General features: G+C 39.0%; 2 protein-coding genes across 2 annotated transcripts; both read left to right on the top strand.

Moving 5' to 3' along the window:
• Positions 1 to 48,615: 48,615 nt before the first annotated feature.
• Positions 48,616 to 72,305, top strand: AMTN (amelotin; the record flags this gene model as incomplete). Its single annotated transcript, XM_082654008.1, has 8 exons — positions 48,616 to 48,669; positions 51,857 to 51,943; positions 52,915 to 52,980; positions 53,881 to 53,970; positions 57,437 to 57,472; positions 58,771 to 58,797; positions 61,435 to 61,699; positions 72,238 to 72,305. The coding sequence occupies 8 exons, from the start codon at positions 48,616 to 48,618 to the stop codon at positions 72,303 to 72,305; spliced, it is 693 nt and encodes a 230-aa protein (XP_082510134.1).
• A 6,007-nt stretch (positions 72,306 to 78,312) lies between these two features.
• On the top strand, positions 78,313 to 125,218 carry AMBN (ameloblastin; the record flags this gene model as incomplete). Its single annotated transcript, XM_082654007.1, has 11 exons — positions 78,313 to 78,390; positions 114,462 to 114,530; positions 117,235 to 117,285; positions 118,574 to 118,621; positions 119,113 to 119,223; positions 120,737 to 120,970; positions 121,881 to 121,919; positions 122,184 to 122,243; positions 122,336 to 122,380; positions 122,822 to 122,866; positions 124,673 to 125,218. The coding sequence occupies 11 exons, from the start codon at positions 78,313 to 78,315 to the stop codon at positions 125,216 to 125,218; spliced, it is 1,326 nt and encodes a 441-aa protein (XP_082510133.1).
• Between the last annotated feature and the right edge of the window lie 18,961 nt (positions 125,219 to 144,179).

Raw genomic sequence — 144,179 nt, 5'->3', positions numbered from 1 at the left:
TTAACCAAACCCATAACCTATACCTAACCCGTACACTAACACTAACCCGTACTTTAACAAATACGCTAATGCTAAACCACTGTCGCACACTAACCTGTACGCTAAACTGTACCTGTTCCCTAACGCTAACACTAAATCTAAACTTAACACTTACCCAAAGCCTTACACTAAGCTGTACCCTAATCTTAACCCGTATACTATCACTAACCCATACCCTAACATGTACGTTAAACCTAAACCATTGTCGTACACTAAAGTATACGCTAAACCATACCCGTTCCAAAACCTTAACCATAACCATAACCCTAACACTTACCCAAAGCCTTACACTAACCTGTAACATATTCCTAACCTGTACACTAACAGTAACACTTACCCTAAAATTACTCTAAACATAAACCATTGTCGTACCCTAAACTGTATCCTGAACTGTACTCGAAACCTAACACTAACCCTAACCCTTACCCGAAGCCTTACCCTAACCCGTACCCTAATCCTAACCTGTACACTAACACTAACCCATACCCTAACACATACGCTAACCCTAAATCTTCGTCGTACCCAAACCTGAACCCTAAACCGTACCCATTCGCTAACCATAACCCTAACCCTAAACCTTACCCGAAACCTTAACCTAACACGTACACTAATCCTACACCATACCTTAACACGTACTGTAACCCTAATCAGTTGTGGTACCCAAAACTGTACCCTACACCTTATCCATGCCCTAACACTATCCCTAACCCTTACCCGAAGCCTTACCCTAACCCGTACCCTAATCCTAACCTGTACACTAACACTAACCCTTACCCTAACACATACGTTAACCCTAAACTGTTGTCGTAACCTAACTGTACCCTACACCTTACCCGTGCCCTAACCCTAACCCTAACCCCAACCATAAACCTAACCCTATCCCTAACCCTTACCCGAAGGCTTACCCTAACCCATACCCTAATCCCAACCCGTACACTAACACTAACCCTTACCCTAACTCATATGTTAACCCTAAACCATTGTTGTACCCTAACCTGTACCCTAAACCATACCCATTCCCTAACCCTAACCATAACCCTAAAACTTACCCGAAGCCTTACACTCACCAGTAGCCTAATCCTAAGCCGTACACTAACACTAAGCCATAGCCTAACACGTACGCTAACCCAAAACCGTTGTCGTATCCTAACCTGTAACCTAAACCGTACCCATTCCCTAACTCTAACCCTAACCCTAACCCTAACACTTACCCGAAGCCTCACCCTAACACGTCCCCTAATCCTAACCCATACACTAACACTAAACCGTACCCTAACACGTACGCTAACCCTAAACCGTTTTCGTACGCAAACCTGTACTCTAAACCATACTCATTCTCTAACCCTAACTCTCTCCCTTACCCGAAACCTTACCCTAACCCTAATCCGAACCTCTATACTGACACTAACCCTTACTGTAACACGTATGCTAAAACTAAACTGTTGTCATACCCTAAACTGTACGCTAAACCGTGCCCTTTCCTTAACCATAACACTAACCCAAACCCTAAACCTTACCCGAAGCCTTATCCTAACCCGTACCTTAAACCTAACCCATACACTAACTCTAACACATACCCTAACACGTACGCTAACCCTAAAATGTTGTCATACCCTAACCTGTACCCTAAACCATACCCATTCCCTAACCCTAACCCTAAAACTAACACTTACCCGAAGCCTTACCGTAACCCGTAGCCTAATGCTAAAGTGTACCCTAACACGTACTGTAACCCTAAACCGTTGTCATACCCTAAACTGTACCGTACACTATACCCTTTCCCTAAACCTAACCCTAACTCTAAACCTAACCCTTACCCGAAACCTTACCCTAATCCGTACCCTAATCCTAACCGGTAGACTAACACTAACACTTACCATAATACGTACTCTAACCCTAAACCATTGTCGTACACTAACCTGTATCCTAATCTGTATACGTCCCCTAACCCTAACCCTAACCCTAAACCTAACACTTACACGAAGCCTTACCCTAACCCGTACCCTAATCCTAACACATACACTAACACTAAACCACAGCCTAACACATATGCTAACCCTAAACTGTTGTCATACACAAAACTGTACTCTAAACCGTACCCGTTCCCTAATGCTAACCCAAACCCTAACCCTAACCCTAACCCTTACCCAAAGCCTTACCCTCACCCGTATCCTAATCCTAACCTGTACACTAACACTAATCCACACCATAACACGTACGCTAACCCTAAACCGTTGTCCTACCCTAAACTGTACCATAAACTGTACACATTCCCTAACCCTAAACCTAAACCTTTCCCGAATCCTTACACTAACCCGTACCCTAATCCTAACTCGTACACTAACACTAACCCATACCCTAAAATGTAGGCTAAACCTAAACCGTTGTCGTACCCTAACCTGTACCCTAAACGGTACATGTTCCCTAAACCTAACACTAAACCTAACACTAACCCTTACCCGAAAACTTACCCAACCCGTACCCTAAACGTAACCTATACACTAACACTAACCCGTACTCTAACACGTATGCTAACCCTAAATCGTTGTCGTACCATATGCTGTACCCTAAAGCATACCCGTTCCCTAACCCTTACCCTAACCCTTAACCGAAGCCTTACCCTAAACCATACCCTAATCCTGACCCGTACACTAACACCAACCCATACCCTAACACATACGCTAACACTAAACCTTTGTCGTACCCTGAACTCTACCCAAAACCATACCCATTTCCTAACCCTATCCCTAACACTTACCCACAGCCTTACCCTAACCCGTACCCTAATCCTAACCCGAACACTAACACTAAGCCGTACCCTAACATGTACACTAATCCTAAACCGTTGTCATACCCTAAGCTGTACCCTAAACCGTACCCTTTCTCTAATGCTAACCTTAACCCTAAACCTTACCCGAAGCCTTAACCTAACCCGTATCCTAATCCTAACCCGTATACTAACACTAACCCATACCCTAAAACGTACGCCAACCCTAAACTGTTGTCGTTCACTAAACTATACCCTAAACCTTACCCGTTCCCTAACCCTAACCCTAACGCTAACACTAACCCTTACCCAAAGCCATACCCTAATCCTAAACTGTACACTAACACTAACCCGTACCCTAAAACATAGGCTAAACCTAAACCGTTTTCGTACCCTAAACTGTACCCGAAACAGGACCCATTCCCTAACCTTAACCCTAACCCTAACACTTACCCGAAGCCTTACACTAAGCCGTACCCTAATCCTAACCCGTACACTAACAATAACCCATACCCTTACACGTACGCTAACCCTAAACCGTTTTCGTACACTAACCTGTACCCTAAACCGTACCTGTTCCCTAACCCTAACCCTAACACTGACCCGAAGCATTACACAAACCCATACCCTGTTCCTAACCCGTACACTAACACTAACCCATACCCTAACACGTATGCTAACCCTAAACCGTTGTCGTACTCTTAACTGTACCCTAAACCGTACCCATTCCCTAAACCTAATCCTAACCCTAACCCTAACACTAACTCTTACTCGAAGCCTTACCCTAACCCATACCCTAATCCTAACCCATACACTAACACTAATCCGTACCCTAACACGTACGCTAAACCTAAACCGTTGTCATACCCTAACCTGTACCCTAAACCATACCCGTTCCCTAACCCTTACCCTAACCCTTATCCGAAGCCTTACCCTAACCTGTACCCTAATCCTAACGCGTAAATTAACACTAACCCATATCCTAACTCATACGCTAACCCTAAACCATTGTCGTACCATAACCTCTACCCTAATCCATAAGCATTCCCTAACCCTAACCCTAACCCTAACACTTACCCAAAGCCTAACCCTAACCTGTACCCTAATCCTAACCCGTACACTAACACTAAACTGTACACTAACATGTACACTAAACCCAAATCGTTGTCATTCCCTAACCTGTACCCTAAACCGTACCTGTTTCCTAACCCTAACCCTAACCCTAACCCTACCACTTACCTGAAGCCTTACCCTAACCCATACCCTAAACCTAACATGTACACTAACACTAACCAGTACCCTAACACGTACGCTAACCATAAACCATTGTTGTACCCTAACCTGTACCCTCTACCGTACCCGTTCCCTAACCCTAACCCTAAACCTAACACTTAACCAAAGCCTTACCCTAAACCTGACCCAAATCCTAACACGTACACTAACATTAACACTTACCCTAACACGTATGTTAACCCTAAACTATTGTCGTACACTAACCTGTACCCTAAACAGTATCCGTTCCTTAACCCTAACCCTAACAGTTACCCGAAGCCTTACCCTAACCCATACCCTAATCCTAACACGTACACTAACACTAACTCATACCCTAACACATACGCAAAACCTAAACTGTTGTCACACCCTGACCTGTACTCTAAACCGTACCCATTCCTTAACCCTAACTGTAACCCTAACACTAACACTAATCCTTAACAGAAGCCTTTCCCTAAGCCGTACCCTAATCGTAACCCGTACACTAACACTAAACCGTACCCTAACACATACGCTAAACCCAAACCGTTGTCGTACACTTACCTGTACCATAAACCGTACCCATTCCCTAACCCTAACCCTAACCCTTACCCAAAGCCTTACCCTAATCTGTTCCCTAAACCTAACCTGTACACTAAAACTAACCCTTACGCTAACACATACACTAACCCTAAACAGTTGTTGTACCCTAACCTGTACCCGAAACTGTACCCATTCCCTAGCCCTAACCCTAAACCTAACACTTATGTGAAGCCTTACACTAAGCCGTACCCTAATCCTAAACTGTACACTAACACTAACACTTACCCTAACACATACACTAACCCTAAACCGTTGTAGTACACTAACATGTACCCTAAACAGTACCTGTTCCCTAACCTTAACCGAAACCCTAACCCTAACCTAAACTCTTACACGAAGCATTCCCCTAACCCATACCCTATTCCCATCCCCTACACTAAAACTAACCCATACCCTAACACGTATGCTAACCCTAAACCGTTGTCATACCCTAAACTGTACCCTAAAGTGTACCCGTTCCCTAACCCTAAACCTAAGCCTAACCCTAACACTAACCCTTACCTGAACACTTTCCCTAACATGTACCCTAAACCTAACCCGTACAATACCACTAACCTGTACCCTAACATGAATGCTAAACCTAAACCATTGTCATACTCTAACCTGTACCCAAAACTGTACCCGTTCCATAACACTAACCCTAAACCTAACCCTTACCCAAAGCCTTACCCTAAGCTGTACCCTAGTCCTAACCCTTACACTAACACTAACCCGTACCCTAAAACGAACGCAAACCCTAAACCGTTGTCATACCCTAACCTGTACCCTAAACCGTCCCCGTTCCCTAACACTAACCCTAACCTTAACCCTAAACCTAACCGTTACCTGAAGCCTTACGCTAACCGTCCCCTAATCCTAACACGTACCCTAACACTAAAGCGTACCCTAACACATACACTAAACCTAAACCATTGTCGTACCCTACCCTAAACAGTAAACCATACCCTAACCCTAACCCTAATACTAACCCTTACCCGAAGCCTTACCCTAATCTGTACCCTAATCCTAACCCGTACACTAACACTAACCCATACCCTAACACATATGCTAACCCTAAAACGTTGTCGTACCCTAACATGTACCCTAAACTGTACTCGTTCCCTAACGCTTACCCTTACCCTAAACCTAACCCGAACCCTTACCCAAAGCCTTACACTAACCTGTACCCTAATCCTAACCCATACACTAACACTAACCCATACACTAACACATACGCTAAACATAAACCGTTGTCATACCCTAAACTCTACACTAAACCGTACCCATTCCCTAACCCTAATCCTAACCCTAAACCTTACCCGAAGCCTTACACTAACCCGTACTCTAGTCCTAAGCCATACACTAAAACTAAACCGTACCCTAAAACATATGCTAACCCTAAACCGTTGTCGAACCCTAACCTGTACCCACAACCATACTCGCTCCCTAACCCTAACCCTAACCCTACCTCTTACCCAAAGCCTTACCCTAACCCATACCCTAATCCTAAACAGTACACTAACACTAACCCATACCCTAACACATACACTAACACTAAACCCTTGTCGTACATTAACCTGTACCCTAAATCGTACCTGTTCCCTAACCGTAACCCTTACCTGAAGCCTTACCCTAATCCGTACCCTAATCCTAACCCGTACACTAACACTAATCCATACCCTGACACGTACGCTAACTGAAAAACTTTGTCGTACCCTAAACTGTACCCTAAACCGTACCCGTTCCATAAACCTAACCCCAAAATTAATGCTAACCTTAACCCTTACCCGAAGCTTTACCCTAACCTGTACCCTAATCCTAACGTGTACACTAACACTAACCCGTACCCTAACATATACGCTAACCATAAACCATTGTCGTACCCTAACCTGTACCCTAAACCGGACCTGTTCCCTAACCCGAACCCTAACCCTAAACTTAACCCTTACCTGAAGCCTTACCCTAACACGTACCCTAAATCTAACCTGTACACTAACACTATCCCGTACCCTAAGACGTACGCTAACCCTAAACCGTTGTCGTACCCTAAGCTGTACGCTAAACCATACCCATTTCCTAAGCCGAACCCTAACTCTACTCCTTACCCAATGCCTTACACTAAGCCATAACCTAATCCTAACCCATATACTAACACTAACCCATACCCTAAAACTTACGCTAACCATAAACCGTTGACGTACCCTAACCTGTAACCTAAACCGTACCTGTTCCCTAACCCTAATCCTAACCCTAACACTTATCCAAAGCCTTACCCTAACCCATACCCTAATCATAACCCGTACACTAACACTAACCTGTACCTTAATACATACGCAAACACTAAACCATTGTCATAATTTAACCTGTACCTTAATCCGTACCCGTTCCCTGACCCTAACCCTAACCCTAAACTTAACCCTTACCCGAAGACTTACGCTAACCTGTAACCTAATCCAAACCCGTAAACAAACACTAACCCATACATTAACACATACGCTAACACTAAACTGTTGTCGTACCCTAAACTGTACCCTAAACTGTACCCATTCCCTAACCCTAACCGTTACCTGAAGCTTTACCCTAACCCGTACCCTAACCCTAACCCGTAAACTAACACTAACAAGTACCGTGACACGTACGCTAACCCTAAAGCGTTGTCGTACCCTAAACTGTACCCTAAACCGTACCCGTTCCCTAACCCTAACCCTAACCCGAAGCCTTACCCTAACCTGTACGCTAATCCTAACGCATACTCTAACACTAACCCGTACCCTAACACATACGCTAACCCTAAAACGTTGTCGCACCCTAACCTGTACCCTAAACCGTACCTGTTCCCTAACCCTAACCCCATCCCTAACCAAAACCCTTATCCGAAGCCTTACCCTAACCCCTACCCTAATCCTAACCCATACACTAAGACTAACCCATATACCAACACATACGCTAACCCTAAACCGTTGTCATACCCTAACCTGTACCCTAAATCATACCTGCTCCCTAACCTTAACCCTAACCCTTACCTGAAACCTTACCCTAACCCGCACCTTAATTCTAATCTATAAACTAACACTAACCCGTACCCTAACACGTACGCTATACCTAAACCATTGTCGTACCCTAATCTGCACCCGAAACCGTACCCATTCCCTAATGCTAACCCTAATTCTAACCCTAAAACTTACCCAAAGCCTTATCCTTACCCGTACCGTAATCCTAACCCGTACACTAACACTAACATGTAACCTAACACGTACGCTATACCTAAACCATTGTCGTACACTAACCTGTATCCTGAACCATACCTGTTACCTAAACTTCACCCAAACCCTAACCCTAACCCTTACCCTAACCCGTACCTTAATCATAACCAGTACACTAACACTAACCTGTACCGTAACACATACGCTAACCCTAAACCATTGTCGTACACTAACCTGTGCCCTAAACCATACCCATTCCCTAACCCTAACCCTAAACCTAACCCTTACCCAAAGCCTTACCCTAACCCATAACCTAATCCTAACCTGTACACTAACACTAAGCAGTACCCTAAACCTTACGCTAACCCTAAACTGTTGTCGTACCCTACCCTGTAACCTAAACCGTACCCATTCCTTAACCTTAACCCTAACCCTAAGTCTAACTCTAACCCTTACCCCAAGCCTTACCGTAACCTGTACCCTAATCCTAACCTGTACACTAACACTAACGCATACCCTAACACGTACTCGAACCCTAAACATTTGTCGTACCCTAACCTGTACCATAAAGTGTACCCATTCCCTAAACCTACCCCTAACCCTAACTCTAACCCTAACCATTATCCATAGCCTTACACTAACCCGTACCCTAATCCTAACCCGTACACTAACACTAACCCATACCCTAATACGTACGCTAAACCTCAAACGTTGTCCTACCAAAACCTGTACCCTAAACCATACCCGTTCACTAAGTCTAACCCTAACCCTAACCCTAAACCTTACCTGAAGCCTTACCCTAACCCGTACCCTCACCCTAACCCGTACACTAACATTAAACCGTACCCTAACAGGTACGCTAACCCTAAACCGTTGTCATAACGTAACCTATACACTAAACCGTACCCATTCCCTAACTCTAACCCTAACCCTTACCCAAAGAATTACCTTAACCCTTACCCTAATCCAAATACGTACACTAACACTAAACCATACCGTATCATGTACGCTAACCCTAAACCGTTGTCATATGCTAAACTCTACCCTAAAACGTACCGGTTCCCTATCCCTAACCCTAACCTAACACTAACACGTACATTAAACCTAAACCATTGTCGTACCCTAAGCTGTACCCTAAACCGTACGAATTACCTAAAACTAACCATAACACAAACCCTTACCCAAGACTTACCCTAATCCATACCGTAATCCTAACCCATATACTAACACTAACCTGTACCCTAACACGTACGCTAACCCTAAACCATTGTAGTATGCTAACCTGTACACTAAATCATACCCATTCCCTAACCCTGACACTAACGCTAACCCTTACCCGAAGCCTTACCTGGACCCGTACTCTAATCCTAACCCGTACACTAACACTAAACTGTACCCTAACACGTATGCTAACCCTAAACCATTTTCAAAGTCTAACCTGTACATTACACCATACTCATTCCCTAACCCTAACCCTAAACCTAACCGTTACCCAAAACCTTACCCTAACCCGTACCCTAATCCTAACCTGTACGTGAACACTAACCCATACCCTAACACGTACGCTAACCCTAAACAGTTGTTGTACCCTAAACTGTACCTCTTCCCTAACCCTAACACTAACCCTAAGCTTAACCTTAACCCTTACCCAAAGCCCTACCTTAACCTGTAACCTAATCCTAACCCATAAACTAACACTAACCTGTACCCTAACACATACACTATCCCTAAAACTTTGTCGTACCCTAAACCATACCCGTTCCCGAACCCTAACCCTAACACTAACCTTAAACCTAACCCTTACCCGAAGCCTTACCCTATCAGGTACCATAATCCTAACCCGTAGACTAACAATAACCCTTACCTTAACACATACGCTAACCCTAAACCATTGTCGTACCATAACCTGTAACCTAAAGTGTACCTTTTCCCTAACCCTAACCCTAACCCTAAACCTAACACTTCCCCGAAGCCTTACCATAACCCATACCTTAATCCTAAACCGTACACTAACACTAACCCGTAACCTATTCCGTACTCTAACAATAAAACATTGTCATACCCTAAACTGTACCCTAAACCAAACCAGTTCCCTAACCCTAATGCTAAAGTTAACCCTTATCCGAAGCCTTACCCTAACCAGTACCCTAATCCTAACCTGTACACTAACACTAACCCGTACACTAACACCTACATTAACCCGTACACTAACACCTACACTAACCCTAAACCGTTGTCGTACCCTAAAGTATACTCTAAACAATACTCATTCAATAACCCTAACCCTAACCCTAACACTTAACCCAAATCCTTACCCTAACCCGTACCATAATCCTAACCCGTACACTAATACTAACCCGTACTCTAACACATACACTAACCCTAAACTGTTGTCGTACACTAACCTGTACCCTAAAACGTACCCGTTCCCTAACCCTAAACCTAACCCTAACTCTTACCCTAACCCTTAACCAAAGCCTTACCTCTACCCATACCCTAATCCTAACCCGTACACTAACACTAACCTGTACCTTAAGATTTACACTAACCCTAAACCATTGTCGTATCCTAACCTCTACCCTAAACCGTACCCATTCCCTATCCCTAACCCTAAACCTAAACATAACCCTAATCCTTACTAGAAGCCTTATCCTAACACGTACCCTAATCTTAACCCATACACTTACACTAACCTGTACCCTAAAACGTATGCTAATCCTGAACCGTTGTCATACACTAACCTGTACCCTAAACCATACCCCTTCCCTAAACCTAACCCTAACCCTAACACTTACCTAAAGCCTTACCCTAACACGTACCCTAATCCTAACCCATACCCTAATCCTAACCCATACACTAACACTAAACAGTACCCTAACATGAATGCTCACACTTACCCGCCATCCTACCCTAACCTGTACCCTAAACCGTACCCATTTCCTAACCCTAACACTAACCCTAACTCTAACCCTTACGTGAAGCATTACCCTGTCCCGTACCCTAATCCTTACCCATACACTAACATTAAACTCTACCCTAATACGTACGCTAACACTAAACCTTTCCCGTACACTAGCCTGTATGCTAATCCGTACCCGTTTCGTAACTGTAACCCTGACCCTAAAGTTAACCCTTACCCGAAGCTTTACCCTAACCCGTACCCTAATCCTAACTCGTACACTAACACTAACCCGTACACTAACATGTACGCTAAACCTAAACCATTGTCGTACGCTCAACTGTACTCTAAACCGTACTCATTCAATAACCCAAACCCTAACCCTAACCCTTACCCAAAGCCTTACCCTAACCCGTACCATAATCCTAACCCGTACACTAACACTAAGCTGTACACTAACACGTACGCTAACCCTAAACCTTTGTCGTATGCTAATCTGAACCCTAAACCATACCTGTGCCCTGACCCTAACACTAACCCTGACCCTAACCATTACCCGAAGCCATACCCTAACCCATACCCTAATCCTAACCCGTATACTAACATTAACGCATATCCTAACACGTATGCCAACCCTAAACTGTTGTCATATTTAAACTGTACCCTAAACCATACCCGTTCCCTATCACTGACCCTAACACCTACCCTAACCCTAACTCTGACCCGAAGCCTTACCCTAACCTGTACACTAAACTTAACCCATACAGTAACACTAACCTGTACCCTAACACGTACACTAACACTAAACAGTTGTCGTACCCTAAACTGTACCCTAAACCGTACCCGTATCCTAACACTAACCCTAAACCTAACCCTTACCCGAAGCCTTACCCTAACCTGTACCCTAATCCCAAACCGTACACTAACACTAAACCATACCCTAACAAGTACGCTAAACCTAAACTGTTGTTGTACACTAACCTGTACCCTAAACTGTACCCATTCCCTAACCCTAACAATAACTCAAACCCTAACCATTATCTGAAGCCTTACACTAACCCATACCCTAATCCTAAACCGTACACTAACACTAACCCATACCCTAATACGTATGCTAACACTAAACCGTTATCGTACCCTAACCTGTACCCTAAACCGTACCCGTTCCCTAACCCCAACACTAACACTTACCCGAAGCCTTACCCTAACCCGTACCCTAATCCTAACCCGTACACTAACACTAAACTGTACTCTAACACGTACGCTAACCTTAAACCATTGTCGTACCCTAACCTGTACCCTAAACCGTACCCGTTCCCTAACCCCAACACTAACACTTACCCGAAGTCTTACCCTAACCCGTACCCTAATCCTAACCCGTACACTAACACTAAACTGTACTCTAACACGTACGCTAACCTTAAACCATTGTCGTACCCTAAACTGTACCCTAAACCATACCTGTTCCCTAACCCTAAACCTAAACCTAACCCTTACCCTAACCCTTACCCGAAGTCTTACTTTAATCCATACCCTATTCCTAACCCGTACACTAACACTAACCCGTACCCTAACACGTACGCTAAACCTAAACCATTCTCGTATCTTAAGCTCTACCCTAAACCGTACCCATTCCCTATCCCTAACCCTAAACCTAAACATAACCCAAAGCCTTAAACGAACCCGTACCCTAATCCTCACCTTAACACTAACCCGTACCCTAAAACATTCGCTAATCCTAAAGAGTTGTCATACCCTAACCTGTACCCTAAACCGTACCCGTTCCCTAATCCTAACCCTAAGCCTAAAACTTACCTAAGACTTACCCTAATCCGTACCCTAATCCTAACCCGTATACCAACACTTACCTGTACCCTAACATGTACACTAAACCTAAAACTTTGTCGTATGCTAAGCTGTACCCTAAATTGAACCCATTCCCTAACCCTAACCCTAACTCTAACCCTAACCCTTACCCATAACCTTACCTTAACCCTTACCCTAATCCTAACCCATAAACTAAAAGTAACCCGTACCCTAACATGTAGGCTAAGACTAAACCATTGTCGTACCTTAACGCGTACAATAAACCGTAAGCATTCCCTAACCCTAACACTAACCCTAAATCTAACGCTAACTGAAAGCCTTACCCTAACCCGTACCCTAATCTTAACCCATACACTAACACTAAACTATACGCTAACACCTACGCTAAACCTATACCGTTGTCGTACCCTAACATGTTCCCTAAACCGTACCCGTTCCCTAACCCTAACCCTAAGCCTAACCCTTTCCCGAAACCTTACCCTAACCCATACCCTTATCCTATCCCGTACACTAAAACTAACCCGAACCCTAACACGTACACTATCCCTGAAACCTTGTCATACCCTAACATGTACCCTAAACCGTACCAGTTCCCTACCCCTAACACTAACCCTAACCATTACCCGAATCCTTACCCTAACTGGTACCCTAATCCTAACACGTACACTAACACTAACCAGTACCCTAACACGTACGCTAACCCTAAACCGTTGTCGTACCCTAAATTGTACTCTAAACTGTACCCAATCCGTAACCCTAACCCTAACACTTACCTGAAACCTTACCCTAACACGTACCATAATCCTAACTCGTACACTAACACTAACCCGTTCGACAACAGATACATTCACCTTAATTTTGTCGTACCCTAACCTGTACCCTATACCGTACCCATTCCTTAACCCTAATCCTAATCCTAACCCTAACCCTTACCAGAAGCCTTACCTTAACCTGTACCCTACTACTAAACCGTACACTAACACTAAAGTGTACCCTAACACGTACGCTAAGCCTAAACCCTTGTTGTACCCTAACCTGGACCCTAAACAGTACTGGTTCCCTAACCCTAACTCTAACAGTAACCCTAAACCTAACACTTACCCGAAGCCTTACCCTAACCCGTACCCTAATCCTAAACCTAACACTAACCCATACCCTAACATGTACGCTAACCCTAAAATATTGTTGTACCCTAAACTGTACCCTAAACCGTACACATTACCTAAACTTAACCATAACTCTAACCCTTACCCGAAGACAACCCTAATCCGTACCATAAACTTAACCTGTATACTAACACTAAAGCTGTACCTTAACAGGTAAGCTAACTCTAAACCGTTGTTGTACACTAACCTGTACCCTAAACCATACCGCTCCCTCACCCTAACCCTAAATCTAACCCTAACAGTTATCCGAAGCCTTACCGTAAACCGTACCCTATTCCTACCCTGTACACTAACACTAACACATACCCTAACACATACACTAAGGTTAAACCATTGTCGTACCATAACCTGTACTCTAAACCATACCCATTACCTATCCCTAACCGTATCCCTTGCCCGAAGCCTTACCCTAACCCGTACCCTAATCCTAACCCATACAGTAACACTAACCCATACCCTAACCCGTATGCTAACCCTAAACCATTGTCGTACAGTAAACTGTACCCTAAAACGTACCTGTTCCCTAACACTAACCCTAACCCTAAGCCTAATCCTAACCCTTACCAGAAGCCTTACCCTAACCCGTACCCTAATACTAACCCATACACTAACACTAACCCGTACCCTAACACGTACGCTAACCCTAAACCATTGTAATACCCTAACCTGTAGCCTAAACTGTACCCATTCCCTAACCCTAACCCTAACCCAAAACCTAAACCTAATGCTTACCTGAAGCCTTACCCCAACCTGTACCCTAATCCTAACCCGTACATTAACATTAACCCTTGCCCTAACAGGTATGCTAACCCTAAACCGTTGTCCTACCCTAACCTGTACCCTAAACTCTACCCATTCCCTAACCCTAACCCTAACCTTAAACCTAACCCTTACCCGAAGCCTTATGTTAACCCGTACCCTAATCCTACCTAGTACATTAACACTAACCCGTACCCTAACACAAACGCTAACCCTAAACCATTGTCGTATGCTAACCAGTACCCTAAACCATACCCATTCCCTAACCGTAACCCTAACCCTAAACTTTACCCGAAGCCTTACCCTAACCCGTCCCCATATCCTAACCCATACACTAACACTAACCCGTACCCTGACACGAACGCTAACCCTAAACCGTTGCCATACCCTAAACTGTACCCTAAACAGTAGCCGTTCCCTAACCCTAACCAAATGTTTACCCAAAGCCTTACCCTAACCAGTACCCTAATCCGAACTCATACCCTAACACATACACTAACCCTAAACCATTGTCGTACCGTAACCTGTACCCTAAACTGTACCCGTTCCCCAACCATAACCCTAACCCTATCCCTAAACGTAACCCTTACCGGAAGCCTTACCCTAACTCGTACCCTAATCCTAACCCATACACTAACACTAACACATACCGTAACATGTACGCTAACCCTAAACCGTTGTCATACCCTAACCTGTACCCTAAATCTTACCCATTTCCTAATCCTAACCCTAAACCTATACATTACCTGAAGCCTTACCCTAACACGTACCCTAGTCCTAACCCATACACTAACACTAACCCGTACCCTAACACATACAGTAAACCTACATCGTTGCTGTACCCTAATCTGTACCGTAAACCGTACCCATTCCCTAACCCTAACCTTAAACCTAACCCTTACCCAAAGCCTTACCCTAACCTGTACCTTAATCCTAACCCGTACACTAACACTAAACCATGCCCTAACACATATGCTAACCCTAAACCGTTGTCATACCCTAACCTGTACCCTAAACCATACCCATTCCCTAACCCTAATCCTAACCCTAAACTTAACACTTACCCGAAGCCTTACCCTAACCCGTACCCTAATCATAACCCAAACACTAACACTAACCCGTACACTAACACACACACTAAACCTAAACCTTTATTGTACCCTAACCTGTACGCTAAACCGTACCCATTCCCTAACCCTAACACTATCCCTAACCCTTACTCGAAGCCTTATACTAACCTGTAACTTAATCCTAACCCGTACACTAACACTAACTCGTACCCTAACACATACACTAAACATAAAACTTTGTCGTACCCTAACCTGTACCCTAAACCGTACCCGTAATCTAACCTTAACCCTACACCTATCCTTTACCCGAAGGTTTACCCTAACCTGTACTCTAATCCTAACCCGTACACTAATGCTAACCCATACCCTAAGACATACACTAACTCTAAAACGTTGTTATACCCTAACCTGTACCCTAAACCGTACCCATTCCCTAACCCTAACCCTAACCCTAACACTTACCCAAAGCCTTACCCTAACCTGTAACCTAATCCTAACCCGTACAATAACACTAAACCATACCCTAACACATACACTAACCCTAAACCGTTGTGGTATCCTAACCTGTACCCTAAAACATACCCGTTTCCTAACCCTAAACCTAACACTTACCCGAAGCCTTACCCTAACCCGTACCATAATCTCAACCCGTACACTAACACTAACCTGTAACCTAACACGTACTCTAACCCTAAACCTTTGCCATACCTTAACCTGTACCCTAAACTGTAGCCATTCCCTAAGCCAAACACTAACCCTAACCTTTACCCGAAGCCTTAACCTAACCCGTACCCTAATCCTATCCCATGCACTAACACTTACCCGTACCCTAACACATACGCTAACCCTAAACAGTTGTCGTACCGTAACCTGTACCCTAAACCGTACCCGTTCCCTAACCCTAACCCTAACCCTATCCCTTACCCAAAGCCTTACCCTAACCCGTACTCTAATCCTAACCCATACACTAACACTAACCCGTACCCTAACACATACACTAACCCTAAAACTTTGTTGTACCCTAACCTGTATCCTAAATGGTACCCATTCCCTAATCCTAACTTTTACCCGAAATCTTACCCTAACCCGTACCCTAATCATATCCTGTACACTAACACTAACCCATACCCTAACATGTACGCTAACCCTAAACAGTTGAGTACCCTAAACTGTACCCTAAAACGTACCCGTTCCTTAACCCTAACCCTAACTCTAAACATTACCCGAAGCCTTACCCTAACCCATACCTTAATCCTATCCCGTACACTAACACTAACCCGTACCCTAACATGTATGCTAACCATAAACCCTTGTCATACCCTAAACTGTACATCAAACTCTATCCGTTCCCTAACCCTAACCCTAACCGTAACCCTTACACGAAGCCTTACCCTAACCTGTACCCTAATCCTAACCCGTACACTAACACTAACCCTTACCCTAACACATACGCTAACCATAAACAGTTGTCGTACCCTAACCTGTACACTAAACGGTACCCATTCCCTAACCCTAACCCTAACCATTGCCCGAAGCCTTACCCGAACCCATGCCCTAATCCTAACCCATAAACTAACACTTAACCATACCGTAACACGTACGCTAACCTTAAACCATTATCGTACCCTAACCTGTACACTAAACTGTACACGTCCCCTAAACCTAACCCTAATCCTTACCCGAAGCCTTACCCTAACCCATACCCTAATCCAACCAGTACGCGAACACTAACCAGTACCCTAACACGTACGCTACCCCTAAACTCTTGTTGTACCCTAACCTGTACCCTAAACTGTACCCGTTCCCTAACCCTAACCATAACCCGAAGGCTTATCCTAACCCATACCCTAATTCTAACCCATACACTAACACTAACCCATACCCTAACATGTACGCTAACCCTAAACCATTGTCGTACACTAACCTGTACCCTAAACCATACCCATTCCCTAACCTTAACCCTAACCCTTACCTTATCCCATACCCTAATCCTAACCCGTACACTAACTCGAACCCATACCCTAACACGTATGCTAACCCTGAACCGTTGTCATACCCTAACCTGTACCCTAAACCGTACCCGTTCCCTAACCCTAACCCTAACCCTCAACCTTGCCCGAATCCTTACCCTAACCCATACCCTAAACCTAACCCATACACTAACACTAATCCATACACTCACACGTATGCTAACAGTAAACTGTTTTCTTACCCAAACCTGTACCCTAAAGTGTACCCTTTCCCCAACCTTTACCCTAACTCTAACCCTAGTCCTTACCCGAAGCCTTACTCTAAACCGTACTCTACTCCTAAACAGTACACTAACACTAACCCATACCCTGACACATACGGTAACCCTTAGCCATTGTCACACCCTATCCTGTACCCTAAACCATACCCATTGCCTAACCCTAATCCTTACCCAAAGCCTTACTGTACCCTGTTCCGTAATCCTAACCCATAAACTAACACTAACCCATATCCTAACATGTACACTAGCCCTAACCCACTGTCGTACCCTAACCCTTACCCTAAACCGTTCCCGTTCCCTAACCCTTACCCTATCCCTAACCCTAATCCTTACCCTAAGCCAACATCACTAATTGTTAGAGAAATGCAAATCCAAACTACAATGACGCATCACCTCGCACCTGTTAGAACTGGCCACATCAGGAAATCTACAGACAACAAATGCTGGAGAGTGTGTGGATAAAAGGAACACTCTTCCACTATTGGTGGGAATGTAAATTGATACAGTCACTATGGAGAACAGTATGGAGGTTCCTTAAAAAACTAAAAATAGAATTACCATATGATCCAGCAATCCCACTACCAGACATATACCCAGAGAATATCATAAATCGAAAGGACACATTCACCACAATATACTTTGCAGCACTATTTACAAAAGCCAGGTAATGGAAGCACCCTAGATGCCCAGAGGCAGACGAATGGATAAAGATGTGGTACATACATAAAATGGAATATTTCTCAGCCATAGAAAGCAATGAAATTGGGTCATTTTTAGAGATGTCAATAGATCTAGAGACTGTCCTACAGAGTGAAGTTAGTCAGAAAGAGGAAAACAAATATTGTATATTAATGCATATATGTGGAACCTAGAAAAATGGTACAGATGAACAGGTTTGCAGGGTAGAAATAGAGATACAGATGTAGAGAACAAACGTATGGACACTGAGAGGGTAAAGACGTGGGCGGGGGGGTGTTGGGAGGAGTTGGGAGATTGGGATTGACATGTATACATATATATGTATAAAATAGATAACCAATAAGAACCTGCTGTATAAAAAAGTAAATAAAATGAAATTTAAAAATTAAACAAAATTTATAAAAACAGAAAAAAAGGTATTCCCTTCACATACATGTATTTATAGGAATGAATTATTTCCATGCTTATATCTATAAATACAAAAAAGAGGAATAAAATCTAACTTGAACCAAAAAAGAAAAAAAAAATGAACCCACCAGTTATACAGAGGTAAACACTATCAGGGTACTTGCTCCAGTGGTAAACAATGCTGAAGTTGGTCAGAGGTGGGGAATCGTCTCCCATGCAGCCAGCAGCCACCCACCCCACAAGGAGCGTCCTCATTGCAAAGCTGGGGGACCATGCCGAGGCATCTGTGAGTAAACGTGACCTGAGCCCCAGGCCAGCTGCTGCTGAACTGTTCCCACCATTCCCAGGTGGGATTCCCAGGTGTAACACCTGAATATGTACCAGGACTTGAAAGCCTACAGGAAGGGCCGTGGAGCCACACCAGTGACAGCACACCGGCTGACTTGGTGCCTGAAGGCCAGCCAGGATTTTCTTGGCCCCGGGCACTCTTCTGGAAGCTTCCCATTTCCCTGCCTGAGATACCCCTCCTGTCCAGGCCCCCTCTGCTCTTTTCCTTCCTCACCTCTGCATGGGGAGAAATTCCAGCAGCAGTTACGGGTGACACATCCTCTTCTTTACAGGTGGCAGCTTGACAACTCTTGCAGAAAGTCCAGCAGAGCCCCACTCACACCGGGCCACCCACAAAGCCGTAGCCCCTCACTCCCACCTACCAGCCCATCCCCAACACTGCTGATAGGGCAGAAAATATGGCATCAGACACAGCTGCAGGGGCGCTTGATTCCTGGAGCAGTGTTTATATTGACCTCAACCCAGGCACACCTGGGGAGGGCTGGCCCACAAGGTCAGGCTGCCCAGGTCAGCCAATCATCACCCCTCAGGGTCTCACAGTTGCAGAAAATGGAACTTGCTGAACCGGCCAGGTCCAAGGAACAGGTGTGGGCTCCTGAGAGTCAGGATAGACAAGGGGCTGCAGCTTTGGCTTGTTTTCTAATCATTTTATCTGGCCCATGAGTGGGAGACAACTTCAAGAAGACCCTCTCTTAATGAGGAACCCAGGAGTCAGGGAGAGGAGGGGTGGTGGGTGGAGACAGAGGCCTGGTGCCCCATCTGCAGTGGAAGTCTCTGGAAGGCCAGGCGGAGGGAGGCCACACAAAGTGATGCCCAGAGTCACAGACCTGTCAGTGCTGTTGTTTGTTAGTTCAAGTTCTGCTCTGAGGTGCTCTGTGTCAGCTCTGAGCGACAGGTGAGCTGGGGGTGCTCTGCAATGAGTGCTATGTGCACGGTGCCTGTGTGCCCAGCCCTGCCAGGGTACCTTCCCAGGGGAGCTCTGTATCCTGGGAGGGCCCTAACCACGAGAGCCTCATGGGCTGCTGGGTAGCTGCACAGGTGAGCTCCATACCCTGGGAAGGGCCTGAACACGAGAGGCCCGTGGGCTGCTGGGGACCTGCCCAGGTGAGCTCCATATCCTGGGATTGGCCTGACCACGAGAGCCCCATGGGCAGCTGGGGACCTGGTAAAGGATGTCAGGACAGTCAGTGAAGCCACCGAGGATATACCTCCAGTTGCTCCTAATTCCTACACCCTGCTGGTCATTCTACCATCCACCAGGACATGGTATTCTGTATTAGACTTCAATGATACCTTCTTCTGTATTCCATTAGTGCCAGAGTCACAAGAAATTTTGGCTTGTGAGTGGCATGACTCAACATACAACAAAAACAATACTGCTGGGCCGTCCTGCCCCAAAGGTTCAAAAATTCCCACACCATCTTTGGGGAAACGTTAGCTAACCACCTAAAAGTTCTACCTCTGGAAAAGGAAACCCTCCTTCAATATGCAGACGACATTCTGATCGCCAGCCCTACTAAGGAGGCCTCTGAACTACCTAGCCAATATAGGATAGAAGGTGTCGAAGAAAAAGGCTCAAATATCACAGACTGCGGTGACCTGCCTGGGCTTCATTCTCACAGAATGTCGGAGAACCCATCCCAGGAAAGGGAAGAAGCCATTTGCAGCCTTACCCCTTCTAAAACTAGAAGACAGCTTAGGGGTTCCTGGGGAGGCCAGGGTTTGCTGCTTCTGGATCCCTAACTACAGTCTACTAGCTGGGCCTCTATATGAAACACTGAAAGGAAAAGATGATGATCCTTTCGAATAGAATCCAGAAGCAGCCTTTCAAGAATGGAAAGAGCAGTCAATTCAGACCCTTGCCCTGGAACTCCCTAATTTAACTAAACCCTTTGACCTTTACATCCCCATACAAGGTGAATTGCCCTTGGAGTATTAGTGCAAAAACTGGGACCACTTGAAATGGAACAATGCAAGAATGCCCTCCAGGTAAGATAAGCTATGGTCACCAAGGGCTTGGCCCACTGCCACATCCGGCCAGGGTACTGGGGGTATCTATAATCCTGGAAATCAGCAGCCTGCAAGGCCAGCTCCCTCCCAAGGGAAAAGGTCCCCACGTGGTGATCCTAACCACCCACCATGCCCTGAAGTTGCAGGGGTCACTCCGTGGGCACACCGACCTCGAGTGAGGAGGCCCTCCAGCTCCAACCTCCAGAGAGACAACCAGGGGCAACGGGCCCGCATGACGACTCATGTGACCATCACTTGACCTGGAGTTTCTCTCATAAAACAACAAGAATGTGCCCCAAAAGAGGAGACTACTGCTTGCAGGAGTTACTGCACCCAGAGGGGAGCTCATATGCTTGGTGGGTGAACCGTATATCATGCTGTCACCATAGAAAATCCTACAGGTACCGTGGTGACAGTAGCCAATGAGACCAGCTGGACTCCTGGCTACTTCAAAAGGCCGTTGACTCAGTGGCCGTCATGGTCCTGGATCACCACCGGCCCTGGACTGTCTGGGAGTTGAGTGGGTAGTGCTCTGACACCTGGTGCTGTTTGTACGTTAATTCAGGGGCCTAATTGAAGAAAGCGCAGAATACTGGTCAGAGCATCTATGCTGGCAGAAACCATCAGCCTAAGGTAGCCAAACAAATGTGGGGTGGGGTAAAACCGACCCCCCCCCAGCATCTCTGTGCATCTCTTTCCTGGAGCCTTAAAGGTCATTAGAATCTATAACACTTCCAATGCTGGTGCTCACATGGACGAGCAGTGAGGCAGGAGGCCTGGGGACAATCAAGCTCACCTGGAGGCTGCTGGGGAGAAGTTCTTCCCCTGCCCCCCCCAGGTATGAGGACTCCCAACTCAGCACGAAACATTTACAGAAGATGGGTCTGCACCCTCAGTGCCCCAAGAATGAGGAAATGGACAAAAGGCAGAGGGGGTTTTGTCACCGGCAAAGCCCATGAAAAATTCCTGGGAGAAAAAAATAGAATCTGGGCAATAAAATAAATTCTAACCTTTTTTTCCTTTGTGCTTTGTCTAATTTCACGTGCCCCTAGGGTTCCACATGTAGAGAATCCCACACCCAACACTTCAGACCAGATTTCCTAGTGCTAAAAGGCTGGGCCGACACCTCAGCTCATGGGGCCCCATGAAGACTTCGCAACATAGAGCCTGAGCTGCAGCCAACCCGGCCCTCGAGAGCTCCGACCCTCCCTCCTTCCCTCTGACGCTCCCAGGATCCCTACAGAGCAGCCAAGCCCACAACCCGCGGGGGAGCGCATGCTCTCACCTCTCCATTCTCTGATCAAAATGTAAATTTTCCTTTGATCGAGACCAAACTGAGTCTCGATCTGTTGACTCCCATGACACTGGGCAGGGGGGACCCTTGTTGGGGCCCATTCTGTAGGATCAGTAATAGAAATTGAGAACATTGTAACTTCATTGAACAGATGTGTGAGCCAAACTGTAATTAACATACAGCAGTGTATAAGGCTCAGGTAAAATAAGATGTTTTTAACACTTTCATTTGTTATTTCCATCACTTTATTATAAGCAAGTTCAGTGAAGGGGTTTGTCTTATTTGTCAGGTCAACATTAGAGAAATGAAGTGATTTCTTTCCAAGGATGTACATCTAATAATCTTGGCTGAAGCTTCAATCTTGTTTTGAAAGCTTTTCCATTGAAAATGATACCTCTCTTTCAGCTCCCCCATTTCTGAGAAGTATAAAATCTTATAATTTATTATTACCAAAGGGGAAAGGTGGGAGGAGGGATAAATTAACAGTTTGGGATTAACACATACACACTGCTATGTATAAAATAGATCATCAACAAAGAATTACTGTATAGCACAGGGAACTACACTCAATATTTTGTAATAACCTATAACGGGAAATAATCTGAAAAAGAATAGATATTTTTATCAACATCATCTATCAATGACAGACAAAATGTAACCTAAGGGAGGCCGATGGTGAGCGCTTCTGACCCTGATGACTTCAATCATCTAAAGTTCGGACTCTGCCTACTGCCCAAGGCCCTTAATGAACATACGTGTAGCTGTAGCTTAAAAATTCCCGTTTGGGGTTCGGGGAGACACTGATTTGCAAAAATCCCTGGTGTTCTCAATACATAAAGGGAACGGGTACAGGTTAGGGTATGACAATGGGTCAGGGTTAGGGTATGTGTTAGGGTATGGGTTAGTGTTCGTGTACAGGTTAGGATTAGGGTATGGGTTAGAGTAAGCCTTAGGGTAAGGGTTTAGGGTTAGGGAATGGGTATTGTTTAGGGTAAAGGTTAGGGTACGACAGCGGGTTAGGGTTAGAGTACATGTCACATGCCTGTGACACCCAGAAGATGGTACACCATTTGATCGGAAAGAGTTTGGAAAAGACTTGTCATCTCCTCATCTCCAGGTAGTCGTGTTCACCCCTCCAGCATCTTTCCTAACAATCTTCCCACTTGGGGATGTCAGCACCATCAACATCCTGTTGCACACAGTTTGGAATTTCTCCAGAGGATGAAGCAGAAGGATGAGAAACAATGAGAGACAAGTCCTAGGTGTTCAGACAGGCACATGTCACTGTAATTTCCAATCAGGAAGATAAATTGACCAAAGGCTAAGATTGCCCACGGAAACAGAATAGGGCTTGAGGAAATCCCACTGTTTTGTGGCCAGTTCCCAAAAAAAAAGTTGAAAAATGGAACTCAGGGACACTAAAATTCACGAAACTGCAGAGTTGAAAATATCTATCACCGAAAAATGTCTTGAGGTATGTCACTGAAAAGGACTTGTAAGCAAGGAAGAATGGCAGGAAAGGGATTTGAAGAGGTAGCAAGGACTCGCCATTAAAGCACAAGAAGAGGGGCTGAACATCACCAACAATGCAGTTGGCCAAAAAGGGTGTATGCATTTTTTGTGAATATATTCAAGAAAAGGGCATACAACCTTTTTAGTCAACCAAACAGGTGGGCATTGCAAATCAATACTACAAAATGTACCACTTCGCATCAGTCAGAAGAGCCATCCTCATAAAGTGTAAACACCAGAAATGCAGGACAGGGTGAGGAGAAAAGGGAGCCCTGTGAGGCTGATAGTGGAAATGTAAATTGCCAAAGGCCACTCTGGAGAAGTGTATTGTGTTTACTAAAAAATCTTTAAAAATGAGCTAAAAAGCATAGGACACTTGCACTCATGGGTGTATATCTTGGGGAAAACAAAAATTGACAGGACACACACACCTCAACCTTTACCACCTCTCTGTTTAAAAGAGCCTTGGCTTGGATACAACGTAAGTGTCCCTGGAAGGAAAAAAATGGATAAAAGAGATGTGATACTTATGTAGAGTGGAATATTACTCAGCCAGGAAATCAATGAAATAGAGCCAGTTGCAACAACTTGGGAGGAGTTACATACGATCATTCTAAGTGACATAAGTCAGAAAGAAAACGACACATATCATAAGATATCACATAAAGGTGGAATCCAAAATGGTTACACATGAAATAAATTACAAAACAGAAACATAGTCAAATATGTAGAAAACAAACATACGGCTGCTAAAGGGGAAAGGTGGGGAGTGGTGAGGCATTATCCAGGAGGTTGAAATTAGCACAGATACCATTCCAATTACCAAATTGATAATCGACAAGGCCTACACGGTACCTCAAAGAACTGCACTCAGCACACTCAAGTCACCGGAAAAGAATATATACGACTGGTAAGAATCTGAAAAAGAACTTATTGACAGCTCTCTGTATGTCAATCAAGAGGATGTACAGCAGCAAGAAAGAGAGCATTGAAAATCAACTATAACAAATATAATAATAAATTAAAAAAAAATAAAAGACAGTGAGAGAGAGAAAATTTCTTACAACTTTTGCTCAGGGGCTGTGATGCAACATGGATTGAACACATCTAGACCCATAGCAGGATGAGACATAAGGCTGGAAACTGTTCGGGCTAAGAGAATTAGTGAGGTTGGGTGAGCAAATGCAGACCCTTTAAAGTAATACTGCCAGGTACCCATTCCATGAGTCCCAAATCTCCAGGTTCAAGGGAATCTTCCTACAGCTAAAACATGCATGGGAAACCCAGAGGACTGTACACCATGTGATCAGAAAAGGTTTCTAAAATGCACCTCATTTTTCATCTCCTTGTGCTCTGGTTCTCCATTCCAGCCACTTTATTAACAATCTCCTCACTTGGAGAAGCAACACCTTTAACCTCCTGTTTCATACACTTTGCAATTTCTCCGGACAATAAACGGGAAGACGGGGAACTAATGAGAGACTAGATATAGGCGTTTGGACAGGCACATGTCACTCTAATTTCCAATCAGGAAGAAGAATTAACCAAAGACTCAGCCTGCCTCCAGGAACTAGAATAGGGCATGAAGAAATCCTGCTGTTTTGCGGCCAGCTCCCAAAAAACCGAGGTGAAAAATGGAGCTCAGGGACACTGCAATTCACAAACCTGCAGGGTTATAAATGATAACTATGGTCAAAAAATATCTTGAAGTATGGCAACGAAGAGGATTTGAAAGCAAGGCAGAATTTCAGGAAACAGTTTTCAAGAGGTAGATGGGAGTCACCTTTAAAGCACATGAAAAGCGGCAGAACTTCGACAATGATGCAGTTGCCCAAAAAGGGCATATGCGTTTTTTCGTAAATATATTCAGAAAAAAACGCATGCGGCCCTTTTTGGCCAACCAAACAAGCGGGCAATGCAAATCAGCAGTACAAAGAAGTCTCATTTCACATCGGTCCAAAGGGCCATCCTGAAAAAGTGTAAAAACCAGAAATGCAGGAAAAGGCATGGAGAAAAGGGAGCCTTGTTACGCTGATGGGCGGGATGTAAATTGCCAACAGCCACTCTGGAGAAGTGTATGGTGTTTCCTAAAACATCTAAAAAACAGAGCTACAGAGCATAGGGCACTTCCACTCATGGGCGTATATCTTGGGAAAACTAAAAATCAACAAGACACAGCCACGCCAAAGTTTAGGGCTGCTCTGTTTACAACAACCTCGACTTCGGTACACCTTAAATCTCCCAGGAAAGAGAAAAATTGAAAAATAAGTTGTGGTATTTATGTACAATGGAATATCACTCAACAGTGAAATCAAAGTCATAAATCTACTAGCAGCATAATGAGTAGATTTAGGTACGATGATTCTAAGTGAAATAAGTCACACAGAAAAAGAAACATCATAAGATATAACTGATAGAGGGAATGTAAACATGGCTACACAGGAACTGAATTACAAATCACATTTAGAAAAGAGTCACACATTTAGAAAACACACTTATGGAAGGCTTCCTGGAAGATGGTGGAAGAGTAAGACACGGAGATCACCTTCCTCCCCACAGACACACCAGAAATACATCTACAGGTGTAACAACTCCTACAGAACACCTACTGAATGCTGGCAGAAGACCTCAGACCTCCCAAAAAGCATGAAACTCCCCACGTACTTAGGTAGGGCAAAAGAAAAAAGAATAAACAGAGACAAAAGGATAGGGATGGGACCTGCACCAGTGGGAGGGAGTTGTGAAGGAGGAAAGGTTTCCACACACTAGAAGCCCCTTCACAGGCAGAGACTGTGGGTGGCGGAGTGGGAAAGCTTCAGAGCCGTGGAGGAGAGCGCAGCAACAGGGGTGCGGAGGGCAAAGCGGGGAGAGATTCCTGCACAGAGAATCAGTGCTGACCGGCACTCACCCATCCGAGAGGCTTGTCTGCTCACCCGCTGGGGCGGGTGGGGGCTGGGAGCTGAGGCTCAGGCTTTGGAGGTCGGATCCCAGGGAGAGGACTGGGGTTGGCGGCGTGAACACAGGCTGAAGGTATTAGTGCACCACAGCTAGCCAGGAGGGAGTCTGGGATAAGGTCTGGAGCTGCCGAAGAGGCAAGAGACTTTCTTCCCTCTGTTTTTCCTGGTGCGTGAGGTGAGGGGATTAAGAGCGCTGCTTAAAGGAGCTCCAGAGATGGGCGCGAGCTGCAGCTAAATGCGTGGACCCCCGAGACGGGCATAAGAGGCTAAAGCTCTTGCTGCCACCACCAAGAAGCCTGTGTGTGAGCACAGGTCACTATCCACACACCCCTTCCAGGGAGCCTGTGCAGCCCGCCACTGCCAGGGTCCCAGAATCCAGGGACAACTTCCCCGGGAGAACGCACGGCACGTCTCATGCTGGTGCAACATCATGCTGGTCTCTGCTGCCGCAGGCTCGCCCTGGACTCTGTACCCCTCCCTCCCCTCGGCCTGAGTGAGCCAGAGTCCCCAAAGCAGCTGATCCCTTAACCCCGTCCTGTCTGAGCAAAGAACAGATGCCCTCCAGCGTCCTACACACAAAGCTGAGCTCCGGGAGCTGTGAGAACAAAGAGAAAGGGTAATCTCTCCCAGCAGTCTCAGAAGCAGCGGATTAAAGCTCCGCAATCAACTTGATGTACCCTGCATCTGTGGAATACATGAATAGACAATGAATCATCCCAAATTGAGGAGGTGGCCGTTGAGAGCAATATTTATGATTTTTTCCCCTTTTCCTCTTTTTGTGAGTGTGTGTGTGTATGCTTCTGTGTGAAATTTTGTCTGTATATCTTTGCTTCCACTATATGTCCTAGGGTTCTATCCATCCATTTCTTTTTTTAATTTTTTTTCTTAATAATTATTTTTTATTTTAATAACTTTATTTTATTTTATCTTACTTTATTTTATTTTACTTTATCTTCTTTCTTTCTTTCTTTTTTCCTTCCTTCCCTCCTCCCTCCCTCCCTCCCTCCCTCCTTTCTTTCTTTCTTTCTTTCCTTCTTTCTACTTCTACCAATTCTTTCTTTCTACTTTTTCTCCCTTTTATTCTGAGCCGTGTGGATGAAAGGCTCTTGGTGCTTTAGCCAGGAGTCAGTGCTGTGCCTCTGAGGTGGGAGAGCCAACTTCAGGACACTGGTCCACAAGAGACCTCCCAGCTCCACATAATATCAAATGGCGAAAATCTCCCAGAGATCTCCATCTCAACACCAGCAGCCAGCTTCACTCAATGACCAGCAAGTTACAGTGCTGAACACCCTATGCTAAACAACTAGCAAGACAGGACCACAACCCCACCCACTAACAGAGAGGCTGCCTAAAATCATAATAAGTCCACAGACACCACAAAACAAACCAACAGACGTGGACTTACCCACCAGAAAGACAAGATCCAGCCTCATCCACCAGAACACAGGCACTAGTCCCTTCCACCAGGAATCCTACACAACCCACTGAACCAACCTTAGCCACTGTGGACAGACACCAAAAACAACGGGGACTACGAACGAGCAACCTGCGAAAAGGAGACCCCAAACACAGTAAGATAAGGAAAATGAGAAGACAGAAAAACACACAGCAGTTGAAGGAGCAAGGTAAAACCCCACCAGACCTAACAAATGAAGAGGAAAGAGACAGTCTACCTGAAAAATATTCAGAATAATGATAGTAAAGATGATCCAAAACCTTGGAAATAGAATAGACAAAATGCAAGAGACATTTAACCAGGACCTAGAAGAACTAAAGATGAAACAAGCAATGATGAACAACACAATAAATGAAATAAAAATACCCTAGATGGGATCAATAGCAGAATAACTGAGGCAGAAGAATGGATAAGTGACCTGGAAGATAAAATAGTGGAAATAACTACTGCAGAGCAAAATAAAGAAAAAAGAATGAAAAGAACTGAGTACAGTCTCAGAGACCTCTGGGACAACATTAAATGCGCCAAAATTCGAGTTATAGGGGTTCCAGAAGAAGAAGAGAAAAAGAAAGGGACTGAGAAAATATATGAAGAGATTATAGTTGAAAACTTCCCTAAATGGGAAAGGAAATAGTTAATCAAGTCCAGGAAGCACAGAGAGTCCCATACAGGATAAATCCAAGGAGAAATACGCCAAGACACATATTAAACTGTCAAAAATTAAATACAAAGAAAACATATTAAAAGAAGCAAGGGAAAAACAACAAATAACACACAAGGGAATTCCCATAAGGTTAACTGCTGATCTTTCAGCAGAAACTCTGCAAACCAGAAGGGACTGGCAGGACATATTTAAAGTGATGAAGGAGAAAAACCTGCAACCAAGATTACTCTACCCGGCAAGGATCTCATTCAGATTTGATGGAGAAATTAAAACCTTTACAGACACGCAAAAGTTGAGAGAGTTCAGCACCACCAAACCAGCTTTACAACAAATACTAAAGGAACTTCTCTAGGCAAGAAACACAAGAGAAGGAAAAGACCTACAATAACGAACCCAAAACAATTAAGAAAATGGGAATAGGCACATACATATCAATAACTACCTTAAATGTAAATGGATTAAATGCTCCCACCAAAAGACACAGATTGGCTGAATGGATACAAAAACAAGACCCATATATATGCTGTCTACAAGAGACCCACTTCAGACCTAGAGACACATACAGACTGAAAGTGAGGGGATGGAAAAAGATATTCCATGCAAATGGAAACCAAAAGAAAGCTGGAGTAGCAATTCTCATATCAGACAAAATAGACTTTAAAATAAAGACTATTACAAGAGACAAAGAAGGACACTACATAATGATCAAGGAATTGATCCAAGAAGAATATATAACAATTGTAAATATTTATGCACCCAACATAGGAGCACCTCAATACATAAGGCAAATACTAACAGCCATAAAAGGGGAAATCAACAGTAACACATTCATAGTAGGGACTTTAACACCCCACTTTCACCAATGGACAGATCATCCAAATGAAAATAAATAAGGAAACACGAGCTTTAAATAATACATTAAACAAGATGGACTTAATTGATATTTATAGGACATTCCATCCAACAACAACAGAATACACATTTTTCTCAAGTGCTCATGGAACATTCTCCAGGAAAGATCATATCTTGGGTCACAAATCAAGCCTTGGTAAATTTAAGAAAATTGAAATTGTATCAAGTATCTTTTCCAACCACAGTGCTATGAGACTAGATATCAATTAAAGGAAAAGATCGTCGAAAATACAAACACATGGAGGCTAAACAATACACTACTTAATAAAGAAGTGATCACTGAAGAAATCAAAAAGGAAGTTAAAAAATACCTAGAAACAAATGACAATGGAGACACGATGACCCAAAACCTATTGGATGCAGCAAAAGCAGTTCTAAGGGAATTTTTTAGCAATACAATCCTACCTTAAGAAACAGGAAATGCCTCGAATAAACAACCTAACCTTGCACCTAAAGCAATTAGAGAAAGAAGAACAAAAAAACCCCGAAGTTAGCAGAAGGAAAGAAATCATAAAAATCAGATCAGAAACAAATGAAAAAGAAAGGAAGGAAACGATACCAAAGATCAATAAAACTAAAAGCTGGTTCTTTGTGAAGATAAACAAAATTGATAAACCATTAGCCAGACTCATCAAGAAAAAAAGGGAGAAGACTCAAATCAATGGAATTAGAAATGGAAAAGGAGAAGTAACAACTGACACTGCAGAAATACAAAAGATCATGAGAGATTACAACAAGCAACTCTATGCCAATAAAATGGACAACCTGGAAGAAATGGACAAATTCTTGGAAAAGCACAACCTGCCAAGACTGAATCAGGAAGAAATATAAAATATGAACAGACCAATCACAAGCACTGAAATTGAAACTGTGATTAAAAATCTTCCAACAAACAAAAGCCCAGGACCAGATGGCTTCACAGGCGAATTCTACCAAATATTTAGAGAAGAGATAACAGCTATCCTTCCCAAACTCTTCCAAAATATAGCAGAAGGAGGAACACTCCCAAACTCATTCTACGAGGTCACCATCACCTTGATACCAAAACCAGACAAGGATGTCACAAAGAAAGAAAACTACAGGCCAATATCACTGATGAACATAGATGCAAAATTCCTCAACAAAATACTAGCAAACAGAATCCAACAGCACATTAAAAGGATCATACACCATGATCAAGTGGGGTTTATCCCAGGAATGCAAGGATTCTTCAATATACACAAATCAGTCAATGTAATACACCATATTAATAAATTGAAGGAGAAAAACCATATGATCATCTAAATAAATACAGAGAAATCTTTCGACAAAATTCAACACTGATTTATGATAAAAACCCTGCAGAAAGTAGGCATAGAGGGAACTTTCCTCAACATAATAAAGGCCATATATGACAAACCCACAGCCAACATCGTCCTCAATGGTTAAAAACTGAAAGCATTTCCACTAAGATCAGGAACAAGACAAGGTTGCCCACTCTCACCACTCTTATTCAACATAGTTTTGGAAGTTTTAGCCACGGCAATCAGAGAAGAAAAGGAAATAAAAGGAATCCAAATCGGAAAAGAAGAATTAAAGCTGTCACTGTTTGCAGATGACATGATACTATACATAGAGAATCCTAAAGAAGCTACCAGAAAACTACTAGAGCTAATCAATGAATTTGGTAATGTAGCAGGATACAAAATTAATGCACAGAAATCTCTGGCATTCTTATACACTAATGATGAAAAATCTGAATGTGAAATCAAGAAAACACTCCCATTTACCATTACAACAAAAAGAATAAAATATATAGGAATAAACCTGCCTGAGGAGAAAAAAGACCTGTATGCAGAAAATTATAAGACACTGATGAAAGAAATTAAAGATGATACAAATAGATGGAGAGATATACCATGTTCTTGGATTGGAAGAATCAACATTGTGAAAATGACTCTACTACCCAAAGCAATCTACAGATTCAATGCAATCCCTATCAAATTACCACTGGCATTTTTCACAGAACTAGAACAAAAAAATTTCACAATTTGTATGGAAACACAAAAGACCCCGAATAGCCAAAGCAATCTTGAGAACGAAAAGTGGAGCTGGAGGAATCAGGCTCCCTGACTTCAGACTATACTACAAAGCTACAGTAATCAAGACAGTATGGTACTGGCACAAAAACAGAAAGATAGATCAATGCAACAGGATAGAAAGCCCAGAGATAAACCCACGGACATATGGTCACCTTATCTGTGATAAAGGAGGCAGGAATGTACAGTGGAGAAAGGACAGCCTCTTCAATAAGTTGTGCTGGGAAAACTAGACAGGTACATGTAAAAGTATGAGATTAGATCACTCCCTAACACCATACACAAAATAAGCTAAAAATGGATTAAGGACCTAAATGTAAGGCCAGAAACTATCAAACTCTTAGAGGAAAACATAGGTAGAACACTCTATGACATAAATCACAGCAAGATCCTTTTTGACCCACCTCCTAGGGAAATGGAAATAAAAACAAAAATAAACAAATGGGACCTAATGAAACATCAAAGCTTTTGTACAGCAAAGGAAACCATAAACAAGACCAAAAGACAAGCCTCAGAATGGGTGAAAATATTTGCAAATGAAGCAACTGACAGAGGATTAATTTCCAAAATTTATAAGCAGCTCATGCAGCTCAATAACAAAAAAACAAACAACCCAATCCAAAAATGGGCAGAAGACCTAAATAGACATTTCTCCAAAGAATATATACAGACTGCCAACAAACACATGAAAGATGCTCAACATCATTAATCATTAGAGAAATGCAAATCAAAACTACAATGAGATACCAACTCACACGGGTCACAATGGCCATCATCAAAAAATCTAGAAACAATAAATGCTGGAGAGGGCTTCCCTGGTGGTGCAGTGGTTGAGAATCTCCCTGCTAATGCAGGGGACACAGGTTCGAGCCCTAGTGTGGGAAGATCCCACATGCCACGGAGCAACTAGGCCCGTGAGCCACAACTACTGAGCCTGCGCATCTGGAGCCTGTGCTCTGCAACAAGAGAGGCCATGACAGTGAGAGGCCCACACACCGTAATGAAGAGTGGCCCCTGCTTGCCACAACTAGAGAAAGCCCTTGCACAGAATCAAAGACCCAACACAGCCAAGAATAAAAATAAATAATTAAAAGAAGCCTCAACAATTAAAAAAAAACAATAAAAAATGCTGGAGAGGGTGTGGAGAAAATGGAACATTCTTTCACTCCTGGTGGGAATGTGAATTAGTACAGCCACTATGGAGAATAGTATGGATATTCCTTAAAAAACTGCAAATAGAACTACCATATGACCCAGCAATCCCACTACTGGGCATATACCCTGAGAAAACCATAATTCAAAAAGTGTCATGTACCAAAATGTTCATTGCAGGTCTATTTGCAATAGCCCGGAGATGGAAACAACCTAAGTATCCATCATCGGCTGAATGGATAACGAAGATTTGGCACATATATACAATGAAATATTACTCAGCCATAAAAAGAAAGTAAGTTGAGCTATTTGTAATGAGGTGGATAGACCTAGAGTCTGTCATACAGAGTGAAGTAAGTCAGAAAGAGAGAGACAAATACCATATGCTAATACATATATATGGAATGGCGGAAAAAAAAATGTCATGAAGAACCTAGGGGTAAGACAGAAATAAAGACACAGACCTACTAGAGTATGGAATTGAGGATATGGGGAAGGAGAAGGGTAAGCTGTGACAAAGTGAGAGATTGGAATGGACATATATACACTACCAAACATAGAATAGATAGCTCATGGGAAGCAGCCGCATAGCACAGGGAGATCAGCTTAGTGCTTTGTGACCACCTAGATGGGTGTGATAGGGAGGGTGGGAGGGAGGGAGCTGCAAGAGGGAAGAGATATGGGAACATATGTATATGTATAACTGATTCACTTTGTTATAAAGCAGAAACTAACACATCATTGTAAAACAATTATACTCCAGTAAAGATGTAAAAAAAAAAAAAAGACAGTATGGTACTGGCACAAAAACAGAAACACAGATCAATGGAACAGGATAGAAAGCCCAGAGATAAACCCACGCACATATGGTCACCTTATTTTTGGTAAAGGAGGAAGGAATATATGATGGAGAAAAGACAGCCTCTTCAATAAGTGATGCTGTGAAAACTGGACAGCTACATGGAAAATAATGAAATTAGAACACTCCCTAACACCATACAAAAAAATAAACTCAAAATGGATTAAACACCTAAATGGAAGGCCAGACACTATAAAACTCTTAGAGGAAAACATAGGCAGAACACTCTATGACATAAATCACAGCAAGATGCTTTTTGACCCACCTCCTAGAGAAATGGTAATAAAAATAAACAAATGGGACATAACGAAACTTAAAAGCTTTTGTATAGCAAAGGACCATAAACAAGACCAAAAGACAACCCTCAGAATGGGAGAAAGTATTTGCAAATGAAACAATTGACAAAGAATTAATCTCCAAAATTTACAAGCAGCTCTTGCAGCTCAATAACAAAAAAACAAACAACGCAATACAAAAATGGGCAGAAGACCTAAATAGACATTTCTCCAAAGAATATATACAGACTGCCAACAAACACATGAAAGAATGCTCAACATCATTAATCATTAGAGAAATACAAATCACAACTACAATGAGATATCATCTCACACCAGTCAGAATGGCCATCATCAAAAAATCTAGAAACAATAAATGCTGGAGAGGGTGTGGAGAAAAGGGAACACTCTTGCACTGCTGGTGGGAATGTGAATTGGTACAGCCACTATGGAGAACAGTATGGAGGTTCCTTTAAAAACTACAAATAGGGCTTCCCTGGTGGTGCAGTGGTTGAGAGTCCGCCTGCCGATGCAGGGGACACGGGTTCGTGCCCCGGTCCGGGAAGATCCCACATGCTGCGGAGCATCAAGGCCCGTGAGCCATGGCCGCGGAGCCTGCACGTCCAGGGCCTGTGCTCCGCAATGGGAGAGGCCACAACTGTGAAAGCCTCGTGTACTGCAAAAAAAAAAGAAAACTACAAATAGAACTACCATATGACCTAGCAATCCCGCTACTGGGTATATACCCTGAGAAAACCATAATTCGAAAAGAGTCATGTACCAAAATGTTCATTGCAGCTCTATTTACAATAGCCAGGAGATGGAAACAACCTAAGTGTCCATCATCAGATGAATGGATAAAGAAGATTTGGCACATATATACAATGGAATATTACTCAGCCATAAAGAGAAATGAAATTGAGCTATTTGTAATGAGGTGGATGGAGCTAGAGTCTGTCATACAGAGTGAAGTAAGTCAGAAAGAGAAAGACAATTACCATATGCTAACACATATATATGGAATTTAAGGGAAAAATGTCATGAAGAACCTAGGGGTAAGACAGGAATAAAGACACTGACCTACTAGAGAATGGACTTGAGGATATGGGGAGGGGGAAGGGTAAGCTGTGACAAAGTGAGAGAGTAGCATGGGCATATATACACTACCAAATATAGAATAGATAGCTCGTGGGAAGCAGCCGCATAGCACAGGGAGATCAGCTTAGTGCTTTGTGACCACCTAGAGGGGTGGGAGAGGGAGGGTAGGAGGGAGGGAGACACAAGAAGGAAGAGATATGGGAACATATGTATATGTATAACTGATTCACTTTGTTATAAAGCAGAAACTAACACACCATTGTAAAGCAATTATACTCCAATAAAGATGTAAAAATAATAATAATAAAGAAAAACTTTTCAAAGTAAATCTTACAGCCTCTTAACAGCTGCACCTTCTGGTCGCAGCCTTCCTGAAGTGCAGATTCTGGTGGTGTGTGTTTGGTTTTGTTTGTTTGCTTGTTTGCACACTTGCTTTGTTACTTTATTTTTTTGTCGGGGGTCGGGGGGAAACTGGGTCTCTTTAAAAGGTACAATCTAGAAATCCGAAGTTTAGAAGTGACAGCAAATGGCACACTGCATCATGTTTTAAGTAGCAGTGATGCAGGATGTAATTTAATCTCACTTTTTAACTTGTTAACTGTATTATTTATATATAATAGCCCATACAAAGAATATAGAAGAGTATGGATATGCTAAAAGAGTGTGGATATCATCAGCAACAGGCTTCAACAAAATAAAGAGATATTATCCAGACTTAGTTTCTGAAGATCAACTACATTAGAAGCAAGATTCTCTTCTCCAAAGTGAAAGCATCTGGTTGCAGATCCCTATCTTCCAAGACAAACAGATCAACCCAGGAGCTACCTAGAGGTAAACAGTCCTTTACCTTACTATGCTGACCAAGGGACTATGCTGAACAAGAACAATAAGAAGCATCCTCACGTAGTTTCCCTGAACAAACGCCACAACTTTGTCAGATAATTTCTAAAACAGCCTTCAAAGAACACTTGGATATTTTACTGTTTTCCTTCTTGTTTTCCCCTTCATGTCAGTGTTGGGCATATATTAGGAACAGAACTCATTAATGATCTATTAACTTTATTTCTCCACTGAGTTACAAATGTAGAAGGGGAAAGATATTTTACTTTTAAGCTTGGCTGCAGTTTGAGTTTTAGAGGGAGTAGCATTCCTCTTAAAGATAAAACTCTTCCTTCTTTTAACAATATTTTTTGAATATGCAAAGATAGAATTGAGGGCTACAATGGAAGGATGTAAGCAAAGAGAGGACAAAATAACTCTGAATATTAATATGTCAAAAACATCTGAATATCCTGCTATTAGATTGAAAGGGACAGAGCGTAGGATCCCAGAGTTGGGTTATCTAAACTGTTCCCTGTAACCCTTCTAATCTGTGGATATTCTCTAGTGAATATTTGAGCCCCAGGCAATAGGGGACTCCCCAGGAAAATTGACCCCCAGTGATGCTGAGAGTCCATATCCCACATATGCTTAGAAAACACACACCTCTGATCAAGAAGTAGAGAACCAGCAGTGATGGCGGATGGAGAGAGAGAAGCCCCTCACCTTTTATGAAGAAGTGACCTATGATTGCTTAAAGCCAGAAGCAAAGGGACTCAATGAACACGTCTTTCCCACAGACACCATCTGCTGTCAGTTTAAGCCTTGGCTCTCAGACTCCAAAGTGAAAATAAATATTAAGTAGCTACTACCCAGCATACTGCTAGATGTTCACAGCCATACAAACCTTCAATTCTATAAGATGAGGACAAAAATACCTATTTTATATACGAAAATTTAAGACTAGCAATATTCTTTAATTTGCCTAGGGATACCCAGCCAGTAAATAACAAAGACAGGATTCAAATGCAAATATCTGATTCTAGCATGCCAGTGCACTTTCCACTATAACAAATTGTGTCATTCATTTATTTAATAAATATTTATCAAGTGCTTATTATGTGCTGGGCAGAAAGATGGCCATGGAAAAGACAATGCCCTCACTTCCATGAAACTTTCATTCTAGTCACTAAATAGCACATAAACAAGGTCATTGGAAGTGGTGGTTAGTACTGTAAAGGAAGTAAGCAGGGAGATGTGATGAAAAGTGACGGGGAGCAAGCACTTCCTTGGGCGCTAGAGTGTTCCAGAAAAGGCCTCTCTGAAAATAAGACATTTAAGCCAAGTCTTAAAAATGGAAAAGGAACCAGCCAGGCAAACATCTAGGGGCCCAAAATTTCAGACAGATAGAAAAGCAAAGGCAAAGGCTCTGACATGTTTGAGGAGAATAGAAAGAAGTCCAAAATGGCAAGAACACAGTGAACTACAGGAAGACTTGTACCAGACGAGGTTAACAGAAACTAAATTATTTTAAGGTTTTTTTAAATTTAAGAAATAAAATATTTTTAAAAAATTTTGTAGACCATAATAATGAGTTTGTATTTTACTCAAAATTCAATGAAAAGTCACTAAGGATGCTAAATGAGACAGGACATTATCTGAATGACATTTTAAATAGTGACTGGGTGGAAAATGAACAGTAGGCGAATAAGAGTGGAAGCAGGGGATTAGTGTAAAAGTCATCACAGCCATCAGGTAATGATACCCAGGACCAGGAGGCAGGGGTAAGAGCCAAGAGATTAGTTTGGAGGTTACTGCAGTGATTCATGTTAGAGGTCATGGTGTCTTAAACTACTAGATCAGTGGTTCTTAACTGGGTACAATATTGCCCCCCCAGGAAACATTTAGCAACATCTTGAGACTTTTTTGTCAAAACTGGAGGGGCAGTAATGACACCTAGTGAGTAGAGGCCTAGGATGCTGCTAAACATCCTACAATGCACAAGATTGTCTCCCTAAAAACAAAAGAAATACCTGGTCCATAATGTCAATGGTACCAAGGTTGAAAAACCCAGTACTAGATGAGACTTGGGGAAAAAAACAGATTTGGAGAAAATTTGAGAGGTTTGGGATATATCAATATTTTAGAAGTAGTACCGACAGGACACGCCAAAGAGGGTTAAAGTAAAAACCTTCAGTGTTTGACCTGGATAACTGGGTCGCAGTGGTGCCAATTACCAAGATAGTGAAGACTTGAGGAAAAATGAGACTGAGAGAATGGAGTTCAATTAAGTATTCAGTTTGAAGCACATTATGTTCAAGATGACTACTGTCCAGATAGAGATCTCAAGTAGTTCATTAGATATAGAGGTATGAACTCATAGGAAAAATCTGGGGAAAAATATAAATATGAGAGTTATAAGCATTTGGATTTTATTTAAAGACATGGACTTGAGTGAGATCATATAGGGAGAGAGTTGGGAGAAGAGATGAAAAGGGAAGGGAAGAGAATGAATGAGAAGGCAAGGGAAGAAAGCTCAGGTCTACACCTTGAAGCACTCTCACTTTTCTTTTTTTTCTTTTTTTATATTTTAATTAATTTTTATTGGAGTATGGTTGATTTACAATGTTGTGTTAATTTCTGCTGTACAGCAAAGTGAATCAGTTATACAAATACATACATCCACTCTTTTTTAGATTCTTTTACCATATAGGTCATTACAGAGTATTGAGTAGAGTTCCCTGTGCTATAAGTAGGTCCTTATTAGTTATCTATTTTATATATAGTAGTGTGTATATGTCAATCACAACCTCGCAATTTATCCATCCTCCTACTTTTCCCCTTGGTAACCATAAGTTTGTTTTCTGCATCTGTGACTCCATTTCTGTTTTGCAAATAGGTTCATTTGTACCATTTTTTTTAGATTCCACATATAAGTGATCTCATATGGTATTTGCCTTTCTCTGTCTGACTTCACTCGGTATGACAATCTCTAGGTCCATCCATGTTGCTGCAAATGGCATTATTTCATTCTTTTTTATGGCTGAGTAACCGTCCATTGTACCACATCCATATGTACCACATCTTCTTTATCCATTCCTCCATCGATGGACATTTAGGCTGCTTCCATGTCCTGCTATTGTAAATAGTGAGGCACTCTCACTTTTCTAAAGATAATTCAGAAAACTAGGAGGAACAATCAGGGAGGTATCTGCAAAACCAGGAGAGTGGTATCATGGAAGCCCAGAGAGAAAAGGAAAGTATTTCAAGAAAGAGGCAGTGGTTAATAGTAGAAACGCCACCAAAAGGCAGAACAGAATGAAGACCAAATAGTGTCCCTTATCTCTGGCAACTTGAAGGTAATTAGCAGTTTTAATGGAGTCATAGGAATGGTAGCAGCTGTGAAATGAGTAAATAGGAGGTGAAGAAACAGAGATAGAAAATGCAAACAATTCCTATTTATGGAATTGGAGTCAAAAAAATAAGGCAGCTGCTGGATGAATCTGTAGAGCCAAGAGAGTTTTGTTTTATGTTTCTTAATGTGGGTCATGTTGGTATGCTGATAGAAACGATCCAAGAAAAAGAGATAGGAAGATAACTGAAAAAAGTGAAGTACTTAAGATAGTAAAAAAGAATGGGATCCAAAACAAATGTAGAGGAGTCGTCCGTTAGTAGGAGTAAGGATACTTCTTCTATCGTAACAAGAAAGAGATGAGTCCACGTACAAGTAGGCTGAGAAGAAAAGAGAGTTCCCCTATAATGTCTTTTATTTCCTCCATGTTGTTTCAGTTAAAGAAGGAGAGGTAATCAGCTGGAAGGATTAGGGGTGAGGAAGAGACCTGAGGAAGAATAATCTCAGGTGAGGATCCCTAGCTAGGTCCATACTTGCCGTGAAGTTTTGACTATCCTCAACACCATGGCTAAGTGTCCATAATAATGAAGGCATCCCACTGAAAACACAACCATCTGAACCACGCCACTGTAACCAAGAGGCTGAGAGCTACTGGAAATGATCGCACAGCAGAACAACTGGAATTACTAGAAATGCTTACCCCAGACCACTAGTCTCTAGTCAGCATGCTCACTCACACTCCCAAGTGTTGTCAAACCCAAGTCCATGTGCTTGACACACAGTGAGTCCAAGCAAACAGAAAAGTCGAAGTGTGGAGCAGAGAAAGGTTTATCAGTTGGAGCCACCAACCCAGAAGATGGGAAAAGGAGGCTTGTCTCAAATCCACCTTGCTGGCTGGCCAGGGGCTCAAGGGTTTTAAAGGCATAAAGGGTAAAGAGGAGGGGGTTCTTTGTGATTTTAGCTTCCTGATAAGACCTCAGTTGCAGACTTCCTGACACCGTTTTTTGACTCGATGTGTCATTGGTGATCACGACTGATCTATGTGTTTCTGTAAAGTAAACTAGTAAATCATGGTCTTATGATCCCTTAACTTCTTTCTAGGAGATAGCAAAGGCGATGATTGAGGCACTTTATAATTTATTTAGAGCCTTCATGATGGTTCGGGAGGTTCAGTTCTTAATTGACTCTCCCTGGGTCATCAATTTTAAGTCTGCTTGGGGCCAGTTGGTTGAAGCCACAGGACATTATCTCAACAGTTTGGGGTCATAAATCAAGGCATTAGTTTAACCTAACAATCCTGGAAAAAAATATGTTGAGCTTGCTTTTCCTTTGTTTCTGTGTTCCCTCACTTTCCTAGTTAGTAACTTTGAATCTGCTCTTTGGAACTCAGGGAAGGTCTAGGAGACTAAAGCTTTTTTCTATAAACAAGAAACAGGGGACACAGAAAGGCTTTTGTATCTCGGAGGGTACCAAAGGATTATGTTTCAAAAGGATTATGTTACATATTCTCTAGCCTAAAATTTCCATCTCTTTCCCTTCTCCCTCAGCTCTTAGTAAATGAACTTGCCTAATATTTTACAGAGCAAACAGCAGTCATCAGATTGATTCCTTCAATTTATTGCTACCACATCTACAAATGGTGCATCTGTTCCCATCTTCTTTGTCTTTATTCCTGTTAAAATGGCCCAGTAAAAGATCAATCCCTCCATTTGTGCTCTAGTTACAAAAACACCCTGCCTTCCCAGGCCTCTATTCCTTTATTTCTTCACCAATTCACAGCTGAAGTCTTCAAAAGGCTGAGTTGTCTACAGACATCCCATCATCCTGTGTCCACATCTTTACCTCTCACCCTGCTCTGATTCACCTTTCACCCCTGGGCACGATTTCCTCAGTTCACCAAAGACTTATTTGCTGCTAATTTAAATGGACTTATTTCAGTCATTATTGTACTTGACCTCTTAGCAATTCCCCACACTTTGATCACTTTGCCGTTCTTGAAAAACTCTTACTTTGCCTTGTGTAAAACCACCCTCTCGCAGGTTTTCTCCTGTGGTGCTGCTCCTTCTCAATCTCTTGTGCTGACTTCTCTACCTCCATCCACACTTCAAGACGTTGGCCTTGGGCATGATTGAATCTTGGGCCTTCTCTATTCTCATATTAAATCAGAGATAGCAAATTGGCAACCTTCAAGTTCAATCTTCATTGTCTGAAAAATAGTAAATACCCAATAGACATTTGTTTGAATAATTAATTAGTTATAAGACTAGAACTCAATTGGGCTTAGGGTAAGGGGATGAGGACACAGTGTGGAACCAGCTGCTAAAGCAAGCCCCAAGACAAGAAATTCCTCCCCACCCCACATCAACATGTTCTCATAACAGTTAACATAAACTACCTAGGCCAGACAATTGACAATTGTCCAACAAGAGATACTTAAGGACATTCTTGATATCTGGTGATTTTAAAACACAGCTAGGAAGTTGTTTGGAGTATTTCGCCTGGGGTGTACAATCAAGAAATTCACGCAGCTAAATTATGTAGCCAAATGAGAGCTAGCTTAGAATTCCCAGTAAAATGAGGGTCAAATAAACACACTATTACCAGTTTACCCACTTGTTTCTCTTCTAAGATTCAGTGATAGTTTCTTATGCTTACCCTTGTCTCTGATCAATTTCATAACAGTCAGCAAAGGAAAGGTAGAACCAAGCAAAGAGCATAGTCCAATCCACATGCTTTCAGGCCAAATTCATCTCTATAAAACTCTGATCAAATTCAACTTCTTCCAAAACCAGCTGATGAGCAAAAAATTGGCCCAACCTAAACTTATCCAGAAATAGCTGTTCAGACAAGACTTGGCTCTATACAAATTCACTGGAGACCAGCTAATCAACAGAGAAGTTTACCATCCAAAATTCACCCCCAAACAAATGTTTATTCAAGATCTAGTTCTATACAAACTCATTTGAAATCACCTTGTCAGAAAAAAGCTTTCTCTTCCAAGGCTCATCCAAAGGCAGCTGTTTAGCCAGGACCTAGCTCTATACAAATTCATCCAAGACAAGTTGATCTGCAAAGAATTCTCTCATCCAAAGAAGCTATTCAGTAAAGAGCTACCTCAAACAACCTCATCTAAAACAAGCCAGTACTCATCCAAAAACAGCTGCCTCTAAACAAACCCTCCAAAAGCTAACATCAGGAAAGCATTTCCCTGTCCATAGCTGGTCCAAAAAAAGCTGTTCAGCTGAAACCTGGATGTACACAAAACTATTCAAGAATAGCTAATAAGCAAAGAATGAACCCATCTAAAATGCATCCAGATACATCTACTTAATTAGATGTTGTCTTTCCATATAGTCATCCAGGAGCAGCTATTAGGCAATGAATTGTCCTGGCCAGAGCTCTTCTTAAAACAGCTATTCAGTCAGGAACTTGCTCTCAAAAACTCATATAAAACCCCATAGTCAATCAAGTCCTGAGCTATCAAAGTATTTTCCAAAATCTACTATTTATAAAAAACTTTAAAAGCCACATCAAAAAATACCTGACCACACCAAACTTCAAACAAATCAACAAAAGACCTGGACAAACTCAATCTCACCAAAAAGAAATTTTTCCTCCCCTGCTCCTCTATCAAAACCCACATCCAGATCCAATATTTTCATTTGCAAGCTCTCACCCTCAAATACAAACTAGTACTATAACTTTCACTGTCCCTGCTACCACTGATTCTAAAGCAACTTCTACCACCACCACCACATCTACAACTAAGTTCTAACCATAATCCCCACACTAACATCAGCTATAACTATAAAACAAACCACCCCATCCAAAACAGCCCCAAAGCTGGCACCTATAACAATTACTTTGAAACAAAAATATTTCCCTATGATGGCACCTAATCTTAAACTGGCTCTTTGTCTAACTTTGAAACACAGAATCTCTTATGGCACCACAGAATCAAATACTGACCTTGCATTTCCCTTTAAAACTATATATTTTTCTGATACTCCTACAAAACTGAAAGTAACTACCCAATTGTCAGTATTGTTTCGACTCTGAAACTATGTAAATTCCCAACACCATTCCACAACCTTATTATCTAAACCATCATACCACCATCCAAACATTGAAAACATGAATTAATCCTTATACTAGTACCACATCTCTCATTTCTCCCCTCAGCATCCTCATTTGTGACCATTTGCAGGACATTCTTTCTCATTCTGAAAAATCATCTACAACAAAGCCTGCTATTTTTAAATCCATAAGAGTGTACTTTTAATGGTGAGTTGAAACTTTCCCACATAAACAGAGTACAATGTTACCACAACGTGTTGAGCTCAACCCTGATGAATGTGGAAATTTGATATAATGTATCCAGTATTTCTAACGACATTACATACTGAACTTTATCACCTATAACCAATGGCCAACCCACTCTCCCAAGAAGTCTGGACATATTTTCCTGATACCCAACCTGAAAAAAACTTCAAAAGATTAGTAATAAACCTATATAGTTTTTTCTATTTAGTAGAATTTTAGATATACTTAATTCAGTGGCTGTCCTTCTGACATTCATCAAACCACTCCATAGAAAAGTGGCTCTACAGAAGGTTTTCAAGCATATACCCTAATTTCCTCTGGGTAGTATGAACTGGTCAACAATTTTAAAGAATTTTGTAAATTTACAAAGTCAAGCAAGTGATAACTCAATTCAACTCATATTTATTGCTCTACCACATGCAAGATACTTTGCTGGGTTGTACAAAGAATACAAAATGAACAAGACACAAGATCTTCCTTTAAATCTAATATCTCAAAATAAGAACACAAATAACTATAGCATCAGCCAAAGTAGAATAAAATAAATATGAAATTCGTTAGTTAAAATAGAGTTTCAGGGAAGGAAAAGAAATCCTGACTCCAAATTAGGGGAAGAAAAACAATGACAATTGTGGCATAAAGAAGGATCTTTAAGAATGAGTAGAACATTGACAGCCAGAGATGAAATGGGAGACTCCAGGCAGAGGGAATATCATGAACAAGTTTAGAGAAACAAGATGAAAATCCACTAAGGCTCTTTTCTGACATCCAGTGCATAATTCCATTTCACCTGCACATTATACAGTGATTGATACTGGCTGTATTTCCCATAAGAATGTAAGCAGGTATTCTGTCTTATTCACTTTTGTACCCTAGCATCTAGTACAATGTCTGGGCTAGGACAATTTAGGTTTATATTTAGTAGGTGTTGTTGGAATTATTATGCACCAGGGAATGCTGACTGCAGTTTCCAACTATTAATTTACTTAATTATTCAATTACGTTATCACAATATCACAATAATAAATAGCAATCATGTGTCTCAAATCCTTTTAATACTGTGATTGAATGATCAAGTGGTAGAAGGAGAAAAAGAGGTTTCCAGTCTACTTTATCTTTTCATTGCTGAACAGGTCCTCTTAGACTGGGATTCACAAAGAGTGCCTTGGGTCTGGGTAATTCCTATCTTCCCACATCCATTGGGTGTAATGGAGTTGGGAAGAGGGTACATTACTTGGCTTGAGAAATCCTAGGAAGTTCAGGGGTCACACAAGAGAGGTTTCACCAGGATTCTTCTAAACCAGGGACTCTTAACCTAGGTCTTCACAGTTAGGCTCTCAGGACATCCATGATACACATGTGTTGTTAGATACACATTGTGTTCACGGGCATATGTGCCTTTTTTCTGAGGAGATGGTGTATAGATTCAATCAGATTCTCAAAATATTCCATAAACCAAAGAAACTTAAAACTAAAACCAATAAAAAACATCAAGAAATGTCTAGACCTACAGGGCTAGGTGTCACCTGTAGTTCACAAAACACTTTAATGAATCCTCATATCATTTAAGAAAAATAAATTACCTCACTGTTTTTGCTGATGTCTCTCAGTTTTGGAATGATTGAGGAATTTCCCCCTTTTATAGTACATATTTCTTGACACACACCTCCATAATTATATTACTGCAAGTTATCAGCTTTCAAACTTAAAATTCCTTGTCTAAGAAATTACTCACCCTTCTTAATTTCCCTTGTTTATTTTGGCCAAAGTCTACTGACTGCTCATTTTCCAAGCTAGGGCATGTCCCATTCTAGCTTGGGGTTGGAGACATGTCTGCAACAGGCATTTGACGCACTGTCAGTTCCCTGAATCACCTGATGTCCAGACAGTCACACAGTGATTCAATTCAAATGAGCTATTCATTAGCACCATACTCTAGATTGGGAATAGAACCCGTCTCCTCACCTAAGCCGAGGAAAAACAGTGTCATAAAATTCAACTCTGCCTCTTCCAAAAAAGAAAAATATATATATATTTAAGGAAGCCCCTCCCCCTACACATTCACTGAAAATAATGCCCAGGGGAGAGGGAATTACCCAGTGTGGTGGGCTCCCCCTACTCAATGAGGCTTGACTATTTAATGTACCCCCACAAAATGTAAGCTCTTTAAGGTCAAGGATTTTTGCCCCTTCCATTCAGTTTTATCCCCAGGAACTGAAACAATGCTAGCAGAACATAGAGTGAATATATGCTAAATAATGGGTTGGAAGAATGAATTGACTGAGCAAAAGAATGAAGGGCTTCCCTGGTGGTGCAGTGGTTGAGAATCCGCCTGCCGATGCAGGGGACACGGGTTCGTGCCCTGGTCCGGGAAGATCCCACATGCTGCGGAGTGGCTGGGCCCGTGAGCCATGGCCGCTGAGCCTGCGCATCCAGAGCCTGGGCTCCGCAACGGGAGAGGCCACAACAGTGAGAAGCCCACGTACCGCAAAAAAAAAGAATGAATGAATATGTCTATGAAAGCCTGTGAGAACATAAAGTTGCTTCCCTTCCACATACTTTAGCTCTTATGTTTCATTGTTCCTCTTAATTTCACCTTCTTTACCAAGCTATTTTCTGTCCCATCAATCATATATATCCTTCAAATCCACTTAAAGTCTCATCTCTTCTCTGAACTCTACCTTGCTCCAACTCCCTAGAGTATATACCTCTACCATTTATCCATCAACATGCAGTAACCATCTGCTGCTCTACAAAGTTATTAATATAGAAGACACTAAAGAAATATAAGACAAGGCCCCAGGAACTCTCCATCTATTTCAAGAGAAACATACAGTCAGGAAATAATGAAGGAGCTGTGTGAGATAATGTCTGATCAAGAGCCAAAGTAAATAATAGAAGCAAACAATCAAAAATACTACAGGTGATTAAAATTAGGTATCTCTCCAACCTTTCACTGCTAGCCTCACCTCATTTGGTTCCAGTGATAAGCAACAATAACATCTCTCCTTCATATGTAAACACTTGTTCTGCTCTCCTTGCATTCTTAATGAATGGATTATTTTTATTCTTCAAAACCTAGTTCAAAGGTCACCTCCTCTACTGGGTTTCTCTGCTGTCTGTCCCCAACAAAATTAACCACGCTCCCCTTCGTACCTGTGACTACTCCTAGGATTACATTTACCAAGCATACACGGGTTAACCTTTGTGTTTCTCTCATTCTTACCAGACAGTAACAAAAGTTGATTGTGTAATGAATAGTTACAGAAAAGGTTTTGGGAACAACTAATCGTCTCAGACAGACATTCTGTCCCCTAAAACTAGCCAAATCTAAGATGGCCTTCCATGGGACTTCCCTGGTGGTGCAATGGTTAACACTCCACCTTTCCACTGCAGGGGGCACATGTTCTATCCCTGTTCAGCACAGAATGGCCAACAAAAAATAGGAACTAAGATGGTCTTCCATGTGAAATCCTGGCATGACACAGATTTATCTTTAATTGGACTCAAAATTTGTTGAACAGACCCCACCTCCATCCATATATAAATCGTTAGAGAAGAGGCATATCTCAAAAACTCCAGGGGAAGCCTGGGGACCTGAAAACCTATGGTGAGCACCTCATTGTTCTTTCTGTGAAAGAAACCTCAGTGGATCCCTGCATTTTGCTTAGATTAAAGTAGATTTTTCCCCATTTAAAATAAAGTACACCATTCAACTTTTCTGGAAGGAAATTTGGCCATACTTATTGAAACTTAAAACATACATATCCTTTACTACAGTACTTCTAGGAATAATACCTACAGCAATACTCCCACGTGTGTGAAAAAAATTTATAAGGATGTTCATTGTACCACTTTTATAATTACAAATTAAAATGGGAATGGATTAAATTTCCATCAAAAGGAAATGTAATACAATGTAGTCATTAAATACATGAAATAAAATCTGTACTGACATATATGGTCATCCATTATTTGTTAAGTAAAAAAGTAAATTTCAGAGCAATAAACATAATAGGTCTTATTTTTTAACATACACAGTTATATTTTGATGTTTGATTTATTATGTATACATGATAAACTAGGGATGTCTGGGAAGCCATTTGGGAAGGAGATGGAGGTGAAGAAGGATTGTAATTTTTCATTGTCTGCACTTTTTTTAATTACACAAAGTATATCTTCCTGAAATACCCTCTATTCAAATGGTAGACATTGGGTAACATGATGTCTGCCGCTAATAACTCACCTAATGAAGTGTTGGGAAATGAAAGAAACCAAATGATTTCACAAACAGCTAAGTCCTCATTGGTCCCTCAGTTGCCAGCCTCCTGGAGTCAAGTTTAAATTCCTACTACAAACTCACAGCTCATGAAAGGGTAAAATTTTTCATCATAGAAACTAGAGAAATCAACTGGACTTTGCATATTGTCTCACCTGTACATTTTGCCTAGTGAAGAAAAAGGTAACAGAAATGACTATGTTTCAAATAGAGCATTCTTTTTTTTCAAGTACCACCTTGTCTCAAAAAGAAAAAAATAGAGTGAAAGAATAACACTATTTTGTTGTTTCAGGTAGTAATTTGAACATGAAGGCTACGATTCTCCTGTTTTGTCTTCTAGGATCAACTCTATCATTACCAGTAAGTGAAAAATGTATATTTTATGAACCAACCAGCCTGAGCTGCATCTCTCTCTCTCCTTGCCCTCTGCTAAAACTGCTTCGTGACCCATTCCTTTAGTTTCCTGTTTTTATTTTCAAAGTTGAAAGATGATAAACTAATGAAGTGTTACTGCATATTTCAATGTACTTACATTGTTAAAATACATCCAATCTATCGTGGATTGAGTGGATTAATTTTATAATAAATTAATTTTTATTATTATTTTGATTTATTTTTGAATAATAAATTATTGATTATTTGATTTATTTTGAATAATAAATTAATTTTGATTATTTTTGGCAGAGAAATAGGGTAGAAATTAAGAGAAAAAAGAATGTTTTAGATTATGTCTGCTCAAAGTGGATAATGATTCTACTTCCAAAAAGAAGTTAAGATTTTCTTGCCAACTAATTATTTTGTCATGACCAAAGATGTAAACTAAAACATTCTGATTTTTCTAATTGGAAGCATGAAACATCTAGATTGTATAAACTGTAAAATGTCTACCAAATCATGCAATAGTAAGGGAATATTAGAAAGCAGTCAATATTTTTTACTTAGAACATTTCATCACAAAACCTGTTCATATATAACAGTTTTTTGAACAAAAAAGAGCACTAGTATTCAAACGTGTATTCCAACTGTCCTTCAATATTTTATAGACATAATATGGGTGGTTTGGGTCTCTAAGTGAATTTCCCTTTGTTTGAGATGCTTCAGTGTGGACAATAAGAAAAAATTTTTAAATATTTACTATGAATTAGCAGAACAAAAAGAAATAATTCTCAGTTAGGCCTCAAGCTCACTTAACACTTCCTTACTCATCCATACAATCAGCAAATATTTACTGAAAACTCTCTGTATACCATATATTGTGCTAGTTGCTGAAGATACAATGGTAAGAAAAAAAGGCATGATCCTTCATGGTGTTTACAAGGGCTATAGATACTAAAAAATATTTTTAATGTTAAATTATAAATTATAACCATGATTAGTTCTATGAAGGACCTGAACAGGGTGATCTTGGGGGAAGGGGATGGAACAAAACATGAATAACCAACCTCCTTCTTATTTCATTGCAAATATACATTTGTCGGGCTTCCCTGGTGGTGCAGTCGTTGAGAGTCCCCCGTCGATGCAGGGGACACGGGTTCGTGCCCCAGTCCAGGAAGATCCCATATGCCGCGGAGCGGCTAGGCCTGTGAGCCATGGCCGCTGAGCCTGCACATCCGGAGCCTGTGCTCCGCAACGGGAGAGGTCACAACAGTGAGAGGCCCATGTACCGCAAAAACAAAAACAAAAACAAATATACATGTGTCCTTTAAAGAAGTTGTCTACAAAAATGTGATGTTTAAACAAGGTAAATTAGGAAGTTAAATTCTTTGTAAAACATGGATTTTGCGCTTCACCGAAGAAGTTTGTCAAAAGGTTCTTCTAAATAAGGTGTCTCTAGTGAATTTAAATTACTATAAAATTTGTAAAGACCCAAGACAAATAAAACTTTCCTGGAGCACAGCTATCATTCAAAGCAGATTGAGGAGTGCTGTGCAGGTTAATGCAGATTGGGAGCGCAGTTAGAAACAGTGGTGCAGAGAATGTGGGAAGTAACATTAAAATGTCTATTAGGTATAGTATTGGTATTTATTAAATAAAACTCAGGACACATAGACAAGGTTTTTAAAAATGATTTGTACATGAATTTATTGAATTATCATAAAGGTATATAAAATGAATCGAACACTTAAAGCAGCCTAGCAATTGTTTTCAGTAAATCAAAAGTTTTGGACTAGGGTACATACTGGAGATGCGACAGGTTGCATACTCAGAAGAATAGTCAGGCTAGGCCTCAAAAAGAAGGTGAGCTCGAGCAACAACATGAAGCTGGTGATAAAGTGAGCCAACGATGGGGGAAAAAGCATTCCAGACAGAGGGAACAGGTGGAGATGAGGCTCTGAGGCAAGAAGCAGACTTGAGTGTCCCAGAGACAGCAAGTAGCCTAAATAACAGTAGGAGAGTGAACAAGAGAAAATCAGGTAGAATGGAAGGTCAGAGAGGCACTGGGGGCCCAGGGCCTGAGGGCATTTTAGGCCATTGTATTGTCCCTGGCTGAAAAAGAAGTCAAGCCACGGATTGAACAAAGACGTAAACACACCAGACTGTTGTTTTAAAAGGATCCCTCTGACTGCCATGCTGACAGTGGATTGTAGTGGATGAAAACACATTTGCAGAATTTATACTTACATAATCTTAAGGCTTAAAGGGACCCCTAAGGACAGATAGTACCAATCTTACCTCTTACAACTGAGAAAAAAGACCGAAGTGAAATCAAGAGTCATTAGTAGCTCCAGGATATATCCAAGTGATCCAAGGGTTAATGCAGTGCTGGGGGGCCCACAGCACACTGCCCTTGGGGATGCAGCCAGGAGCAAATGCCAACCAGAGTCAACCTGGCCAGAGAGCTTCCACCTGAATGCAGATGGAATACAAAGAAAAACAAATAGAAGGATTCATTTCTTCAAGGACTAAAAGCACTTACAGGGATCCTAGTACAGGCTCTGCAACTCAAAATATCACCTTGGCAGCTGACACTGCTTCTCACTTCCCTCTTCTATAAAACAATACAACTAGATCATATGGATTCAAGGAGATTTTTACCCCTAAAATTCAGTTATTCTCAATACACTAGGAAAATACCCTGGCCAGGAAGGGGACAGAATTTCCATTACAGGAAGTGACTTTTCAGGCACGAGGTAAAATTAGGAAGCTTTGTGAAAATGCAGTAGAAATCATGGCAGCTTACCTTCAAGCTTTGGGAAAAAGCAAATGTGTATAGAGCTAAGGTGTGGACTATATATTTCATGTCCTGGAAAATGAGGAAAGCACTTTCAGAAAAGAAATGGGAACCTAGGACCTACCTCCAGAAATCCATGTGCCCTATCTCACCCTCTGTCCCTCCCCAGAGCACCCCTCCTGGTCTGGCACTTTTCTGCTCCACAATTCCATCTCCTGTCATGCACAAAATGTTCCACGGAGTTAAAATTGCTCCAAAACCCACAGAGGCTAAAGACAGATGTTTTTGCATTTGGGTCAACTTGTTACCTCCTGGAAATAAATGGATGCAAAACCTCAAACACAACCCTGTTTCTGCAAAAATTTGTTATCACAGATGCAGCTCAACCCTGCTTTGGTAGTTCCTCCAACAAAGCTGGTTCCAGGTCAGGCAACACTGCTAAACCAACAACAGCCAAATCAGGTAAGAGTCCTACAATGGGGAACATTTACAGACCAGCAAAGGAAACATGTTAAGACTAGTGGATTTAAAATCAAGATTCAGCCAAAGTCTCATGACTGAGCAACAGAGTGAAAAGCTTTATTTGGGGGAAAATAAAAACAAGAAAATACTTGTTTTCAAAACTTTGAGCAAGAAAAGCAACACATCTTCATTCTTTTTCCTTTTGTCTGAATAATAATTTGGTTTAGCAACCAAATCTAGTAAACTCTGAAAAGCAATAGCTACACCTATTGAAACAGCTTGGTCATCTATGCCCTTGAAGTACTGTGACTTAATCATGTATGGCATTTGCCGGAACTAGCAGGGATTAAGAAGTAATCTATAAAAATAATTGCAGATTTCCTCGTGGTTTTCTTAAATTTCATTGTTGCTGATGAGCTGATGTGTTACTGTAAAATCTTTGAAACATATTTAAATACATATGAAAACTGCATGGTCTCCTGGCTACACACCCCCTTCTTCCCACCCTTGCTCTGTTCAAAAGGACCTCTCCTTACCTATGTCTAGACTTTGTGAAATAGTACAATAATACCAGTCTAAAGTTCTCTTTTTGGTCTATGGACATTATACAATACTCATGTCAGTAGCTGACCTCCCTCCTTAAGGAACTAGAAACTCTGGGGACCTTCTTTGAAAAATAATACAAAGTTAGATATGTAAAATTAGTTACTAACGTGAATAATTTATAATTAGATAAGAAATAAGAGTAAATTACATATTTTTAAGCTGATAAATACCTTAAACTTGACACATCGCTAGTGTGCCTCCTAGGGCCACGGAAGGGGGCAATGTTAGTGAGAGGCCCTGAAGCTTTACCTTCGTGGTAAATCCACCTGTGACTGGAGTATAGGTTACTTGAGGATATCCTCCACTGACAGCACTGTAAAACCAGACAACCTCTTGTCTCACACATCAATTTCAATGCCCTGCAGGTCTTCCCTTCTTTAAGTCTAATTCCATTGACACAGATGCTCACACTGGGGTCAGACCTGCAACTGGTAAGTACTCTTTTTTTATCATTTTAATATCCATTGTTAAATAAAAATAATACCTAATGTGGAGGGTATGTGTGTGTGTGTGTATCCATAGATGTACACATGCACACATATTCATTGTAGTGACAGAGGAAAGTCAAAGAGAGTTCAATGCTATTCAATACATCATTAGAAAATTTTCTTAGCAAGAGAATCTCTAAAGGAATTAATCTAATTCTTAAGTCTTTACTTCTTTAGTTCTTCTCACCTCCTCTCCGAGCTCCCCTCCCCATTCCTCTGACACATCTTCCTCATGGCCCATACAACATCCACATACCCACACAAACACTATGACTGCTCTCATTGCCCCAAAAACAAGAGCAAACAAGAAGGGGTAGAAATATCTACATTCTTTTCATAGACTATCTGTATAGTTTAATCTGTTTGGGGGATAAGATAATGTTTCTTTCCTGCTTAAAATGGATTTTTTCCACTGGTCTGATTTAAATATAGTACTAGACCATATTCAGACTAGATATTTTATTCTGAGCCTCACAATTTTCATGGGGATACCTATGAAGGAACTCAGTCCTTCATAAGAAAGTCATCAGAAAAATTCCAGGAACCCTTGCTGTTGCAGCCAAAAAGGGAAGGCAAATATAGAATCACTTAAGTAATCCTCAGGAGAATGGGTTAAATGCCAAAGAAAAACTTAATATGAGAAAATTAGTCCTGGACTTGATTGTTGTACTAGTAGATTAAACAAGTCTTTGCACTTCATTTCTATATCTAATTCCAAATGCAGTGTAGTATACTATATATTTGCATAGCTAATCCTCCCTTTTACATTTATTAAATATGAATTCGGGTCCTGGATGTTTGAACTGAAACAACACAATGAAAATCTTCCTCGTTGCCCTACAGCTAAATCCTGCTGCAGGGATGGCACCTGGTACCCAGACCCTCCCACTGACCCTGGGGGGATTGAAGGTACAGCAGCAGCTGCAACCACAAGTGAGTTCAAAGACCTACTAAGTTTAACAATGGGGAGCATTTTCCCTCAGGTGAAAGCCTAAAGGGGAAGAAAGAATATTTTCAAGGTTCTTTAAAGTTCTACCCTGATAATTTGCAGAGGGATGTCCTACTAAATTTAAAGCAGTCTTTGGCAATTTGGTTCTTGCTGAAATCCCATGAGAACACACCAAGAAAATAGCATGCTGCCCCATAACCTCTCTAGAATACATTTGTAATAGGTAACAGGAAATATGAAGAGTTGGGGAAGATCGAGAAGTAAAGAATAAACGGGGGGATTGAGAGGTATCAGGATTCTTCTCCAGCTTGCTCTGTTTCTGTTGAAGACCTTCTGGGTGACCAAAATCATTCCAAAGAAAAAATAAGAGATGGATAAAGTCTATTTCCAGCAAATCTAATCTCATCCTTTTTGTGTGCTTTTTTCATGACTCCTCTCGAGTCCCCAAGGGTTCTCTTGTTCCTTCTCTCCTGCCATCGTTATTTGCTTTCAGGAAAACCTCCCAAAAAACCCTCACATGAAGATATAAATGACATACTTAGGACATCACCTCTTTCCAAAGTGTTTGCATTTTAACTGCAAAGTCCAAATTTTGTCTTCTTGGAACTTCTCTAAATAGTTAAATTACTCTAAAGAAATATATAATGATCCCTTTATGACTAAATTGGTTACTGTTAACTAATTCTCCCTAACACATGACCTCAGCCCCTATCATTCCCACGTAATGGTCTAATTTTTTGTAGAAGCTTTCTTGATTATTACATACATAGTATATGTTAACTATAGAGAATTTAGAAAACACAGATAAGGAAAAAGAAAAAATAAAATTTACCCATAAGCCTACCAGCCAGAATTAAACACTGTCAACATTCTAGGTTATGTCCTTCCACTCTTTTTCTATGCATATAAGTACACTTTTTAAAGACAATATGTTCTTACTATAGCTGATGTTCTATAATCTAATTTTTTCACTTAATACATTTTGAATAGTCTTTCCTATATTTTGAATACTCACTTATAACATTGTGAATCACTTATAACATTGTTTTAAATGATTGCTAGTATTCCATCATATTGAAAACATTGGGTTTTTTTCCAAAATTTTTGCTGCTATAAACAATTCTACAGTGAACATCCTTTGACTAAGTCTTTGACCACTTCAGTGATTATTTCTTTAAGACCAGTTCTTAGGAATAGAATTTGTGGGTCCAAAGATATTCAAAACTGTAAGAATTTTAATACACATTCCCAAATAATGAAGCATGACTATACCCTGACCATCTTCCTACCACTATGGACACGTCCAACTTATAGTAGCAAGCTTATATTAATTAGTAATTATAATCAAAACTGAGTTTAATTTACAAAATTATTTTAAGCTGCTCAATTTAATTCTATATCATATGCAACTAATACTTTTTTCTGTGCCTTTTGTCCAAAATAACAACACAAGAAACTATACTGCTTCATTTATTCATATTTGTAAAAATATGTAATATAACTAATTTTTACATTTCTTTTTTTAATATTGATGTGTATACCTGTCTATCAGTCATTACTTATTCCTTACAGATATATTAGAGCCTTCACTCAAAGTATCTGCTGCTTATTTATATCTTAATAATAAAAGTCATCCTCAGAAAAAGACTAGAGAGAGTAGCAAATAAAATGAGAATCTCTTTACTACATGCCCCTGGTGTAATCCATCTGCCAATTGCCCAGGTTCAGTTTCAATTGCTGGCCTGCTCTAACCTGGAAGTCAGGCTTAGTACATCTTCATATCCACCAAAGAATATATCCACCGGAGTCAAAGGCATATGTGGGCACTGTAGATGTTACTAAAGATTCAGTAGAGACGGTTCGACATTCCACACTCCCCAACATGCAATAATATAAATCAATCCTCGTTCTCTGTGGGGATTCTTCGATGTCTCTAGGCTATGCCACCACCAAGGGTCCCCACACATGCCTTCTCCTGCGCAGCCCCAGTCCCTCCGACCCTGTCTCTCCCTATGTAGAGGACCTTACATCCCTGCCAGAAACCTGGGCAGCTGCCCACAGCGTTCATTTATCTAAGGCAGGCCAGAGTGGCTAAGAGTGAACTCTAGAATGCCAAAACTTCTGGTCAAATCCCAGCTCTCCACTTACTGCCTATGTGGCCAAGTTACTTAATCCTCTGTGACTCCCTTTCTTCATCATATAGAATAGAGATTAATTAGAATCTACCACTAGAGCTGTTAGGATTAAATGAGTAAATCTACATAAAACATTTAGAACAGTGCCTATACATGGTACTCATTCAATACGTGTTAGCTATTATTATTTCAAACAATATCTCTGTCGAAAACTAACACTTTTTCTCCTTGTTACGTTGGTGCTACATTACTTAATTCTTACAATACATTTTTTACTTAGACATTTGTGGTTTCCTTTTGTATCTTTCTTTTCCTTCCAATTTGCCTTTAAAGAAGAAAATTCAATTTTGTTTTCTCCCAAATCCTGTGTCCCTTCCCTTCAATCCACTTTTCCATTGCCACCCTGAAGATGAGTTGCTTTTGGTCAGTAGCCAGGGATCTGACAGAGAGTAAGGCTTTTTCTTAAATGTGTGTACTTTTTACCTTTTGGCATTATGGGTGTTACTGTACAAACTTCTTGAGAAATAATAAAGTTAAGAGTCTTTTTATAAGACTTTCAAATCTTTTAGGTCTGGAATATTAAAAGTCCCATTTTGATAACTTTTGTGACACTCTATGAGTTTCTATAGAAATAAAAATAAACCTTAAAACCCTAGTTCTTTCTGACAGACCCCATGGTTAGTTCTTAGAGTGCTAGAGCACACCAACACCTCACCCAGATCTTTCCAACTACAAATCCATAACATGTACGCAGTTATCAGTGACCAGTGTGGTATTTCTCACTTAGCTCTAAGAACTCTGTTAGGATGAGCGTTGTTGAACAATATCAACCAAAATTTCCTTCCAGTGTTCTATTTTAATATCAAAATATCCAGGCAACAATTATGAGACTAAGTACACATGCTTCAAGAAATCGTGATATTTTAAAATATCCATTACATGTTTTAATGTATCTTCTGAGATGTCATATAAAAGAAACACATGGATTTTATCAACATGATTGCTTGGAATAATTTTAGGTTTGGGATAGCTTGAAATCAAAGTTATTTTTTATTCATCCAATTTACTAACTTCTACCTTTTACATGTGCTGCTTTGGACTGGTTTCTAAATCTCTGGGTCTAATCTTTTTACAAACTGGATGAGTTCCAATTCCCGTCCTGCTCTGTGAGTCCATATATATGATCATAGATGATACATTAAACAAATATCTATTCAGTAAATATTGTATGCTTTTTAAAAGTCTCAATATTTATATCACTACCAGAACTTACCTTTTAGTATATTTTTTCCTATGTCTCTCACTCTTTTTTCAGGTGTTACCAGTTATTGTAGCACACCTTGGAGCCCAGGTAGGATTATTTTGTAAAATGATTTTTATTTTAAATCATCTTAGTGTGAAATATTTCATCCTATCTCAATTCACCAGATAGTTGCCAAGTTTCCTATTTACTTTGCACTGTATGGACACTGATAATAACAAGAATAATTATTGAGCACTTACTATGTGCCAGGCACTGTTCTAGTACTTTTTATTTAATATGTACTATCTCATCTAATTTTCAAAATGACCTTTTATAGACAATACTTTTATTTCTAATGTAAAGATGAGTAACTGGCAATACTTACAGTTAGTTAGTTATTTACAATCACACAGTTAGTAAATGTCACAGATGAAGCAACCAGTCAATCCTTTAAACCACACTGTTAAGAAAATATTAAATTAATGGGCTGATCTAATAATTAATGATTTGGGGGATTTTTATCTCAAATTTATTTATTAACTATATATCTTTTCCCTAAAAATGACACACTTTCCTCTCTCTCTATTTTCCTTTGTGAAAGGTAATTCTTGAGATCACTGATAAAATTACCAAGACCCAAGATCAAATATGAACATCAGATGGCAGCTATTACTTCTAAAAGCAGAATCAAGTATAAAATTCATATTAACTCTTAATTCCACATATGGGAACACATTCCAAGGAAATAATCTGAAATACAGCTAAGGTTTATTTACAAATAAATTCATCAAAATAATTTTATGGTAGAGAAGAATATTAGGTGCAACCTACATTTAAACAAAAGGAAAATTATTACGTAAACTGTACAACATAAAATCAAATACTTTGTGACCATTCAAAATTATATTTATTAAAATTTGTTGGTAATGTGGTTAAATGATTGCTGTGTAGTATTAACAGAAAAGGTAAGACACGTTGTAAAAATTACATGACTTCTAGTATGTAAAAAAGAAATGTTTGAAAAACATCTGCAAGAAAAAATATCACATTCTGCATGATGGGATTTTTTTTATTGCTTTCTGCATCTTCCAAGTCTCCCCTCATGTGTATCTATTACCTAATTATAGAAAACATGTAACTTCTGTAATGCAGAAGACCTCCCATCACTCAAATAATAAACGTTAGTAGTTCAATGTCATGTGCTAACTTGAGTTTTGTGATACAAATCACAAAGGCAGTTTAAATTATTGTTGAAAATAAACACATATCTCTTTATAATATTTATAACTATTTTAAGTTTTTAAGTTATTATAATATATATAATATATATATTGCCTCAAATATATTCAACCTTGCCTCAAATATATTAAAAATCTGTCTAATAACTTGTGTTATTTTCTTTTTAGGGTGCTATCCTAAGCTCAGAGGAATTGGTAAAAAGAAAAATTAATTACTAGTATTTCAAATTCCTTTCACTGCTACCACAATGCTGTTTTCTATCGTCATATAGCCACTTTTGACCACAACTCCTAAATCTGGTGCATACTATCATAAACTGAACACTTTTATAGGTCCTCACATTAGTTTAGCTTTTGTCTAGCTGGGGATTTCATCATCCTTCTCCAGCTACTTGTCCCCATTAATTTGACTTAGCTTTTGTTTTCCACATATTGATGTCAGATTCAGTTCTATCCAGAAAGCCAATTCATAGTTTAAACTTTGTATTGATTAAAATGTAGGATTGTAAGTTACTGAAATGCATGCAGATTTAGAATAATATACATATTGATATTTAGCGCAGGAAGGATTAATTTTTTGACTTAGATGTTTAATGTTTATAGAAAAATTTATTATTTTTCTAGCATCTTATGGCGATGAATGAACTCTTCTCTATACATATGAATAACTAGAGGGCTGACCCTAAATAAAACTCATAGTACCATTACTAGGCATTTCTATGCATTTCCGCATAAGTCATTTTCAGAGAAAAATTATTTGAATTAATATGGTATCTAAACATGACACTGAAGTAAAGAGTTGAGGCAATATCTGGGAAGACAGTTTTTAAACCTCTATTATTAAAAAGGTAGGGATTTGCCTAGACTGTCCATAAATAAAATCAAGTAACAGGGATGTTTTGCCAACACTGATACATGAATACCCATATCAACCAGTTATTGACCCGATTCTATAAAACAGGCACCTTAGTAGATTCTTTTACATGTGTTGCCTTTAATCCTCACCAGATTACAAAATAGAGATTTTTTTACATGTGTTGCCTTTAATCCTCACCAGATTACAAAGTAGAGTAGAGATACCAACTTTATATAAAAAGAAACTGAGACTCGGAAAGCTTAAGCAAATTAGGTCCGAAGGTCAAAAAAATAAAAGTAAATCCAGATTGAAAACCATTTTTCTATCCACTATACTAGTGGATAGAAAAATGGTTTTCTTTTTCTTTTTTTTTCTTTTCTTGGTGAAACTCACAGTAATAGCTATATTTTTTATGTAACTAACACACACACACACATGTTTTATGAACAAATATTTACCCTTAGTATATATAGTGCACTGGTAATTTATAGTCTATTATTTTTGCCTTATTTTTTAATGATGGGCACCACTCACCTTTATTTTATTTATTTATTTATTTATTTATTTAGCTGCATTGGGTCTTCGTTGCTGCACAGGCTTTCTCTAGTTATGGCGAGTGGAGGCTACTCTTCATTGCGATGCGTGGGCTTCTCATTGTGGTGGCTTCTGTTGTTGCAGCGCATGGACTCTAAGCACACGGGCTTCAGTAGTTGTGGCACGTGGGCTCAGTAGTTGTGGCTTGAGGACTCTAGAGAGCAAGCTCAGTAGTTGTGGTGTATGGGCTTAGTTTCTCCGCAGCATGTGGGATCTTCCTGGACCAGAGCTTGAACCTGTGTCCCCTGCATTGGCAGACAGGTTCTTAACCACTGAGCCACCAGGGAAGTCACTTTCTTTATTTCAAATGTATGAAAGTCCCAACTCCCAATTTGAAATTTTCTGTACTCTACTCCTATCTCTCACTCAGCATAAGTCTAATTCTGGTTCCAATACCTCATAAATCTAAGACAGTGTTTTCCAAACATCAGTCCTGGACCATCAAACCAGGACAACTTGGAGAGCTGGTTAAAAATGTGTATTTCTGCCTTCCAGATGGTGCTTATGCAAACTAACAATTGAGATCCACACTCAAAGAAACGGACCTGTATCTTAATTTTGAATTCTCAATGCTTTTGATTCTGTGAGAATGCTGTCAGAACTGAGAGGTCCCAGAGAACTGGTTCTTGCCTGAACTCTCTCCAAAACCAGCTGATTTCAAATTATTACTTCTTAGGAAGAACTTTTCACAGTAATTTATTCCCAGGGGGAAAACAACAACAACAAGTGTAAGTAGCAACAACATTCATTACCAGTGGGCAAATCACTGACTGCCCAAAAGAGAGAAGACCCACTGAGTAACCTCAAGGAATACACCAGTGGCTGAATTGTCAAAAGAAACGTTTCTGACTGAATATTCCAATGCCTTTGAAAAATACATCAAAAGAAACTTGAAGGGGTGAAAACCATGAGATAAGAATTGATTAATCTACTTGAACTAATTTTTCCATTAACTTTTAGTCTCTTAAATTACTCTAAAAAGAAATATGGGCAAAGGAGAGATGATGCTTTATGTCAACAACAGAAATGCAGCCCCCTGTAATTGTATGGATTTTCTCCCTTAGTTCTACCTCCAGATACACCTGATATGAACAAATGATGCATTATTCCTCTTCCTGTGACTGGCTTGATTCTGGCTTTCCCTTTCTGAGGAAAATGGAGCACAGCAAGGAATCCCAGTAATGAAAACAGCATCAGGCTTGGCTTGGGAGAGGGAGGCATTTCCTCTGAGGAACGCTCGATCTTTACTGTTTTTTCTGACTCTACCCTCTCCATCTGTAAATCCTACCAAAACTTGCTGCCCTCAAGGAAGAAAAAGCTGGTTGACCACCTTTTAAATGTGTTCTTTTGACTTTGTTTTCTATTTCCTTCTCTCATTCCAGCCAGCGACCCCCCAAATCTTAACAGGATTTATCTTCCATCCCTTGTTTCCCGGAACCATCCTGCCCACCAGTCAGGCTACTCCAGATGTCCAGAATGGAATCCTTCCTGCAGGACAAGCAGGAGCAAATCCTGCCATCCGGGGAAACTCAGAGGGCCCCTTCCCAACTACCAGTGGCACAGATGATGACTTTGCAGAGACCACCCCTGTAGGCATCCAAAGGGGCATACACACCACTGAGGAAACCACCACAGGATCACCAAAAGGTAAGTTCTCCAAGCCAGGAAAGTGCCCCAGGGCCGTGAAAGTCATCTGCAGAGTGAGAGAGGAGTTCTTTGTCTTGCCTTGACAAATACAGATCCCAGTAATATCAGGGAGCCCCCTTACTCACTCACATTTGATTCCAGCAATGTGAGGGAGTATTTTTACTGGGCTACCAACCCTATTGGATCTATCCAGAAAGAAGACATTTAATTGCTGGCATAATTTACTTTCCATGTTAGGTCGGAGCTGGAAATATTTGGAAACAGACAGTGTTCTCCATTTCCCATCCCCCTCGCACCCTTCAAACACACACAGGACACAGTTAATCAATCAAGATACTCTTTTCCACTCACTAAGCATGGATGAGCCTCAGAACCTTCCTAACATAAGGAAGGTTCTGAGGCTTCAGAAGGTTGCAAGCTGCCACTAGCAATAGACTAGAATTAGTGCAATGCATGAACCCATGTGCCACTTCCCTCAGATGGGACTTAAGAAATGTTGCAAAAATCAGCTCTTCTAGTACTAACAGACAGAGATAATCATTTAATCTGTGAGGATGTCCAGACCCACATGTTCCAAATATCCAAATGGACAAAAGAATGATTTGCTATTGATACTCTTGCTCCAAAAAAAGAAATTTTGATCTCAAGTAAAACATGTTTGAATTCAATATGCCTTTACCTACATTTAAAAAGTGTCTTTTTTTCTTCCAGGAATTTAGTAAGCTGTCTCAAATTTTTTCAACTAAGCCACCTCAAATGTGTTGATACATAAGAATCATTTTCATTGATCATATTATGGAATAGACTGAGACATACTGGAGTGTATCAGAAGAAATTAATTCTTAGTTTACCTAAAAAATTTTTTCTTGAAATTTCAGAAGATATACACTTCCTGGGGAATACTAACTTTTGAAAAAGAATACTAATTAAATGGATAAATTTATCTTTAAAATATAACATTATGTCACCTTAGACCCAGAAGATATGTATATTAAAATGTATTTTGAAACTGACTCTTTTTCTTCTTTGCGGGTGAAAGAAAGTTGGACAATTTCAGAAACTCCATTACTTCAGGATACTTAGATGGTACTCTTGGTCTAGACTTTCTTTGGAAGCAGACAATGCTGCAGTCATGAGAGTGGACATCCAGCTGTGTAAGAAGAGTTCTAATTTCCTCACAACTACCTTATGACCCACTCTATCCCATAAGAGCCACAAATTTAATTTTTAATATTCAAATTAAAAGCAAATTACATATGCATCTAAAATATGCAGTGGAAGTCAAGAATTATAATTCATATTGTCTGTCCTCAAGTTGCTTATACGCAGAGCTAGTGATTATGGCATTTAATCGCTAATTTGGTATGCCTGAGTAAGAAATGAAATTGATAAAATACCTGCTAAAGAGCTCGAGGAATCATGTTCCCTGACTTCAGACTATACTACAAAGCTACAGTAATCAAAACAGCATGGTACTGGCACAAAAACAGACATACAGATCAATGGAACAGGATAGAAAGCCCAGAAATCAACCCATGAACCTATGGTCAATTAATCTATGACAAAAGAGACAAGAATATACAATGGAGAAAGACAAGTCCTTCAATAAGTGGTGCTGGGAAAACTGGACAGCTACATGTAAAAGAATGAAATTAGAACATTCTCTAACACTATATACAAAAATAAACACAAAATGGATGGATTAAAGACCTAAATGTAAGACTGGATACTATAAAACTCTTAGAGGAAAACATAGGCAGAACACTCTTTGACATAAATTTCAGCAATATGTTTTTGGATCCACCTCCTAGAATAATGAAAATAAAAACAAAAATAAACAAATGAGACCTAATTAAACTTAAAAACTTTTGTACAAAGGAAACCATAAACAAAACGAAAAGAAAACCCACAGAATGAGAGAAAATATTTGCAAATGAAGCAACCCACAAGGAGTTAATCTCCAAAATATTCAAACAGCTCACACAGCTCTATATCAAAAAAACAAACAACCCAATCAAAAAAATGGGCAAAAGATCTAAATAGACAGTTGTCCAAAGAAGATATGCAGGTGGCCAAAAAGCACATGAAAAGATGCTCAACATTGTTAATTATTAGAGAAATGCAAATCAAAACTATAATGATGTGTCACCTCACACAGGTCAGAATGGCCATCATCAAAAAGTCTACAAACAATAAACGCTGGACAGGGTGTGAAGAAAAGGGAGCCCTCCTACACTGTTGGTGGGAGGTGAATTGGTATAACCACTATAGAGAACAGTATGGAGATTCCTTAAAATTCTAAAAATAGAACTACCATATGATACAGCAATCCCACTCCTGGGCATATATCCAGAGAAAACCATAATCTGAAAAGATACATGTAGCCCAACATTCATTGCAGCAATATTTACAATAGCCAAGACATGGAAACAACCCAAATGTACATCAACAGATGAATGGATAAAGAAGATGTGGTATATATATACAATGGACTACTACTCAGCCATAAAAAAGAATGAAATAATGCTACTTGCAGCAACATGGATGGACCTAGAGATTATCATATGAAGTGAAGTAAGTCAGAGAAAGACAAATATCATATGATATCATCTATATGTGGAATCTTAAAAAATGATACAAATGAACTTATTTACAAAACAGAAATAGACTCACAGACATAGAATACAAACTTATGGTTAACAAAGGGGGTAATGGGGGGGTAGATAAATTAAGAGTGTGGAATTAATATATACACACTACTGTATGTAAAATAAACAACAAGGACCTACAATATAGCACAGGGAACTATACTCAATATCTTGTAATAACCTATAATGGAAAAGAATCTGAAAAAGAATGTATATATACACACATATATATATATAACTGAATCACTTTTATACACATGAAACTAACACAACATTGTAAATTAATTATACTTCAATTTAAAAAAATAAATAAAATAAAAAATTTTAAAGTATCCACTAAAGTTGAGACTCTTGCTCTGCACACCTAAAAGGTAGAATTTAATCTGATTTAAATTTATAACCCAGACCACTGCAGTTCATTCAGAGTGGGAGGGAGTTGGAGGGATTACTATAAACTACAGTAGAGGTCCTACATAGGAAAGATATGAATAGGTTTAATAACATTCCTCATTATATTTGAGTCAGCCCCATCAGTATGGAAAAAACCTAAATATATACCCACACAATATATTCCATGTTATGTTTTTCAGGTGGTTAAAATTTTACTAGTTGTTAAAGATTTATTAGCCACAGTGTTTCAAATTTGCAGAGCTGAATAACATATTATGAACTGTTAAGATTTTTATAGCCAAATAAGAGTAAATTAGGATTTAATTTTCAAAAAATACTTTGCCATTAATGTCATGTGATACTAATTAAAAGTGCTAATCAAAAGATTTCCTAGGTAACCCTCTATCAAAAAACATTCTCTCTGAGCCTCATTTTTCTTATCTGTAAAATGGGGGCAAAAACCTGTTATAGATATCCCACAAGTTTAACAAGATGATCAAAACAGGTAATACATGCAAGTGCTCTGTAAACTCCAAACCACTGTAGAAATTCATTTTGTTTACTTTCAATATCCTTCAAACCAATTAAAATTACCTGTCCTTCCAGCCCCACATCTTCTCCCTGGTCTTCCTCAATATACTTTAATTATTAGTGTAGGTATATAATTGCCAGCTAAACCATCGAGATCAGGTGTCTTCCTGGGTATGCTACACTTGGGGGAATCTGAAAACTTCCCAAGGCTAAAGGCAAACAGATGGATTTAAGGGCTCAGTTTCCACATTTACATCCCACATATGGACTTTCCTAAGATAGATCTGTCTGAGAACATGTACTACATTTCTTCCTCTACTTTCATAGTCACTCTTTTCTCACATTACAGAAAAAAGACCTATGTCTCATCTGTCACTGATCTCACTGTGGAAAAGTGTTATGTCATAGAAAACCTCCAGGACACAAAACAAACAAAGAATTTCAAATACTGGTGCTGGTGTTGAGAATGACAATGTCCTTTTAATGGCCTTTTACAACTCAGGTAGTTTCTTATTCTTAGCTTTCAATGAAACTAAATGAGGACCTACTGGAATAGGAATTTGATCATTGAAAACATTTTTTGTTTTAATGCGGTACGTGGGCCTTGCACTGTTGTGGCCTCTCCCGTTGCAGAGCACAGCCTCCGGACGCGCAGGCTCAGCGGCCATGGCTCACGGGCCCAGCCACTCCACGACATGTGGGATCTTCCCAGACTGGGGCAAGAACCCATATCCCCCGCATCGGCAGGCGGACTCCCAACAATTGCACCACCAGGGAAGCCCTGAAAACATTTTTGATGGTAGAAATTAAAACTACAAAACATTAAATGTTTAGTTATTAATTCATTTTAAAATATCAATGACACATAAACTGCATGTCAATACAAATAGCATCATTTTTAAATTAAAAATAACTTTTTTAATTTGATGAGAATGCTCAACTTAATTAACAAAATTTAGTGAGAAGAATGGTTTTATCTTTGAACTCTCATGTCTGACTTAATAGAAGATGTTAGGATTCTCTTATCTGCTTCTGCATTCAATCTTCATCTGTCACAATATCACATATGTAGCTGCTGGAAAATTCTACTGTATATTCTTCATAGAATGAGAATGACAAAGGAAATTGAAATCTTTATATTATTATGAAAATAGTTTTATCTCACTGACCTATCAAAAGAATCTCAGGTCCATTTACATGGAATTTTAGAAAATGCGAAGTTATAGTGACAGAAAACAGATCAGTGGCCACCTGGGGCCAGGGTCAGTGGAAGGATCGACACAACGGTTGCTCGGGTAAAGTTTTTATGGTGATGGAAACATCTGTATCTTGAGTGTGGTCATGTTTCCAGGAGTATATGCAGTCACTAAAATTTTATCAAACTTTGCAAAAAAAAAAAAGAGAATCTCAGGGACCCCCAAGAATCCTCACCAAATTTTGAGAATAACTTTGAACGATGTTACATTCACATTTTTTAATCCTCTCCCTGGTTATATATTGAAAATAGCATAGTGATCTACCACATGTGTGTGACTTTACACACAGACATTCTCGTTGCTTATTGTACTGCTAGTCTGTGCCCTACACACACAGTAACTCTGATAAAATCTAATTTATTCAATTCCCACCAAAAAAGAAAAAAGCTATAGTAAATGTATAATTTCATGTGCTGCAATATCAAATATATTCCTGGCAGAAAAGATCTTCCCTTTAAAGGAGGCATCAGTGAAAACTGAAAACTCTGCTTCCAATTTTACAGTCTGGTAGAATTTTACACAAACTAGTTTCTGGCTTCAAACATTACAGACCTTTTTTCTCTTTCATTACTCATACTTCTGCTGCCAAGCACCAAAAGACAAGTTCATGTGGCAAGGCCAACTTTCGCCTTTCACTTTGGTGTCCCAACACTGAAACTTGGAGACAGTAGGGGGTAGGAGTATTATTCCTGAAGCCATTTCTAAAGTGGCAACTTATTCACAAGCCACATACATATAGCCCACTAAACCCAAATTCAATATCTCCCCAATTCAACCTTTCTGAGGCAGATCTTAAAAATGCCTGTGATAACCCCAATGCCATTGACACAAAGTATGATGAAAGAAAAGTCAACATGGAGAGAAACAGATGTCTTCACTGGTTGTGATTATCTTACATTTTCAAGAGCTACAAATATAAGACCCCACAAACACATACTCTCAGGGCCCTGGAAGGAGCCTGTGTGAGTGAAAGTCCCTGCAGCTTAAACTTAAACTTTATTGGCTTTATAATTAATCTGTCTCTGCCTCACCACTTTTACCCAGTTGTATTTGTCCTTTCTTCCTCTGTATTTTGTGTTATTTTTGCAATAATCCTATTTATGTCCTTATTATAAAGCAAAAATTTCATAATAACACCTCCCATGTTCTAGGTGACAAGTTCTGCTTGTAGTACAAAGCAAAGGGAAATAATATATACTGAGAGCATTCTATGTAAGAAGTGCAAAATATTTTTGGAAAATAGAACTCTAACTTACTCTTGGTAAGGTAATGGATACCAAACTCTAGAGAGAAATGCTGTCCAATAGAAATAAAACATGAATCACATATGTAATTTTAAATGTTCTAGTAGCCACATGAAAAGGTAAAAAGAAGTAGGTGAAGTTAATTTTAATAATATAGTTTATTTAACCATATATATATATATAATATTATACCCTGGACATACATATAATACAAACAATTTATGATCTTGGGGCTTCCCTGGTGGTGCAGAGGTCAAGAATCAACCTGCCAATGTAAGGGACATGGGTTCGAGCCCTGGTCCAGGAAGATCCCACATGCTGTGGAGGAACTAAGCCCATGTGCCACAACTATTGAGCCCACATGCTACAACTACTGAAGTCTGCGTGCCTAGAGCCTGTGCTCTGCAACAAGAGAAGCAACAGCAAAGAGAAGCCCATGCACCACAATGAAGAGTAGCCCCCACTCGCCACAACTAGAGAAAGCCCACGTACAGCAACAAAGACCCAATGCAGCCAAAAATAAATAAATTAATTAATTATCTTTTTTTTCTTTTTTGGTTACTAAATCTTTGGAACTAGATGTGTGTTTCAATTTGCATCTCAATTTAAACTACTAGCCACATTTCAAGTGCTTAATAGCCACATTTGGCTAGTGGTTACCATACTGGATAGTGCATGTCTAAATATAATGGAAGAGCCACAGGGTTAAAAGTAACACCCCTATTTTAACAACAGGAAAATCTAAAGCTTGGTATAAGTAACATTTCCAAGGTCACTCAGGAACTAGCATTTGGTGGAGATGGAGTTTGAACATGGGTTTGCATAACAAGTTATAAAGTTGAAAGAAACTTTTCTAAATTACCAAAAATAAAAATCAAATTTAATCAATAGTGTTAGAGAAAAGACCAGATCATAAAATAATATAAAATCATTGTAAGATGAAGAGAAAGAAAAGAATCTAGACATTGACCTTTCACCTTTCACAAAAATTAACTCAAAATGGCTCATAGACCTAAATGTAAAATGCAAAAATAAAGATCCCTAGAATATACAGAAAGAATATCTACGTGACCTTAGATTTGGAGATGACTCTTTAGATACAATATCAAAAGTACTCTCCATGAAAGAAAAAATGGTAAGTTAAAGTTAAATTTTTCTGCTCTGCCAAAGATAGGGTAAGAGAATTTTTTAAAAGCCATAGACTGGGAGAAAATCTTAGCAAAACATATATCTGATAAAGGACTGGTATCCAAAATATACAAAGAACTCATAAAATTCAACAATAAGAAAACAAGCAACCCAATTTTTTGAATGGGCAAGAAATCTGAACAGACACCAAAAAAAAAACCCATACAGATGGCAATTATTTGGAATATGGGAAAACAATGCTCAACATCATATGTCAGCATGAAATTGTAAATTCATAAACAATGAGATACAACTGAATATCTATTAGAAAGGTTAAAATTCACACACTGGTAAAACCAAATGCAGATAAGGATGTGGAGCAACGGGAACTCTCATCCATTGCTGGTAGAAATGCAAAATGGTACAGCTACTTTGGAAGACAGTTTGGCAGTTTCTTACGCAACTTAAAATACTCTTAGCCACGTAATCCAGGATTGCACTCCTTAGTATTTACCCAAGTGAGTTGAAAACTTACGTTCACACAAGAATCTGCATAAAAATGTTTATAGCAACTTTAGTCATAATTGCCAAACTTGGAAGCAAACAAGATGTCTTTCAATAGCTCAATGGATAAACAAACTGTGGTACAACATACAGTGGAATATTATTCTGCTAGCAAGCCACAGAAAGTCATAAAGTAATCTTAAATGCATATTACTAAGCAAAAGAAGCCAATCTGCTAGATACACACTGTATGATTCCAGCTGGATGACATTTTGGAAAAGGCAAAACTGTGGAGACAGTAAAATGATCAGTGGCTGCCAGAGTTTTGGGAGAAGGGAGGGATGGACAGGTGAAACAGAGGATTTTTAGGGCAATGAAACTACTGTGTATGATACTGAGATGGTAGGTACACATAATTACACATTTGTAAAACCCACATAATATACAACATAAAGAGTGAACCCTAATGTAAACTATGGGATTTAGTTAATAAAAATGTGTCATTATTGGATCATCAATTTTGACAAACGTACCACACTAATGCAAGCTGTTAACAATAAGATTAACTGTGCAGGAGACAAAAAGGGGATAAAAGGGAATTCTCTGTACTTTCTGCTCAATTTTTCTGTAAACCTAAAACTGGTTTTTTTTTTTTTTTTTGCAGTACACGGGCCTCTCACTGTTGTGGTCTCTCCTGTTGCAGAGCACAGGCTCCGGACACGCAAGCTCAGCGGCCATGGCTCACAGGCCCAGTCACTCTGTGACATGTGGGATCTTCCCGGACCAGGGCACGAACCCGTGTCCCCTGCATTGGCAGGCAGACTCTCAACCACTGCGCCACCAGGGAAGCCCTAAAACTGATTTTTTTAAAGTCTATTAATTTTTTAAAATATACCCAAAAAATTACTGGTTAGTATTTTAAAATATTAGCCCACAGTGTTTGCAAATTGATATGGTTTGCTAGAAATGAGGACTAAGAGATAGAAAATATCACCCCCTAGTGGCCCTGAGAAAGAAAACTACAAGTAATGAACCAGCTAGAGTCAAAGAAAAGGCAGCAAGTGTCCCTTTTGTGGGACAAGATACTTCTAAAAACAAATTACGTCTCAAATATGATAGCTATACATAAATCCAAGTAAGAACTCAAGTATTCAGGAGGAAGGGTGATTAAGGACAACATTTAAGGAAAATCAGAGAGTGTATGAGCAAAGTACCCATATATAAGTGATTGATGACTTATAATACCATGGGAGTGGTGTGGAAAGAAGGAAACCAAATTCTATAACTCCTTCAACTGTCTAAGTATCCCTTGGGTAAGAAGGCCTCTGCAGGCCAGGAAACGAAGTCACACTAAAGGGCCATAAAAATACAGGTCTATCCTCCCGGTAAAATATTGACAGACCTGACTGGCAGATGTAAGATATAAGATCTAAGATGTAAGAAGCCACATTCAAGAAACTCAAGGGGACTAAGCAAACACAAGTTGAACTTTTAATTATTAATATAGTTAAAACTTTAAATTTGTTAAACTAAAACAGGTTACCATATACCCAATACGAAATGGGTCATGACAGATCTTAGACCAACACGTAGGACAAATAATTGCAACAATTATTCACTTCAGAATAAAATTTAAAAGAACAGCTAATTTGAATTAAACTTCCTTTAAACTGCAAGAAGACATTACATATAAGAACATCTCAACAAGTATTGTACTTATGTCCCTTACAGAATCTATCAAATATTTTTAGGACCCAAAAATCCTGACATTTTATTTGTGTCCCTATGTAACTGAGAATATAATTGAGAAGTCATAGACTAGAAATCATAGAAGGAAGATAGCACACATGAGAGCACTTTCTGTGCAGATAAACACACTGCCCTCCCACTACGATTCCAGGTGAATTCCACTGGTGTTGTGGACAGATTCATGTTGCAGATAGCATCCTCAATATTTTGAATTCAACCTCCTGGATGTCAATATATATTGCTAAGGATGTTTACTTTCACCCTACATTCTAACCTTTGGACCTATGAATTCATGAGTTCTTTATCCAAATGTATCTAACATGCTGTTAAACCCCTCCATTGGTTCTCTTAATTTTGTTTATTGACATTTTCAGTTCCAGAATTCATATTTGGCTCTTTTTGAAATCGGCTACACCATATTATATAGTTTCCTGTTGCCTGTCAAAGATTTCAAGGCTTGCTTTTATCTCTTTGAATGTAGTCTTAGTTTTTTCAAAGCAAGGTATAATTCTAATTATCTTGATTCCCCATCCGTTGCTTTCTATTTTCTGTTTTTCCTCTCATTCTTCCCATAGGATCTTGCCTCCTATTGAATCAGGTTATCTTTGATAATATGTCGAACTTTGTTGCTAAAAATTTTTGTAGAAACAATTAGTGTCAGAGGGTATTTTTGTTTGTTTCTGCCAGGAGCCCAGGGAAATAACAACCTGGATCATCCTAATCCAGTTTTAGAGTTTGAGATTTTTCTGGGCCCTCCAAATAACAGAAGGACAGGCAGCAGTCCCTCAAGGGCAGCTGACTCACTTCTGTTTCACCCCTACTGGTCCCTAATCAATGGCAGGTCCAGGGCTCTCACCTTTGGTGGGCCCTGGACTCTGACTGCTGTCCCTTCAGGCTGGCCAGACTATTAAACAAACTCTTCTAGATTGGCAACTAGAATCAGCGCAAAAATAGCCCTAAATGCTGGACTCTTCTCTCTAGATTTCCATCCCCTCCTGGATCTTAGCCTAGTAATCTACACTATCTGATTAACTCTTTGATGGTTTTAAATTTTTTTGTGTCATTCAGTTTTTACTTGTCTTGAGCAGGAAGAATCAGTCCAAATGACTTTATTGTTACTGAAAACCAGGATTCCATTCCTGATCTTTACTCCTAACCCATTCCACAGTATCTCTGGCAGGGGGAAGATCTATGAACAATCAAAAGGTATATAATGCTCAACGAAGTGGCCAGTCCCCACACCTGATGTGGATACTCACCCCCGAAACTAAGAGTGTGGATACTCACCCCTGAAACTAGGAGTGTGGATACTCACCCCTGTTCTCAACTGAGGCTTGGTTGCTGATTCTGTTAAATTAGGAACAACCCCACATGGTGCCTCATGTCACCATATATCAAATAAGAAGTGATTATTCATTAAAAATACAATACTTCTGGAATTCTCAAAAATTAAATGCTAATGGTCCACTTTTGTCATGAATAAAGAAAAACTGAACAAGACTCTGATATGGAGGGTGTGTGAGTATATTTGTATATGTGTATGCTAGACTCCAAAATATTACACAAGTTATTCTGCTTACTTTGAATATGTATACATGTTTCCATTTAAAAAGTAAAACACATTATTATACCAAGACTATAAAAATATCCACTATTTTTGGAGCTGGTGCAGTTTATCAAATAATGAGACTTTCAGCCAGTCACCAGCTGATTATTACGACTTTGCTGCTTTTTTTTTTTTTTTTTTTTTTGTGGTATGTGGGCCTCCCACTGTTGTGGCCTCTCCCGTTGCGGAGCACAGGCTCCAGACGCACAGGTTCAACGGCCATGGCTCACGGGCCTAGCTGCTCCGCAGCATGTGGGATCTTCCCAGACCGGGGAACAAACCCATGTCCCCTGCATCGGCAGGCGGACTCTCAACCACTGCGCCACCAGGGAAGCCCACGACTTTGCTTTTTAAAGTAGAAGCAGATAGAAAAATTTTTTAATGCAGAAAATTATAAGAAAGAAAATTAGTAACTCAAATCCCACCATTCATATGTTACTAACCTTCACCCTTTGATAAATACTTTCTAGTCACGTTTTTCTGTGCATATTTTATGTATTTTTTTCAGAGTTGAGCTTATTCCGCAGTAATATATACTGTTATGTAACATGCTTTTTCCACTTAACTCTATACCATAAGTATTTTCTCCTGTCATTATTTTGCTTAAACAATTTTAATGTCTAAATTGTGTTCTACTTTATCAATTAACCATAATTTATACAACCTAATTCCCTAAATTTTTAAAGGGATTTTTGTACAGTAAGAAATCTTTAATGATCTCTGTTGATCTGTCTGAGTGAGAAATGACGTTGGAACTTCCTATCACTGGAAGCCTCTTTTCCTCCTTTTCCCTACCTGAAAATTTGTATCAGTGAGATGATTTAGTATGTTAGCCTTCATCCCTCCCCATCACTGTGACATGCCCACCAAGGGCAACAGGGGGAGGGCGAGGCATTTGGTAGAGAAGAAAGGTAAATAAAGGAAGGGAAGAGAGTGGTTTTAGGGATTATACCAAATGCAAGACCGGCTAAAATGTGGTCCATCTTGGCAGTGTGGAAGGTCTGACCGGCTGGAAGATGCTCCACCCATGGGACGAGACCCCCTCAGGAGCCCCATCCAGTGGGGAATCAACTTGCTCTGGAAACCTGGGACAAGAAAGTGTGGGGCCCTAGATTAAACGAATCTAAAGGCCATGGAAAAGATATAAGTTCAAGGGAAGATTTGTTTTTTCTCCTACAAAGTATAAAGCAACATAGAATCATAAACTATGCTTCTATATTTCTATGAGAGATGAAGGGTCTCTTGTTTGTGAATAAGTGGTGAGGATGACTGAATCCTTGGGCCCCGTGGAGTTGTGGGTTGAAGGACTTGTCTCTGACCTGAAAGACGGCTTTGTACATTCCTGTGGGTGTTGTGTGTGTTTGATCAGCTGATGTAAGACTGCTTAATAATGCAGTGTCTCTCCTCATTGTCCTCCACTCCAAGGGATGTAGTTGTGGGATTACAGAGAGGGAAAACCCACGTATGATTATACCTGTAGACGTATTTTTTTAAATCTCTGTTCAAATCAGACTTTGTGTCAGCAAGCTTCTCATAGTTAGTTGTCAAACATTTAACCCCTCCATTGCCCTGTCTAACCCACACACTATAATTGTAGTCTGATGGGCTTTTCAAAGGAATGTCTCCCCAGATTGCATTGCTGTACCAGTGCAATTTCCAGAAACTTTCTTAGGGAAGCTTGCGCACCATGACAAGCAAGTGGCTACTGGAAGAGTCTGCTGAAAGTTATGAGCTTACATTCTCATATCTGATCAAATCTCAGTCTCTGAGCCACTATAATAAAATGCACATTAAAATTTTTTTTTAGCCTTCACAAATTATTCTAAGTGTTTTAAAGAAGCCAAATAGGAGGCATATTGTAGGGTTGATAGTACACACAACATACTCAAAAATGAAATTATATTCCCTCATGTTCCTCTTTTTGCACCCTCTATTTTTGTTAGTAGTCCCACCACATGCCACATCACCATCGTAACCCTTCATGCTTCCCTCTTCTCCTGTCCATCACATCCAATCAGATGCCAATCCTCTCCATGTCTGCTTCAACCCCCTTGTAAAAAAGATTAAATGAGATTATATGCTTAGGAAATACTTGGCAAATTCTTTAGCATATTTTAAGAATGCAATAAAGGCTGGGTGTTATTATTATGATGATGATGATTAATTACATTATAAGTATTACCCTGTTTTCTGACCTGTAAGGACAAGAGAATTTGACTTTCCACTTTCACTTTCAGAGAGTGTAGGAAAGTTTCAGGGAGGTAGAAAAGAGTACCAACCAATAACTGTGTCCTTAGAACATAATGAATATCTCAGAGCCTATATTTTGAAATCACCAAGCAAGGCTGCTGATAATAACTACCCTGTCTCATAGGGTTGGTGAAGATAAAGTAAAATATAAATGTAAAACTCCTTTGCAAAATATAAAGTAACATATAAACATATACTGTTATTGCCATCTTCTTTTTTAATTACAAAATGAAAATAAGCAGGCTGGGATACATGATGACCAAGATGAAACTTTATTGATTGTGAAGAGAAGTTTCAGAAGTGCCTATTATTCTGTATAGTATGTAATTTTCATCTCACAGGAGCAATGCTTTGCAGACCCTCTGACAGTGAAGAAGTGGCTCTATACAGCCAATACTTCTGGATTCTGGAATGAAATGGTCACTCTTTACAAAAGGAAAACCCAATTACATTTATATTTTTTATTTCTTCTTTTTCTTGAAGATGGTTAAGATCGCAGTCCTATGTTGAAGGCTGAATCAAGATGAAGAGGCACAGACTTTTTCCTTGATAGTATAAAATGTTTTTTATGTTTTAATTTCTTATTTGGAAATAATTTAAAACTTATAAAAGCATTGCAAAGATAGTACAGTGAACTTCCATATACTCTTCAACCAACTTCCCATAATGTTAACATGTCACATAATTATGGTATAATTATCAAAACTAAGAAACTTACATTAGCACAATATTATTAACTAACCTACAGACTTTAAGTGGGTTTCACCAGTTTTTCCTCTACTATTCTTTTTGTGTTCCAGGATGTAATTCATGGTCCCACACTTCATTTCATTGCCATGTTTCCTTAGCCACTTCTAATTGGTGACAACCTCTCAGCTCTCCTTGTCTTTAATGACCTTGACATTTTTGAAGAGTACTGGTCAGGTGTTTTGTAGACTAACCCAATCTGAATTTTTCCAGTGTTTTCTCATAATTAGATTGAGGTTATAAATTTTGAGGAAGCATTCCACAGAGGTGATGTGCCCTTCCTCAGGGGGATAAATGGTATCATTTATGTCTTATGTGATGTTGCAGTTATATCTGCTAGGTTTTTCCACTATAAATTTACTATGTTTGTCTTTGGACTAAATAAATATTTGGGAGAGATAATTTTTGGCTCTGCAAATATTGTGTTTCTCCTTAAAATTTTGACCATTAATTTTAGCATTCATCTGTGGATCTTGCCTGCAGCAATGATTACTGTGGCATTCTGATGGAAATTTACTATTTCCCTCATTCTTTCTACATTTACTAGTTCGAATTCTTCTGTAAGGAAAAGTTGTCCCCCTCTTCCCCCAAATAAATTTGATTTGATTTGTCACTAATAACAATCACTCTTCACATGATTTATGATCCAAATATCCTGACTATTTTACAGAGTTATCATGGGAATTGAATAAGATGGAACACATACAGCGTAAGCATTCAATGGATGTGAGTTCCATTCCTTCCACTACCCAATGGATGTGAGTTCCATTCCTTCCACTACCCATCTATTGGTCTAGATGAGCCCAATATCTAAGCCATACAGTTAGTACTCAATCCACCATAATCAACAAAATTTTTATCATTAGATAACTTTGCACACATGTGACCACACCAAATAGAATGTAAGGCCCAAAGATGAGCAAACAGATTTCTTTATGGCCACAGAGACTCATAGCACCAGTACACTGTATTATATAGGGACAGTCAGAAATGCTGACTGAATGCATGAATGAATGAATGGGTATTTCATAAATGCCAAGAAAAGAGATATTAATGCTAAGAGCCCTAAATAAGGATCAGTTTAAATATTATTCCTTTGTTCAAAACATTCTCCCCTATCTCTCTTTTGTGTCATTTGCATCTAGACAGGTTTAAACTTCAGTGTCAATAGATCTCTATTTCATAGTTCATTCATGTTCCTTTTTAAACCCATCAGGTTTTTCAAATCTTCAAAACATCTCAGAAAATAGCCCTAATTTTAAAACAGGCAAAGGATGGAAATGGACAATTCTAAAACAAGAACCAGAAGTGGCAGTTTAACTTCAAAAGTTGAACCACTGCAAGTTCAAATAAAAATATATTGTTTTTGCCTTATCAAATTAAGATATTTTACATCAGCTGTTCTCAAACTTTAATATGCATTCAAACCACCAGATGATCTTGTTAAAAATTAGATCCTGATTCAATGGGGCAAAGAAAGGACCAGAGGGATACTGCATTTCTCATAATCTCTGAGCAATGCCAATGTTGCTGAGCCTGAGGACCATACTTTGACCACTCAAACTGTAAACATAATGATCGGTGCTGGTGAAAACAGCTGTGTGCTGTATATAGCATTCTGATATAAATCAGTACAACCTTTTGGAAAGTACTTTGGCTATGTAACTTAGAGCAGTGCTTCCAAGTCCTGGCTGTACATTAAAATTTCCTGGCAAACTTTACAAAATATCTATGCCCAGATTCCATTCCAGAACAATTAAATCAAAATCTCTGAGAGTGGGGACTAATAGTATTTTCAATCAAAGGAAAATGAAAATTTTATTGAATAGATAAAATCGTGATTATATAGATAATTAATGAAATATTATGTGTTAAAAATATAATGTAGGAAAATGTTTACAATATAATGCCAATTTTTTCAGCTTTATTAAGGTGCAGTTGACAAATAAAATTATAAGATATTTAAAGTGTATGTTGTGATGATCTTGTAGACATAAACATTGTGAAATAATTCCCCCATCTAGGCAAGCCTGCCATAGGAGCGTCTTTCTCCGTGCATTCACAGGTGGCAGGGCACTACCTCCATGAGCTTCAGGGGTGGGAGTGAGCTGCAGCTGCCATCTTGAACCCCAGAGGTGGATGCAGACCACTACTGCTGTCACTGCTACCACCAAGGATACTGTGAGCAAGTGCAGGTCACTGTTCCCACCTTCCCGGGAGCCTGCACAGCCTGCCACTGCAGAAGGTCCTGTGATCCAGGGCCAACTGCTGGTCTCTGCCGCCACAGACAATTCGCACATGTCCCAGTTGTGGCTGCCTTATCCCTCCCTGGTCTGAGCAAGTAAGTGTTACCCAATCAGCCACTGCTTTTGCCCCCTCTTGTCTGGGTGGGGAACAGATGCCTGAGGGTGGCCCACATTCAGAGATGGGGCCAAAACCAAAGCTGAGCTACAGGGGCTGTGCAACTAAGGAAGAGGAATGCAAGTCTCCCCATGCAGCTGCACAGGCTGCAGATTAAATCCCAGCAATCAGCTTGGTAAACCCTGCATCTGTGGCATGCATGAATCCCACAACTGAGACTGGTCTAGCTTCAGCAGCTGTAGACTTTGGGGGCAAGTACACAAGGGACTTGGGCCAGGTAAGCATCGGAGCTGCCCAACAGGGCCCAGAGCGGGTCCAGAGGCCTACCTAGAGGCATTGGAGGGCCTCCTGGGGAGGCGGGGGTTGGCTGTGGCTCACAACAGGGGCAAACACACTGACAGCTAAGGCCCTGGGAAAATATTATTATTACTATTTTTTTGTTTTATTTTGTTCCATTGTTTTTTATTTTCTTCTCTTTTAAAAATTTTTTAATATATTTTTTCTATTTTTACTTTACTTTTTTGTTGTTTTTTTCTTGTTTTTGTTTTTTCTTTTGTTATCTTTTTTTATCATTTTTGTGTGTTTGTTTTATGTTTTCTTTCTGCTTATTTTAGTTTGCTTTCTGCTTTTGTTTTGTTTTTTGTTAGTTTTGTTTTTATTGTTTGTTTTCATTTGGGGTTCTTTGGTTGGTTGTTCTGTTGGTTTTTTTCCTTTGTTTTTTTCTTTGGGTCTCTTTCTTTGTCTTTGTTTGGTTTTGGTTTTACCACTTGTCTTGGGTTTGTCTGTTTTCTTTTCTTTTTGTTATTGTTGTTTGTTTGCTTTTGTTTTTGTTATTTGTCTTGGGTTTTGTTTGTTTGTTTTCTTTTCCTTTTTGTTGTTTTTTTTTCACCATGGCATGAGGCTTGCAGGGTCTTGGTTCCCCAGCCAGGGCTCAGGCCTGAGCATCCATGGTAAGAGTGCTGAGTCCAAGATGCTGGACCACCAGAGAATTCCTGGCCCTCGGGGACTATTAATCAGAATGAGCTCTCCTGGATGTCTCCATCTCAACAGCAAGACCAGGCTCCACCCAAATGCCTGCAGGTTCCAGTGCTGAACGCCTCATGCTAAACACCTAGGAAGACATGAACACAGCCCCACCCATCAGCAGACAGCCTGCCTAAGGTCATACTAAGCTAACAGACACCCCAAAACACACCACCTGACACAGCCCTACCCATCAGGGGGACAATACTCAGCTCTACCCACCAGAGTACAGGAACCAGTCCTTCCCACCAGGAAGTCTACACAAGCCCCTAGACCAAACTCACCAACCAGGGCACCAGGAGCAGACACCAGAAGCAAGAGGAACTATGACCCTGCAGCCTGCAGAAAGGAGACCTCAGACACAGTAAGTTAGACAAAATGAGATGACAGAGAAATATGTGCAGACAAAGAAGCAAGCTAAAAACCCACAAGACCAAACAAATGAAGAGGAAATAGGCAATCTATCTGAAAAAGACTTCAGAGTAATGATAGTAAAGATGATCCAAAATCTCAGAAATAGAATGGAGGCACAGATCGAGAAAATACAAGAAATGTTTAAAAAGGACCTAGAAGAATGAAAGAACAAACAAACAGTGATGAACAACACAATAACTGAAATGAAAAATACACTAGAAGGAATCAGTAGCAGAATAACTGAGGCAAAGGAGTGAATAAGTGAGCTGGAAGATAGAAAGGTGAAATAACTGCCAAGGGGCAGAATAAAGAAAAAGAATGAGAAGAATTGAGGACAGTCTCAGAGACCTCTGGGACAACATTAAATGCACCAACATTCAAATTATAGGGGTCTCAGAAGAAAAAGAAAAAAGGAAAGCGTCTGAAAAAATACTTGAAGAGATTATAGTCAAAAACTTCCCTAACATGGGAAAGGAAATAGTCTATCAAGTCCAGGAAGCACAGAGAGCTACACCCAATGAGAAACACGCTGAGACACATATTAATCAAACCAACAAAAATTAAATATAAGAAAAAATATTAAAAGCAGCAAGGGAAAAACAACAAATAAAATACCAGGGAATCCCCATAAGGCTATCAGTTGATCTTTCAGCAGAAACTCTGCAGGCCAGAAGGGAGTGCCGGAATATATTTAAAGTGATGAAAGGGAAAAACTTACAACCAAGATTACTCTACCCAGCAAGGATCTCTTTCTGATTTGACAGAGAAATCAAAAGCTTTACAGGCAAGTAGAAGCTAAGAGAATTCAGCACCACCAGACCAGCTTTGCATCAAATGCTAAAAGAACTTCTCTAGGCAGGAAGCACAAGAGAAGAAAAAGACCTACAAGAGCAAACCCAAAACAGTTAAGAAAATGGTAATAGGAACATACATATCGATAATTACCTTAAATGTAAATGGATTAAATGCTCCAACCAAAAGACATAGACTGGCTGAATGGATACAAAAACAAGACCCGTACATATGCTGTCTACAAGACACCCACTTCAGACCTAGGAACACATACAGACTGAAAGTGAGGGGATGGAAAAAGATATTCCATGCAGATGTAAATCAAAAGAGAGCTGGAGTAGTAATTCTATATCAGCCAAAATAGACTTTAAAATAAAGACTATTACAAGAGACAAAGAAGGACACTACATAATGATCAAGGAATTGATCCAAGAAGAAGATATAACAATTGTAAATATTTATGCACCCAACATAGGAACACCTCAATACATAAGGCAAATGCTAACAGCCATAAAAGGAGAAATCGACAGTAACACAATCATAGTAGGGGACTTTAACACCCCACTTTCACCAATGGACAGATCATCCAAAATGAAAATAAATAAGGAAACACAAGCTGTAAATGATACATTAAGCAAGATGGACTTCACTGATATTTATAGGACATTCCATCCAAAAACAGCAGAATACACTTACTTCTCAAGTGCACATGGAACATTCTCCAGGATAGATCACATCTTGGGTCACAAATAAAGCCTTGGTAAATTTAAGAAAATTGAAAACGTATCAAGCATCTTTTCCAACCACAATGCTATGAGATTAGAAATCAATTACAGGAAAAAAACTGTAAAAACTCAAACACATGTAGAAAAAACAGTATGCTACTAAGTAACCAAGAGATCACTGAAGAAATCAAAGAGGAAATCAAAAAATACCTAGAAACAAGTGACAACGAAAATACAGCAACACAAAACCTATGGGATGCAGCAAACGCAGTTTTAAGAGGGAAGTTTATAGCAATACAATGCTACCTCAATAAACAAGAAAAACCTCAAATAAACAACCTAAACTTAACCTAAAGCAATTAGAGAAAGAAGAGAAAAAAAACTCCAAAGTTAGCAGAAGGAAAGAAATCATAAAGATCAGTGCAGAAATAAATGAAATAGAAATGAAGAAAAGAGCAAAGATCAATGAAACTAAAAGCTGGTTCTTTGAGAAGATTTACAATATTGATAAACCTTTAGCCAGACTCATCAAGAAAAAAAGGGAGAAGACTCAAATCAATAAAATTAGAAATGAAAAAGAAGAGGTTACAACTGACACCATAGAAATACAAAGGATCATTAGAAGACTACTGCAAGCAAACTATATGCCAATAAAATGGACAACCTGGAAGAAATGGACAAATTCTTAGAAAGGTTCAACCTTCCAAGACTGAACTAGGAAGAAATAGAAAATGTGAACAGACCAATCACAAGTAATGAAATTGAAACTGTGATTTAAAGTCTTCCATCAAACAAAAGTCCAGGACCAGATGGCTTCACAGGCAAATTCTATCAAATATTTAGAGAAGAGATAACACCTATCTTTCTCAAACTCTTCCAAAAAACTGCAGAGAGAGGAATACTCCCAAGCTCATTCTACAAGGCCAGCATCACCCTGATACCAAAACCATACAAAGATAGCACAAATGAAGAAAATGACAGGCCAATATCACTGATGAACATAGATGAAAAATCCTCAGCAGAATACTAGCAAATGGAATCCAACAACATTTATCCCAGGGATGCAAGGATTCTTCAATATACACAAGTCAATCAATGTGATAAACCATATTAACAAATTGAAGAATAAAAACCATATGATCATCTCAATAGATGCAGAAAAAGCTTCTGACAAAATTTAACACCAATTTATGATAAAAACTCTCCACAAAGTGCGCCTAGAGGAAACCAACCTCAACATAATAAGGCCATATACGACAAACCCACAGCAAACATCATTCTCAATGGTGAAAAACTGAAAGCATTTCCTCTAAGATCAGGAACAAGACAAGGATGTCCACTTGCAGCACTATTATTCAACATAGTTTTGGAAGTAGCCATGGCAATCAGAGAAGAAAAAGAAATAAAAGGAATACAAATTGGAAAAGAAGAAGTAAAACTGTCACTGTTCGCAGATGACATGACACTATACATAGAAAATCCTAAAGATGCCACCAGAAAACTACTAGAGCAAATCAATGAATTTGGTAAAGTTGCAGGATACAAAATTAATGCACAGAAATCTCTTGCATTCCTATACATTAACAATGAAAGATCAGAAAGAGAAATTAAAGAAACAATCCCATTTACCATTGCAACAAAAAGAATAAAATACCTAGGAATAAACCTATGTAAAGAAGCAAAACACCTGTATTGAGAAAACTATAAGATACTGATGAAAGAAATCAAAGATGACACAAACATATGGAGAGATATACCATGTTCTTGGATTGGAAGAATCAATATTGTGAAAATGACTATGCTACCCAAAGCAACTGACAGATCCAATGCAATCCCTATCAAATTACCAATGGCATTTTTCACAGAATTAGAACAAAAGTTTACAATTTGTATGGAAACACAAAAGACCGCAAATAACCAAAGCAATCTTGAAAAAGAAAAATGGAGCCAGAGGAATCAGGCTCCCTGACTTCAGACTACACTACAAAGCTACAGTAATCAAGACAGTATGGCACTGGCACACAAACAGAAATATAGATCAATGGTACAGGATAGAAATCCCAGAGATAAACCCACATACCTATGGTCACCTAATCTATGACAAAGGAGGCAAGAGTATACAGTGGAGAAAAGACAGCCTCTTCAATAAGTGGTGCTGGGAAAACTGGACAGCTACATGGAAAATAATGAAATTAGAACACTCCCTAACACCATACACAAAAATAAACTCAAATGGATTAAAGACCTAAATGTAAGACTGGACACTACAAAATTCTTAGAGGAAAACATAGGAAGAACACTCTTTGACATAAACCACAGCAAGATCTTTTTTGACCCACCTCCTACAGTAATGAAAATAAAAACAAAAATAAACAAACGGGACCTAATGAAACTTAAAAGCTTTTGCACAGCAAAGGAAACCATAAACAAGATGCAAAAAGTCCTCAGGATAAGAGAAAATATTTGCAAATGAAGCAACTGACAAAGGATTAATCTCCAAAATATACAAACAGCTCATGCGGCTCAATATCAAAAAAACAAACAACCCAATCCAAAAATGGGCAGAAGACCTAAATAGACATTTCTCCAAAGAAGACATACAGATGGCCAAGAAGCACACGGAAAGCTGCTCAACATCATTAATTATTAGAGAAAAGGGAATCAAAACTACAATGAGCTATCACCTCACACCAGTGAGAATGGGCATCATCAGAAAATCTACAAACAACAAATGCTGGAGAGGGTGTGGAGAAAAGGGAACCCTCTTGCACTGTTGGTGGGAATGTAAATTGATACAGCCACTATGGAGAACAGTATGGAGGTTCCTTAAAAAACTAAAAATAGAACTACCATATGATCCAGCAATCCCACTACTGGGAATGTACCAGAGAAAACCATAACTCAAAAAGACACATGCACCCCAATGTTCACTGCAGCACTATTTATAAGAGTCACGACATGGAAGCAACCTAAATGTCCATCAACAGAGGAGTGGATAAAGAAGATGTGGTACATATATACAATGGAGTATTACTCAGTCATAAAGAAGAACAAAATTGGGTCATTTGTAGAGATGTGGATGGACCTAGAGACTGTCATATAGAGTGAAGTAAGTCAGAAAGAAAACGCAAATATCGTATATTAATGCATATATGTGGACTCTAGAAAAATGGTATAGATGACCTTATTTGCAAAGCGGAATAGAGCCGCAGATGTAGAGAACAAACATATGGACACCAAAGGTGGAAGCGGGTAGTGGGATGAATTGGGAGATTGGGAATGACATACATACACAACGATGTATAAAGTAGATAACTAATGAGAACCTACTGTATAGCACAGGGAACTCTACTCAGTGCTCTGTGGTGACCTAAATGGGAAGGAAATCCAAAAAAGAAGAGATATATGTGTATGTATAGCTGATTCACTTTGCTGTACAGCAGAAACTAACACAATGTTGTAAAGCAACTATACTCCAATAAAAAATTTTAAAAAAGATTCCTATATCCAGTTAAGTAACACATCCTATCTTTTTCTTTTTCTTTTGTGAGAATATTTAAGTTCTACTCTCTTAGCAAATTTCAGCTATACAATACAGTCTTATCAACTATAGTCATCATTGATGACTATACATTAGATCCTGAGACCATATTCATCTTATAGCTGAAAGTTTGTACCCTTTTACCAGCCTCTCCCTATTTCCCCCACCAGCACCCAGTCCCTGGCAACCACTTTTCTGCTCAATGAATTTTACATTTTTTTTAGATTCCACATATAAGTGATACCATGCAGTATTTGTCTTTCTCTGTCTGACTTAGCATAATGCCCTCAAGGGCCATCCATGTTGTCACAAATGACAGGATTTCCTTCTTTCTCATGGTTTAATAATATTTCATCACACAATAATGCATGTGTGTATATATATAAATAAATTTATGCATATATATACATGTATGTATATATACATCTTCTTTATCCATCCTTCCATTGATGGATAATATAATGTTAAATTTAAAAATAACGCAAACTGTATGTACAGTATGATTTTAATTGATTAATTGATTCAACAGTTTAATTATTTAGTATCTGTATGTACCAGGCAGTATTCTAATAGTTGCTTGGAATAATTTAGTAAGTAATACAAAGATCCCTTTCCTTGAGGAGCTTACATTCTATATATTAGGTATCTGAAACAAAAGTAGATACAGTCAAACATGAGTCAAAGTTAGTTCTGGGCAATCTTTATTTTCATCTTTAAGCATTTTGGTAGTCCCATGTTTCAAACTCATATAAAAATAGATATTTTCCTCAAATCTATTATCCACATGGTATCAAGATGAGTTAACACTCCAAAAGTAATCTTTTCTTGAAAGATTTAAATTAAGCCCTCTTGGAAATTTCAACTTTATCTGTCTCCTTTTTTGACAGTTGCTTTTCTATGGGCTAGAAATTTCCTCCTTTCCCCACTTTGATCTCTAATCCTGAGGTGCATCTTCAACTCCCTCTGCTCACCAGACAGCATAAACAGATGAAGACCAAATTGAGGAAAAACCTGGAAAATCACAAAGCACAGCAACTATCCTACACACTTATCCCACATTCGTTCAATAAAAAGACACTTACTGAACACCTATTATGTGCTAGACATCATCCTAGGTGCTGGAAATACAAGAGAAATAAGATATAATCCCTGTCCTTGAAATTGTCCTATACTTTTCTCTAGGAAATTACCAAGTCCCAGAAGATTCCTTGGGCCTAGGACTCAAGAAAAAATATCCACTCTGCCTAGAAAGGATGACTGGTATGTATTCATGCTGGGCTATGAAAATAACATGTTTCTGTGGAAATCAGGGGCACCCTTCTATAATACTCTCTGGAAGATACTAAAATATTTAAGCTTTAAATTGCCCTAGACTAAGACAGTCAGCATAAAGTAAGAGACCTAGACACAAGGGAGAAAAGTGACCCAAAACCATGAGCAGTCTGGGGTAAAAATATGGTCAGCTGCCCCAAGAAAAGTCAGGTATGTTCTTGATTCTTTCCTAACTTAAGACATGATTTCAAGATTTGAATTGTTGCAAGACTATAAAATTCCATGAAATGAAAATTCTAGAGGTGCTCTATTCTTACCCCCTTCTTTTTTTCTTCCTTTTTTTTTGTTTTTGTTTTTGGCTGTGCTGCACAGCATGTGGGATCTTAGTTCCCTAACCACAGATTGAACCCGTGCCCCCAGCATTGGAAGCACAGAGTCTTAACCTCTGGACCGGCAGGGAAATCCCTTACCCCCTTCATTACATAACAAGTAGTTACCTATTTGACGTGGTGAGCAGACATGATATTCCAGGAATGACATCCCTTAAATAAACATTCCCTATAATTGATGTTTTAACCACAAACGGCCATGACAGACAGATGGGATTTGGACTCTGCTTAAACATCTACTATTGAGTCAATACAACTTGCAAACTCACTGTTTTTTTACCCAAGGTGTTTGATCCTTTTGAGCTATGACAGTATAAAAATTACATGAAACATGAAAAACTAAAGTGTGAATTTCAGAGTAAGTTAAGCCATTAGAACATTCCAGTAACTTCTCAAGACTTTGAATAAACTCTGCAGGCTTTGATTTAAAAGTCTCTACCAGTTGGCTCTACTGAACAGAAGGCGTCCTCACTCTCCTTCAAATCCACCATACTGCATTAGTTTTGCAGCAACTGAACTTAGCCTAAGCCTTTTTCACTGCTGTATAGAAACAGAACCTTGTAATGGAGATGGGACAAACCCTTGGGGGTATTCTGACAATTTTTGCAGGCATTTTTTGCTGTCATGATGATTAAAGCTGCTATTGATGTGCAGTGGCAAAGGCCAGTGCTGCTAAATGCTCTGCAATACATGGGCAAGTGCCAAATGAGAAAGATTTGGTTCACATCTTGCATGCCTTTCAAATGCCCCATCAGACTTTCATGGAGTTAAATAAAACAATTTGTTTATCCAAGCCTAGGATCCAACTCTTTTTAAATGTTAATATACACAGAATATTTTAGGCCTGCACCTTCCTTTTAATCATGGAAAGAGTATGCTTTGTTTTTGCTCAAACTTTTCAGAGAGTTGTTAACCGTTGTGGAAAATCAAGTCCCTAAAGACAAGCACCATTCATGGCATTTGAGCCAATGGTCCACAGTGGTACCATCTATATTTATAGTTGCCGCTTGCCAATATTTTACAGTGGAGATTTTAGACACCATTAATGTTAACTGAGATACATGAAGTGCAAAGAGCTTACCACGTTTTATTAATAATTCTATCATTTTATTTTGGGGAATAATGGTTTCTTATTATATATGTTATAAAAATTACAACTTGAAATTTCTTGAAATTCCCCATTGTTCTTCAATCTAACTTTCTTTTCAACCTTATAGTCCCCATAGATCTGCCACAAAATTTCTCTATTGTCCCTTGATTTACTATTTATTTTCTCAGTAGGTCTCTAATTCCCCGTTGACTATCAAAGTATATGGTCTCTGTGGTCCCTTTGTATATTCAAGACAGAATGTATACCTCAACATGTGGTTTTAAAATAGAATTTGTTTACTCAACTATTCTGTCTCATCTCTGTCCCATGAAACACAAGGAATTATTTAGACATACACTTGTAAATAAGGTACAGCTAATTTGCAAGATCATACTCCCTCATTTTCTCACCTCAGCAGTCTGTAAATTGTCTTGACATGTTATCCCTACTGCAGTTAAGGTTATTTCCCACTTTCTCTTATCATATATAGACAGGTCTAGTCTGTCATTACTTACCTTAACACTAGTTTTTATTCTAGTGTCTACTGTACCTCTGCTCTTTCATTCTCCTCTACTTCTTATTCAGCATGGCTTTTACTTTTACTTCTAAATTCTTAGTCATTACAAGTAGGTACAAACATCTGACTACTTCATTTTGGCTTCTTGTGTAGTCGTGCTCACGTGTTATATATTGAAATGCACACTGCTTATTATACTTTTCCTTCTCCTTTAAATTGCAGTAAGGATATTATATGTATATTTAATGTAATTTAGTTTTTAAATTATGTTTGCATGTAGGTTACAGAGTGAATTTAATTTCAGGAAAGGAAATATTTATGTAAAAAGAGGACTTCAGGTCTGAGGAGGAGAAAAAATGTACACTATTTGCCACCTCTACCCTCAGACACGTTGTCCCTCCTCTCTGCCCTGTGGTTCTATCTGCTCTTCAAGGCTCATTCAGAGAGCTTTGCAATTAGATTTTCGAAACTGCTTGTGCCTTTGAAGGTCTCTTCTTTGAAATCCTATGACTCTATTTACTATAAGTAGTTGAAATTTAGTCTCCTACTGACTTGAACTACCACTGCTGATCTTAAGTGTGTGTGCATTATTGCCTCCCCAACTGAAATGCAAGCTTCTGGAAAGCAAAATTATTTGCCAGGCTATATGCTCTATCGCTATATTTCGCACAAAGATAGAACTCAGTAAATTCCGGCTGAGTAAATAAACCAACTTCTAAATTTTATATGATAGCATAGTTCTTGGCACACCCCTCTTGTCAGACCAAACTTTAATTAGTTCTGTGTACGTCTGATTCTCCCACAAACTGTTAGAGAGGAAAGGGACCATGATTATTCAGCCTTGTAATCTCAGCATCAGAGCCCACTGCCTAGTTCACAGAAATCACCCAGTGGCTGTTTACAAATGACCAGATGGATGCATTTAATTAAATACATGAGGAGGATTCTGATTAACTATAGATCATGTGGAAGCAATTTAATAGGAATGAATGTAATTAAAAGTCACTGCAGCAGAGAAAATCCTGAAACGGAGGTTCCCAGAGTTTTACCTTCACATTCACATTACCATTTTGTTGTGACTTTCTGTCTCATTTTCAATCCTCTCCCCTGCAGAAACTTTCTCACAAGGTAACTCTTTGAAAGAGATCTGAAAGAAGATAGAGGTTAAGAAAAGATGAGGTCCAGTGGAGCCCTTGCATGGCAGGCGGCACAGGTTTGATCACTGGTCAGAGAACTAAGATCCCACAAGATGCGTGGCACGGCCCAAAAAGAAAAAAAATGAAACCCGTCTCGAGGTTAGAAAGCCTTTATCCTCCTTGAAAACTGGGAGGAACTCTATTTTATAGACTTCTTGTAAGACTAAATTTTGTAGACTTAGAAATAATTCTAAATGTCTAACCAAGTTTATTCTAGTTCACTTTACCACCTGTGCATCACCACAGAATCAGCATGTCCTATATTTTAAATGTATCATTTTATCTTAATAATAAAAGAATTCATTTATTGTAGAACTTTTGAAAAGACAGATATTTTCAAATATTAAATCATCCATTTTGCTAACAAAAATGATCACTGTTTCTGTGTATTTCTTTCCAGTCTTTTCCCTATGCATCTATGTGTCTACAATTTTACAGAATTAGGATCATATAATGGAAATATATGGGGCTTTTTTCCAGTTTTTAAATTACAGTAATGGTTAAAAAAAAAAGAAGCCTATAACAGGGGTCTTTTCCATGTCAGGACTCCTCTTAAAAATTATTGAAGACCCCAAAGGGCTTTGTGGGTTAAAATTAGAATTTTTTGATATTTATTTATTAACTATTTTGGAATAACAATAACAAACCAATTACATGCTAACATAAACAAAAAAATTTATATGAAAAGTCACTACATTTCTCAAAACAAAATTTTAGAAAGAAATAATGAAATTGTTTTTTACATATTTGTAAATCTCTTTAATGTCTGACTTCATAGAAGATAGGGAGATTCTCCTATCTATTTCTGCATTCCCTCTGTTATATCATCCATCATGTAGCCTCTGGAAAACTCCACCATGCACTTGTGAGAGAAGAGAACGAGAGGGAAAAGGGCAGATAACATCTTAGAACTATTATCTTTGAAAGTTTTGAATTCAGGATGCCCAAAATGATCTTGGGACCCTTGGATCTTGGGATCCCAGACCATACTCTGAGAATGTGTAGTCCTGTGGACTGGATGTGGATGAGAAAATGTTAATGGGCCTCTCCCTTCAGCACAGATTCTGCTCCATGTACTCCAGGAACTCCACATTGGCCATACTATTCCTGGAAGACCCTAGAATGCCAGCCTTGGCTCAGTCACATCACAGTCTTGGGGCATGATAATTTGCACATGGACCACTGCACCTCTGGCCTCTCCACCACAATGGCACAGTGAATGACCAGAGTAGAGTCTCACCTAGGCAAGGGCTTATGACTGGAAGGACAAAAAAAAGTCATATATTATTTTTTACAATAAAAATTAAAATAAAGTATTCTCATTTTGAAAAATATTAACAATTCTTCAGCTAGAAATTTTAAAAAATTAAATAAATTAGAAAAAGGCAAGTCACAGGGACTTCCCTGGTGGCGCAGTGGTTAAGAATCCACCTGCCAATGCAGGGGATACGGGCTCAAGCCCTGGTCTGGGAAGATTCCACAATCCGTGGAGCAACTAAGCCCGTGTGCCACAACTACTGAGCCCACATGCCACAATTACTGAAGCCCGCATGCCTAGAGCCCATGTTCCACAACAAGAGAAGCTACTTCAATGAGAAGCACACACACCATAACGAAGAGTAACCCCCGCTCACTGCAACTAGAGAAAGCCTGTGCACAGTGATGAAGACCCAACACAGCCAAAAATAAATAAATAAATTTATTTTTTTTAAAAAAGAAAAAGGCAAGCCACAAACACCGGTAGTGTCTAGCCAACATCACCTACTGAAGGAGCTCTTCCCAGTCAATCTTCAAAATTACAAACAATTTGTAAGGCCATCTCTAATGGGAAAGATGCAGGAGGTTGTGGCTAAGCAACTCCATGTATTCCAGGTCTAGTGACAAATCCACCATTTTGTTAGCTATATGTGCCAGACTAACTTAGTCTTTTGCCAGCTAACCTTATGTTCACAAAGAATTATGTGATTATGATTTAGCTTTTGATATAGGTCTTTCTATGGAGCAATAGTAAAGTGATCATGAATAGTCTGACCAGAGAGAGCTCTGCTGCTTGTTATAAATTAATAAAATAGTTTGGTTTTGACTGTTTTTAATATTACCATTGTGTCAAGAAGCTTATACAGAACAGGCCAAGAAAGGTATCTGACAGTCATAAGCCCTTCTGGTAGCTTCAAAATGCCTGCCAGACCCACTTCCCCTTCTAAAATTTCCTTAGTCATGCTTCATAACTTTCACCATACCTCCATGGACACAACTTATTGGACTAGGGATGGGTACTTTTTCTGGCCAACTGTCTATGAGTTGCCCTGACTCAAAAGTCCTGCCCAGTTCAGAGTTCCTATATGTAATGGTGACTAGTTAAATCAGTCATGTCCTCTGTTTTAGGAAATTTAGAGACTTAGGAAGAGGCAGTTAGTAAACCTAGTTAGCTGGATCATGAAAAGCAGCAGAGAACAGCTATGTTTCTGTAAGATGTCACAGCTACCAGAAGAGAAAGCTGCAGTGCCTGCTGAGTTGTGAAGCTGCTGGATACCAGAGCAATTACAAGGTATTGGATGACATTCCATCTCCATGAGGCCTGAAAATACATCTGTTCCTATTTCGCTTTCATTAAGTAAGAAGCACATTTTGTTCTTACAACTTATAACAGTGTAAGTCCCATTACATCATAAGCTGAATGAGAAAGTGGAAAGTCAATTTAGCCAAAGTCATCCTGCATGCTGCAGTGAAAAGTACTTAAGGTTTAGAGCAGGCTTCAAAAGCCAAAATGCCTACCCAGGCAAGGCAGGTAACATACATGAGTGAAGACAGACAGATGTAAGGGAAGTAAGGAGGGATGCTTGCCCTGTTAAAGGGAACAATTGCACCTTAACATTGGTTATAGTTACCATTCAGAATGACAGTATGAGAGAACTTAAGCTTTAAATGGCATAATGCATGTTCAATGCTTACTATATGTCCAGCACATTGCAAGACCTCATTAATATTCATTATTATTGTCTTATATCATTTACAATCATCATTAACAGCTACATATCTATAAGAATCATCTGGAGAAATGAAACTGCTTGGCAAATTTACATTTTCTAATTCCTTAATATATATTTATCTCACAAAAATTTTTTGATCATACTCTTTAAAATGCTTCTCCAGTTTTACTGGTCTCTTAAATGGAAACTCTAAAATTTAAGGTATGCTGACTCTACTGATTTACTTTCTGTTGATTCATTTCTTTAGTTTTTGGAGGAAAGATAGTCCACTGTTTCTTGGTTTTTCTAGCCTATATTTTCCCTGGTAATTACCTCCATAGACACACTTCAGACATTGCCTATCAGGCAGAAATGTGAATTGAAAATAATGTGATTTTTTTCCAAGTTGGTTTAGGCCTTTAATCAGAGACTGCCAGTTCTGCCCAGCTCTTCCAAAACAAATCAGTAAGTTTTCTTGCCTTTGAAGGATTGGTACAAATGGCGAAATTTAGCTAAGAAACGAGTAGGAGATACTATCTAAAAAAGCAGCATGGTGACACAACATACACACTTACAGAGCACTTACACCATAACTTACAATTCCAGGGTTTAGGTAGAAGATTGTCTTTTTGTTTTGTTTTGTTTTAATGTACAAGATCCCATAACCAAAATGAGAGTAATTGAGTCAAATGTGTCTAAGCTTCCTTCTGTTTTAACAACTACTATGAATTAATATTGTGAAATAATATTATGAATTAATATATAACATATTCAAAGCACTTCAAAGCTCAAAGTAAATAATGCTGATTAATATAATCCATTCAGATTCAGTTTCCTACTTAAGGACAGTGTGATATAGGGTAAACAGCATGTATGTAAACAGCTTATACAACTCAGTATCAAAAAAACAAACAACTCAGTTAAAAAATAGGCAGAAGACCTGAATAGATATTTTCCCAAAGAAGACATACAAATGGCTAACAGGCACATGAAAAGATGTTCAACATCTCTAATTATCAGAGAAATGCAAATCAAAACTACAATGAGATATCACCTCATAGCTGTCAGAATGGCTATCATCAAAAAGCCTACAAATAACAAATGTTGGAGAGGATCTGGAAAAACGGTAACCCTTGTATACTTTTGGTGGAAATATAAATTAGTACAACCACTATGTAAAACAGTATGGAGGTTCCTCAAAAAACTAAAACAGCACTATCATATGATTCAGCAATTCCACTACTGTGTATATATCTGGAAACAAATGAAAACACTAATTTGAAAAGATATATGCACCCCAATATTCATAGAGGTACTATTTACAGTAGCCAAGATATGGAAGCAACCAAAGTACCCAAAAACAAATGAATGGATAAAGAAGATATAATATATATATACAGTGGAATATTACTGAGCCATGAAAAAGAATAAAATTCTGCCATTTGCAGCAATGCGGCTGGACCTAGAGACTATTATGCTTAGCGAAATAAGTCAGACAGAGAAAGACAAATACTGTAGGATATCACTTATATGTGGAATCTCAAAAATAATACAAATAAATTATATGCAAAACAGAAACAGTTTCACAGACAGAGAAGACAAGCTAGTGGTTACCAAAGGAGAAAGGGAAGGACAGGAGCAAATTAGGAGTATGGTATTAAGAGATATGAACTACTATGTATAAAATAGATAAGCAGCAAGGATATATTGTACAGAACAAAGAATTTATAACCATTATCTTGTAATAACTTTTAATGGAGTATAATCTATAAAAATACTGAATAACAATACTGAACACTTGAAACTAATATAATATTGTAAATCAAATATACAAACAAACAAAAACAAAACCCAGCAATGTACAGATCTTGGAGTGATACTGACCTGAATTCAAATTCTGATATGCTTATCAGATATATATTTTTGACAAGTTCCTTAACCTCTCAAAGCCTGTATTATCATCTCTAAAGATGGGGACAATAAGGCTTCTTTATAAAGCTTATAAGAGAATTTCATGAAATAACATAGAAAAAATGTCCATTGTCTATTATTTAGCAGACATTTAATAAATGTTACTTTCTTATTTCTATCCCATCTTCCCCCATCACAACATGAAGATCAATCCAATTTCACGTATATCTCAGAAAATATGAGAGAAGACTTGAATGTCCTTAGACACAATACAGAAGGTTAAGGATCTTGCCTCTTACACCTTGAGTAAGGACAGATCTGTGCTGCCCCTTCATTTCAGGTAGATCTGTCTGGAGTGGCCAGAGTGAAAGATATTAGTTTATTTATTCACTAAGTCATTTATTCAACAAATATTGAACCCTGTAAGGTTGAGCTACATGTCTACAGCGGAAGAGCTGTGGACTTTGGACCCAGACTAAATTGGAAATTTGACTCTACTATTTGCCTGCATGGCCTTGAGCAAATAGTTAAAGCTCCTTGATGCTCATTTCCATATCTAAACATTAGCGCTCATAATAATACCTGCCACCGGAGGTTCTTATGAGGAATAAATGTAATAATATAGGGAAAATACCAGGAATAGAGTAAAAGTAGACCCTAACAGATAGCATTCACTTCCCCCCTATTCTATGCTAGATTTTATTATATACTGGAAAGCACAGCTACCAGTCAAGAGATAAACACATCTTTCTGGTTTAAAGAGCAAATACATGTGCTTCATCATGTGTACTTCCTCTATTATTTTTGCTTACAGTTTTGTACCTCTCTGCACTTCTGTGTTTCAGCCAGAAATGCTGAGACAACAGTAGGAAAGTGACAGGATCTTCCTCTTGCCTGAATGAGAAATCCTGGCTGCTTTCTGGGAGAAGTTGTTCTTACATTTGCAGTCCAGTTGGTTTAGAGTCTTATATTTTTACATCAACACAACATTACCTTCCTCTATCTAAAATTCAGTAAAATCCTCCAAACTCTTCATCCCTGGGACTCACATGGTCAGGATTTTTTTTTAATGATGTATCATTAAATGTGACGCTGTGAAATGCAGTGTCTCAGAGTCACAATAAGATTCCTCCGTCATTACTTTAATCCATCTCTCTCTAGAAATGGTTAAAATTTACTTCTCAATGATAGAATTAAATTTGAAAGAAATAATCATGTGAAACATGTCTTCATATACACTGTATAACCAATAATGCTCCATTTGTGAGGGTTATCAGAGAATGAGCTATTCCACGTATGTGAATTTCAGATAAATGAAGTTTGCAGTTGACCCACTACTATTTCACTCGCCCCAGCTTACTTAAAATGAGTTCTAGAAAGCAGAGAAGAAAATGGAGAAATATGGAGAAGCAGCGAAAGCCCATATTATGAATTCAGAGCAGTGTAGATAGCTTGACTAAAGAAGAACAGGAAGAAGAAGCCACATCCCAGTCCAAGGCAGAAAATGCTGCCAGAGCCCCTGTCCTCCTCCCTACCCTGCTTAGGGCAGACAGTGCAACACTATGGCCTATGGTCATTGGCAGGAGAGGTAGAACTACAGATGGCAAGCTGCAGAGGCCTGGAAAGACAAGCTTTGAAATTAGAAGTATCTTGAGTTGAAATTTTGTGTGGCTTTTTACTCTACTTATTGACCTAAAGCTGAAATATTTGAAAGAATTTGGTTTCAGGGGTCTTTGGGGCTTATTGAGAGCTTTGGGAGCACCTACAGGCCTTTGAAATGTGTCAAGAAGGGTCTCAGAAAAAAAAAGGTAATTTATTAATGGGGCTTGCTCTATGCTCCAGTTTTAAAAGAAAGGGAAGAAAAAAGGGTCTTTACACTGTCTTATGGTTTGTTAAGCCCGCTGTCCAGGGAAGGAAAGGAGATCATAATTCGAGACTACCAGAGCTGTGTATATCTATCAGAATTCACTGTGCTCACCCTAGAAACTGATAAGGGTAAGGAATTCCAACACATTTCATCATTTTAGAGGCAAACTCTATAATTTTACCTCTCTGCTTCCTAGACTAAAAGATAAAAACATAATGTAACCTGATTTTAATGATACGATGATCATTTAAAACTCCCTTTTCTATTTTAAGAGGGGCTTCTAAGACAGTGAGAAACATGATATTCTGTATAAAGCATCCTCAGCCTGTCTGATTTTTATGTTTTTGTTTTGTTTGTTTTTACCTTTGTTCTTAGTCTCAGCTATTATTTCTGGTGGCTATGTGTTTCTAAATTTAGAAGTATTTCTCTTTCCTTTCTTATTTTCTTATGATCTGAAAATAATAAAATGATGATATTTATTTGAACTATAACTCAAATAAGAACAAAAAAGGAACTAAGAAAAATCTCTTATAAGCACATTGGCTTTAGGGCTATGTGCTCTCTGTTTTAGTGGCTTTGAAGAGAATTTTTTGCTTACTTCTGAGTTCTTGAACATGTTCCAAATAGCTACATTTAAAGATAAATAACCCTTGAATTAAATGCACTAGATAAATATTACGCCACCCTTGCTGATTCCTTTCATTCTCTCACCCCTACATATACTCTAGCAGTAAATCCTACCAGAGTTACCTTGAAAAATATCCAGAGTCCAGCCACTTCAACTGTTACTATTGTAGCCCAAGCTGCCATCATCTCTCACCTGGATTATTGCAATCGCTCCTAACCTATACTATGCTTCTGCCTTTGGCTCCCTTCAGGCTACAGAACACAGCCAGAATAGTCCTATAAAGATGTTATCAGAACATGTTCTTCCTCTGTTCTAACCCCAATGATTTCCTTCTTCACTCAGAGTAAAAGCCAAAGTCTTTACCATGAACTATGAGATCCTCCATGATTTCACCTTCTATGATTTTTTCTCATTCAATCCTTTCCAACCAAACCTAGCCTCCATTACTTGTTTTTAAACACCAATGGAACCATCTCTCTGGGCACTGGCTATTTCTTCTGCCTGGAATACACTTTTCCCAAATATCCATATGGCCTTCTCCCTCACTTCTTTCCCAGATGACATCTTTACACTGAAACCTTCCATGGCCACCGTACCTAAAATTTCAACACATACCCTTCAACAATCCCTATGTTTCTTTCCTACTTAATGTTTTCCCCTTGGCACTTATCATACTACATATTTAACCTACTTACTGTGTTTATTGACAGTTTCCCCCACTAATAGGTGAGCTCTCTGAGGGTTTTTTGTCTGTTTTGTTCTCTTTCAAATCTCAATGCCTAGAACAATGCCTGGTACACATTAGATGCTCAGCCTGTTAAATGGGTAAGGGAGCAATTTTAACCTCTCATTTAAGTTGCAATAAAATTCAATCATCCAATTAATAATTATTCCTTTTTAATATTCAGCTCCTTTCCACTGAGGAATTTTTAATCTTTTGGTGCAATTTGACTCCAGTGTCAGAAAGATCTGGGTTGAATTCAGAGTGCTACTTACTAGTTGTGTGACTTGGGGCAAATTACTTAAATTGACTCAACTCATTTTCTAATCTATAAAACATTAACAGTCATAATAGTACCTGCCTGATGGAGCTGTTGTACAGAGGAAATGAAATAAATGGCCAGGATCTAGAACACAGAAAAGACTTAGCAAATATAATCTATTATTTTCATAAACTTTGAATTTTTCTTAATGTATGTATCCAAATATCAGATTTTTACATTATGGGGACCAAAAAAATTCAAAAGCTGAGATAAAATTTTCTTTTTCATGATACCATACTTTGGTTATAAGTAACTTACAAAAGAAGAGAAACTAATTTCTTCACTGTCCTAGGCATTTATTACCATATTCGTCTTCCAAAAAGAAAAACTAAGGTTCAGTATGTTTGGCATCATGATCACATCACATCCTACTAATCGGATACATTTTTCACTAGATTCCCTAGTATCATTTGACCTCAACATTTTCTTTCACCATCATGCAACCAGTTCCTTTCTTTTCATAAGTCATTCCTTCAATATGGAAGCATCTTTCACCTTATCTTCTATATTCTTTATCTGCAACCCTGGTTGTAAAACTCACTTTCTGCAAAAGTGTTTCTATGATTAAGCCTCTCCCATTCTAATAAACTCTTTATTTGACATCCCTTTAGCATTTGTGCTAAATCTATAATAATTTGCATTAACTTCATGTTTTCAGTGTACCAGACACTGTTCTAAGTACCTTAGACATTATTTTATTTACTCTATGTAGATTTCTTTATTTATACTCTTTTACAGATGAAGTAACTGAGGCATAGAATGCTGAAGTAACTTGCCCAAGACACACAGCTAGAAAGTCATGAATCTCTATCCCAACCCAACCACACTAACCCCAAAGCCCACATTTTCATCAGCTAAGCACTTTGTGTCCTACCTTCTTCAACATAAGATTTTTCATAATAAGGCTCACGTCAGCTCATGTATCAACGTTATGTAGGGTTTCTTCAACTAGACTGTAACACATTTTTTTTTTTTGCGGTACGCGGGCCTCTCACTGTTGTGGCCTCTCCCATTGAGGAGCACAGTCTCTGGACGCGCAGGCTCAGCGGCCGTGGCTCACGGGCCCAGCCGCTCCGCGGCATGTGGGATCTTCCCGGACCAGGGCACAAACCCATGTCCCCTGCATCGACAGGCGGACTCTCAACCACTGCACCACCAGGGAAGCCCTAGACTGTAACACTTTTGAAAAAAAGGAGCTTGAGTGTCTTTCTTTACCATCATTAAATTTAATATGTAGTCTGTTCATAGTGAGCCTTTAATAAATGCTCTTTAAGAAACTCAGCAGTTAAGTAACTAGCACAAGACATGCTTCCTGCCTTGCTTTCCAATTATCTATGCAAGAAGCTTCTCCTGGGTAGGGTAAAAACAAAACACCATTTCTACTGTAAAACTAACTTTATGTCATCTTGTAGGGTCAATGTGTGTAGACATGAAGTCACTGTATTGGTTTGTGGTCAACTCTCATTCTTCCAAAAGTTCTTCTGAAGTGGCTTATAATGGGTATCAACTGGCAGATAATAATCCAGAAAAATACAAATGAATCACCATTTTTAACATACAAAGCAAGTGGGTGTGTTACTTGACAATCTACCAAGAACTACTGTACCCATTACACATATTTCTGTCACAAATTCCTTTGTTTGTAAAGGACTAATGACAAATTTGTTCATCATCAGAGTTTCCAAGTATGTGACTTTGGAATCCACCATGCAAAGAAAGGAAAGTGGGGCAGAAAATGAGCTCAACCTGACTCCAATAAGTATATATGAAACATACTATGTGAGAAATTACTATAAAATATAAACTCTTTACATGGAAGGCATTTTAACATATATTTTTAAAATGTCTATCAAAAAGTTTACATCAAACATGGCAAGAGATTAATTTGTATGTTATATAAGAGTTTCATAATATATGCTCAGCAATATATATATAAAACACAAATTGATAAGAATATCAATTTCCTTGTGGCTAATAACCAAATACATGAACAATTTACATAAAGTAGAAGTATAGTTAGAAAATAAATACAGGAGGAAAATATTTCACCTTGATAATGATCAAAGAAATATAAATCAAAACCCCAAGTTATCATCACAAGAAAAAAAATACATTGTAACCATGTATGGTGACAGATAACTAGACTTATTGCAGGGATTATTTCACAATATAAACAAATATTGAATCACTATATTGTACACCTGAAACTAGTATAAAGTTATGTGTCAATTATACCTCAAAAAATGATGAAATATTGCTTTATGCCTATTAAGTTATGGGGAAAAATTAATTAGATGAACAAATTCTGGCAAGTGAACTGGTATACATAAATTACTGATAACATATAAACTTGGATAATTCAGCAATACTTAACAAGAGTCATAAAAGAATGCATACTTTTAACTAGGAATCCTATTCTGGTAAATTATACTAAGAAAATAATTAAAATATAAATTATTAAAATATTTATGGTGAAAAATTAGAAACAATCAAAAGTCAAAAAGTAGGAGTCTTGGGACTTCCCTGGTGGCAGAGTGGTTAAGAATCCACCTGCCAATGCAGGGGACACGTGTTCGAGCCCGGGTCCAGGAAGATCCCACATGCCACAGAGCAACTAAGCCCGATGCCACAACTACTGAAGTCAATGCACCTAGAGCCCATGCTCTGCAACAAGAGAATTCACCACGAGGAGAAGGCGGAAGATGGCGGAAGAGTAAGACGCGGAGATCACCTTCCTCCCCACAGATATACCAGAAATACATCTACACGTGGAACAACTCCTACAGAACACCTACTGAAGGCTGGCAGAAGACCTCAGACCTCCCAAAAGGCAAGAAACTCCCCACGTACCTGGGTAGGGCAAAAGAAAAAACAGAGACAAAAGAATAGGGACGGCACCTGCACCAGTGGGAGGGAGCTGTGAAGGAGGAAAAGTTTCCACACTCTAGGAAGCCCCTTCGCGGGCGGAGACTGCGGGAGGCGGAGGGGGGAGCTTCGAAGCTGCGGAGTGCACAGCAACGGGTGCGGAGGGCAAAGCGGGGAGATTCCCGCACAGAGGATCGGTGCCGACCGGCACTCACCAGCCCGAGAGGCTTGTCTGCTCACCCGCCGGGGCGGGCGGGGCTGAGAGCTGAGGCCGGAGCGCAGGGAGAGGACTGGGGTTGGCGGCTTGAACATAGCCTGAAGGGGTTAGTGCACCACAGCTAGCCGGGAGGGAGTCCGGGGAAAAGCCTGCACCAGCAGAAGAGGCAGGAGACTTTTCCTTCCCTCTTTGTTTCCTGGGGCGTGAGGAGAGGGGTTTAAGAACGCTGCTTAAAGGAACTCCAGAGACGGGCGCGAGCCGCGGCTAAAAGCGCGAACCCCAGAGACGGGCGCGAACCGCGGCTGAAAGCGCGGACCCCAGAGACGGGCGCGAGCCGCGGCTGAAAGCGCGGAATCCAGAGACGGGCGCGAGCCGCGGCTGAAAGCACGGAATCCAGAGACGGGCGCGAGCCGCGGCTGAAAGCGCGTAATCCAGAGACGGGCGCGAGCCGCGGCTGAAAGCGCGGAATCCAGAGACGGGCGCGAGCCGCGGCTGAGGGCGCGGACTCCAGAGACGGGCGCAAGCCGCGGCTAAAAGCGCGGACCCCAGAGGCGGGCGGGAGACGTTAAGGCTGCTGCTGCCGCCACCAAGGGGCCTGTGTGCGAGCACAGGTCACTCTCCACACCCCTCTTCCGCGGAGCCTGTGCAGCCCGCCACTGCCGGGTTCCCGGGATCCAGGGACAACTTCCCCGGGAGAGCGCACAGCGCGCCTCAGGCTGGTGCAAAGTCACGCCGGCCTTTGCCACCGCAGGCCCGCCCCGCACTCTGTGCCCCTCCGTCCCCGCCGGCCTGAGTGCGCCAGAGCCCCCAATCAGCGGCTCTTTTAACCCCATCCTGTCTGAGCAAAAAACAGACGCCCTCCAGCGATCTACACGCAGTGGCAGGGCCAAATCCAAAGCTTAGCCCTGGGAGCTGTGAGAACAAAGAAGAGAAAGGGAAATCCCTCCCAGCAGCCTCAGAAGCAGCGGATTAAAGCTCCACAATCAACTTGATGTACCCTGCATCTGTGGAATACCTGAATAGACAACCAATCATCCCCAATTAAGGAAGTGGACTTTAGGAGCAAGATCTATGATTTTTTCCCCTTTCCTCTTTTTGTGAATGTGTATGTGTATGCTTCTGTGTGAGATCTTGTCTGTATAGTCTTGCTTCCACCATTTGTCCTAGGGTTCTATCCGTCCATGTTTTTTTTTTTAATTTTTTTTCTTAATAATTAATTTTAATAACCTTATTATACTTTACCTTCGTTCTTTCTTTCTTTCTTTCCGTCCTTCCTTCCCTCCTTTAGACAACGAATCATCCCAAATTGAGGAGGTGGTCTCTGACAGCAAGATTTAGGATTTTTCCCCATTTACCTCTTTTAGTGAGGGTGTATGTGTATGCTTCTGTGTAAGATTTTGTCTGTATAGCTTTGCTTCCAACATTTGTCCTAGGTTCTTTCCGTCCCTTTTTTTTTTTTCTAAATAAGAAGTTTTTAATTCAATAACTTTATTATACTGTATTTTATTTTTACTGTATCTTCTTTCTTTCTGTCTTTTTTCCTTCTTTCCCTCCTTCCTTCCTTCCTCCCTCCCTCCCTCCCTCCTTTCTTTCCTTCTTGCCTTCTTTCCTTCTTTGCTTCTTTCTTTCTTTCTTCCTTCCTTCCTACCCTCCTTTCCTTCTTTCTTTCCTCATACTTCTACTAATTCCCTCTACTTTTTCTCCCTTTTATCCTGAGCCTGTGGATGAAAAGCTTTGGGTGCTCCAGCCAGGAGGCAGGGCTCTGCCTCTGAGGTAGGAGAGCCAACTTCAGGACACTGATCAACAAGAGACCTCCCAGCTCCACATAATATCAAACGGCGAAAATCTCCCAGAGACCTCCATCTTAACACCAGCACCCAGCTTCACTCAACGACCAGCAAGCCACAGTGCTGGAAAACCTATGCCAAACAACTAGCAAAACAGGAACACAACCCCACCCATTAGCAGAGAGGCTGCCTAAAATCATAATAAGTCCACAGACACCCCAAAACACACCACCAGACGTGAACCTGCCCACTAGAGAGACAAGATCCAGCCTCATCCACTACAACACAGGCACTAGCCCCCTCCACCAGGAAGCCTACACAACCCACTGAACCAACCTTAGCCACTGGAGACAGACATCAAAAACAGGAGGAACTACGAACCTGCAGCCTGCAAAAAGGAGACCCCAAACACAGTAAGATAAGCAAAATGAGAAGACAGAAAAACACACAGCAGATAAAGGAGCAAGATAAAAATGCACCAGACCTAACAAATGAAGAGGAAATAGGCAGTCTACCTGAAAGAGAATTCAGAATAATGATAGTAAGGTTGATCCGAAATCTTGGAGATAGAATGGACAATAGATTGGACAAAATGCAAGAATCAGTTAACAAGGACCTAGAAGAACTAAAGATGAAACAAGCAACGATGAACAACACAATAAATGAAATTAAAAGTACTCTAGATGGGATCAATAGCAGAATAACTGAGGCAGAAGAACGGATAAGTGACCTGGAAGATAAAATAGTGGAAATAACTACTGCAGAGCAGAATAAAGAAAAAAGAATGAAAAGAACTGAGGACAGTCTCAGAGACCTCTGGGACAACATTAAACGCACCAACATTCGAATTATAGGGGTTCCAGAAGAAGAAGAGAAAAAGAAAGGGACTGAGAAAATATTTGAAGAGATTATAGTTGAAAACTTCCCTAATATGGGAAAGGAAATAGTTAATCAAGTCCAGGAAGCACAGAGAGTCCCATACAAGATAAATACAAGGAGAAATACGCCAAGACACATATTAATCAAACTGTCAAAAATTAAATACAAAGAAAGCATATTAAAAGCAGCAAGGGAAAAACAACAAATAACACATAAGGGAATCCCCATAAGGTTAACAGCTGATCTCTCAGCAGAAACCCTACAAGCCAGAAGGGAGTGGCAGGACATACTGAAAGTGATGAAGGAGAAAAACATGCAGCCAAGACTACTCTACCCAGCAAGGATCTCATTCAGATTTGATGGAGAAATTAAAACCTTTACAGACAAGCAAAAGCTGAGAGAGTTCAGCACCACCAAACCAGCTATACAACAAATGCTAAAGGATCTTCTCTAGGCAAGAAACACAAGAGAAGGAAAAGACCTATAATAACGAACCCAAAACAATTTAGAAAATGGGAATAGGAACATACATATCGATAATTACCTTAAATGTAAATGGACTAAATGCTCCCACCAAAAGACACAGATTAGCTGAATGGATACAAAAACAAGACCCTTATATATGCTGTCTACAAGAGACCCACTTCAGACCTAGAGACACATACAGACTGAAAGTAAGGGGATGGAAAAAGATATTCCATGCAAATGGAAGCCAAAAGAAAGCTGGAGTAGCAATTCTCATATCAGACAAAATAGACTTTAAAATAAGGACTATTAAAAGAGACAAAGAAGGACACTACATAATGATCAAGGGATCGATCCAAGAAGAAGATATAACAATTGTAAATATTTATGCACCCAACATAGGAGCACCTCAATACATAAGGCAAATACTAACAGCCATAAAAGGGGAAATCGACAGTAACACATTCATAGTAGGGGACTTAAACACCCCACTTTCACCCATGGACAGATCATCCAAAATGAAAATAAATAAGGAAACACAAGCTTTAAATGATACATTAAACAAGATGGACTTAATTGATATTTATAGGACACTCCATCCAAAAACAACAGAATACACATTTTTCTCAAGTGCTCATGGAACATTCTCCAGGATAGATCATATCTTAGGTCACAAATCAAGCCTTGGGAAATTTAAGAAAATTGAAATTGTATCAAGTATCTTTTCTGACCACAACGCCATGAGACTAGATATCAATTACAGGAAAAGATCTGTAAAAAATACAAACACATGGAGGCTAAACAATACACTACTTAATAATGAAGAGATCACTGAAGAAATCAAAGAGGAAATCAAAAAATACCTAGAAACAAATGACAATGGAGACACAACGACCCAAAACCTGTGGGATGCAGCAAAAGCAGTTCTAAGGGGGAAGTTTATAGCAATACAAGCCCACCTTAAGAAGCAGGAAACATCTCGAATAAACAACCTAACCTTGCACCTCAAGCAATTAGAGAAAGAAGAACAAAAAAACCCCAAAGCTAGCAGAAGGAAAGAAATCATAAAAATCAGATCAGAAATAAATGAAAAAGAAATGAAGGAAACAATAGCAAAGATCAATAAAACTAAAAGCTGGTTCTTTGAGAAGATAAACAAAATAGATAAACCACTAGCCAGACTCATCAAGAAAAAAAGGGAGAAGACTCAAATCAATAGAATTAGAAATGAAAAAGGAGAGGTAACAACTGACACTGCAGAAATAAAAGAGATCATGAGAGATTACTACAAGCAACTCTATGCCAATAAAATGGACAATCTGGAAGAAATGGACAAATTCTTAGAAATGCACAACCTGCCAAGACTGAATCAGGAAGAAATAGAAAATATGAACAGACCAATCACAAGCACTGAAATTGAAACTGTGATTAAAAATCTTCCAACAAACAAAAGCCCAGGACCAGATGGCTTCACAGGCGAATTCTATCAAACATTTAGAGAAGAGCTAACACCTATCCTTCTCAAACTCTTCCAAAATATAGCAGAGGGAGGACCACTCCCTAACTCCTTCTACGAGGCCACCATCACCTTGATACCAAAACCAGACAAGGATGTCACAAAGAAAGAAAACTACAGGCCAATATCACTGATGAACATAGATGCAAAAATCCTCAACAAAATACTAGCAAACAGAATCCAAGAGCACATTAAAAGGATCATACACCATGATCAAGTGGGGTTTATTCCAGGAATGCAAGGATTCTTCAATATACGCAAATCTATCAATGTGATAAACCATATTAACAAATTGAAGGAGAAAAACCATATGATCATCTCAATAGATGCAGAGAAAGCTTTTGACAAAATTCAACACCCATTTATGATAAAAACCCTGCAGAAAGTAGGCATAGAGGGAACTTTCCTCAACATAATAAAGGCCATATATGACAAGCCCACAGCAAACATCATCCTCAATGGTGAAAAACTGAAAGCATTTCCACTAAGATCAGGAACAAGACAAGGTTGCCCACTCTCACCACTCTTATTCAACATTGTTTTGGAAGTTTTAGCCACAGCAATCAGAGAAGAAAAGGAAATAAAAGGAATCCAAATTGGAAAAGAAGAAGTAAAGCTGTCACTGTTTGCAGATGACATGATCCTATACATAGAGAACCCTAAAGATGCTACCAGAAAACTACTAGAGCTAATCAATGAATTTGGTAAAGTGGCAGGATACAAAATTAATGCACAGAAATCTCTGGCATTCCTATATACTAATGATGAAAAATCTGAAAGTGAAATCAAGAAAACACTCCCATTTACCATTGCAACAAAAAGAATAAAATATCTAGGAATAAACCTACCTAAGGAGACAAAAGACCTGTATGCAGAAAATTATAAGACACTGATGAAAGAAATTAAAGATGATATAAATAGATGGAGAGATATACCATGTTCTTGGATTGGAAGAATCAACATTGTGAAAATGACTCTACTACCCAAAGCAATCTATAGATTCAATGCAATCCCTATCAAACTACCACTGGCATTTTTCACAGAACTAGAACAAAAACTTTCACAATTTGTATGGAAACACAAAAGACCCCGAATAGCCAAAGCAATCTTGAGAACGAAAGAAGGAACTGGAGGAATCAGGCTCCCTGACTTCAGACTATACTACAAAGCTACAGTCATCAAGACAGTATGGTACTGGCACAAAAACAGAAAGATAGATCAATGGAACAGGATAGAAAGCCCAGAGATAAACCCATGCACATATGGACACCTTATCTTTGATAAAGGTGGCAGTAATGTACAATGGAGAAAGGACACCCTCTTCAATAAGTGGTGCTGGGAAAACTGGACAGGTACATGTAAAAGTATGAAATTAGATCACTCCCTAACACCATACACAAAAATAAGCTCAAAATGGATTAAAGACCTAAATGTAAGGCCAGAAACTATCAAACTCTTAGAGGAAAACATAGGCAGAACACTCTATGACATAAATCAAAGCAAGATCCTTTCTGACCCACCTCCTAGAGTAATGGAAATAAAAACAAAAATAAACAAATGGGACCTAATGAAACTTCAAAGCTTTTGCACAGCAAAGGAAACCGTAAACAAGACCAAAAGACAACCCTCAGAATGGGAGAAAATATTTGCAAATGAAGCAACCGACAAAGGATTAATCTCCAAAATTTACAAGCAGCTCATGCAGCTCAATAACAAGAAAACAAACAACCCAATCCAAAAATGGGCAGAAGACCTAAATAGACATTTCTCCAAAGAAGATATACAGACTGCCAACAAACACATGAAAGAATGCTCAACATCGTTAATCATTAGAGAAATGCAAATCAAAACTACAATGAGATATCATCTCACACCAGTCAGAATGGCCATCATCAAAAAATCTAGAAACAATAAATGCTGGAGAGGGTGTGGAGAAAAGGGAACACTCTTGCACTGCTGGTGGGAATGTGAATTGGTTCAGCCACTATGGAGAGCAGTATGGAGGTTCCTTAAAAAACTACAAATAGAACTACCATATGACCCAGCAATCCCACTACTGGGCATATACCCTGAGAAAACCAAAATTCAAAAAGAGTCATGTACCAAAATGTTCATTGCAGCTCTATTTACAATAGCCCGGAGATGGAAACAACCTAAGTGCCCGTCATCGGATGAATGGATAAAGAAGATGTGGCACATATATACAATGGAATATTACTCAGCCATAAAAAGAAACGAAATTGAGCTATTTGTAATGAGGTGGATAGACCTAGAGTCTGTCATACAGAGTGAAGTAAGTCAGAAAGAAAAAGACAAATACCGTATGCTAACACATATATATGGAATTTAAGAAAAAAATGTCATGAAGAACCTAGGGGTAAAGCAGGAATAAAGACGCAGACCTCCTAGAGAACAGACTTGAGGTTATGGGGAGGGGGAAGGGTGAGCTGTGACAGGGCGAGAGAGAGTCATGGGCATATACACACTAACAAACGCAGTAAGGTAGATAGCTAGTGGGAAGCAGCCGCATGGCACAGGGATATTGGCTCGGTGCTTTGTGACAGCCTGGAGGGGTGGGATGGGGAGGGTGGGAGGGAGGGAGACGCAACAGGGAAGACATATGGGAACATATGTTTATGTATGACTGATTCACTTTGTTATAAAGCAGAAACTAACACACCATTGTAAAGCAATTATACCCCAATAAAGATGTTAAAAAAAAAAAAAAAAAAAAAAAGAGAATTCACCACAATGAGAAGCCCGCGGACCACAAAGAAGAGTACCCCCGCCCACCACAACTAGAGAGAGGCCACGTGTAGCAATGAAGACCCAATGCAGCCAAAAATAAAAAAATAAATAAATACATTTAAAAAAAGGAGTCTTAAGCACCAATTTGAGAAGCTATTACCCAAGCAACTTAAAATACAGTATTTATACCTACATATTAATATAAAGCATAAAGCCCAATACAAAATTATACTTACACTACAATCATAACTATGATAAATATGAATTTAACATGAATAAGTACTGTAAGAGAAAAAAATAAAAACAGTTGGTAAGGTAGTAAAATTCTGTCTAATTTGTTTCTCTTTTTTATTTATACAATCATTATCATAATCACCTTATTTTTCTGGTTATTGTTCTTAATTATGAAACAAACAGAATCCAACAAAAATACTATTTTCTAATATTTTGCAGTTTTCAAAACAACTTTGACTATTAGCAAGCAAAAATAATTCAAATTTGACTCCTATGCTGTAGAACTATATGGTAATAATGTATCAATAGATTTCACAAAAATTTATTATCCAAATTTTGTAAAAATTAAAAATCAGTTATAAACATTAGCCTAAACCAGCATGACAATGAGCCTTATAAAACACTAAGCACTAGCAATCAATATGGGTGGCCTAGCAGTCAGGAGCATGGTCTTTGGAGATTGACTCTAGTCATGCTACTTATTAACTCTGAAGGACATAGTACCTTTTCTAAAGTCCAGTTTTCACAGTACTTATCTCATGAGGTGATTAATGAAGATGATTTAAGATAAGGAATATAAAGCACAGCGCCTAGTGCATGGTAAATGGTGGTTGATAAAAATAAGCTATTCATATAATAATTTTTTATTTTTTTAACTTTTTATTTTACATTGGAGCATAGTTGATTAACAATGTTGTGTTAGTTTGGGGTGTACAGCAAACTGATTCAGTTACACATATACATGTACCTATTCTTTTTCAAATTCTTTTCCCATTTATGTTGTTACATAATATTGAGCAGAATTCCCTGTGCTATACAGTAGGTCCTTGTCGGCCATCCGTTCTACATATAGCAGTGTGTACATGTAAAATAAGCTATTAATATTATATACTGTAGACTTTAGTGTAAGATCCATAAACCCTTTATTATTGCTTTTATTATTCAACATACAAAATCAGCTTTAAAAATTGGCCTTCCCTGACGTGATACCCTCTGCCCTTGTTTCCTTCCACTAAAGTCTAATGCCTGACACTCCATCAGATTCTTTCCCTGGAACACTTAATATTTGACAGTTCACTCAGTCACCAGCTATTGACTGAGCATATTATCAAAGCTTATCCTTCTTTCAAGGCTCAGCATGAATCTATTCTCCTCATACCTGACCCCAAAGTCCCAAAGTATTTCTCCAACCTCAAAAATTTTATAGCAATCTTCTACAGCAGGGTTTCCCAACCTCACCACTGTTGACATTTGGGGCTTGATAAATTTTTTTGGTCAGGTGGAGGGGACTATGCTGTGCATTGTAGGATATTTAGCAGCATCTCTGGCCTCTACTCACTAGATGCCAATAGCAAATCCCTCCTTCCCCATTCCCTGCTACAAATTGTGACAACCAAAAATACCCCCTGACCCCCTAGACATTTCCCTGAGGGGTAAAATCATCCCTGAGAATCACTGTTCTGTAGCATTCTTATTTTAGCAGTTAATCCATGTGGGGCTATGCTTTTTGATATTATGTGTGCTTTTTAACTAAATTATTGTTGGTTTGTTATAGGTTTTATTAACTATTTTTGTGTATCTCTCTTCTTTGATTAAATACCTGATAAATTCCTTACAGACAGGTGTGTTGTACTTCTCTGTATTTGAAATGATTGGTCCATGTCATCTGCCATGGATGATTGATTCATTTTAGCATAGTGCATAAGAAGCAAGTGTCCATATTCTGGTTTCACCACTTATTTGATTGTCACTTCGGGCAATTCATCTCTCTGTAGATTAGTTTCATCATATATAGAAAGGGGAGAAGGGTATCTTCTTCATAAAGTTCTTATGAGAATTAAATAAATTAATACATGTAAAACTCTAAAATAATGCCTTCTCATGGTAAATACTATCCAAATATTACCTATTATAATGTGCATAGAACCAAAAGGTGCAACATAGTAGAATGGATGATTTCTGTTCTCACAGGAATGTTTTATATGGTTGAAAAGACATGAAAACCATACCCAAAATTTAGAGGCCCACATGCAAAGTAAAATGTGAAGTGTATACAACAAACAGTCACCATGTAGTGTACGAACAACTGACAAGTGACTGACAATTATTTGGAATTCAGGGAAGAGAAAATCACAGAGGAATGGAATGGTGGGGGAAGGAGTCACAGAAGAGGTAAAATTTGAGTAGAACTTTAAAAACAAGTTGTGAAGAGATGAGAAAAGAGTCTCGGCAGAGAGGAAGTTTCATCCAAAACGCAGGAAGAGAAAAACCAGGGCATAACTGGAGAGAATGACTAAATAATTCTGGCTAGAGTAGAAGGTTGAAAGGACAATATGTAAAAACAAAGCAAAAATCAAAGTTCATATTTTGTCACATGGAATCAACATACAAAATCATTTCTATACATTTTAGTTAATTGTTACAGTTCCCACTGGTGGCTGGAACAGCCACACCAAGGCCCACAGTTCAATATGAAGCAAATTTTCAGCATATATGTTTCTTTACTTCAAGAAGAAGAATAACTCATGGTCGTTGAACATTTTCTCCATATCAGAGAGCATGCTAAGCACTATATTCTATTTTAGTATTCTGTTCAGTATTCTATTTAAATTAAATGAAATTAATGCTGTCCTATGGTAGGCCACACTTCACAGATGAAATTACTATATGAAAATATTATATATATTCGAGTTGAGTAGCTCACCCAGTGTCGCATGATCAGTGTGACAGAGGGGATTTAAACAGCTGCGCTCTCAGCTACTATAATTATTAACATTGTCCACAGGGTCTTCTTTCTCTAGATTTTTCTTTATCACTTTTTCTGTGGCATGTGTCCCCTCAGGTGTTCAGATTTTCTGTTATTCTGAGGTTTTTTATTTTTGCTGGACACAGAATTTTTTAAATTGGGACTCTGGTTGTTCTTTATATAGGTACTGTCTTGACCAACATTACATACTTTCCATCAGCTGTAGTTACTTCCTTAAAACCTATAATCACTATCAGAAATGCATTCATATACTCATAATAATTGCCAGATTTTTTGTAATTAAAACATTTTGCATAGCATATATTAGGAATATTTACTAACTTTCCCAGTAACGTAAGCCAAAAATAAAAAACTGTACTGGATACAAAATGAGACTAACTTCAACTGATTACAACAATCATTATTATTATACCCATGTGTCTCACATAAAGTGGGAGATATGATTGGAAGGTGAATTAAAATGTTAATTTGACTGTCTAGTTACAGAGGGTGGATTTTACATTATAGCCTTAGGGATACTTTAAATGTTTTTGAGTGTGGCAGTGAAATGCTGAAACCAATATTTTAGGAAGATAAATTTGGTGTTGGTATGCAGGAAACTGAAGGAAAAAGAAACTAATGGGCAAACATCTAGAAGACAACAACCCCAGGACTGAGTATGAAGGATGTTTTAAAAAGGTAAAAGCAACATTACTTATGATGTATTGGATATTTGGCTTAAGAGTAAGGCAGAACATGTGAGTGCTACCAAAATTATGATCATGCTCATAAACCATAAAAGACACGTACACACACACACACATTTCCCTGTTTAGCTGTCAACTAGGAAACTTAATCCCATAGATTTAGCATCAACTTCCATGAAGAGGAAATGCCTTCCATCAGGTCCCTCCTCTACATCCTTGGAGCTCATGGACCTAACCACCAAAACTTCTCCTATAACACACGAACACACACTATGTCTTCATGGTCACATGTTTCATGTAGTTTCTCCTACACAAAGGACAATCAACCTATTTATTAAGCACCCACTGTATGGCAGCTGTTGTGTCTTGATCGTTTCACCAAATCTTCAAAATAAGCCTATGGTAGGTAGTAAATGATTATTCTTATATTACAGAGGAAGAAAGTGGAGCTCAGAGAGATTAATGGACTTGATCAAGCACCACAGCTGGAGTAAAGACAGCGAGAGAGAGACGAGAGATCAAAAATAATACTTATCATTTCATTAACATTTTGTTATTTACAAAACATATTCACAATCTTTATTTCCTTGCCCCCTAAAATAATTCTCTTATCAATGGGAAATGGAGTTTTTCAGGGACAGCTTCTTAGATAACACTATTTGAAGCTGTAAGGCCTAACTTATGTATGAAGAAATCTTTCTCCTAAAATACCAGCTTCCTAAATGTTCCCTGTAATTTGCAAGATCTCTACTTCCTTAAGGAGTATACTTACTCATCCCTTCTCAGGAAACTAATCTTAAATGTTTATCCCTACCACATCTGAAATCATACCTTTGGAAAGACAAAGAGGGGCAGAGAAATAACAAAAGCAGCTAAAGTTCAATCCATATCTAAGACATGCTTATTTGTTCACAGAGAAAACTCCATTCATGTTGATGTTGGCCTTTTAAGTGACATGAATATGACTTACTAACCTGGCTTGATACTAAATGCCTGAAAATTGTTCTATCTAAAGAGTGAACTGAGAGTAGTGCCCGTGGACTTGATTGGTTCATGGAGAATGTCCTGATTTATGTCTCCCTCCTCCCAAAGAATATGCACTAAAAGTTTACCTGAGGTGATTATTTCAGCAGGTCCAACTGAAATTTCTTGCAAAAGTTTGGCTATCTCTAGTCTATAATCTTCAGATACGAAAATATCTAGGAAATTCTGAGGAAAAAATCATAACATATTCATTATCCATCTAATATTTTCATCCTCGCTTCTAAACCCAGAAAGTTATTTTAGTGTTTCCTTCTAGATTGTGTGTATGTTGGGAGAAGGGAGGAGCGTTACTTTTACCACAACAAACATGAAAGTGAGAATACTAGCACTTGGTCACTAACTTTACCTGAAGATAAAAACCTGCACAAAACAAATAAGGGTTTATTTTGCCCCTATTTTACATATATTTCCCCCAGCTCACCAAAACCACTGTCTTCAGAGTTTATGTTTATTATTCCTTCAGTGTCTTCTCTGCAATCAAGTTCTCCGAATAAATACAGGGGTTGAGTTACAATTAAAAATAATGAGACTCTACTGGGCCAATGTCCTTGCATGAAATAAAAGGGTGTGGGCTAATTGCAGGAGCAGAGTTGTGATTTTTTTTCCCCCCATTTAGCTTTACTTTGATTGGTGGATTGGCACTTTAAATAAAGGTTTCAGGTCTTCCCTGAATGAGGGATACAGAGTGAGTCTCAGGCACAGTCCAGAAAAAAATTTTAATCTTCTTTTCTTAGAACTATCTTGGTTGGCATCACCAGGCCCTGAGAGCACAGTGCATGCCAGCATTGAAGGTAAAATGTGATTTTATGATTTCCATGTGATTCCTGTTCTTTTTTCCTATCTCCAGGCAGCTTTTATAAAGAGGATTTATCTTCATTTGTCACCAGAAGCTGAATAACAGCTTATTGTGAAACATTATTAGCATGTTCCAGAGGAGACCTGCCTAATACCCTTTCAGCTAAGGACAAAAAGACTTGCCTATAGACTTTTTTTTACTATTTATGATTGTTAGTGACAGTACCTAATTTGGAAAAGTATTAGAAGTTGAGCAAATCTCTTGACTAGTCAGATTTCTGTTCATGTGAGAGTAAAGTGCCTTCTGGACTTATAGAATAAACTGAAGAGATAATTCATTTTAGAAAGAGGAAAACTCAATTTTGAGACATATTTTCCACTAATATCAAAGGAAATTAAAATATTTAGTTAATTTTTATTTTTAAATGATAATTATTGGCATGGTTTCCTGGCTAACCTAAACATAGAATAGTATACCCTTTATATCTGCATATAAAGGTTTGTTATGAAATGACTGTTGGTTGTATTACATTTAAAATGCATTTCAAAATTTATTCTGGAGGGAAACAAAGTAAAAATTCCTGTGAATCATACTTAATAGACCAACATTTCACATAGTGGAACATTTCACATTTAAAATTTTAATGAATTTAATTTAATTCATTTAATTCATTTTCATTTATGAAATGAAATTAAATATTCATGGAAGTGTTCCCACATATTCATTTAGGTGGTAGCTCTGTAAAAAAAAAAAGTACTTAGAAATTTTTTAATTGCTCGTCAATTCATTCCAAAAACTAATAAATAAAAATCAGTTGTTTAGCAACATTTATCTGTTTTGGTTTTGTTTTATTTTGTTTTGAACCTAGTCGTTTTGGAAGAGCAAAGAGCTCATGGAAATATTGTCTTTTAGCCATTCTGAAATAAAAATTCATCCGATTTGATTCTCCAATGCAACTCTGTTTCAGATCCCACTTTTCAAAATGAAGGACATGATACTGATCCTGTGCCTCCTGAAAATGAGTTCTGCAGTGCCGGTAAGTCAGTCTTCTAGAGGGTACCCTAGTAGAGACATTGCCAGACACCAAACAACACTGAAGGAAGTGGCTGAGTGTCCATAATTGGACTCATTGGGATTAATCCAGTGGTATCTTCCTACTGAGTCAAAAGTCAGGTGCCCAGATGTCAGCCCTTATAATCCAAAAGCAGTAAGCCAAATATAAAATTTTGTTATACAAAAAGATATTTTAAATTTTCCAAAGACAACTTCTACATCTTATTCCATTCACTCAAAGTTAAAAGATGCATGTGGTCTCCAACAATGTCACAGCACAAATTTATTATCAATTACCTGCAACCATTATGAAATCAAAATGGAAAGAGGAAATTTCTCCAAAAAAGTAAAGTAAGTTTTCTTCTTCATTTTTAAAAGAACAACATTAGCCAAATTACTATGGTTACAAAACTGAGCTAAGTAATTCCATTTGAAGCTAGTAATTAACCAACAAATTTGTCTTATAGGGAGATACTGTGTGACTAAGCACTGAAGTTTCTTAAATTAAAACACGCCATGCAATGGGCTACTTGTATGTTACAGTCCTGCACCTGGTACATTCCATCACATATTGAGATGATTTCATATGAATACAATCCTTTGAGCACTGAACTACTCCAGCCAATATCATGTGATTCTGTTTACACGAAGACATTATTCAGTTGCTTCATGCATTTGACAAATATTGACCGAGCACCTGCAGTGTATCCAGCAATGTGCTGGCATTGGAGATGTGAAATTAAATGTGACGTGGTCTCTTGTCTTGAGGAGCTCATAGGTGGTCTTAAATGAACTTTAAATAGTTAAGTTCCTTGAGACAAAGGAGTAGCCATTTGAGCTTCTTAAAGTTAAAACATTTCAAAAAAGGGGGATGAAAACTGACTGCTAGGATGAAAACCTCCATTTTACAGATAAAAAGAGTTTCTTTTACATTACTCAACATGAATTTTAAATGAAAGAAAAATTAAAGCTGCCACCTTAGCTTACCTTTGTATGATACTGACATTGGGGTCACCTCAGCCATCCACCATCAGTCTAACACCTTAACACTCTTGGAACTTACAATGGTCCACACCTGTGTCAGTCAGGTCCACTCTGAGCAAGAGGACAATGGCTTAAGATTGCCAACTGCCAAATCAGATGTTCTTCTCCTTTTACTTCCTCCTGGGAAAGATATCCTCTGTCTATCTGCATTCATGTAAATATTGCTCATTAATTCATGACTTGGATCAAATAGAAGCAAAGTGTACTTTGTCCTGTAGTTGAACCTATCCCAGTTACCTTACTTTTGTACTGGCTAATAGGAGGAAAGAAGGCTCTACTCTCACATCCCCTCAAATTCCAAACAATTTTCTCACCACACACATACTCATATCACTCTTTTTGTCTACAAAGGTAACCTCTTTCTCTACTTGGAGTATTTGCTACACATTTATAACTCCTTCCCTTCTATCCACTTGCAAAACTGCATTATTTGAAGAAATTTGCACCATGACCCAGAAGGTGGGATTTTACCTGTATAAAAATGTAGGACGTGGAGACAAATAACATATGCTCAGAAAAATACTCCTGAACTTCCTCACAAAGGAAAAATAATCCCAATACATTTCACGAAGACTCCAAAAATACCTGTGGTTTAAATGAAGGAAGTAAGGCATTAAAACCCCTTGACCCTAGATGTAAGAATATCCAAAGAACAAAAACCCCTTAAAATCCAATTTACTCTAATTGTTACACTTCTCTTCCATTCTCTGGTTTTTTTCCCCCACTTGTATTCATGCATATTAATAAGGATTGGCTTAGAAAGGAAAATATCTTACAGTTTAAAAACCTAGCTGTAAATATAGCTATATTTTTTTAACAACTTTTAAATGAACACAGTAAGTATAATAGTACTTGGTACTAGAATACCTTTTATTTCAGAAAAAATGCCTTTTATATGATCCCAAAAATATAAACACAGATCAACAGGTTTATACATAATCTTTCACAATAAAAATAAAAACAAAAAAAGAAGAAAAAACATTTAAAAATAATAATGTTTCACTAAAGATGATGGAGGATTTGTTGAAGCCCTTTGAATGGGAGGCAAGTTAGGTTTTACACATGGTTTTGCCGAATGCCATGATCCCACACCACGTTCCACAAACCAGGTATGTAGATTTGTCAAACACACAAGAAAACTGAGTTCGAGTTTGTTCCCTTTGCTTTTCTATGTGATAATATTTAAGTTGAGTTATTAGTTTTCTATTTTGTTTCTTTTACTTCTCATCTGTTTTCAACATAACTTTCAAACTAAATCAAATTTTGCTTTTAAAGCAATATAGCATTAAGATGTAGATAAAGGGTAGATGATTCATGTGGGAGCAAACTTATTAAATATTAGGAATTCCCTGGCGGTCCAGTGGTTAGGATTCCATGCTTTCACTGCCAAGGGCCTGGCTTCAGTCCCTGGTCAGGGAACTAGGATCCCACAAGCCGTGCGGTGCAGCCAAAAAAATAAATTTTAATATTATGTTAATACTCCAAACAATTTAAGTTCTTCTTCATTCTACCCAAAAGCTCAAGTCATTTGGGTAATAAACCAATATTAGCTGGCCCTTATGTGTATGTGTGGCTTTCTATTTTCAGTGTGTAATGAAGTTTCTCATCAAAGAAAATTCAAAATTATTTTTATTTCCATTTAGGTGTTTCCTCAGCAACCTGGGACACCAGGCATGGCTAGTTTGAGCCTTGAGGTATGTATTGTTAGAGTATTTACATATAATCCTTACATTGGTATGTTCCTCATAAGAGAAATACATGGGCTGTTTCTCAGTTTTCCTGGCCAGAAGTCAGTGGCTGTCCTCCTGCGCAGTTCTAGAGAAGTTTATGACATTTATTAGAGCCTCATCTTATAATTTTACTGCAATTTTAAATTTTCAGTTGTTTTGGTCTTTAGAACATCATCTGTGTGTGATCAAAGCAGTACTAATATTTAATACCTAATACATATATATACATTAATTGAAACACATTATTCTGAAGTCACAAATGGCTTATACTTAGTTTCTTCTCCATATAGCATATGATAAAGTTCCCATGAGGAAAGTTTATCTTACAAAATGTAATTGTTTATGAGGACTGTAAATAGCATTAACACTGTACTATAGTGCCTCCTGCATAGCCTCTGTCTGTCTTATTGCAGTTCTTATACCTAACATATACTCTGTCTAGAAAACCCCAGCAAAATAGAAATGTTTCAGATATCAGTAAAAAATATAAAGTTATGAATAGAAAAATATTTATGAGATTACAAATTTTTCACAAGGCCTTGCAAAATTTATTTATATCATGACAGTCTGAGGGCAATCGATACTTTGTGCTAGAAGCTTATTTCAAAATGAAGCTAATTTCACTGAGTTTTGGTTTTTTTTTCTTACTTTCTAGCTTAAACTTAACGCAAAGAACTCTAAACCTCTTCCCAGGAAAAATGAAATTGACTTTCTGTTGCATTGGCAGCATTCTTGACCATCTATCTAGATACTTACCATTTTCCCCAGTGTTTTTTATATTTATTATTTTGAGAACTTTTACTTGGGAAGGAGGTAGGGTTCTTTTGTTTTAATTTGCTTGGTTTGTTTGCCTGTTTTTTCAAATTCCTCTTTGGGCTGGATTTATAAAAGGCAAAGTAAGTTAAATGGGGGAAAAAAGAGTCAATGAGACAATGTCCTCGTGATTATATTGATATTTCAATTCAATGAACTATTTTCCCATGTTTCAATATGACCTCCACTTAAATGATATTTTCTCTCTTTTAATTAATGATGAAAAGCAAGCTCACTATTTTAATAGCAATGATAACAACAATGGCAGAATCACATTTAACATTTCTACTTTTTAGTGATGATTTGTGTCTCTTATTTTATTCAAATTGACCCACCCCAAACTTTGTGCTAATACTACCATATGTTGAAAATCAATTGTGTCATACACAAAAGGAACATATGTGAAAAACACTAACCCACATTTTTTTTTCCTTGATAGACAATGAGACAGTTGGGAAGTTTGCAGGGATTAAACATGCTTTCTCAGGTAACCTTATTTTCAAATAATTCTTATTGCAAATATTCATGGTGTTGGTGGTAGTGATATTAGCAGCAGCACTGTAATTCATAAAATTTGTTTGTGAATAAACAATATCCTAAATACTGAAAAAGCAAATGAGTAATTGAGATAACCTAAAACAAAATAAGGACCTACGATGGGATGGTAGGAGAAAATAAAAATAATGTTGAATTTTCTTTAGTAAGAAAAAAATTCCTTTTTGTATTATTAATTTTATTATGCAGCCCAAAATATGAATACTTAAAAAAGCAAAATCTCAAAGAAGTTTATGGGAATATGTCAGATTGGCTCAGAATAAAAAGCAAGTCTATTGGAAGACTTAACCTAGCCACATTAAATTAACCAATAACACTCTAATTTTTGCTATTTCTACACTTTTTTTGGATTTTTTAGAAAATGGAAACCAAGTTTAAGAAAACACTGAAATATAAGCATACTTTTTTTCTCCATGTCTTTAGTATTCAAGATTTGGCTTTGGGAAATCATTTAATTCTTTGTGGATGCATGGTCTCCTCCCACCACATTCCTCTTTCCCGTGGATGAGACCAAGGGAACATGAAACTCAACAGGTAAGTTAATTGCATCAATGTGTCTGAAACTTCAAGCTTTAAAATATTCTCCTGCTTGCCTTCTCTAAGTTGTCATATAGTAACCACAGACAGGTAACAGTAATGAATAAAAAATTTTCCAAATAACAATAAATCAAAACCTATAACTGTTTTTAGTACTTAGGAAAATTTAAAATAAAATGGTCCAAATTTTCAACCCATTTGTATATTTACTTCAAATAGGAAGATATGGCTTCCAAAACATAGATACCTATGTTAAAGATATGAACAATAAATAAACTAGCCTGAAAATGAAAGCAGGCTATATCCTGGAAAATTCTGATTTCAGTCAAGATTCCTTAAATAATTACTAAAAGACACATTTAAAATGATGCCAAACATTCCTAGTTAAAACATCATAGGGCTTCCCTGGTGGCGCAGTGGTTGGGAGTCCGCCTGCCGATGCAGGGGACACGTGTTCGTGCGCCAGTCCGGGAAGATCCCCACATGCCGTGGAGCAGCTGGGCCCGTGAGCCATGGCCGCTGAGCCTGCGCGTCCGGAGCCTGTGCTCCGCAACGGGAGAGGCCACAGCAGTGAGAGGCCCGCGTACTGGAAAAAACAAATCATAAACCCTAAGCAATTAATAAATACATCAATCAGTTAATCATTATTTATTAGATACCTAACAAATACATAAACCAAATGGTAGATTGGAAATGAAAGTGAAGGTGTTTAAGAATGCCTTCAAAGCTTACAAAATTTCACATCTGATTAGGGGATAAGACAAGACAACATATTACAGGGTGCTAAGTTGTGAGGTATAAGTAATGAATGAGATACAAGTAATGAAAGCCCAGGAGTTTAGAGATGGGCAATGGTTGAAGAGATGAAGCACAGCCAGATTGTTGTGAGACTTCTTTTTTGTTTTTTTTGTTTTTAAAGCCACATTTAGTGGGACAGTAAATTATGTTAATGGTGATTCTTTCTCCACTTGATTATTTCCAAAATGAACTCATGATGTAAGAATTTGATTGGTATTTTATTTAATTACCCTTTCTCCTTTCATTAACTCAAAAAATATATTATCTAACCTGTGCCAGTCACTTATTAGGACCTATGTTAAGTCCTGGGGCTATAAAGATAAATAAGACATTATCCTCTGTCAGCTGACCAAGGGACAAAGCTTTATCAGGAGTAATTGTAATCCAGTGAGAGAGTGTTAAAATAGAGATACATAGAAGCAGCTGTGGGAACCCAGAGGACGAAACGGCTCAGTCTACCCAGAAGTTCATATAGCTTTCCATCTTCATGCGCAGTCATAGTCCCAAAGGAAGTAGGGGAGGTAAACACCTACCAGACTGCTCCCAAAAACACTGACTTTAAGTGAATCAGTGCTTCCTATGGAACACATCTTCAAGACAAGTCTCCTAGACTCTCTTCCAAGTAGAAAGTTCCTCAAGCCCTTTTGCTTTGTCAGACACCACAGTTCAATGAGCCATCACTTCCTGACGCTCCTTTCAAATTTCTCTGCAGTATGAATATTCTTTGCCTGTGCATCCCCCACCTCTCCCATCGCAGCCATCCCTGCAGCCTCCACAGCCAGGACAGAAACCTTTCCTCCAGCCCACCGTTGTAACCTCCGTCCAGAACACAGTCCAGAAGGGAATACCTCAGTCTCCGATTTACCCGGGACATCCACCCTTGCAGCAATCAGAGGGGCCAATGATTCAACAGGTGGCACCATCAGAAAAGCCATCAAAGACCGAGGTAATTCCTTTCTCTGAAGTCAGATCTGGATCGTCCATTAACTTAGTGAAAGAAAATCGATTTGCAGAGCACATTTAAATAATCAGAGCTTTGGGCATAATGCACGAAAATACAAATGTTTTCGAGCAATTGACATATCTGGGAGTAGAATATAAATATCCATTCCTGCCTTTTGCCATCTGAGATGGGGCATGGATTCTAAAAGATCCTGCTCCTGTAAAATTGGTTTCTTAGTTACAAAAGATGAAAGCTTTCAGAGGAAATAGGACAGCCCAGAGAATTCCAGGCTTCTTATCATCAGGCTTTTTTCAATGTTGGAAGGACTGAGAAAAGTGATTGATCCCTCAGCATTGCAAATAGTATTTTTGTATTATTATTTCTCTATCTGGTAATAGAGAAGACAATCAAGCAAAAGTATCAGGTAATAATATTGAGAAAAGAGCAATGGACAGAAAAGGAAGGTATCATGTAACTAGTATGCTGCAGGCATTTAACATCCCCACATACCATCCTGACTCCAATCCTATGAAGATAGATATTATCATCCTTTTTTAAAAAGACATATTTTAAGAGGTTATAAAATTTTCCCAGTATTACACAAAAATTAAGTGGCACAGCCAGCATTCAAATCAATCTGGCATGCTCTGATTCCAAAATTCATTACTTTCTATTCTGCAAAACAAAGCAAACTCATGACAGACATGCCCCATCTCCTCTCTGTGCACTTGAGTCATGTTAGTAAAGGGCAACTGTAATCTCTTTGGTTGTACCCTCAGAGGCGAAATGAAAGTAAAAACAAGGAAATTCATTTTAGATTGTTTTATCATAATCGTAAATAAGATAAGAACATTTTAAGTTCACTTCGTCTATTTTAATTGTTCAGTAATTTTAATATTTATCTGTAATGCAGTTGCCAGGAATGAATTTTCCTGATCCACAAGATCCATCGGTAAGTACAAATCTCAGTAAGACACTTTCTTGGGAAATACATCTCTATACTTCAAGAAAGGAGAGTAAAAAATTTTAATTGCCCTATTTATCCATAAATATGAAATATAATGGGTTCCTTTGTTTGCTTAAGTATTAAATACTTGTTTATCATAGTAATCCATCTGAAAATAAGTTTCATATAATTCCTAGAAATGGCCGTAATGGGAGGTTTGCCTGTGTTATAGCAAATATGAATTGCTTATTCTCTTTCTACCACTTAAAGATGTTTCCAATAGCCCGTTTGATATCTCTGGGACCAGTGCCACAAAATAAACCACCTCCAGTAAGTTTTTTTAATACCACTTCTCTGTGATTTACTTAAAAGTTTTTCTCTTGGGAAATGCATTTTGTGATGATTATTGTATTTATATTTAGCTTTATCCAGGAATATTTTACATGTCCTATGGAGCAAATCAATTGGTAAGTCTTTATCCTATAAAAAGTATCATTTTAATTAAATGTTTTCTTAAGAGATAATATTATAAAATCTAGGCCTCAAACAATAGATTCCATATTCTCTGAATGCCTAAGTTAGCAACTGAAATGGCAAGGAGGCACACTTCCTGTTTGGATAATTCTGGCCAGGCATACAAACACACATACACACACACACACACACACACACACACACACACACACACAGTGGCATTAAAGAAAAGGTCAATTTTCTATCTTAATTATCCAAATTGGCTACATTTATTTAATAATGACTCATCTCTCCACTTTACCCTGCCTCTGGACACAGTATTAATATTAAGTTTTAAAGAAAAACTAAATGACTTTTAACTTTGTCTTGAGTAGTTACAAAGATAATAGGAGTCAGCTGGCTCATAATATGATGCTGTGTTTCTTTTTGAACAGAACGCTCCTGCCAGACTTGGCATCATGAGCTCAGAAGAAATGGCTGTGAGTAATGTCTTCAAAGTCTTCTTAAAATAGTGCCCAAGGGAGAACAGTCACAGACGACTGGCTGCAAGAGGTGTTGGCCCTGAATATAGCTGAATATACAACATGGGACTCAAGTTGTTCCACTCCAAAACCGAAAGCTTGATTCTGAAGCAGTATGCAAAGATTTCATCACATTTCCCATATAGTCGTTTCTGAGTGATGACCATTCTTGCACATAGGATTTTGCCCCATTTCTTGAATATGAGAACAGGAGAAACCTCTCTTGAAAAGCCACCATTATTGAACAGCAAACGCTTCAAACCAAAAAAGATACACATGGTTCATGAAGTTCCCGTTACTTCTCAGACCACTTAACCCCTCAAAATAACAAATTCAACAAAATTGCAAATCACTTAGACCTCAAAATTGAGAGATCAAAAAGAAACAAAATTAACCAAGTTTAAAATTTGATTATTGTAAAATTCAAAGTACATTAACAATGTAAGTCAAGTGTATTCTTATTCTCTTATCATTATCTATGCATATTACAACTTTAAAATTTGAGATCAATAGACTCACACAACTGGACTTTTTTCCCTCAGAAATTTCTACGTTAAATCTGTTAGAGCACAAAGCAAAACAAAACAAAACCATACTGAATTAACAAATCATTATCAACTACGGATCCTACTCAGTTAATAAATACATGTAAACATGCTATCACTGAAGAAAACTTGAATCTCAACATTATTGAGTGCCTTCTGTGAGTGAGACACATAAAAAGATCTTATGGAGGCAAGATAAATAAGATAAGGTTCCTGATCTCAGGGAGTTCACAGTCTAGTCAGTGGAAAAAATAGATACAGGGGCAGAAAATGTGAAAATCATGTGATAAAGGTAGCAGCCCAGGGGTTCACAGTGCCATCCCTGGAGGAGATGATGGGAAAATCTGCGAGTGGAGAGCCAGGAGAATATAAGAGGAAAAAGTACTGACTCTACATAACACCAACGAAATGGGTTGAAAATTCAAGTGTGTTAATTATTATTTTAGAATTTTAATTAATTTATATTTTGCCTCATTCTTAAAAGATTTTTCTGTAGCTTATGAAAAACACAATAAATATAACCAAAAAATTGAAGATAGAATTTAAAATGAGGAAATGAGAATACAGATATGCAAGTTACAAAGCCCTACACACTTGCTGTAAGAAGCCCAAGATTTGGTCCTGAAATTTTTCACAACAAAGGAAAAAAGGACACATGGTTAGTTCTAGAATTTTAACTGTCCACAGGAAGAAAATATTTCTGTTTCTCCAGAGGGAGGGAGGGAGGGAAGAAGGAAGGAAGTAGAGAAGGAAGGAAGGAAAAATTTTTAAAGCAAAAGAGAAAATATTACATGGGGCTTCATTCATTTTGAGGGATACTGAGAAATGATACTGACAATGTCCTCCAAAACTCTGCTCAACAAACTCAGGAATGCATCAGATTTTGTTTGTCTTATGATGGTATTGCCCTTTTCAACTGCTTATTGTTTTCTTAAAATGAAATTCAAACTACCTTTTGCCTGTAGACTTGGTTCTGTCCTACTTCCCTGCTTCTTTCCCTCTTACCCTTCGGCAGGCATTCAAAGGGTCTTCATCTCCCTTTCAAAGAAGTGAGCGTCCCCACCCAAAAAGTACAGAAGTCAATTTAGTGAGAAATGTGCTTACACAAAGCTGTCAGCCAACTCTCTGTTCCCTATCAGTTTTTTATGGTTTTTCAGTGAATCTGACGGGTATAATGGCATCGTATAGTTAATAATATGTGATAAATGTTTTTTTCCAGGGAGGAAGAGGAGGCCCCATGGCCTATGGAGCCATGTTCCCGGGATTTGGAGGCATGAGGCCCGGCCTTGGAGGGATGCCCCCCAATCCAGCCATGGGCGGGGACTTTACTCTGGAATTTGACTCCCCAGCCGCTGGAACCAAAGGCCCGGAGAAGGGAGAAGGAGGTGCACAAGACCCCCCTGTGCCGGAGGCCAACCCAGCCGATCTGGAAAACCCAGCTCTCCTTTCAGAGCTAGCACCTGGTGCCCTTGGAGGGCTTCTTGCTAATCCTAAAGGCAATATCCCCAACCTAGCAAGAGGCCCTGCAGGGCAGAGCAGGGGACCCCTCAGGGTCACCCCAGCAGCTGCAGACCCACTGATGACCCCTGGATTAGCTGATGTTTATGAGACCTACAGTGCTGATGAGACCACAACTCTGGGTCTCCAGGAAGAAACCACCGTGGATTCCACAGTGACCCCTGACAGTCAGCACACATCGATGCCAGGAAACAAGGCCCAGCAGCCCCAGATTAAGCATGATGCATGGCATTTCCAAGAGCCCTGAGAGCCTTGAGATATCAGCTACTTACTGTATGCACAAGCTTCCCAGCTTTGTCCCAATAGTCTATCTTTTTGTGAAAACACTTATTACCCTCTGCAGCAAAGGCATTAAAAGTGTTAAGCACATACTAATAAATATAAGTGGCTAGAAATAGTGTAGGTCCCCTTCTTGCTTTCATTCTCTTATTGAAATAAAATGTGTTGCCTGTCTCTGTGATTTAGAAATACTATTAATAACATCAGAGCAAGTCTAAGGGTCTCTGCATTTGAAAATCACCATTTCTTAGCTGTCTTGACATTATAGAATTTCTCTTACTAGCATGACACTGTTATATCCAGGAAATGTGACATTGCTTTGGAAATTTTTCTCTAAGCAAAGGCACATATTCTTAGAATTATAAGTTATTTCATTTAAACGTTATTAAATGGGGATTGGTGGACAAGCCCTGACTGGTATTACTGGGTTTGGTATACTGGATTTAAAATTCTCATTTGTAGAGTATTTTATTTAATCTAGTAAAAGCATCTAGCCTATTTTAAATAAAAATTTTTCTCACTGAAACTATCAGAAATTATACGCTTATTATTTACATATATTCAAACTATTAAGAAAAGCATATTCACCCCCTGTATTTGCTACTTTTTAACCCATTTTATTCAACTCATTTTTCTTTCCTGGAAAGTTTATTGAGTATCTACCAATGTCCTAGGCACTGTGCTAGGGAACAGTGACACAGCCCCTTCCCTCAGAGCTTTTAATAGGGATGATTGACAAGCAGACAAGCAACCACAGTAATAACAAAAACAGCCACTCTAGGCCAAGCCCGAGTACTTTACATGTATTATCTCACAACAACACTGCAAAATAGATACTCCCAAACCTGCAAACATGTGAAAGTGCTATAACAAGGCCAAGTACAGGGTATTCTTGAACCACAGAGGAGATTAGGGGTGTCTCCAGCCTAAGGTTAGGAGCATGGGAGGGGATGGGAGGGATCACATAAGTTTTCTCAGAACAGTATCAAAAGCATCTGTAGAATGAGGCCTCCAAGAGGAAGAAACACAAGAAGAGTTATGTGGGCACCATGTAAGAATTAGCTCATTTCTGTGAAATATAATGTGGGAAAAGGATAACCAGAAAATGATCATTACTTGTCACCAAAGCTAGGTATATATCAGTCACGGCTATTTGCCTAAATTAAGAGGTTCCAAGGCCAGATCTGAAAATTAGCCTCATCCCTAAAAAGGAGCCTCCTCCCCCATTCTCTCCACTTCCTCCCAAGTTGCCCAGCCCAGGTCTTAGGCTCCATGGAGCTCAGATTCCCCTCCATGCCCTGTGGAGATTTTGGAGATGCAGCCAAGGAAAAGAGCCCTGAGATACCTCCTGACCTGGGATACTTCAGGAGCCTTAACAGGACCATGCAGCCACCTCTTATTTTCTCGCTCTCTCCAGGCAGAGCTCTGCTCACCCCTACTCCATGGGCTAGAGAAGAGGATGTAGGAGATTCAAATTCAGTTTTTGTCCTGGCAAAGGTGTAAGTGTAACAGAATGACTGCCATGGTAGCCAGCAGATGCCCACTGAGACCCACCTTAGCACTCCAGACAGTCTCCTAAAAAGCAATATGGGGACTTCCCTGGCAATCCAGTAGTTAGGACTTCGCCTTCCAATGCAGGGAGTGCAGGTTTGATCCCTGGTCGAGGAGCTAAGATCCCACATGCCTCGGGGCCAAAAATACAAAACCTAAAACAGAAGCAGTATTGTTACAAATTCAATAAAGACTTTAAAAATGGTCCACATCAAAAAAAAGAAAGCAGTATGGTAAAAGACATATAGAGAGATATGTGTTCAAACCTTGACATCACATCTAATCGTCTATGAGTCTTTGGAAGTAAGACTTAATCTCTCTGCTCCTGTGCTTTCATTTCCAAATTGGAGCTACAACCCAACTCACCCCACAAGGTTGTTGTGAGAACTAAATGAGATAAAGTACACAGATAAAATTGCTAAATCATAGTAGTTTCCTTCTTTTCCTACTGATCATTTTCATAAGGAGAACCAAGCAAAACAGCAGCAGTAACAGTGGAGAAATGGAATTTTCCCATCATCTGATGAAATTGTGCTTTTCTATTCACACTTCCACACACTACCTTTTTCGTCCTTCTTTGTAATTCAGAGCATACATTTATGAGCTCACATACGCTGGTTTCTCTGATGAATGTTGTCCTATAAAGGGCTCAAAGCAGGCTGGGCACTTAATTGTGTAAATAGTTAGATCAACTTTGACAAGGTGGGATACCAAGTTGTTGATACCCTGCCACCATAGCCACCTCAAACACCAGTCCATGAGAAAACACCAAGGTGGTCAGGGAAAGAGGCTAAATGTCGCCCACAGGAGGAGCCATCTTAATTATTGAGAATTTCTTCTACTGTGGCTTCCCTCTACCAGAAATTTATATGAGAAATGAATATCTTCCTACTGCATCCCATCCCGAAGCCTCTATTTAAATAGCCTGTCTTCTAGACTGCCTTATTAGTAATCTTCCAATCTTGCTCTTTCCAAGTCCTTGACCAGCTGACCAATCTGGTGTTGTCCCTGAGTTTGTATAGATCTATATCTCAGGCCATTTGTCCTTCCACACAAAATAGACAAACTAAAATTCTGCCCACTCAGTGGGGTTGTGGTGCATTAACCGTGCACTTCCAGCTGATACCTGAGTATAGAAATCCATGAACCATACACACACTCTTTCCTCTCCATTAATTGATCAGAAATAAGGTAGTCATATAATTGATTCTCCAAACTAGGATACTTTGATAACGAAAAGTGGTGTCATGAATGATGAATGAATGTCGGACAACAGGTGTAAACCAGTACTACCTAGGGCAAACCTTGACATCTGGTTATTCTAGTCATATGGAACTCCCCGTGAAGCCAAATGTGTGGATTGAGGGAAAGCCATCAAAGTTATAAAGAGGAACCTGAACCTGTTGCTTAGGCAAATTACTGGATGCCTCCAGACCTGCTAAAGCCTGATCATTTTCACTTACAATGGAATGCTGCTGTTTATACTATTTTATGGTTCAGTGGATCATAAATCACATAGTTCAAGATGGGTAACTCAAGTAGCATAGTCACTTGGCATCCCAAAATCAGCATATTGTGTCTATTAGGGTCCAGTAGCAAGATAAGAACTTCTTTTCACAAGGAGAACCCTAAGGTTCCGTGCTCTTATTCTCCTGTCAGGACTTGTCAGAGGTCCACAGATACTTCCATAAAGCCCTGAGTCATAATGCCAAAGTGACAGGGAAGCTTATGCTACAACACGTACCCCTCCCTTGTCCTAAGTCCCACTCAAAACTGGCAGCCTTTCAAGTTATACACTAGGTGGTATATGTTGTCTTCAGAACACAAAGAAATCCAAAAGCATTGTGCTTCTCTCTTACTGTAGGGTGGTGCAAGCTGCTGCAACTTGCCTTTCACTTTAGTTATCTTGACATGCCCCAGACTACTAGACCTCTAGAAATGTCAGGAGCCCCATAAACTTCTGCAGTATTTATCTTTCACCCTCTGGCTTGCTACTTCATTCTAATCAAAACCTGTTGCATTGTGTCTTCAATGTAATGGATTGGCATGATTTCCTGTGGGATTTGAAGATGATCAAGGACCCTCAGGACTATCTTATGACAAATTGCAAGAGAGGTGACACAGTCCTGGGGCAAAACAGTTTAAGTTTGTATTGTCCCTGCCATTTAAAAGAAAACTGCTTCTGATTTTTCTTACTGATTGGAATAGAAAGAAAGCATCTGTCATATCAATAGCTACATATGAAGTGCCATGGGCTATACTGATTTGTTCCAATAAAGCTACCACATCTAGAACTATAGCTACCACTGGCATCACCACCTGATTGATTTTGCAATAATCCACTGTGTCCCCATGACCCATATAGCATTTACATCAGCCAAACAAGTGAGTTAAGTGCGGATGTGGTAGGTCATCTCCCAAGCCTTCAGTGGTGACACTAATCTCTGTAGTTCCCCCTATAGGTTTTACCATCTTGTTCAGGGATCAAAGAAAGGAATACAGTTCTAGGAGCTTCCTTCCACTTGGACCTTCCTACTTATAGCTTTCATTCCACTGGGGTAGGAATCAATGTGGAATGCTGCCAATTGTTAGGCATATCTATTCTGACTATATATTCTGGGACTGGGGAAATAACCACAAGATAGAGTCATTGGGCCACAGTTAGGTGGATGTAGACCAAAATTCCATCTCTCATATGACTTCTATAAGCTTTACTTGGTAAAATATGAAGATTTTCAGGTTTATAACCACTATCTAATAACCTCCAGAAAGTTTGGGTATTTCTCTTCCCTCACTCCACCCTTACACAGTCACCACAGTAAACTGCTTCAAGTCTTTCCAGAGAAAATCTAAGGAAACTTCCAAAATATACATATGTGGTCTTTCTCACAGGGACCTCATCTCCCCTCAGCTAAGGGGCTCTAGGTCTGAAAACTAGATAAGAGACTGTGAATTCCATTGTGGTGACTTGAGTTAGGTTTGGTGAACCTAGAATTTTTTTTTAACATCTTTATTGGAGTATAATTGCTTTACAATGGTGTGTTAGTTTCTGCTGTATAACAAAGTGAATCAACTATACGTATACGTATATCCTTATATCCCCTTCCTCTTGCATCTTCCTCCCACCCTCGCTATCCCATCCCTCTAGGTGGTCACAAAGCACCGAGCTGATCTCCCTGTGCCATGCGGCTGCTTCCCAATAGCTATCTATTTTACATTTGGTAGTGTATATATGTCCATGCCACTCTCTCACTTCAACCCAGCTTACCCTTCTCCCTCCCCGTGTCCTCAAGTCCATTCTCTACATCTGCGTCTTTATTTCTGTCCTGCCCCTAGTGAACCTAGAATCTTTTTATCTTTTTATGTCAAGCAGCACCTTAACAGGATGTCCATCTACTGTTTTCTAGAGACCATGATCTACTAGTCATCACCACAGATCCCTGTAGGTCAAAGCACCCTGACTACCATTCCATCTGGTGGCTTATTATATCCTCCTTGTCTCTGAGAGATGAGCATCACCACCTGGCCTCTATTATTTCATAATTCTATATTACCCATTGATATTCCAAAGCAGCAGCCCCTATCATTTTATCTGACCTACAGAGGATAAAACCACAGAGCTCTTCATAATGCCTTAGTCAAGGAAGTGTCTTCTAGGCCATTCTGGGTGGAGAAAGGTTGGGAGTGAATCTGGAATGGTAAACATATAATAGATCCATTATGCCAATGTGTCTCAATTGTCACACCTGCCATCAGTGTAAAGGCAATAATTTTGAAGTAGTACATAAATAACCATACTTTACTTACATCAAGTTTTCCATTTACAGATGCAAAAATGAGGTTCCTTTTAAACTAAATTTTATTTTTTAAGCGTTAAAAATTTTGAAATTAAGTAAACAGTACAGATTAGGGTAGGATATGGCAACAATCACGAAGGCAGTAGTACATAAATGACTATGTATATGAATAAAGTTTGGGAAAACACTAACTTAATTCAGTATTCTCATTTATGGGTGAGGAGTCTAATGCCCAGAAAAATAATGTCTTTTTTCAAATTCTACTTGCTGTTAATAGCTGAAAAATGCAGACCTTCAGATTTCCCATTCAGCACTCTCACACAGACCCTCCACAGCAGTCAAGCATCCACTTGAGAATCAAATGAAAGCTATGAATCATCTTTCCTAGTATTCATAAAATTCTCCCTACAATTTCAGGGATTACTCAGACAGCCTAAAGTCTAATCATTCAAATACCTACCAGTATATGGTATTGTATGACTTGAGCAAATATTCAAACTGACCCTGACTCATAGTCTGAATTTTTCAGAACTTGAAAATACTCTTTTTGGGAAAACAAGTCTCCAACTCATGACAACTTTGAATTCCTAGGTGTGTTCCACTTCCATCTAAATCTGCAGCTCGTACTGAAAGGTCAGCTCATATGGGCTGCATGTGACTATCAGTCAAAGGACATCAACACACAGGCTGGGCTGCATTTTGCAAAGAGGGGCACCAAACCCAAAGTTTAGACAGTTCCTTTCTTCCATAAACACTAGAGACTAGGGGGAAAGTAGGAGTACCGGCAACCACACTCTGCAGAAGCCAGACGCTAGAAACAAAACTCCCAGCTTTGAGAAATGATCATTATGAAGCTGTTTGTCAGCATACCTTTTGCTGATGTCTTCAGCTCTCTGCCTGCACTTTCATCTTTCACAGGGCTCAGCACCTTTCTGCCCTGAAACCCTCACATAACCACCAGTTTGATAATGACTTAAAGATAAGCTATGTGAGCACAGCAAAGAAAATGACTGTGGGTTTTCCCAAGTGGATGGGGATTACATTCTAATTTATTCACAATCTAGAAATGTGGAGGTGTTATTTAAAGATGTGTTTAGAAAAACTGACATAAAATGGTCAACCCTGGAGTCATGTGTCTAGCACAGGTTAGACATGATTTCAATATGACTGTCTAGGGTTATGCTACTCCATGATGCAAGGAAGGCTAAGTCCCAGATGACGGAAGCTACAGCATTACTACAGGGCACAACCTTGGGGAAAAAATGGAAGATAGAAAGTCAGAAATCCTAAGACTGTCCCTCTGTCTTGGATCTCTGAGACTTCCTTTTATACCCAGCCCATGCCCAAATATGCCAAGTCAGCTACATTCAAGCCAAGTTTACGAAAGGTGTGGGTGTTGAAAACATAGATTTTGTCTCCTTTTTTGCAGTTTTAGAAATGTTAGTGCCAAGCACATACTTTTGTGAAAGATCCCATGCTGGTGCTGAGGGTGGTTACCTATCCCAGTCTCCTGGAAAGCACATTTGTCCAACAAAGACCCAAGTGAACACCATGCACTAAGCACTATTTCAGGCATTGAAAAAAAAGCAGTTAACAGAAAACCAAATCTGTGATACAATGTTAAATAATGATAAGCCCTGTGTAGAAACTAAAACAGAGTGAGGGAAGAAGGAGGAAGAAGATACTACGGGGTGGTTAGGGAGAGGTCACTGAGGAGGTGACATTTGAATGGGAGGATTTCCAAAATGAAAGGTCCTTAGAGAACCTTTAAGGTACATTAAAATTTTAAAAAATAAAACACTGAATGCCAAAAAAGTTAAATAACTTGCTCAAAATTACACAGAGAAGAACATGGGACCCACTGGAAGCCAGTCTGACCAAGGTATTCCCAGTCTGTTATTCTGTGCTACCTTCTACCACTTCTAAAGCACCTTCTGAGTCTTGGTGTTACACAGGCGGAAGGAAACCTGTGAATTAACCCTGACTCCATGGCTGGATTTCATTGGACAGCAGTACAGCACAGTAGTTTAAATACCAATTCTGCCCTTCCTGGTTGGTGACCCCATTCCTTCATCATTCTGTGCCATGGCTTCCTTATGTGAAAGCAAAACATGCAAGGTTAAGAAAGGTATTAAAACTCAACATGTTTGTTAAGAACTTACAATACTGACTTGCATATTAAGAGCTCCATAAATGCTAGCAATTACTGTGCTTTTTAGAACTATTGATGTATATAATATCACCTATCATTACAATTGCAATGAATTAATTATTTGTGTAATGTTTGTTTAAAATCTGCTTCCCCTGCTATAGCCCATAAGCTCTGTGACAGCAGGGATATTTGTCTTGTTTACCTCAGTGTCTCCAGATGCTAGAATGGTACCTGACTCAGAATATGTGCCTGATAAATATTTACTGAATGACTTAATGAATTAAAAATGCATAATTGCCATAGATTTTGGAAAAGAAAGCAAAGCTGGTGAGAATTTTGCCAGTAAAAACTGCCATTGCACATTTAGACTTAATGAGTCTCTAATTTAGACTAACTATTTGTTGCCACAAGAGAGGGCCTTAAGTAGGCAATAGCCTAAGTCATTTTGTATAAGCAGCTACATGTACATGATCCCCTATTTTATACTGCCCATAATTAGTTATCATAAGAGTCAAGTTCAGTTAACCTTCTGCGATTGTACTTAATTCATTCAGCCAACACATTTTGAACACCTACTAGACCCTGGTACTGTGCTGGCCACTAGAGACACAATGATACCAAGATGAGTAGGTAACTCAGGTGCTGCGGTAAATGCTGCTGCTTAGATAAGGACTCAAAGAACAGAAAAGTTGACTCTGCTGGGAGAGAAGGGTGGAGTTTCTCAGAAGAGGGTATTTTGGGGTTGGCTCTGAAAAGATACAGAGTTTTTTAAGTGGAAGAAGTAAAGAGGGAATTCTAGGCTCAGAAAACCACAAGTGCATATGGACAAATATTTAGAAAGCTCTGGAGAGTCTGGGGAGGGGAAATAATATGGCAAGAGTGTCATGATGTCAGGAAATATTCTTTAGTGTTAGGTTATGAAAAACAAGAGGAGGCAGATAGTGACTTGTACGCCCAGCTAAGGAGTGTACATTTTGTTCTGTAGCTCTCAGAGAAGAGTGATACAGGACCAGAACTGGTCTGGGTGAAATTAACCTTGATAGTAGTGAAGTGGGTTGGATGGAGGGTGTCTTTGAATGTGGGACGATTGGAGGCATGAATCCAGTTAGGACTGTCTCTGTCCTCTGAGTCTTTTTTCCTGTCTGCCCTTTCTGTCTCCCCAACCTGTGTGTGTGTGTGTGTGTGTGTGTGTGTGTGTCTCCCTCTCTCGCACCCTCTGGATCTCTGCTCTCTCTCACTCTCTCTATCTCTCTGGCTGACTGCCTCTCCCATTATCATTATTTGATGTACTGAGTCTCAAACCTGGAGCGTAGTTATCAACTGCTAATAACTGCTCAAAAAAAAAAAAAACATCGTGTGGTGAAATAGACATTAAATTGAAAGTCAGTGCCACCAACATTGACCCTGACCAGGAGTGGAACCCTAAAAAAATCAATTAATCTCTCTAGACCATCTTCCCCCCCCCCACCTTATATGCACAATGAAGTGGCTGAATTACCAGATTTTATTTAATTCCACAAATATTTACTGAGTGCTCACTATTGTTCAAGGTGCTAGGAATTCAGTAATGGACAAAACAAATAAAATTCCCTGCCTTTATTGCAGAAGAGGAAGACAGACAAAAACTTTGTTAGGAAAATATACGTCAGCTGATGATGAGTGAAATCGAGAAAAATAAAGCAGGAGAGGGGATTAGTGAGGATGATAGAGCTACAGTTTTACCTCACTGAGAAGGTAAAATTTGAGTGAAGACCTAAAGGAGGCAGGGGAGTAAGCCGCATAGACTCTGGGTAAAAGCATTCTAAGCAAAAGGCATAGCAAAGATCCTGAGGTACAAGCATACCCGGTATGATCAAGACAAAGTAACAAGGCCAGTGTGGCCTGAGCAGAGGAAAGACACAAAGTAGGAGGAGAAGGATATCAGAGAGTTGGGATCAGACACATAGGGGCTTGTGGCTATTTAAAGCTTGTCTTTAAAACAGGCTGAGATGAGGACCCATTGGAGGAAGGTCATGATCTGACTTATATATTTAATGTATCACTCTGGCTGCTAATTTGAGAATAAACTGAAAAGGAGGAAGAAGCAGAGGGACCACTAAGGTGGTAAGATTGGACCACAGTGGGTGGAAGAGGTGCAAAATTGTCTGATTCTGGATCTATTCTGTAGGTAGGGCTGACGGGATTTTCCGAGGAATGGGAGAAGAGTCAAAGATTATCCCAAGGCTTTAGGTCTGTGAAACTAGAACAAGGATACCATCCTTTTAGATAATCCTAAAGTCTCTTCTACCTCTGAGATTTAATGATTTGGAGAAACTTTTTCTCTTCCTTCATAGTGGAATCTTCCACTATTTCAGAAACCAGTTCTTAAAAAACTGAACATATATGATATCTCTTTTATATTATTTTCTCTCTTCAGGAAGCTTTTCCAATGCAGGAAAATCTATTTCATTGTTTAAAAATAAACGAAAGAAAAATATCCTTTTGTTTAAAAACCCAATCTTTTCCAGTTGCTTATCTTTTTTCAACATCTTTATTGGAGTATAATTGCTTTACAATGTTGTTTTAGTTTCTGCTGTATAACAAAGTGAATCAGCTATATGTGTACATATATCCCCATATCCCCTCCTTCAGGCGTCTCCCTCCCACCCTCCCTATCCCATCCCTCTAGGTGGTCACAAAGCACCGAGCTGATCTCTCTATGCTATGCAGCTGCTTCCCACTAGCTATCTATTTTACATTTGGTAGTATATATATGTCCATGCCACTCTCTCACTTCGTCCCAGTTTACCCTTCTCTCTCCCTGTGTCCTCAAGTCCATTCTCTATGACAGCGTCTTTATTTCTGTACAGCCCCTAGCTTCTTCAGAACCTTTTTTTCTTTAGATTCCATATATATGTGTTAGCATACGGCATTTGTTTTTCTCTTTCTGACTTACTTCACTATGTATGACAGTCTCTAGGTCCATCCACCTCACTACAAATAACTCAATTTCGTTTCTTTTTATGGCTGAGTAATATTCCAATGTACATATGTGCCACATCTTCTCTATCCATTCATCTGCCAATGGACACATAGGTTGCTTCCATGTCCTGGCTATTGTAAATAGAGCTGCAATGAACATTGTGGTACATGACTCTTTTTGAATTATGGTATTCGCAGGGTGTATGCCCCAGAGTGGGACTGCTGGGTCATATGGTAGTTCTATTTTTAGTTTTTTAAGGAATCTCCATACTGTTCTCCAGAGTGGCTGTATCAATTTATATTCCCACCAACAGTGCAAGAGGGTTCCCTTTTCTCCACACCCTCTCCAGCATTTATTCTTTGTAGATTTTTTTAGGGTGGCCATTCTGACTGGTGTGAGGTGATACCTCATTGTAGTTTTGACTTGCATTTCTCTAATGATTAGTGATGTTGACCATCCTTTCATGTGTTTGTTGGCAATCTGTATGTCTTTGGAGAAATGTCTATTTAGGTCTTCTGCCCATTTTTGCATTGGCTTGTTTCTTTTTTTTGATATTGAGCTCTATGAGCTGCTTGTAAATTTTGGAGATTAATCCTTTGTCAGTTGCTTCATTTGCAAATATTTTCACCCATTCTGAGGGTCGTCTTTTCATCTTATTTATGGTTTGCTTTGCTGTGCAAAAGCTTTTAAGTTTCATTTGTTTATTTTTTTTCCATTTCTCTAGGAGGTGGGTCAAAAAGGATCTTGCTGTGATTTATGTCATAGAGTGTTCTGCCTATGTTTTCCTCTAAGAGTTTTATAGTGTCTGGCCTTACATTTAGGGCTTAAATCCATTTTGAGTTTATTTTTGTGTATGGTATTAGGGAGTGTTCTAATTTCATTCTTTTACATGTAGCTGTCCAGTTTTCCCAGCACCACTTATTTAACAGGCTATATTTTCTCCATTGTATATTCTTGCCTCCTTTATCAAAAATAAGGTGACCATATGCGCGTGGTTTATCTCTGTGCTTTCTATCCTGTTCCATTGATCTATATTTCTGTTTTTCCACCAGTAACATACTGTCTTGATTACTGTAGCTTTGTAGTATAGTCTGAAGTCTGGGAGCCTGATTCCTCCAGCTCCGTTTTTCTTTCTCAAGATTGCTTTGGCTATTCAGGGTATTTTATGTTTCCATACAAATTGTGAAAATTTTTGTTCTAGTTCTGTGAAAAATGCCATTGGTGGTTTGATAGGGATTGCATTGAATCTGTAGATTACTTTGAGTAGTATAGTCATTTTCACAATGTTGATTCTTCCAATCCAAGAATATGGTATATCTCTCCAACTGTTTGTATTATCTTTAATTTCTTTCATCAGTGTCATAGTTTTCTGCATACAGGTCTTTTGTCTCCTTAGGTAGGCTTATTCCTAGGTATTTTATTCTTTTTGTTGCAATGGTAAATGGGAGTGTGTCCTTAATTACTCTTTCGGATTTTTTATCATTAGTGTATAGGAATGCCAGAGATTTCTGTGCATTAATTTTGTATCCTGCTACTTTAGCAAATTCATTGATTAGCTCTAGTAGTTTTCTGGTAGCATCTTTAGGATTCTCTATGTATAGATTCATGTCATCTGCAAACAGTGACAGCTTTACTTCTTCTTTTCTGATTTAGATTCCATTTATTTCTTTTTGTTCTCAGATTGCTGTGGCTAAAACTTCCAAAACTATGTTGAATGATAGTGGTGAGAATGGACAACCTTGTCTTGTTCCTGATCTTAGAGGAAATGGTTTCAGTTTTTCACCATTGATAATGATGTTGGCTGTGGGCTTCTCACAGACGGCCTTTATTAGGTTCAGGTAACTTCCCTCTATGCCTTCTTTCTGGACGGTTTTTATCATAAATGGGTGTTGAATTTTGTCGAGAGCTTTTTCTGCATCTATTGAGATTATCATATGGTTTTCCTCCTTCAGTTTGTTAATATGATTTATCACATTTATTGATTTGCGTATCCTTGATTTGAAGAATCCTTGCAATCCTGGGATAAACCCCACTTGATCATGGTGTATGATCCTTTTAATGTGCTCTTGGATTCTGTTTGCTAGTATTTTGTTGAGGATTTTTGCATCTATATTCATCAGTGATATTGGCCTGTAGTTTTATTTCTTTGTGACATCTTTGTCTGGTTTTGGTATCAGGGTGATGGTGGCCTTGTAGAATGAGTTTGGGAGTGTTCCTCCCTCTGCTGAATTTTGGAAGAGTTTGAGAAGGATAGGCATTAGCTCTTCTTTAAATATTGATAGAATTTGCCTGTGAAGCCATCTGGTCCTGGGCTTTTGTTTGTTGGAAGATTTTTAATCACAGTCTCAATTTCAGTGCTTGTGACTGGTCTGTTTATGTTTTCTATTTCTTCCTGGTTCAGTCTCAGAAGGTTGTGTATTTCTAAGAATTTTCCCATTTCTTCCAGGTTGTCCATTTTATTGGCATATAGTTGCTTCTAGTAATCTCTCATGATCTTTTGTATTTCTGCAGTGTCCGTTGTTACTTCTCCTTTTTCATTTCTAATTTTGTTGATTTGAGTCTTCTCCTTTTTTATCTTGATGAGTCTGGCTAATGGTTTATCAATTTTGTTTATCTTCTCAAAGAACCAGCTTTTAGTTTTGTTGAGATTTGCTATCGTTTCCTTCATTTCTTTTTCATTTATTTCTGATCTGATCTTTATGATTGTTTTCCTTCTGTTAACTTTGGGGTTTTTTTGTTCTTCTTTCTCTAATTACTTTAGGTGTGAGGTTAGGTTGTTTATTTGAGATGTTTCTTGTTTCTTGAGGTAGGATTGTATTGCTATAAACTTCCCTCTTAGAACTGCTTTTGCTGCATCCCATAGGTTTTGGGCCGTCGTGTTTTCATTGTCATTTGTTTCTAGGTATTTTTTGATTCTCTCTTTGATTTCTTCAGTGATCTCTTGGTCATTTTGTAGTGTATTTTTTAGCCTCCATGTGTTTGTATTTTTTACAGATTTTTTCCTGTAATTGATATCTAGTCTCATAGCGTTGTAGTGGGAAAAGATACTTGATATGATTTCAATTTTCTTAAATTTACCAAGGCTTGATTTGTGACCCAAGATATGATCTATCCTGGTGAACATTCCACGAACACTTGAGAAGAAAGTGTATTCTGTTGTTTGGGGATGGAATGTCCTATAAATATTAATGAAGCCCATCTTGTTCAATGTATCATTTAAAGCTTGTGTTTCCTTATTTATTTTCATTTTGGATGATCTGTCCATTGGTGAAAGTGGGGTGTTACAGTCCCCTACTATGAATGTGTTTCTGTCAATTTCTCCTTTTATGGCTGTTAGTATTTGCCTTATGTGTTGAGGTGCTCCTATGTTGGCTGTATAAATATTTCCAATTGTTTCATCTTCTTCTTGGTTGGACCCCTTGATCATTAAGTAGTATCCTTCTTTGTCTCTTGCAATAGTCTTTATTTTAAAGTCTATTTTGTCTGATATGAGAATTGCTACTCCAGCTTTCTTTTTATTTCCAATGGCATGGAATATATTTTTCCATCTCCTGACTTTCAGTCTGTATGTGTCCCTAGGTCTGAAGTGGGTCTCTTGTAGACACAACATATACAGGTCTTGTTTTTGTATCCATTCAGCCAGTCTATGTCTTTTGGTTGGAGCATTTAATCCATTTACATTTAAGGTAGTTATTGATGTGTATGTTCCTATTCCCATTTTCTTAATTGTTTTGGGTCTGTTATTGTAGGCCTTTTCCTTCTCTTGTGTTTCCTCCCTAGAGAAGTTCCTTTAGCATTTGTTGTAAAGCTGGTTTGGTGGTGCTGAATTCTCTTAGCTTTTGCTTGTCTGTAAGCAAAAGCAGATTCTCCATTGAATCTGAATGAGATCCTTGCTGGGTAGAGTAATCTTGGTTGTAAGTTTTTCCCTTTTATCACTTTATGTATGTCCAGCCACTCCCTTTTGACTTGCAAAGTTTCTGCTGAAAGATCAGCTGTTAACCTTATGGGGATTCCCTTGTATGTTGTTTGTTGGTTTTCCCTTGCTGCTTTTAATATTTTTTCCTTCTAGTTAATTTTTGATAGTTTGATTAATATGTGTCTTGGCATGTTTCTCCTTGGATTTATCCTGTATGGGACTCTCTGCACTTCCTGGACTTATTTCCTTTCCCATATTAGGGGAGTTTTCAACTGTAATCTCTTCAAATATTTTCTCAGTCCCTTTCTTTTTCTCTTCTTCTTCATGGACCCCTATAATTCAAATGTTGGTGCATTTAATGCTGTCCGAGAAGTCTCTGAGACTGTCCTCAATTCTTTTCATTCTGTTTTCTTTATCTGCTCTGTGGTAGTTGTTTCCACTGTTTTATCTTCCAGGTCACTTATCTATTCTTCTGCCTCAGTTATTCTGCTATTGATTCCTTCTAGAGAATTTTTAATTTCATTTATTGTCTTGTTCATCATTGTTTGTTTGCCCTTTAGTTCTTCTAGGTCCTTGTTAAACATTTCTTGTATTTTCTCCATTCTATTTCCAAGATTTTGGATTATCTTTACTATCATTACTCTGAATTCTTTTTCAGGTAGACTGCCTATTTCCTCTTCATTTGTTAGGTCTGGTGGGTTTTTACCTTGCTCCTTCATCTGCTGTGTGTTTCTCTGTCTTCTCACTTTGCTTCACTTACTGTGTTTGGGGTCTCCTTTTCATAGGCTGCAGGTTCATAGTTCCCATTGTTTTTGGTGTCTGCCCTCAGTGGGTAAGGTTGGTTCAGTGGGTTGTGTAGGCTTCCTGGTAGAGGGGACTGGTGCCTGTGTTCTGGTGGATGAGGGTGGATCTTGTCTTTCTGGTGGGCAGGACCATTTCTGGTGGTGTGTTTTGGGGTGTTTGTGAACTTATTATGATTTTAGGCAGCCTCTCTGCTAGTGGGTGGGGTTTTGTTCCTGTCTTGCTGGTTGTTTGGCATGGGGTGTCCAGCACTGGAACTTGCTGGTTGTTGAGTGGAGTTGGGTCTTAGTGTTGAGATGGAGATCTCTGGGAGAGCTTTTGCCATTTGATATTACATGGAGCCAGGAGGTCTCTGGTGGACCAATGTCCTGAACTCGGCTCTTCCACCTCAGAGGCACAGGCCTGACACCCGGTCGAAGCACCAAGACCCTGTCAGCCACACGGCTATTCCTTCCTCCTGTTTTCTGATGACCAGTATCTTCAAATGCTCTCCAGAACTCTGCAAATGTAGAAACTTCAGGAAAGGTAGGAAGGAAACATAGCCAATTTGTTTATTACCACTGGATGCAGGGTTACTGGTATTGTGATTGTGAAAAGCACACAGTGCTAATGACAGATTCTCTTTCTCCTCTGAAACTCCAGAAGAATAGAGATGCAGTCCTGATGTCAAAAGACTGCTGGTCAGACAGCAATATTTCCCACTGCGTGCACAAACCAAGCCAGAGGATAGCAACAGCAGCAACACACTGGGCTTATTCTAGGGCTTTCAGCTCAGCTTCTGGCTAGAGGAAAAGCCACTACTGTCACCGCCGCAGCCGCGCTGGGTCTGCCAATCCAGTTGCTTATCTTTTGAACACTAAATTATGCTGGGTTCCTACATTTCTTATATAGAAGGCAAATATTAAATTGCTGGTGAGCCCTGAATGATCTTGTCATCAAAGGAAAGCAGAAGATCCAAGATGGACCCCTGGCCAGAAATAGAGGGAAACTGCCTGGGGACAACGTTGACTTACTAATGCTGATGGCTCCAGTCAAATACTAAATTGCTGGTGAGCCCTGAATGATCTGTCATCAAAGGAAAGCAGAAGAACCAAGATGGACTCCTGGCCAGAAATAGAGGGAAACTGCCTGGGGACAACGTTGACTTACTAATGCTGATGGCTCCCCCTTGTGCTGGCATTTGCCTAGCCCTGTGATGATGGTATTGTTGCAACTGGAAAGTGGAGGCAACAGACATTGGTGCAAACTAATGCTCTGTGTAGCCTCAGCTTATGTTTGTTACTTAATCACCTCAAGTTTCTGTTTCTACCAGTATTAAATATCTACCATTCAGAGTTACGAGGAAAAGGCCACATACCTGAAGTATACAACTCTAACCCTACATCTCAGGCTGAACAAATGGGTGGTAGCACCTCGGAATCCAAGTTCACATTGGTCTAGCATCCCACAGGTGGGTTTATGAGACCCCCTCCCTGTGAACAGATGGGTGAATGTTGGTGGTGGCAGGTGGGAAAAGGGACCCATACAACACAAAAGCCATAAACAGAAGACTGCATCCCATGTATTTGGGACTATTGAGGAAGAAGAGCTTGAAATGTGTGCACCATTTCAGTGTGGATGTGTCAGCGTAGATGCTAGCATTTCTGAAAAAAGTGATTAGATGATGTCTGGTAATAAATGACGTGATAGACTCAACAAGCTTCAACTTACACAATTATCTAGTCTGCTCTAACTGTTTATTTAAAAATTGTTTCATCTTGCCCAGTATGCACTACACTCCAAATACTGAGACAGAGCCTCTTGCTTTCAAGAGAAGCAAGACTTTTTCTTTTACTTTTCATGCAATTGGACTTTAAAAAATCATAAGTCATGTTACTATTTGGAATTGAAATTTCACAAACCCATTTCATATAAGTTCACATCCCACTTCATTTTTACAAAGAAGTCCTTTGTAGAAACTTGGTTCTATATCCTGACACCTCTGATAAAAACATACATACCATGTATGTTTACCCTATTTAGATGGAAATAGTTAACTGCAGGCAGACGTGGGTTCAAATCTCCATTCTACCACTTAGGCTATGGCAAGTTATTTAACTTCATTAAGACTCCATTTTTTCAACAGTAAAATAAATCACCTAAAGCACTTAGCCCAGTGCCCAGCATGCAGTAAATGAAGATATTTATTGTTATATATTTCAAGGTGTTATTACTGTAAAAGAATGATAATTAGGCAGGGTTTATTATTGTCACTATCTTATTCTATTAATTAAATTTTTAATATCTGTCTCTTCTCAAAAACTATTTTAGACAGTTCACAGCAAGAAACAGTAAAATTGGGGGGAGATAAATTAGGAGTTTGGGATTAATATATACACACTACTATGTATAAAATAGGTAAACAACAAGGACCTACTATATAGCACAGGGAACTGAGCATACTCAGTGTCTTGTAATAACCTATAATGGAAAAGAATCTGATAAAGAATATATATGTGTGTATATGTATATATATATGTGTGTGTGTATGTATAACTGAATCACTTTGCTGTACACTTGAAACTAACATGACATTGTAAATTATACTTCAATTAAAAAGTGCAAGAAAAAGAAAAAAACAAAAAAAAAAGAAATAATAATAAGGTTAGTAATATTAGAAGGTAGACACAAGCAAAAAGGAAGTTCACAGGCTCAACACGGGGTCAGAGGTTGAGTCCGTTGACTACAATTGGTTAAGCCTGCTGCCTCTTTCCACTCCCATGGTCCCTCCATCACGCTTCTCCTAAATTCAAATGGCATTGGAATAACCATGGGCATTTTCAGAAGCTGAGATGTGGAGACATTTAGTTTGGGTTTAGTGTGATATATTTATGTGATCCATAGTAAACTTCTATGTATAGTTAAAATATAGCTAGCCATCCTCATGTGGGAATGGCTTCCAAGAATATTCCTACTTCCCATGCCTAATTTTCAATACCTACTCATTCTACACCTGACCTAAAGGTGCAGGACCAGAGATCATACTGCAAAACGAATATGTCTTGAAAGCTGGCACTGGAAACATGTGAGTAGAGGAGGAGAAATAGGCCTTCAAACATACAGATGCTATAACAGAGGTCAGGTAGCTAGTACAAATATTAATTGTTTTTCGAAATTTTATATTGTTTGTACTATTTGTCACCTCTTAAAAATCTGAAATTTGTTGCAATTTCTTTTCTTATCTAAACAAACATTTTTCTTACCTAAATTTTGTGTTGTTTTTCTTAAAGGAAAAGCCCCCAAAATTATACTAGCTAAGGCCTCATATAACCTGGATCCACTTTTTAATTAAGTATCATATTTAGCTTAGCTAGTAACCAGAGTGGTAGGAAAACACAGAATGTTACATACTTCTTATTATGTAAAAGCAGGAAATAAATCACATGATGGTTGTAAGAAAAGTGATTAGAATTCCTAAAATAAGATGTAGAAGGGAAAGGCACTGGTCTGGATACTCCACTAGCAATGGGACTCCAGAAAAATAAGTTATTAGATGTCAAGGACAGCAAGGTTTTTCCTGAAATAAAATTCTAGAAGAAATTTCCTCTGTAGAGTTTTATATAATGCATATTAAGAGACATAGTACAGCTTTCAACAATATTTTATGGAAAAGTCCTTCTCTAGGCTTGCGATTCTGTTTGACTAGCCCTGCTCACCTCTTCTAGCCTCATCTCTCACCACTCTCAGCCATGGAGTTCTTTTGCAGCCATT

The sequence above is a fragment of the Grampus griseus genome (genome assembly GCF_964374135.1).
Source record: "Grampus griseus genome assembly, chromosome: 4".
In the NCBI taxonomy this organism is placed as follows: Eukaryota; Metazoa; Chordata; class Mammalia; order Artiodactyla; family Delphinidae; genus Grampus; species Grampus griseus.
This window is presented reverse-complemented; position numbering and strand designations above follow the sequence as displayed.